The 144179-nt window shown below is 41.9% G+C and overlaps 1 protein-coding gene across 1 annotated transcript; it reads left to right on the top strand.

Moving 5' to 3' along the window:
- Positions 1–47920: 47920 nt before the first annotated feature.
- Positions 47921–129892, top strand: TAMALIN (trafficking regulator and scaffold protein tamalin). Its single transcript, XM_044083813.1, has 8 exons — positions 47921–48018; positions 69150–69194; positions 100476–100530; positions 112523–112625; positions 113398–113491; positions 117401–117467; positions 117577–117643; positions 129247–129892. The coding sequence occupies exons 2-8, from the start codon at positions 69151–69153 to the stop codon at positions 129690–129692; spliced, it is 876 nt and encodes a 291-aa protein (XP_043939748.1). The 5' UTR covers positions 47921–48018; position 69150; the 3' UTR covers positions 129693–129892.
- Positions 129893–144179: the final 14287 nt, after the last annotated feature.

Below are 144179 nucleotides of genomic sequence, written 5' to 3'. Positions count from 1 at the left end.
AGGAACTAAGCTGTGAGCTTGAGGCTGTGGAGATTGGGATGAATCAGTCCCTGAGGATGAGATAACGGGCCTTGGGAATGATCCAGGATCCACGGGCTGTGAATCAGATGAGGCCATAGGAATGGGATCCAGACTTGACAGGGCCAATAAGGGGCAATGAGGATCACTTTGCTTCTCAACCTTTGAGCTTTCTAGAGGATTTTCAGAATCAAGGGAAATGAAGGAAAGGTATACGGTAGACCCAGGGGCTAATCGTGCATTAGAGCATCCCTCAGGGGTTCCCCCTGAGGGGGGATCAGGGCAAAGTAACTTCTGCATTTGTTGTTTAGGGGGAAAGCAAACAAATTGCAGCAAGGCTTGCCCCAGTGGCAGAAAATTCAATCCGCTATTACAGGATTGAGGGACCACTTGTGAGGCATCAGGATGTTCCTGCTCAGATTGTCCGCAAAGAGACTGGAACTCCCGGGAATGTGCGCTGCTATAAGAAAGTGGTTGGAAGCTATTGCCCAGTGCCAAATCCTTATGGCTTCCCGACACAGGGGGTAAGACATGGTTCTGCCTTGCTTGCTGATATACCAGATGACTGACATGTTGTCCGACTGAATTGCAATGGTCCCAGAAGGTATGGATGTATGGAAGGCCTGCAACGCTAAAAGAACCACCCTCAGTTCTAGGACATTTATGTGCAAATTGGCCTCCATGGGGGACCAGGTGCCTTGGGTCATCTTTCCCTGGAAATGCCCCCCCACCCTAACAGGGAAGCGTCCATGGTCACTGTGGCCGTGGGTTGGGGAAGACAGAACAGTTGACACCAAAGATTTATTTGTGACTTCATCCACCATAGCATTTCTTCCTTGCAACGGTTTGTAAGACGTATCATGTGGTCAAGTGGGTGAGTTAAGATCGACCATTGTGCAGAAAGGAGCCACTGTAGGATTCTCATGTGCAGCCTCGCCAATGGTACTAGAGTAATGGCAGCTGCCATGGAGCCTAAGAGTTGCAGTACAAGGAGTGCTGGTACATAGGTCTGTGGAAGGAGGGCTTGGATTTGGTGTCTTATTTTCAAAAGCCTGTGAGGAGGGAGGCAAGCTTGACATTATGTTGTGTCGATGACTGCTACAATAAATTTCAGTGTCTTTGTTGGGGCATTTGAGATTTGTCCTTGCTGATTGTAATGCCCAAGTGGAGAGCAAGACCTTGAATGTAAGAGAGACTGCAGATTAGAAGATTCCTGATCGGAGTGGTAAGGAGTCAATCGTCTAGATACGGAAACACCTGGAATCCTTGTAGTCGAAGATGAGCTACTACAACTGCCATACATTTGGTGAACACTTGGAGGGCTGTCGATAGACCGAATGGCAGTGGCCTGAACTGGTAGTGATTGACTCCCTGCCGGAAGTGGAGAAACCTCTGGGAGCAGTGATCCATCTTTATGTGGTAGTATATGTCCTGGAGGTCTATAGAGCACATCCAGTTGTCCCTCCCTAGGAAGGGGAGAATGGGCTGTACCGTGACCATCCGGAATTTTTGGAGTTTAATAAATTTGTTCAATAGGCTGAGATCCAGGATTGGTCTCCAGTCCCCTGTCTTTTTTGGCACTAAAAAGAACCTTGAGTAAAACCTGAATCCTCTCTGGTCTGGTGGGACTTATTGGATGACTCTTTTTCTAAGCAGCTTTTCTATTTCTAAGGTTGCTAATTCCCACTGATTGGGTGACACATCGGGGATCCATTTGATGGGTCTGGGAGTTAAATCAAATGGTATCTGGCAGCCTCTGGATATTATTCTCTGCACCCAAACATCGGTAGTAATAAGTAGCCAGGCTGGTAGGTGTATAGAAAAACAACCCCCAACTGCTTCCAGAGGAAAGCAATCGGGCCGCTGCTCAGGAGCACTAGTAAGGTCTGCCAAAGAAGGAATCTCTAGCGCCTTGGTTATGTGGACCCCTCTACCCCAAAAGGGGCATCTTCCAGATGAGTTTTCTGCCCTGGGGGGATTGCTCACCACGAGTGTCACAAAAAGATCCTTGGGATTTTCTGAACCACATTTTTCCTCCCTTCTGGTTCCTGGAGTAGGACGTCTGGGGGGTGCAAAAGCATACGCCCACAGTAGACAAGGTCTTTCCATCTTTCTCACTTCATGCTAGTGTGTCTCATACTTTGGGACCAAAATGTGCAGATTTGTCAACAGGCACGTTGATGAAGGAAGATTTAAAGGGGTCTGCAAAGTCACACAACTGCATCCAAGCATTACGTCTCATGACAATGCCTGATGTGGCAGCTTGAGCTGCCCCCTTGGTGGTGTGAGATATCAAACACATTGAGCAGTTTGAGATAGATTCAAGGGTAGCTAGCTGAGAGGCAACAGTGTCATGCACCTCATCAGGCAGTACCCCCGCCAAAGAGGAGGACATTCCAGATATTAGGTCTCTTTGGAGGCAAGTGAAATTTGCCAGATAGTTCTGTGATCGAATGGCAAAGGTTGCTAAAGCATAAGTCCACTTCCTTAGTCTGCCCATGGTCCGAAACACCCTGTTTGGAGAATGGACAGTAGAACTATATTCTGCCAGTTCCCTCTTGGTGGCCGCCGCCATGACCACGGAATCAACTTTCAACTGCTTAGACCAGTGGGGCTGATCTTCAGGTGTGGATAAAATTTTGTCTGGCCTCCGGAGGACAGGTTCTACATTGTCCAGAGCCTTCCAGGCATGCTGCATGATCAGCTTAACAAGCTCATCTACAGATGAGCTTAACAAGCTCATCTGCAGGTGGGGTCACCCAGGAAGTAGATGGCTGGGCATGGAAGGCCTGCAAGAACACTGATTCCTCAAAAGAAGAGTTAGAGGACTTCTAGTCTCTTGCTGCTTGAGGATTTTGAGAATGTCTCTGAATGAGATGTCATCTGGGGGAGACCATGGGGACCCTTCTCCCTCATCACAATCGGTGTCTTCTATGATAGATTCCTCCAGGGAATCAAGGTGCTTCCTCTTGCACCATTTCTTCTGGGGTTGCTCCCCAGTGGGATCTTCTGAGGAGGACTCCAAAGAAAGGACTCCCTTCAGAGGGGGGGGGGGTCTTGTGGCTCCTGTGCCCAGGAACCCAAAGTAGCGGGTTGGGACAGCTGCATGCTAGGGGAGGGGTTCTAATGCAGATGTCACTGATACTGACTTGTGAGCCTGTGGAGGCAAGGACCCTCCTCCATCACCTGGAAAGCAGGCCCACCCGAGGAGGAATAGGAGCTTGGAACTGAGAAGGACAACCTTGGAACCAGGGTTACACCCTGCCCTGAGGAGCCCACCTCCAAGTGAGGAGCTCAGAGAGGACTGGAAGCCATCGGAGCCATGGACATAGATGGCACAAGTGACAAAATAGGCACCGGACTAGATACCAAGTTGCCGATGGTCCAAGCACTGCTTTGAGAGAGCACCGACTCCACCAGAGCCATCGCAGCAAGGGTGGTCAATGCCGACAGATAAAAGTCCACAGTCAGCACTGAGACAGTATGCACCGGAGGGGGACATCAGTACCAAGATCTCTGGAACCTGGGTAGAGGCCGGAGGATGATAAACAAGTGAATATGCTGTGAAGGATTCCGAGCCAAGAGGGATGGAAGGTTTAGCTGGAGTGGGCAATTCCCTAGCTGCCAGAAGCTGGTCCACAACCTGCACTAGGTCTAGTTTAGAAAAACTCCTGGTGGATCTAAAGGAGGCTGCTAAACGAAATTTAGGTCTTTTAAGAAAAGGGCTAAATCTATGCCCCAAAAAAGGGTCATACATTGGAGAGTATCTGGTTCTTGGCAGATATTCAACTTTAGGAGCCAAAGTCATAATTTGTGGAGCCGAAGAAGCTATCAGCACTGTGATGGGGGATGGTGCTGAAGCAGGTACAGTCATTGGAGCCAATGTCAGAACCAAGGATGGCACCCGAAGCCGGTGGTGCCAAAGCTGGAACTGAAATAGGAGTCAACATCACAGATGGCACTGAGGGGGAAGACACAGAGCCTGGTGCCGAAGAGGTCTGCACCAAGGGTGCCCGGAGAAGCACGGAGCTGACTCGGTTCCATAACTGATGGAGATGTAGGCACCGATTGACTCCATTTTTCCTTATGCTTTTTGGTCTTTGGAGGTGGTGAGACCTTCGACCTAGATAGAGCCTCCAAAAAAGGTGTTTTAATTAAACTTTATAAAATAAGCTTATTCTTACATTCTGCTAGTGTGCGATTGCTAAAACTAGCACAAATGTCACAATCAGCTTTAATATGGTCTACGCCCAAACACAGTAGATGCAACGAGCGTATTCGTCCGAGTTGGGCATCTTATGCCCACACTTGTCACACTGTTTAAACCCCAACTTAACTTTGTCTGACATAGTACAGGCAACAAAAACATATCCTAAGAGGAAAACAATAAAAGGGAAAGAAAAGGGAGAGAATACCAATGATGGTATTTAAAAAGTACCACAAGTGATAAGGAAGGGCCTAACAAAGGCAGGAGAGACGGACAGTACCAAAGACGGTAGAATTTAAATTACCAAAGGTAAAGCATAGGAAATAGAGGTAGATTATAGGCAATAATGAGAAAAAGCTAAACTGACTAAAAAACAAGAAGTTTTCTAGAAAACGTTATGAAAAATCATAATTTTCCACTTAGCTTTGAGAGAGATGGCTAGGCACGTCTGCTGAGGAACGCGGCAAATGAGATCTGGAGTAACTATGAGAGGGGCATTATGGGTAGGTCTTAGCTGAGAGTTTTTGACAGGCGCGAGCATGGAAACGGCCGTGTCGGTTCCGAGGATGGAACCAAAGTCCTAACAGTAAGGAATGAATAAAGATTTACAACATTAGATGGTATTTTATAACGTGCTTGTGCTTAAAATGTAAGCACAGTGTGCCCTACTGGAGGAGAACAGAAATGTACATGCACTATTGTAACTACTTAAGTGTATATATTTTAACAGTAGAAACTGGAATACAGGAGGTTAATTTCAGAAAAATAGCTGAAATTAAATCACTTTATGGCTACACAATAAAAGATGGTATCTTTCAGTTTTCAATGAGCTAGAGACACAGAGTTTGTGCTGAGAAGTTTTCTGTATTGTCTTCGGAGTAAACTAATTACTACCTCTGAAAGTATGAATGAATGCAATTGTTTTATGGCTTCCAGCATCTGCCAAATATATGAGGTCTGTGTATTTTCACAGGTAAATGCTAAATACTGCCAAGCTTCCAGCAGTGGGGGTTTCACCTGGGATAGAGTCAGATGACAAGAAATTATGTCATTCTGCAAGCTATCCCAGCAGTAATATTTGAGATGTTAATTTGATGAGTCTCTTAGAGAGACAGACCATTCTGTATTCTGTCTTAGACCTGACAAGAACCATTCACCACAACATCTACCATGCGCCTCTGTAAGTAAGTTTCTAGGGTATATTATCTTACATTCAGTCAGGAATATAGTGAAGCTTAGTTTAGATATTTTTCTTTTTTTATTTGAGACTGTCCTGCAGTAGTGTTTTAAATATTTCCTGTGATTTTGAACTCCGACATCACTGTGAATATATACTGAGTATTTTCTTGTTCTTTTATTATTTATTATTAAATATATTTATGCCTTTCATTGTGTCTGATCTGTCTGGAGATATTTAAGTTTTGAGAGTACTTGCATATTTATTTGGTGACACTGTGTAGGCCACTCCTAATAGCCTTGCTCTTGGTCAAACTACCACATTTGTATGAATAGTAATATTACACAGTAAGATTGGACACTCTTTGTTAAGGGCTTTAAAGTAGCTGATAAGGAGTTGGCTAGTGGTGGTGATAACTACCTTATAGTCTGGACAAAAGGGGACATAGCTAATAAACATATGCCAACCTTTCCCAGGTGTGTGTGTGTGTGTGTGTGTGTGTGTGTGTGTGTGTGTGTGTGTGTGTGTGTAAATCAAACCTCAAAGAGTGTGTGTGTCAGCTAGTTGGGCAGGGACACAAAGCACTGGTTGGACAGAGAGAGAGTGCTGGAGGTCTTGGCTTGGCCACTCAGTTGAGATCTCAAGTCTATAGCTGTGCCAGTGTGGAGTCCTATTGGGGATCTGGAGAAAGAGGGAGAAAACAGCCCCAGACTGTGGTCTCTGTGTGCTCTTAAGGGAAATTGCACTTGATGCAGAGAGCTGCATCTGGAAATACTTGTGTGTGCCTTTTCTACATGCTAATGTTCCATTCTTACTGTATTGTGCCTTTTTACAACATATAGATAGTTTTCTGTATTATTTCCCTTGCTTTATAAGTAAATGTTTCCTTACAAATTCATGTAATCATTTTTATGTAACTTGGAGCTTTTCTCTCCGGGCCTCCACTGAAAATGGGTCTCAAGCCCTGTGGACTTTCCCAATCAACAAATGTCAGTAAACAATAAATAAATAAATAAATGCCTGTTATCCTCCCAGTGTACATCCTCCACTGTTGCCAGTGGTGAGGATTGAAACTCCTTGATTACTGGTCCAGTGGTAGGTCATCACAGTCTCATTCTACTTTCAGTATTTCTATGGAAATGGAAAGCATAAAAGCTTCAGTCAGTTATATGCTTAGTTAGCCAAAGACCTTCTGTGTTAGTCTGCACTTCAGAGAAGTAGATACCAAACAGGAGAGGACCTAGGACTGAGCCCTGTGGTACTCCACTTGTCATTGGTCTGACGTCGGATTTGGAGTCTGCTACCTTCACAGTGTGGGTTCTGTCAGTGAGCCAGTTGGCAACCCATCTTGTGACATAGGGATTTATTCCTAGTTTAGTGAGTTTATCTATAATTCCAGAGTGGGGTGGTGTCAAAAGCCCTGGCAAGATCTAGATAGGCTGTGTGAACCACCTTACCCTTGTCTATGGCTTTGGTGACTGCTTCAAAAAAGTCTATCAGGTTTAGGAGACATGATCTGCCTTTTACAAACCTGAACTGGGTGGGGTCCAAAGTTTGGAGATTACCAATGTCTTTGTTTATAAGTTCCATAATGATACGTTCCATGGCCTTGCAGACCAGGCTCAACAGGCTAATGGGGCGGTAGTTCCCATGGTCCATGGTGGCTCCCTCCTTGTGGAGTGGGATAACCGTTGCTGTGCACCATTCAGCAGGCACAAAGCCTGAGGTGAGGCTATGACTGAACATGGTACTTAGGTGGGGTGCCAGTTCGTTCTGTAGTTCATGTAGAACGCAGCCTGGGATGTTGTCTGGTCCCATGGATGCTGTGTTCTTGGCTTTGGAGAGTGTGGTTTTTACCTGTGCAGCCGTGATTACAGGAACTTTGCATTCTTCTGGTATAGAGATGGGCTCTTTAGGGGGTGAGAGGGGGGTAAAGTTAGCACTGAACCTATCTGCCAGGATGTTGGCAATATCAGTTGGGTCTGTATATTTAGTGCCATTGTGCTGTAACTCAGAGCAGATCTGAGTGTTGCCATTGAGATTCTTGACATAGCTATAGAATGCTTTGTGGTTGTCTTTAGAATCAGTGGCAATTTTGTTTTCGTAACTAGCTTTGGAGAATTTTATCAGGGATCACAGTTTATTACTGAGGCTGACCAGGGAGCTCCTCCACTCATGGGATTTTACTCTCTTTTGCAACAGTTTCTTCCTTTTGTTGTACAGTTTGTTTATGGCAGGGGACCACCAGATTGGCTTCCTTTTTCTGGAAGATAGCATCTTGGTTCTGTTTGGGATAGCATGATCCATGCACTCACATAAGTGCTTATAAAGGGCAATTGTGTAGGATTCAGTAGTCGTAACTGTATTGTCCATCTGCATGGGTATCATGAAGCTCACCTCTTCTGTCTTAAGAAGCATGAAGTTGGCTTTGGAGAAATTTTTTACCATGGTTTAGTTAATGGGGAGTGGGGGCAGGATGTGGATATCTAGGGTAATTAGCTTATGGTCGGAATGGACCAATGAGGCATTGACTTCAGGTGTGGAACACCGGTCACTCATGTTGGTAATAACTAGGTCTAGGATATTGTTGCCCCTGGTGGGGGTGTGGATAAGTTGATCCATGGCATTGGAGTTTATGAATTCCAGAAAGCGTTGAGTGAAGGAGTTGGTACATGAGGAGTTTTATCAGTTAATGGTGGGGTAGTTGAAATCGCCCATTATTAGGGTGTTTGGTTGAACCCTAATATTTTCCAGTACATCAAGAAAAGAGGAGTGGGAATCATGGGGCATGGTGGATGATCTGTAGCAAGCTACAATTTGGATTGCAGTTTTGCCCAGAGTTAGTTGCACTTGGATAACCTCGGATGCATTATGCTGAGCAACTAGCCTGGAGGTGTGGATATCCTTAATGAATATGGACACACCTCCACCTTTGGTGTTTCGGTCCAGGTTACATGGCCAAAAAGTGTGGTATGAGTTATAGCCTGGTAGTGCAGGGGTGCTCTCTGGAGCCTTGAACCAGGTCTTAGTCACTGCACAAATATTGATGTTCTCGATTTTAAGGAGTGCCTCGAGTGAGTGCATTTTGAGATTTAGACTTCTAGCATTGAGTAGCATCACCCTCAGTTTTTGCTTGCCTGTTCCTGTTATAGTGGTGAATTTGTCATTTGGACCTTGCCAAAAAAAGGCACTATAGGGGCAGCAAGAATCTTAGCCAGTATCCGCAATCCCAGAGGTGACAGGTGCAGGCCATCTCTGTTAAAGCATCGCGGTCTGTCGACCATGTCATCCCAGGCAGACAAATACTGGATCCCTTTAGAATGGCACCAGAAGCTTAGCCAATTGTTGAAGTCAATCATTTTGTCCTTGTACTGCGGCATCATTCTGGGTGATGGCAGAATGCTACTCAGGGCTAGGGTCATACCTGCCTGGGCTACAAGATCGGAGAGCTCTTCCATGTTTCTCTTCATGTAGTCCAGGGAGGTACATCTCAGGTCGTTCACACCAACATGGACAATGACAGAGTCATATTTGTACTTGTTGTGGAGTGACCTGAGTGCGTGGGTTATGTGGCAGATCCTGGCACCCAACAGGCAGCTGACAGTAACCTTCCCATTGTTTAGCCTGGTGAGTGGGACATCAGTGTGCCTGACTATAGAGTCACCTATGACTAGTGTATTGGGTACGTTGTTTTGCCTTATTGGCTGTGGTTGAGTGGCACACTGAGTCTGTGGGCTATGTGTCATTTGGGTTGTGTTGGGGGGTGGAGGTTGCTTGCATTTCTGCTTTGGAGGTCTCTGTTGCTTGAGCAGATTGTTATTGAGAGCCTCCGCGAATGTTTTTGTGTTTCTATGTGTGGATTTTGGTGGTGTAGATTTAGTGAGACTATGTGATGAGGGTGGTGTGGTGCAAGTGTTTACCTTCTCCTCTTGACTGTCAAGTTCAGTCTTGATTGGAGAGAGCTTTACCTCTAGTTTGGCTAGATAAGTGCATCTCTCACAGGTTGTAGTGTTGGGTGGTAGGAGGAGAGGGTTGTCTGTGTACATGAGGCAATTTCTACATTACCCCAAGATGCCCAGATTCATCAGATAGGCAGGAGAGAACACTGGGAGCTGACCCTTGGACATGCCTGAATAAAAAAAATTTCCTCTAGATAAGTGAGGAAAGTGAGTACAAGAGCTGTTTTTCTCTAAGCAAGTCAGGAAAGTAAGTACCAAAACTGTTTTCCTCTAGGTAATGAGGAAGGTTGAGTGCTGTAGTAATTAGTAGCTTATTTAGTGCTTACAAGTTCTGAACAAGTGCTGATCATGAATAAGCAAATTCAAGTGCTAAAACTAAGAATCTGTATTTGGACTAAACTAGTTATAGGAAAGGGGGGAAACAAATGTGGGCTTTTAAATCAGAAAGTTGACAGAGAGATGGAATAACTGCCGAAATGGCCAATAACTATAATTTCTGGGCCAGAACCACTCCTTATGTGGTAGATAGGTTACCTAGTGCTTACCACTCCCACTGATAAGCTAGAAGGCTTCCCTCCAACACGGAAAGCTTGGGGGGATGGCTCAGAAGCTTAAATACAGTCCTGGATACAGCAAATCTGAATCTGTACTACACTAGTTACAGGAAAGGTATTTTTTTTTGCACCTGGAAATACTGAGTGTATCCATTTTTGTTCCAAGTGAACGTCCCTCTCCAGTGTCAGTGGTGAGGATTCAGACCCTTTGATTATTGGCGCAGAGTGGGGACATCACATACTGGTGAGCAGTGGTGTGGATATTAATTGAACTTCTATAGCCTCTAGGTAGTTGTCACTAAAGGTGTGTCCTCTCAGCATCCACAAGGTAAACATTCGGCATTTCATTTCACAAAAGTTTTATTTATTTATTTATTTATTTTGTTAGTTTAGCAGAGGATTATGGCAAGCTGACAAAGAACCAGTTGACCAACGTGTGTGAAGCTAAAGGACTGATGTATGCCTACCTGACTGAAGAGGAAATAATTTTAGCCTTAGTCACAGCTCAGTCCAGCAACCAGGAGGATAACCAGACTGGTGATGGGAATTTGCAACCCTCAGAAACACGACAGTTCACCTTTTCATCAGAGGACTTAAAAAACAGTCTGGAGTTAAAGAGACTTGAACTGGAGGCCAAGCATTTCAAATTAGAATCAGCAGAGAGACTGCAGCATTTGGAGGCTGAAGAAAATGAAAGACTGTGGTGCTCGGAGGCTGAAGAAAATGAGAAGCAGCATCAACATGACAGGGAGATGCTGACTCTTTGTCAGGGTCATGGAGGTAATGGGGAAGGGAATGATCGAACCCCAGAAGCAATAAAGGTCAGTAAATTTCTTTCACAATTTACAGAGGGTGATAATTTTGATAGTTTTATTCATATATTTGACAGAGCATGTAAACAGCATAACGTTGACCAAGGGGTCTGGGTACGGTTCCTAACCCCCTTACTTCATGGTAAAGCTGTAATTGCTGTTTCTAAATTGTCTGATATTGATTGTTTAAACTATGAAAAAGTAAATAAATGCTTACTTGAATGTTTTAAGTTAATACCTGAAGCTTACAAAAAAATGTTTCATGAACATAGATGAAAGTGTGTGTGATTATATTGCTGAGTTAAGCATTTATTTTCATAGGTGGGTGAGTGGTTGTCAAGTCACCACTTTTGAATAGCTGGTAGACCTTTTGGTGAGGGAACAAGCCCTTAGCACTTTGCCTGAGGACATGAGAATTTGGTTGGCAGACCAAGAGTGTAACTCTGCAGATGAGCTGGGGAAAAAAGGGGATCTCAACTTAGCAAGCAGGGCATCACTGCATAGGAAAGGGATACCCAGTGCTGCACATGGATATAAGAGAACCCATGGTGGCCAGCCTGAACCACTCCAGCAGAGTCCACCAGTAACAGGGGAAGCCACTAGCTCAGGTACATGGCCAAGATCAAGGATTAAATATAACCAGTGGGGCCATGTATCATACAGATGTCCATGGAGGCAAGGTGGGGAACAAAAGGTGGGGGAGCCAGCAAGTTGCAGTAAGATTATGCCAGTGCTAAGTTGTCTGGAGACAACAGGGGTACCAAACTATCACAAGAGGTTATGTCCTAGCTTAGTGGATGGAAAACAGGCCACTGCATCTGACATAACCATTGTGAAGCCTGCAGTGGTTAAAGAGGCACATTACTTGCTTGGGCAGTCCATTCCAGTCAGAGCTTTAGGAGGGACCCCATTCCATATGCCATTAGCCAGGATTCACCTTGACTGGGAAGGTGGAAATGGAAACAAGCAAGTAGTTGTGTTTGAGGATATCCATGCGGATGTCCTGATAGTGAATGATTTTGATAATGCAATAGCTTGTGTCCATACAGTTACACACAATCAGGCTTGGAGACAGGCATGTAGGTCTGGTAGCCTGGGGGAGACCCAGACAGACCCTATACTTGAAATCAGGGCTGGTGAGTTGGCTATTTCAGGGAGGGAGCTATGCTATAGCAGTGAGCCTGAAGGTGAGCCACAGCTGCTGGCAGGTACTGAGGTTCCTTTGGACAGAGTGACTGCAGGGACAGAGGTGAGCACTAGTAGCCATGCTGACAGTGAATCACCACTGTCACAGGATATCAGATTTCCTGTGGAAGGGAAGCTGGGAAGAGTCCCAAAAGTAGAGCTGAGACAGGCTCAGCTCTCAGACCCTACATTACAAGACTTGAGGGAGGTAGCTAAGGAGGCACCTGATTCTCAAGGAAAAGGGGAATCTGTATACTGGAAGAAAGGATTACTGTATAGAAAGTGGACCCCTGAGGTAGGGCTAGAGGGTAAGATAATACAGCAGTTGGTAGTCCCTACCGTCTGGCACTTCTAGCTATAGCCCATGACATTCCTTTTGCAGGTCATATGGCCATACAGCATACCAAGAGAACAGAAGCAGCAAAACAAACTAAATAAATAAAAATGCTGGCAGGCAGTTTCACAGGAACAAATCACTCATGTGATGATAAACCAAAGGAGTATTTAATGATAAAAATCCACAAGAAAAACAAATAAAATGTGAGCGCTTTCGTTAAACAAGTGTTAACTTCATCAGACACCATTAAAATATAAGACAGCCATTTATATACATATAAAAAACATTCTGATTGGGTAAGCAAAGAGAGGCAGCTAGCTAAGCAACACTGAGACAGAACATTAATTAACCCCTTGATGACTGTGTTACAATTGAAACTGTTGCATCTTAAATATAACTAAAACTTATAATTAAAAGATAAATTATTAGTCTCATACTTGTGTCATGAATGATTCTAAATAGGATAAAACTAAAACCAAAGTCATTTTTAAAAACCCATGTTAAATATTCACATAATGCTAAAATGTTTACCAAAGCCAAATACATACAAAAGTGCTTGTGCTTAACAAATGTTTTGAGATATTTTGTTCCTTTCTAGGACTTTTAATTTCAATACAGGAGAGATGGATGTCCTGTCATTTATCCCTGGCCATCTATCTGCCTGTAGTAAGATTTGCCACCTTAACTCCTTTAACTCTAACTGAAGTCCCCAAGGCTTTTTGTCACTGATGTCTACATGGTCTAGTGCCTTAAATGTGAAATTGTGGCCAGTATTGTCCTGAATATGCCTTGCTAAAGCATTATTAATATTATTCTTTCTTATGGCATAGTTGTGTTCATAAATTCTGGCGTTAAATTTTCTTTCTGTTTTGCCTACATAAAATGCTAGGCATTGGTCACATGTAGCCATGTAGACCACTGCCTTGAAGTGACAGTTATATTTACCTTTTACATAATGGTCTATACCATTCACTGTAAATTTGCTGCCTTATTTCTCCTTGTGGCACCAGTTACAAGACTCACATTTGTACATCCCTACACGTCCTGTTCTAGTGTAGTTAGAACCTTTCCTAAGAAGGTCTTTTAAGTTTTACCCCCTTCTGTATGTAACTATAGGTCTTTCTCCTATTTGTGCCCTGATGTACAAGTCATCCATTAAAATGTCTCAGTTCTTATAAAAAATGAACATCAAGTGGTATGAGTCAGAGTTGAATGTAAGCACCATAGAGCTACAAAAAGAACTTTTTTCCAACTAAGATCTCCCCTCTTCAACTTCAGAGGGGCTGTTGTCTAGTGTGTTTTCCCCAACTATGGGCTTAAAATGCCCTACTCTTCTTTTACCTATCACTTCCTGCATAAGCTCATTAAGCAAGTCTGCTGGGTACTCCCTCCTCAAGAACACAGTTTTTAAGTTGTCGCATTCAATGAGAAAATCTTCTTCTCTGGAAATCATACTGGCGGCTCAAACTAATTGCCCTTTAACTACCGACCTCTTTTGATGCTTGGGGTGGGAGCTAGTGTAATGCAGGAACGAGTTTGAGTAGGTCTCTTTCCTGTGGATCCTAGTAGCATACTTTTCATTATGTGTGTCTTTGTATAAGTGGACATCAAGGTAATTCATATGATCCAGGTTAATCACCCAAGTGAACTGCAGGAATGTAGTGGTGGTGTTAAGGTATCTCGAAAACTCTTCCAAAACAACCAGTGACCCATTCCATATCAAGCTGATATCATCTTGGTATCTATAATACAGTTTGACCTTAGAATAGTACTGAGAATGAAATACATAATTTCTTTCCCAATATGCCATTACCATATTCGTGAATGCCCCACCACAAGCTGAACCCATTGCCACTCCTATGGTCTGCAAAAAGTACCTGCCATTAAAGGAGAAATAGTTGTTTTTTAAAACAATTTCTAATAATTCCAAAATTAGATTGATTTTTCTCCTGGTTAACTTTGTATAACAACAGTAGGTCACCCACCCACTCCAGACCAATGTCTTGTGGGATGACCATGTACAGGTCTTTTACATCTATAGTGACCATGATGTCACTTGCATCATACCTGTTTTTTTTTCACTTGTTCTAAAAACGCCCAGGAGTTTTTACAAATTTAGCTTTCATTACGCAATATTTTCTTCAGCTCATGGTCTAAAAATTGGGCGCAAGCAGTGGTAATGGAGTGTCTTCCATCCACTAAGGGCCTCATAGGTGGATCTGATAGGTTCTTATGGATCTTGGGAATACCAAAGAATACTGGTATCCTTGGGCTAATGATGTTAAGATAGTTATGTAAGGAAAGGTCGATTCTTCTTTCTAGAAATATATCAGTGAGTTGGATGTAGATTTTCCTATATGCTGCATTTAATTCATTAAGGGACACTTCCGTGTAATTTCCTGTGTCTAACATAGCCAACATTTTGTCACTGTATGTGGAAGAGTCCATGATTACAACCCCTCCACCTTTGTCAGGTTTCATAACCCTGATGTCATGTTCTTGCAGTTCCAATAAACAATCATGTTCACTTTGGTTCATGTTGTGAAGTGTTTGAGCTTGCCTGCATTTGTTCTTATTTAAATTATACAGATCTAGTTCATAATTATTTTCATACATTGCTAGTTTTGGGTGCAAAGGGGGGTTGTAGGTAGAACTGATCTTAAAAATGCTGTTTCAAATGATCAGTGTTCCATCCTAATCAGCTAATGGAAAAACGAATGAATGAATGAACGAATGAATAAATAACTGTTGACCCTTGTTAATTAATCAGATTTAGTACTAGTCTTAACATTTGTTGTCATAGTTAACGGAGGCTTTCATTGTGCTGGAGGAAGGTCTAGTAAAACTCAGATCAACAGGCTGTTGTGAATTTTGTTGTATAGATTACCATACCACTCAGCTGTCCAGATTTTCTCAGAATGCCTTTATATATTTTTGGTTGTGCCTTATACAAGTTGTGGTTTGCTGGAAAATCACAAAGGACTGAAGTCAGTAAACAATGACATACATTTGAGTTTCAGACTTTATAGCTTTCAGACAATGCTTGCATCATGTTAATTCCAGCAACGTTCGTTCTAAGTTTATGAGTAATATTTAAAATATGTCCCTATTTTGGGGTATTTACCCCACCACCACCACCACTATTATTTGTAGGTTTCGTCCATATTTTATGCACTAAGAGGTTGATAGGTATGTACAGTACCAACAGTTTGTGGCTAAGAACAAGTCTAATCAAAACGATAAGAACCGCGTGAAAACGTAAACCAATAAAGGCAGTACAATTTATAATGGTATAGGGGCCTCTTCTTACAGCCAAAACGGGGGAACCTTCATAACGTATCATGTCTAAAAACACACTGTGGTTCTGCATCGCCAGTTATTTAAATGAAAAGTAACAAGCAAAAACGTGTGAAGATCAGCAGCAATACACAAGGCACGCAAGCACAAGAATTATTACGAAAAGGGAGTGGTGTTACTTGAAAAAAGAACTCCCAATGTCAACGTCATGCAGATTGTAAAAAATAGACCTAGAAGATACATATTCTAAAGATTGTCACGGCTTACACAGGACAAGGATGTGTCCTTATAAAAAATAAGTAAACAAGTAATAGCTCATTTACACGTGCTCATATGTGTGTGTGTGTGTGTATATATATATATATATATATATATATATATATATACACATACACACACACACATATATATGTAAAGGCACACGAATTAAAACTGTGCATTACGTCAAGACTTTAGAACAAATAGATCAACAAAATTGAAACCAAGTTTTTGATTGACGTAACCCTACAGTAGAACAGTTTACGATATTCTCGGTGTGTGGAACCGCTGGGACATGTGTTGACAAAAAAAATGCGTCTTGTGTCTTTAAGGGACTCCGGATTAGTAAATCTTCCTCCCCCTCCGGGGCTGTGCTCAGGCTGAGTGAAACACACGCAAAACTATTCCGAGAGACAATTGCTCACATACTACATTCAGTGTTCGAGCGTGGCGTTTGTTTTTCTGTTTGCCTCGTGCTACTTTTAACTTGTCCAGGACAAATGACTTTACGGAGGTTAAAGAAACTACAGCCTAAAGAGGAATACTATGCAACTTGTGTGGACCAAGGACTGTACACGGGTGAGCGAAGCAGAGCTGAATCCAGTCAGTCCTCGGGGTCATGTCCCGCAGCAGTTATGTACAAAGCGCTGGTCGTTTTTGGGTGCACTTTGCCCCATTTCATCAAAAAGGTAATTTTTAAATCCACACTGGCTACGCCGATGTGGTATGAGCGCGGAAAAGGATTGCTGAAACCGAGATAAACGGATAAATTCGTCCTATGAATGAAAACGTGGACAGGAAACTTATTTCCCTGCCCCCTACATTTTAGAAGAGTTGTGCTCGAAAACAGAGTATTATTGTGCTTTAGTGTTAACTTTCCACAATTGTGGCTGTCCTGACTATGGATTTGTATGTGTGTCTGAAGCATGTTACCATGGCAGAATAATAGTGTCTCATTGCAGTTGAATGGGGGTGGCTGGCTGGATTACATGTCCGTACTGCTGGATCCACCTGTCTAGTCTTACTATTTGCTCACGTGCCTGGATACACCTGTATGTGGGCTTATCGCTCTTTCTTTGTCTTATTGAGACTTTGTATTGCCTTTGTAGCTGGAGGAAGACTGTTTTTATAGTTCCACATTGACGTGTATGCCATTGATGTGTTCCACACTGACATGTACGCTATTGCTGTGAATAACTTACACGCTGTTTCCTGGGGTTACAATCTGTTTTTGTCTTTTGGTACTGGATTGTCTCTGAAGCAACAGATGGTTGAGTTTTCTTTTCTCTCTCAAGCCTCCTCCTTTACAGTTCATCCATCCAGATGTCTTCGTTTTCTGACAGTTCTTTTAATCGATTAAACAGATTGCCCCCCTCCGAACCTGCCCTTCCTATCATATGTCACAGTCTCCAGCTGCTTTGTCATCTAGGACGACCTGTATTGCCCTTATTCGGTCCCATACCTGTTAAAGTTTCCTGTGTGTGGTTGTATTCCTTACCTTTGCCCCTTTCAAGAGTTTCGACTACATTTCTTTGAAAACTATGCCTTTGTCTATCGGATCTTTGTTGTTACAATTACAACCATCTCGCGTCCTCAGAGCTGATGGTTGTAGCTACTGTACAGGTTGAATTATACCTCCCATTTACTGCAGCAGTTTAAAATGGAGTTGATTATGTCTTTGGGTTCTTTTTAACTGTCACTTAATAATTTTACCTGTTATTAACATGATAAATTTTCTTGGTACTGTTTATACTGTTGTCATTCTTTGCGGTTTGATAGGACTTGTTGCATCGATTTCAGTTGTTTTAGGGACACACGCATGATACTTCCCAGACTGTTTTTTTTTCTTTGTAGTGTTTCTCAGTCTTCCCTTTGCGCTATACTGTCTAACCACTTTCTATTCCAGTTATTTTTCACTAGATCCACAACTTCTCTTTCGTTCTTCCCCACACTAGTCAGCCTTTCGTGCCCAAGTCTGTTTAGCCTGAATGGGAACTTGTCCTTACGAGTATGTTTTGGCTGGATGCAAAGTAGATGCCATTAGTATTTCTCTACCAACCGTTAATGCAAGTTGGCCTGCATGTGCAGTGCCGTTAGATAGTTGTATTGTGCATATCGCATTTGTTTACAAGATAGTGGTACTGTCTGAGCTAGTGTCTGCTGTTTGGCAGGGCTAGGCTGTCAGCCCTCTGGGAGTTGGCACTATAGTTGGTCTGCTCTTGCGTTCCTCTCAGATAAGAACAGTGGCCAACTTGTACATGTTCCTGTCCTCTACCGCTCTGATGCTGGGTTTATTTCCTGATCATGATTTAGTTTATAGTCTCCTTGTCCCTATTAAGAGTTGCCTAGCTGATAAGGTTCTTGTATCTATCTATGTATGTAGTAGTTCTTTGCATTTTAGTTAATGTGGTGGATTCCTTTAGTTATGTGTAATGCTTTGTATTTCAGTTTACGTGGTGGAATCTTGTAGCTTTTTAGGTTTGGTTGAATATTAGATAAATATGTGGCAATAAGATGTGTGACCTCACTTATGGCCATGTAGCTAGAGAGAGGTTTACCTCTGTAATATCCTGTCACATCTTTAACGACGTACAAATTACATCCTGTAACATCTTTTAACTTGCACACACTTTCAGTGTTCTGTGTATTTCCATAGCTAGCCTGCATTTCAAAGCTAACATCCTTTAATTTTCCTGTCGACCCAATGTTAACCTGCATTTAGAAGCAGACCTGCCTTTGGTGATGCAAGGACCTTCTTCTTCTTTCGATGTTTTTTTTATAAATCTGTTTGACACATGTTGTATTAATCCAGATTTATTACTCAACATTCATCTATGAAATAACATTTTCTTGTGTATAAAACTGAGTAATTCTCTCACATTCTTTAAGGCAAAACTTGACATTAGGGTGGGTGCAAGTAAATTCATCCCTGGTCCTAACTTGTTTTTTACAATGTGATTATTGTTTGTAGGTAAGACTTTGCTTTCTAAGTGTATGTGTCTTTCCTATTTACTAGCTTCTTGTCTGTCTTGTACAGCTTTGGATTCCAAGTTTTTCAAAGTGGTATTCTGATCAGAAGTGGTTGTATACATTCATCCTGCCTTTAAAAAAAAAAAAAAAAACTTCTTTCACTCCTATTTTTGTCTTGTGAAAATTGTGCTCACTTGTGGTTCAGTAGAGCTGTGTTAGTTTGGGTTAAAAAAAATAATAGTAAAACTACTGTCCATTGCAGAGAAATGTTTAAGGGAAATTTAGTGGATCAATTTCCTGTCTTAATTTATCCTTAGGGTAGCTTATCTGTGAGTTGTAGTTGTGTTAAAGGCCACTGCCCATTCGTGATCCTGTGACTGGATAGATCTGCTTATGAAGTTAAATCCTCTGCTATTTCCATGAGTTAGTGACATTCCGTTTCAATTCATCATTGTTTTATATATTTAAAATCTGTCTTTGAGATAGAATGCTTATTCAAATGGCTCCCCTAACAAGCAAGTCATCTAATCAAGTTTACTTATCACAATAAATAATCAGTGAAGCACTGTAAATGAGGTGAATTACATATACTAAGTTTTCAAAAAGGAGGTTTTAAGATTAAGTTGAAATAGAGGAGGTGGAGGAATGGTGGTGGTGAAGGTTATGTAATAAATACAAGGTATAGGGGAGTTGAGACTGAGATATATACTTGGAATGGGTGAAGGTGATAGATTAGGACTCTGCACTGAAGTTCACACAGGTTGGTGGGAATATCTCACATTGTTGATTGAAAGGGGGAAAAATAAGTGAAGAAGGAAACAACGGATTTGCTTGTGTTTTAGACCTGTACAAATGTCAGAAATCTGCAGTTTTTAAAAAGGAGTTGGTGCTTCATAGAAAAGAAAAAGAACACACCATCATAATTGGGTGGATAAGGGAAAGTACAAATGTTTATTTACAGAATATTTAGAGTATGTTTACAGTTGATTGGATTGTCCTGTAATTTTTTATGACTAGTGAGTTATAGTTATCAATTGGCCCCTCCCCACCTAACATCACTGGCTAACTTGCTAAAAAATGTAACCCTACCAGATCCCTGATACTAACCTTGAAGTCCCCCATTGCTCCCTAGACCTAAGATTCCCTTACTCTCTGATCACTCCATAAACCTAACCCCCCCTCTGTAAACCTAAAATCTGCACCAGGCTTGACTAGGAGAAGGTTACGATCAGTTGTCTGTCTGGTGCCAGAATCCGCCACATCACGCAAGCACTTAAGTTTCTCCACAAGAAGTACAACTCTTGTCATAGTACATGTTGGTGTGAATGATTTGAGACGTACCTCCCTGGACTATATAAAGAGAGACATGATTGAACTCTGAGTATGTGTTCCGGGCAGGTATGACCCTAGCCTTAAGCAGCATCCTACCTTCGCCAAGAATGATACCACAATACCAACCAAAAATAGACTTCAGCAATTGGCTTAGTTTTTGGTGTCATTCCAAGGGGATCCAGTAGCTGTCTGCCTGGGATGACATACTCACCAGGACTCAATGCTTTGTCAAAGATGGCCTTCACTTTTCACCACTGGTTTCAGGATCCTGACCAAGGCTCTCTCCTCCTCCCATTGTGTCTTTTTTAGGCAATGTCCCAAAGACAAACCTTCCATCATAAAAGATCTGTCACAAAGCAAATTGAAGGTCATGCTGCTTAACGGTAGGAGCCTTAACCTGAAAATGGACTTGCTGGAGGCCCTCCTTGCACTGGAAGATGCTGATGCCTGTGTGGACATGGAAACTTGGTTCCGAGCTAAGGAGAGCACCGCTGCCTTACTAGGCTATACCTCATTTCACAGATTCCGACTCCAAAATGAGATCAGGAAGATTAAGGGTGGTGGAGTCTCTTATCTTCATTAAGGACAGGCAAACCTCCAGACTGGTTTGCCAGTATGGCGCACTGGAACTACTCTGGGTGCAAATAACAGTTGGTAAGACACCCATCCAAGTTATAGCTAGCTATAGACCCCCTTGCATGACTCGGGCCACCCTCTCCTCTTACCTGGATCTACTTGATTCCATCAAGGTACCTCCTAACACCCTCATATTTGGTGACTTCCAACTATCCCACTGTAGACCGGATAAACTATTCTTGCACTAATGCACTCTCTCAATGATTCCTTGATTTCATCAATTCAAATGCAGTAGACCAGCTCATCTCATCCCCCACAAGGGGAGATAACATTCTAGTTTTGGTTCTCACCAAGATGGGCGACCGCTGCACCACTCTCATAGTATGTTCTTCCCTGGTGGGATCAGATCTTTTGACTGTTTTTTCATTTGAAGTTTCTATCCCACCCAACCCCCCCCCCAGCCATAATGAAGCTAAAAAACTTCTCAAAAGCTGACTACACCCTCGTAAGGGGGGGTGTCTGTAGCTACACACCACCGCCTCCCTCAGAGGATGCAGACAACTTTGCTGAACAGTACGCCAATGTATTATACAAGCACCTGTACAACTGTATGGACTCGGCCATACCCAGTAGAACTAAAACCTGCTCCTGAAGGAAGCACAAACTTGTTTGCGGACATCCTCTATCAACAGGTTTTACAACAGAAGGAAGAAACTGTTGTCAAAGGGTAAAAAGGAACAAATTTCAATTTTGAAAAACTTCCTGTTTAGCCTCAATAAGCAAATATCACTAGTGAAAACCTCCAAGGTAAACCATAAAGTCTTCTTCAGGTACGTCAAGAATCTCCGTGACAAAGCCCAGGTGTGTTCCGAATTAGTACTTAATCCCAAAGACATGCTGTAGGTGGATTGGACACTCTAAATTGGCCCTAGGTGTGAGTGCGTGCATGTGCCTTCTGTAGAAGGTTGGGTGCCGGGTTGGCAACTCGACACCATTAAACTCCACTGCCAGTCATGAGCGAACAGGTGGTCCACTGTGGCGGCCTCTAACCAGGAAAAGCTGAAAGAAAAAGTATCACTTACACTGATCTGTTGACTTGGCCAACCTGTTAGCAGATAGATTCAGCGCAAACGTCACCCCCTGCCCCCCACAGGCCCTTTCGACAGCGGCGATACTTATCTCGCACCTCACATCTCCAATCTCCATAAATCAAGTGTTACAGTCCCCTATCCAAGGCAAAGAACACAGCTTCCATGGGACCTGATAGTATCCCAAGATGTATTTTGCACCATCTCCAGCAAGAGCTAGCTTCGCCATTGAGCACCCTATTCAACCACAGCTTAAGTACAGGCTTCATTCCAGCAGAGTGGAGAACTGCCATTGTCACCCCCTTGCACAAAGGTGGTGCCATTACTGACTCTGGTAACTATCGCCTTATTAGCTTCACAAGTCTTATCTATAAAGCCATGAAGCGCATTATTATGGATCTCGTAAACAAGGATATAGACAACCTCCAAGCACATCCCCACACAGTTTGGACTTGTCAAGGGCAGATCTTGCATGCTGAACCTGGTTGACTTCTTTGAGACTGTCACCAAGTCTCTGGATGAGGGAAAGTCAGTACATACAGCTTACCTTGACTTGGCTAAGGCCTCTGACACAATCCACCGGGCATCATCGCAAACTAGCACAACTTGGTGTAAATCCCTATCTCATCAGGTGGTTGGCCCCAACTGGCTCACCGACAGGACCGTTAAAGTCAAAATAGGCACCTCCGCTAGTAGACTTGTCACTAGTGGAGTTCCCCAGGGATCTGTCCTGGGACCCCTACTATTTGGCATCTATTTCTCAGAGGTCCAGGCAATGACAAAAGGTCTGTGTCTGACCAAGTTTGCAGATGACTGTAAAATGGTTGCAGTCATTGACTCCCCAGATTGTTGTTTCTTTCGGCTTTTTCCCGGTAAGGGGTCGCCACAGCGGAACTCTGGTCCACTAATGATTGGCAGTAGAGTTTTACAAAATGCCGAGGTGCCAGCTCGATGCCAAACCTTCAACGAAGGCACGACCATTTACATACGCATGTCTTTCGAACGCTACCCAACAATGAGGAGGACATGCAGACTCTACACAGAAGGCACTCCCAAGCCAAGCCGAGAATCGAACGGGAGAACCTCTTACTGTGAGGTAACAATGCTATCGCTGTACCACCGCGGAATAGTCATTGACTCCCCAGATGATGTTAACATACTGCAAGAGGGTCTCACAGCAACTAATGACTGGTGCCAAAGTCATGGCCTCAAGCTAAATGCAAAAAAATTTATCCTCATACCGTTCGGCAAAAACATGACCCCTACTGATTACCACATCAATGGCAACCTAAGCACATAACCTGTGGTGAGAGACATGGTGGGCACTCAGGTTGATAACCTCACATTTCGACCATTGTGTAGTGGCAGTGGTCAGAAAAGCCTTTTAGTTGGTTCATCTCATAAGTAAAGGGATTGCATCCAGAAAAACGGAGATTATTACCTCTCTGCACATCTCCCTCATTAGACCAATAATTGAGTATAATGCCCTGTTTGATGCATGTCTCCAAACGTCTGCACCAACTGGAAAGGCTGCTGAAATACTTCATAAAGCGAATTTATGGCCTTCAACACCTGTCCTATGCAGACGGGCTCAAAGCACTATCACTTCTACTCGGTATCCTACAGATTGCTCAGGGGTGATCTGTGTCTCGCCTATAAGGCAGTCTCGGACCTTGCCCTACTAGAGATGCTCCATATCCGTAAGTCTAACTCTTCATGTACTACCCGCTCAAAAGGCCGGAATATAATATGTGACAGCCACAAAACCTGCTTGAGAAGGAGGTTTGTCTCCCAGAGGCTGCCCTGTCTCTGGAATAGACTTTCCATACACGTCAAGCAGGGCACCTCGCTGACCCTCTTCAAGTCCAGCCTTGATGAGTGGATGGGAAAATGCAAATTTGTTCCACCTGTGTTCCTCATTGACAGGGGTGACAGGTGCTGACTGAGGTTTCTTTTTGGGGATAAACTGTTGGCAAGGCTTGTAGCCTAGTAACCTCATATGATCCCCTCCCGAAATCTAAACTGCAGATCACTCCCTAAATCAGTTGTGGGCAGGATTTGCTGCTATGCATCTGGGGAGGGGGTGGAAGAGTTGACTATGGCCAACCTGTGGGATAACAGTTGATAGGAATCTAGAAGATGGCTGTGGTTCATAATGGTGTAAGATTTGCCATTCTGTACTTTTGTGCCACCATTATGAGTTGAATGAATGGCCTCTGAGCAGTGCAGTGTCATGGTTAATTATTAAAATGTGGGATTACATCCCATTTAGTGGTTTACTTAAACTTTGTTTAATCAGATTAGCCTTGTCTGTTACTACAGTGATATACCAGGATTGTTTGAGTTATTTAATTTTTGATTTTTAACCATTCTTAGTCTTTTGTTATATGGGTTTTTTCTGCCCAGATCCCCCCCCCCCATAAGTGTGTATTAACTGATAAGGCTAGTATGGTTAACAAAACATAACTGTGATCTGTTGCTCCTTGCTGTATATAGGAATAGGTGTGTGTGTGTGTGTGTGTGTGTGTGTGTGTGTGTCTAATCCTGTGTTCTCTGAGTGGAAGGTAGCTATGCTTCTGAAATAATTTTTTGTAATTGGGTGGCAGCGTTGTTGTTTGAACAGTGGGTATAGTATCTCTCTTGCTGCCTTTCTCAGATATTCACGAGTTGGTGATGGATATGAGCTTGTGTAATACAGTTATGATTTTGTCTGATTTGCACCTTTAACCTGTTCAGTAGGTGAGTTGTTCAGTAACCTGCAGAGTTTTGTTTGTGTAGTCTGACCTTTCTAAATGTTACTAAGTTCCAAGACAAAATTTTCTGTTCAGCAAGTGCATGGTTGCATATTTCCAATTTGTTCATTTTGGACACACATTAAAACTGTAACGCACAGAATTTGTGACTGACCAGATGTGCTGTCTACTTACTGTATAATGGACCTTCACAGGGTAGGGCGGGAGGTTGGCATAATGGTTAAGGTGTTTACCTTGCAGACACAAGGTGCAGGGTTTGATTCTCACATGGGGTAATTGGCTAGGCTTAAAATGGCCCACAAGGGCAATTAGCCTAGTACTAATCTATGAACCTATGTTGACAGGATTGGTTTCTGTCTACATTATCCTTATCTGTTTTCTGCAGGAACGTAAAAAACATATATGGGTACCAAAGCCTGTCATTGGACACAGTAGAAATTGTTGAAGTACGTTGGCAGAGGTGACTAGGCACCACTGTCTCAAAATGCTACTTGTGCCAATGTGTTAGCCGAGGATAGTGTTAGAGAGTATGACACAGACGTTGTAATGCAGAAGGCCAAAAGGCTTGAATAGTAGAATGTTAGTGGAAAAGAGAGGCCTGACAGAATGTTCAGCTTGGACGGGGTCCGTTTTTTGGCTCACAAGTGACAGTAATGCTGTGAGCCCAATTGGAAATGGCACTTAAGAACCATACCTTTGAAACTAAGGGAAGGGGAGTCGAACAAAAGAAGGTAGGTACTTTGTTAGGCAGAGGGAGAAAACACATGCAGAACTTGCTATTGGAAGAAACAAGTTTGAGTCTAAGCTTAGCTGTGCAGTACTGTGTAATGTGAGGAGTCTGAAGGATTGTAGATCTGCAGGTAGCAGTGCAGTTGCTTTGAGTGTGGGGAACTGATTCAGTAAGAGTGCTGTGATTTCATAGAATGGGTGGTTGAAAATGAATTGAGGCATTCGTGGCATGGGAAAGCTATTGGGAAATGTAAAGTGTTAAATTTTCTTTAAGGCTAGAACAAGGTAAGTGCCACACAAATGTAACTACCTTACCCAGAGACAGAGAGAGAGGAACATACCTGTGTTCATGGTGTAGGTGCACCTGAGCATTGTCATTGTAAAATGTCATATGCTATTAGTGAAGCATTTCATTCATCTGTGAACATTGTGGCTGTTAACCTGAAATGATCACAGCTGCTTCGGACTGTTTTTCCACTTGGAACAAGTTAGAGAATGAATTATTGATTTTTACCATTTGTCTTCTAAGTTGTTTAACATCTAAAAGTGTTGAATTTATTGTATCTCAATAGTACTGGTTTCTACGGTAAGTCATTATGTTTGAGGACTTTGTATAGTTTTGTAGTTGAGAGAATCTTGCTGACAGTCTGGTAAAAATATAAAGATCATATATTTTTAGGTCTGTGTAAAGACTGAAAACAGTGTGCTGTAATCTTGAGCTTCTGATCAAGTTACAGCACCAATGAGATTCATGCATTTTGTATAAAACTGTACACTTGCCAGAGTGATTCATTTGGATTAATCAAATATCATTTCAGTGGGCCAGCCAAGACCCAGGATGGTAGCTGTGGCTTGGTGACATGGAGTCCAAGAATGAAACGCAGATCAGTGGATGAGTAAGCAGAACCACCATTTTTCCATTAAATTGACTGAGGAAAGGGAACTTTCATAATGATCTAACTTGACATGAGTGGTGTGCGAATGTGCATTCCTGTAAACTAGTCTCAACACTATCAATAAATGTATAACCAGTTAGTGTTTGTAAACAGGTTCCTGGGCTGGTCTAGGGACCATTTTCAGCCTTGACCAGCACCTGAAGGCACCTTAACAGTAACAGTGTAACATGGGGACACGTCATTATCGGTCAACAGAGTCCAAAGTTGCAAGTTTCAAAAGATAGGTAGAAGGTTGTCATATGGCAGACACAATTCAACTGAGAAATCTTTCTTACTTTGTGTGTATCTAAGCCTATTTAGTTGGAACAGAGTGCAAGCACCATTTGTTTTTAGCTCTAAAGCATTGGAAGTGGTTAACAGGTGCAGCATTACCCCATCCTGCTGCTTTGCAAACATTATGTTCCTTCCTGATAACCTTCCAATAAATTAAAAAGGCACTTAACGTGCAATGTGTTCTGTTATTAAACAATGGATAGTTGGCCCTGGAAAAGACATAGCTGTCTCTGTATAAGTACAGTGTGATGAGAGAACAGGTTCAGGTTTCAATTTCACTTTGAGTGATGCAGCACAGAGGACTAGAGCAAACAGAAGATGTTTGCTTTTCTGTGGTGTTAAACTGACTCTTTGACAAAGGTTCCTGCAGAATCTCCACCTCATCTTCCCAGTTTACTGCTTTTTATAGCAGCAGTAGTAGATAAATCTGATTACAGTTTGGGGAGTCAGAACTTGCCTGTGGTACTGCAAAGAATTTCTCTTAGCCCACTGCAGTTAACAGTTTGTTGGGTTTTTTTTAGATATACCCAGCATGTGTGTGTGTGTGTGTGTGTGCATGTATGTGAATATATGTATATATATATATATATATATATATATATATATATATATATCAGGGAAGCGGTTCTATATCTTGTCAATTTGAAGAGCACATTGAGTTGTTTAAATGTACTCTTAAGCTTAACGTAGATGGGACTGGCCTGTAATCTGCTTGTACTGTAGATGCAAGGCAGAAACAAACTGAGAAAAATGTATTCTAAGAAATGCTAGTAGTGCCCTTTCTGCATGAGCAGGGTTGGGCAGGACTGCCAGTTTGCCGTAAGTGGGACACAGTCTTGTGGCCTTTCTTCTGATTTTGGAGACAGTAAATTCTTTTTCACGACTGACTGTCTTGTTGCTTGATGAGACAGGAGACTGGGTTGTTGGAAGATTAAAATGGGAAAACTGTATGTAAATTATTCATGATATTTGATGGACTTTGCTGTAGGTAAGCAAAACTGTTATGCTGTTTTCACAAACCCACTGTAAAAGCAGAAGTAACAGTATAGGTATTGAAAGACAATCAGCTGGACAGAGGTGTGTGTGTGTTAGAACATATGCATGTGTAGTTTTGAGGATGTACCCAACTTTATTTAATAGTTTTATTTTATTTAACATTTGTTTGTTTGTTTAACATTTGTTTACCGGGAAAGTCTGACTTGGAACGGAGGTGGTTTTCAGCGGAGGCCCGGGGAGAAAAATTGGACAATGAGCGTAACTGCTGTCTTTACTTTATTAGGTGGATTGGATTGTATGTTGGCATTTATTGTCTGTGCTCAAGGAGTTAAGTGCAGCTTTTGCCTGCAACAAGTTAAACATAACAATTTTCTCTGATTGCCATGGAGAAGGTGATTGCGGTAGCTGGTGTACCTGTCACCATTGCTTACTGAGGTGAGGATGGTTACCACTTGCATTTCATAATGATTGGGTAGCTTGTGATATAGTTTTTTCTTGCTGTGTGTACCGTACTTAGTGTAGTAGTTATTTGGGTGTAGTAGTTATCATTTTTAGCAAGATGTCGGCTTTTAATAGTTGTGGCTTTTCTTTGCTTATGATGTCTGGGGTTGGTTAGTTGGAGATGACTTTCTGTAGTGTTTACCATGGTCTGGGCTGGAGGCTTGGTTTGTTGGAGATAACTAGCAATTGCTGTCAGCATTATAAATAGGTGATTAGAGACAGGTATTGTTAAAAATGAATTTGGTATTTATTTATAAGTCTGATTTTATCAGGTTTTGTGTTGCACATTTTTAGCCAATGCCCAGGAGACCAGTTCTAGAGTCATAAACTGGTTACATTTAGCAGTGCAGCTAGGCTAGCTGGGTTGGAGGAACCTCCTCCCTTTTAGCAAAAGCAGCGTGAACCCAGCAGAGTCTAAAAAGTGAGCTTTTCTGAGTGAAATTAGAAGAAATCAAGTGGATAAATGAGCACTTTCATCCAAAGACCAAATGCAAAGAATCGTTCACCTTTATGGACTACTACTTTTGAGATATAGATATAATTGTGAGCAACTTGTTTTTGAGAATGCTTGCAGTTGTAGATTGGACTGGAATGGCTAGCAACAGTGGTGGATGTTTTCTGTACATATATATAGCAACAACACTTATGTCTTACCAGTATTCGTAGGTAGGTACTAGGCTATTGGCCCAAGCCCCAAGTAAGCCTAGCCAACAAGGTTCCCTGGCTTACGCCACCCAAGAAAGTTATTTTCCTTTACCCCTGTTGAGCAGCGCCACACAAGTGATACCCGGGGTGTATTTCGTATTTCCCATCCACTCATCAAAATTTTTCTTGAGTGCTAATGAGGAACTTTGCTTGACATAGATGGATAGCTTGTTCCAGAGTATGGGAAGTCTCTGGGACAGGAATCTATCCCTCCAGCATGTCCTGTTTATTGTGATGACAAGCTTTAGGTCCCTAAAGCGTGTAGCTCACAGGGATTGGGATTTCTTTAGGTGTAGCATGTCTAACAGCTCTGGGTTTGACATAGCTTTATATGCTAGGCAGAGATCACCTTGGAGTAGGCGATATGCTAAGGAGTAAAGCTGGAGTTTTTTGAGACTGTCAATGTAGGCCATCTGTTTGAGGCCAGTAATCCTCTTTGTAAGGTACTTCTGTGGCCTTTCCAGCTGCTGCAGATGTCTTGCGAGGTGCATTCCAAAAGGGGCATTGTACTCTATAATGGGGCTTATGAGTGTCGAGTAGAGGGGAACAATGACCTCTCTTTTCCTGGATGAGAACCATTTTGTGATGAGGTGTGCCATGTAGAAGGATTTCCTGACTACTGTGGCGATGTGATTATCAAAGGAGAGACTACTGTCCACCTGGGGTCCCAGGGTCTCTTATCACACATTCGGCGTTAAGTAGACTGCTGCCTATGTGGTAGTTCATGGGTACAGAGTTTTTACCAAAGGGGATGACATTGCACTTTTTGGCATTGAGCTTAAGGCCTTTGCTCTGACACCAGACATCTGTCTCAGTGAGGCCCTTTTATAGGATGTCCACTTCATTTGGGGACTTGACTATGACTCCTACTTTGGTCATCTTCTACCTTCGTTAGCCAAAGGCCTTCTGTGTTAGCCTGTACTTCAGAGAAGTAGATACCAAACAGGAGAGGTTCCAGGACTGAACCCTGTGGTACTCTACTTGTCACTGGTTTGACGTCAGATCTGGAGTGTGCAACTTTTACAGTGTGGGTTCTGTCACTGAGCCAGTTGGCAACCCATCTTGCGATGTAGAGATTTATACCTAGTTTAGTGAGTTTAGCTATAATTCCAGAATGGGGGATGGTGTCAAGCCTTGGTGAGGTCAAGATAGGCTGTGTGAACCACCTTACCCTCGTCTATGGCTTTGGTGACTGCCTCAAAGAAGTCGGATCAGGTTTAGGAGGCATGATCTGCCTTTCACAAACCTGAACTGGGTGGGGTTCAGAGTTTGGAGGTTACCAATGTCTTTGTTTGAGTTCCGTGATGATACGTTCCATGGCCTTACAAACCAGGCTCGTCAGGCTAATGGGGCAATAGTTTCTAGGATCAGTGGTGGCTCCCCCTTTGTGGAGTGGGATAACTGTTGCTGTTCTCCATTCAGTGGACTCTGCATTCTTCCTGTATAGATATGGGCCCTATAGGGGGTGAGAGGGGGTAAGAAGGGGGTAAGATTAGCACTGAACCTATCTGCCAGGATGTTGGCAATATCAGTTGGTTCTGAAATTTCTGTGCCGTTATGCTGTAACTCGGAGCAGTTCTGGGTGTTGCCATTGAGATTTTTGACATAGCTATAGAATGCTTTGTGGTTTTCCCTTGAATCAATGGCGATATTGTTTTCATAGCTAGATTTGGAGGATTTTATAGGGAATCTCAGCTTCTTACTGAGGCTGACCAAGGAGCTCTTCACTCATGGGATTTTACTCTCTTTTGCAACAGTTTCTTCCTTCTGTTGTAGAGTTTGTTTATGGCAGGGGACCACCAGATTGGCTTCCTTTTTTTGGAGGATAGCGTCTTGGTTCTGTTTGGGATAGCACGATCCATGCACTCGTGTAAGTGCATTTGTGTAGGATTCAGCAGTTGTAACTGTATTGTCCATCTGCATGGGTGTCAGGAAGTTCACCACTTCTGCTTAAGAAGGATGAAGTTGGCTTTGGAGAAATTTTTTACCATGGTTTTCTTAATGGTGGGTGGGGGGATGTGGATATCTAGGGAGATTAGCTTATGGTCAGATCTGACCAACGAGAGTTGACTTCAGGTGTGGAACACCGGCCACTCATGTTGGTAATGGCTAGGTCTAGGATATTGTTGCCCCTGGTGGGGGTGTGGATAAGTTGATCCAGGGCATTGGAATTTATGAATTCCAGAAAGCATTGAGCGAAGGAGTTGGTACAGGAGTAGTTTTCTGGTGGGAGATCTGTAGCAAGCTACAATTTGGATTGCAGTTTTGCCCAGAGTTAGTTGTACTTGGATAGCCTCGGATGCATTATGCTGAGCAACTAGCCAGGAGGTGTGAATATCCTTAATGAATATGAACACACCTCTGCCTTTGGTGTTCTGGTCCAGGTTAGATGGCCAAAAAGTGTGGTATGAGTTTTAACCTGGTAATGCAGGGGTGCTCTCTGGAGCCTTGAACTAGGTCTCAGTCGTTGCGCAGATATCTATGTTCTCCATTTTAAGGAGTGCTTTGAGGGAGTACATTTTGAGATTTAGACTTCTGGCAATGAGTAGCAGTGCCCCCAGTTTTTGCTTGCCTGTTCCTGTTACAGTGGTGAATTTGTCATTTGATCTTTGACTAAAAAAGGCACTATAGGGGCAGCAAGAGCCTTAGCCAGTATCCAGAATCCCAGGGGTGAGAGGTGCAAGCCATCTCTGGCAAAGCATCATGGTCTGTCGACCATGTCATCCCAGGCAGACGGATACTGGATCCCCTTAGAATGACACCAGAAGCTTAGCCAGTTGTTGAAGTCAGTCATTTTGTCCTTGTACTGCGGTATCATTCTGGGTGATGGCAGGATGCTACTCAGGGCTAGGGTCATACCTGTCTGGGCTACAAGATCAGAGAGCTCTTCCATGTGTCTTTTCATATAGTCCAGGGAGGTACATCTCGGGTCATTTACACCAACATAGGTTCATAGGTATCTACTAGGCTATTGGCCCTAGGGCCTATATAAGCCTAGCCAAAAAGCTTTCGCCACCCGAGAACATTTTATATATATATATATATATATATATATATATATATATATATATATATATATAACATATGAATAGGTGCATTGAGTACAAGGTCATCAGATATTACACATGAATAGGTGCATTGAGTATATGGTGGTCAGATATTGCGTATGAATAGGTGCATTGAGTATTATGGTCATCAGATTTTACATATGAGTGGGTGCATGGAGTACAAGGTTAACATTAAACATTTCAGAAGCTAAAGGGCCCAACCCCATAATCACAATATAACAAGTTTCAATAACATCATAGTTCTGAGAAAATTATGCATTTACAAGCACAAAGTAAATGCACAGTATACAATTCTACAATTAGAAAAAAAAATGCAGCCGCTCATAGCGGACAAGGACACTTCATTTCATCAAATCTGGCCATTGTCCTCGTGCACCAGGAAACTCGGATGCATCACATTTTCCAAGTTTATTTACTTCATTGCTGTTTCTTTGTTAATATCAGCATTTAGCTTTTTACGCTGTTTGTCCTTCTACAAAGACAGGGTATAGAATGTCTGAACTGATTTCCTTATGTCAGCCAGTTGTTTTCTATCTTTGCGGTGGTGGTGGTGCTGCGGTAGCGTTGTTGCCTCACAGTAAGACGTTTTCCTGTTCGATTCTTAGCTAAAGTGTCTACTGTGTGGAGACATGCATGGATGGGCGTACCTTCGTTGAAGGTTGTACATCAGGGCTGGCAACTCGGTACGTAAAAATCTGCTGTCAATCATTAGTGGACCGGAGTTCCGCTGTGGCGACCCCTAATCGGGAAAAGCCAAAAGATGCAACAACAACCTAATGCACTGTCTGCCTTGTCTTTCAGCCTGTCCTTTCATGGAATATAGAGTCACATTTTGAATTGACTTATTAGAAATCTGTGTGTACTTAATATCATCCATATACTGCTCTGTCCCACCTCACCTTGGACTAATAAGATGAAGAATCCAAAGTTATAATTTGTTTGGAGTGAAATATAATAAAAACTCAACTCGTAGCTCCATGAAGTGCTTGTTGATGAGTATTCCTTATGGAAAGATGTATTATTCAGCAGAAAACTTACTCAGGGTTACAACAGTATTGAAGACAAAACTGTACTCTGAGCTAAAGTACTTGCACATTATTGTCACAAAACCAGCTGGTTATAGCTTTTATAAAACCATCCTTAATGGTATAGATGATACGCATTCCCTCCATTGTGTACTATGTAGCTCCTGGCATAATTTGTTTAAACATTCATCCAGTCAAAAAAAGTAGGGAATTAAATACATTTAAGTTCTAATAAGGACTCTAGTGGCATGACAATCTTTGTAGATGGTGTCTTTTTTTCTGTAGAGTCCACTGGAGGGACAAAACAGACCATGAGAACTTATGAGTAATAGGATATAAACAGCTAGGAAAATCACTCAAAACTCAGAACTGATTGAGACATTATGATTTTAAGTGCACAATCGACATGCAAAAGAGAACACCTGTCCAAAAGGATAGGTGCTGAACCCCAAAGCACATTGGGCCAGGTGGATTTGGGGCATATAACAGACATACATGGCTTCCTTGTGGCACTATAAAATGGGAACTTTTTTAATTTGTTAAAAATAAAGTGAGGAGCTCTAGTATTGAAGGGGCTACTAAAGTTATATGGTTTAACAAAACGATCTTGTTTCAGTGGCATTTTCACCCCAGGAGATAAATTATTAAACAAAGTACACTCTCTACAAGCTCTTCTCACCCAGGAGGACATTGGCGACTGTGTAGTGATTGAGACATGGTTTAGGTTGAGCCAGAGCTATAACCCCTTCCACACATTTAGACCAGCTACTGTGCAGGAGGAGAAAAAGGTGGCGGTATCTCAAGCTACATTCAGAAGAGACTCGCATCAAGGCTGGTAAAGGAGCAAGATGCATTAGAGCTTCTTTTTATCCAAATAGCCATTAGGTTCCATTCCATATATTATCTAGCTATAGAACTTTCTCTATGCCAAAAGAAAGCCAAAACACCTTTCTACAGGAACTAGAACCACTCATTATTAAATCCAATACCATTGTTCTAGGTGGCTTAAACGAACCAAGTATGAAGTGGGAAAGTTACACCACCTCTAGTGCACAAGTACAGAGATTCCTTGACTTTGTCAATACAAATGTCCAGACACAATTAGTCACAGTACCCACTAGGGGGAATAACATCTTGGATTTTGTCTTTACTAGTATGGGAGCATCTTGCACCATCCCTTGCATATCTTTCTCACTTCTTAGGTCTGATCATAAGGTAGTCTCCTTTGAAATAATATTGAAAGCAGAGATCCCTTCCATCCAAGGTACCTTTAGAAATTTATTTAAGAGAAAACTCACAAGCTTCAAATCCCCACCAAACCCAGTTCACTCCAGTGAATATGCAGAAACATACACCATGATACCTCTCAACCTCTCTTAGCACAAGAAATCAGGACAAGGGGTTAAAAATAATGCAAGGGGGGTGTAAAGGCCCGAAAATAGGTACAGATTTTAAAAATTGATTTTATAAATTTAGAAAGTTATAGAATAACAGATTTTGTGTTAGAATGCATTTTTTGAAGAATCAGGAACAGAAAAAGCTCAAGTAGTGGTCACTCTGGCTTCAATAAGAAATTTGTAAATGTGGTCGGAAAACAGTATCTTTTATTACACAGAAAACAACTTAAAATCATAAGAAAGGTAAGCACCTTCTTCCCTATACCTTCCAGGAGTTCTTTAAAATAATTTTCAAACTCTCTGAAACAATTTAAATACGCCATTTAATTGGTCATGTGACCCATTACACACAATTGTTAAAATAAATAAAAAAAACAATGAGAGAGTAATATTTGTACTTGGTGTGGAGTGACTTGAGTGCATGGGTTATGTGGCGGATTCTGGCACCCAACCAGCAGCTGACAGTAAACTTCTCCTTGTTTAGCCTGGTGAGTAGTACATCATAGTGTGTTGGGTACGTTGTTTTGCCTTATGGGCTGTGGTTGAGTGGCACACTCTCTGGGCTGTGTGTCATTTGGGTTGTGTTGGAGGGGTGAAGGTTACTTGCATTTCTGCTTTGAGGAGTCTCTGTTGCTTGAGCAGATTATTACTGAGAGCCTCTGCAAATATTTTTGTGTTTCTTTGTGTGGATTTTGGTATTGTAGGTTTAGTGGGACTGTGATGAGTGTGGTGTGGTGCAAGTGTTACCTCCTCCTCTTGACTGTCAGGTTCAGTCTTGGTTGGAGAGAGCTTTACCTCCAGTTTGGCTAGATAAGTGCATCTCTCACAGGTTGTAGTGTTAGGTGGTAGGAGGAGAGGGTTGTCTGTGTACATGAGGCAATTGCTACATTGCCCCAAGATGCCCAGATTCATCAGATAGACAGGAGAGAACACTCGGAGCTGAACCCTGGACATGCCTGAATAAAAAACTGTTTTCCTCTAGACAAGTGAGGAAAGTGAGTACAAGAGCTATTTTTCTCTAAGCAAGTGAGGAGATGAGTACAAAAACTGTTTTCCTCTAGGTAATGAGGAAGGTTGAGTGCTGTAGTAATTTGTAGCTTATTTAGTGCTTACAACAAGTTCTGCACAAGTGCTGAGCATGAATAAGCAAGTTCAAGTGTTAAAACTAAGAATCTGTCTTGAACTAGACTAGTTACAGGAAAGAAACAAGTGCAAATGCGGGCTTTTAAATCAGAAAGTTGAGAGCGATGGAAACATTGCCCAGACAGCCAATAATTACAATTTCTGGGCCAGAAACCACTCCTTATGTGGTAGATAGATTATCTAGTGTTTACCACTCCCACTGATAAGCTAGAAGGCTTTCCTCCAAAACAGAAAGGCTTGGGGTGCTCAGGAGTTTACAAACAGTCTTGGATACAGCAAATCTGTATCTGGACTAGACTAGTTGCAGGAAAGGCAGGAAACAAGCATACATTTTTTTTGCTACAGTTAAGGAGAACACAGGGAGATTCTAGCAAAGTTTTTTTTTTTTTTTTGTAAAGGAAAGGGAGAGAGGAGAAGCAGAAGAGACAGTTCAAGGTTAGGAAAATAAGTGGGTTGGCCTTCTCAAATATTCTCTTTGTATTTGGTAGAATGAGCTAATGGCACAAGACTGGGAGGAGTGTCCCTGATCAAATTTACAGTAGGGGCAGGCAACTGCAAAGCCACCAAGTATAACAGCAAGACACCAGCAGGGAGGGTGGGGAACAATACTACAGCTACTAGCCTATAGTAAACACTGCAGAAATATTTATCACAGCAGAAGAACAGCAGTGCGCCACAAAATGAAAGTTTTTAAACAGATAAAGAAGCAAGGAGACTACAGAATGCTTTTAACTGCAAACAAATCAGTTACATGATGCAGTCCTTGGCAGAAAATCAGAACAAACAGGTGCTTAACAAGTAGAGAAAATTTCCTGATAATACCTTTCCCACAGTGAAACTAGCTAAAAAGCTTTACAAATAGTGTGACAGTAAAAACCTTATTTATCCGGCCCTGTAAGGCAGACTGTTTTAGTAACAGTGCAGATTAGTTAATAGCAATAAAATACAGTAAAAAGTATGCAGCATGCAATAAAATGTGCTATATATAAATTGCTAGAAGCAATAAGTAGTAAAAATAGGCAAAAAAAAACAGGATACTTATTGTTATATCTCAGATCAGAGTTGTAGTCAATGCCCCTCCTCCACTCGGCTCAGTGTGCATTATATGCCGTAATCCTGTTTTGTTTGTTTTTTCTTCTTATCCTGCTTCATATTGCAATTCCTGTTTGTGTTATGCAAACTTGTATTTAGTTTCTGTAAACTGGCTAAAATTTCTCAGTCTTGTAAGTTGTATCTATTCTTAACCAAAGTTTTCCCATTAAACAGTTATACCAAGTTGGACGTAAACTGTGGATGTTTTTTGTTTGTTTTATTGTTATATTTGAGGATTTAAAAAAAAGGTACCCTAATTGACCATAGTTAAGATGGCTGTTGCTAGCAGAGTGATTCCGTGATCAGCACCCATTGCCCTTGTCCATGAGGGACACAGGTGCCACCCCCAGAGTGAATTTACATTCGCCCATCTAGTTGTCAAAGCTGTGCTTAAGTAGGGTCATTAAGGAGCTCTCCTTCATGTGAAGTGGAAGCCTATTCCAGAGGAGCGGCAGTCTCTGGGAGATGTATCTGTTTCTCCAACACATTCTGTTAATGTTGCATGCTAGGTTGAGATCCCTGGAGCAAGTGACTCTTCTCCCATTTGATTTGCGGATATGCAGCATTTCCATTAGGGCATGGTCAGAGACTGCTCTGTAGGCCAGGCACAGGTCACCTCTTAAAAGCCTGTATGATGCAGACTATAGTGACAGGACTTTCTTTTCATGTATGATGTATTTTGGAAGCCCTGGATTCTCTTGGTTTGAAACCTCTGTGGTCTCTCCAGTTGCTGTTGCTGCAGGTGTCTGGTGAAGTACATACTCAATTTGTATTCTGATAAGGGTTGAGTACAGTGGTGTTATAACTTGGTCTCTGATGCGATGCCCTTATTTATGAAATGCGCAATGTAGAAGGCTTTCCTTCCCACTATGGACACATGGCAGTTGAAGTTTAGATTGCTATCAACCTATGTTCCCAAGTCTCAGCCACTGGGTTTGAATGTAGAGGGGTGCTATCTATATCATAATTACCAGGGGCTCCTTCTTTGCTGAAGGGGATAGTGAAGTATTTGTTTGTGTTGTGTTTGATGCCAAAGTCACAAACTAAAACTAATCATTTATCTGCTTCAGTCCCTTCTGTAATATGTTAGCATCTTGGGGGACTCTATGATTGTGCCCAGTTTACAGTAATGTGCAAACTTGGTAACATAAGCCATCTGTTTTTGCCTGGACTTCAGAGAAATGGATTCTAGACAATAGAGGCCAACTGTAGGTCCTTGTGGTACTCCTGGTCTACTGGTGGAGCTAGACTCCCCAACTTTGACAGTGTGTGTGTTCTGTCAGTGATACAGTTGGTGACCCTTCTAGTGATATATAGATTAATCCCCAGGTGGGAGAGTTTCTCAATTATTCCTGAGTGGGGCATTGTGTCAAAAGCATTTGCTAAATCAAGGTAGGTGGTATGTACTGCTTTGTCCTCATCCAAGGCTTTGGTAACATTCTCAAAGAAGTTGACCATGTTTAATAAGCAAGATCTACTCTTGACAAGTCCAAGCTGGGTTGGGTCAAGAGTTGGAAGGTTGCCTATGTCCTTGTTAAGGTCCATGATAATTATTTCCATGGCCTTTGCAGATAAGGCTGGTTAGGCTTATGGGTTGATAGTTCCCAGGGTGGTTCCCAGGATGGGACCCACTTTGTGCAAGGGTGTTACTGTTGCTCTTCTTCACTCTGCCAGAACCAAGGCAGTGCTTAGGCTATGGTTAAAGAGAGTGCCAAGTGTTTCTGCTAGGTCTTGTTTTAAATTGAGTAAGCAGTTTGGGATGTTATCTGGTCCTGTAGAGGCCATGTTTTTGGCCTTGGAGAATGCTTTTATGACCTATTCTTCGGAGATACTCTGCAGAGGAGTGGTGTCAGGAATGCTTTGGGGTTTGGCTGGTGGGGGACACTGGTACCGTTCACTAGAAGTTCAGCACACAGCTGAGGATTACTTTTTAGGTTCTGGATGTAGTTAAAGAATGCCTTGTGATAGTCTTTAGCTAGGGATTCTAATTTAGTCTCATAATTAGCCTTGGAAGACTTTACAAGATATCTAATTCGCTTTTTCAAGCTGTGAGGGGAATTCTTCCTCTGTTGAGCAAGTTCCCTGTTCTTCAATATAGGTGTGTTTCTTTTGTTATATAACTTATTTATACTTGCAGTCCATCAGGGTGACTTGTTTTTCAGAAGGATCTGGTTTTGGTCCTGTTGGGTATAGCCAAATCAATACATTTAATTGTTTGTGTATTCCTCTGCATAGGAGTTATTGTTGGCTGTGTTAGCAGGGGCTTCAAAACTTTTTATACCTTTAGTAAGCTATAGTTTGCTTTGGAGAAGTGAGGTCAGGTCTGATCTTTACTTCATATGAGACACATTTATGGCCTGACCTTACCAGAGAGGGCAAAACACAATGGGGTAGTGCAGTGACCCCCCCCCATGTTGGTGAGCACTAGGTCTAGGACACTTGAGTTCCTTGTGGGGGTGCAGACTAACTGTTCCAGGGCATTTGAAGTGACAAGTCCAGGAGCTTCTGAACGATTGTGTTTTTGCTTGTGTAAGTCACCCAGTTGATGGAAGGATAGCTGAAATCTCTCATAACCAAGGTGTTTGGCTGTATACTGAGTGACTCTAGCAAGTCCAGGTAGGTGGTGTGCTGCTCCTGGTTCATGGTAGGGGACATGTAGCTAGTGATGATGTGGTAGAGTATTTTACCTGTAGTTATTTGAACCTGTAGTAAGTCAAGTGAGTCGTACTGTTGTACCAGCATCTTCCAAGATGAGTGCTACCAGGGAGTGAAGTTTACTGTTGAGGCTCCAACCATTAAGTAGCATAACTATGAGTTTGTTGCTAGTGGATTTCTTTACATCGGAAGTTTTATTGTTTTGACATTGTCTAAAAAGGCACTATGGGGGAGGAGAGCATCTTTTCCAGTACCCAAAAGCCTTGAGGAGACAGGTGAAGGCCATTTCTGGCAAAGCAGTGTGGTCTGTCGATCATGTCTTCTCAGGCTGATAGCTTCTGGTGTCACTCCAGGGAGATCCACTAACTCAGATATTGAAATCGAGGTATCCTCCTAGGTAAAGTTAGAATGATGCTTGGGGCTAGGGACATACCTGCACCTGCCTGGGACACACAGTCTGAGAGTTCACTTGTCTCTTTCCATATAGTCCAGAGAAGTATGTCTCAAGCCATTCACTCCAGCATGTACTATGACAGTCATAACGGGAGTTTGTTGCTGAGTGACTTGAGTGCATGCGTCCTTTGACAGATCTTGGCTTCTGACAGGCAGCTGACTGTGACCTTCTGCCTGTCCAAGCTGGTGAGGGGGAGTTTGCTGTGTGTCTCACTTGAGTCTCCTATGACCAGGACATTTAGTTTTGAGGTGCTTTTCCTTAGGGGCTTAATTGTTCAGACACTGGTGTGTGTTATGTGTAGTGGTGGATTCTGTTCGTGTACCAGTGTATTTAGCTTGATTGCACTTGGGAGGTCTCTGGTCTTTAGTGAGCACATCCACATATGTGGGTTTATGTGTCTTGATTTCTATCTTGCATGAGAGGAGAGGTGTGTGCTGATAAGGAAAAACAGTGGTAGGGGTGCTGAATAGTTTTTCAGCATTAAACTCTGTCATATTGTAGGATGGAAAATAACTGCGATAAGGTGAACTACATTGTAGGCTGGATTTTTCCTTTAGTGTAAAAGTTAGTAATGAACAAGGTTGGGACATGCATTAAAAAATTAAATTAAAAAAAAAGGTGGGGGGGGCGTTGATTCAAGCCCAGTTTTGTGACTAAGCTTTGTTAGTATATTGCCATTAGAAAGCTTGCAGTGACGAGTGTCACAATTAGTGTGGGGGAGATTAACAGCCTGCAGGTGGGTGAGTGATGAAAGCAAAGCATTATGATGAACGAGTGGGCCATTGCCAATTTTGTAAGGAGATGAGGATGAGTTTCTCATTGTAGATGCCAGGTGGTTTGCATTACAGAATGTTAGGAGGCAAATGAAAATTGAAGGCTCACGAAATATAGACGATGACTGGGAAAAATGGAAATAGTGTTATATAGGGTATTGGGTTGGAGTGCTTTTAAGGCTGTCTCAAGGAGAGAGATGAAGGGATAAGAAAAAAAAAATTGAGTGAGTGCAGTGTTGGAAACCCGGGGAAGTAGATGAAAAGGTGGAACAGTAGTGGCCTGAATAATGTCCAGTGATAGCAATACATTGATCATAGCAGATAAAGATATTTTTGATCCAGTCTGTATTATATAGTTGAGTATATATTGTTTGAGGGTGGAAAGGTCACTTATTTAATATTGCTGTGTTTAGCACTTACTTTTTTGTAACTAAGGAAAATAAGAACTGAAGTAGTTAACTTTGTTTGGGCTTCAAAAGTGCAACTACTCAGATGGAACATTATGGTGAGCACACAACTTCTTTTTTATATCTCTTGCACAGCTCACAGTGTAATTTTGCATTCCATAGTATTTTGTGTTGCACAATTGCACTTAAAATGTGTTTTAGCTGATGTGAATCAAAAAGCACCTTAAAAGTAATGACTTCCATAGTGCTCATCTAGCATCCCCTGTCTGTTATTTCTGCATAAAAGCTGGTTGACATAATTTAAATTTGTTTTATTTCCAAGTATTGTTGAGCTATTTCATGGAGCCTGCATAGTACGTGCACCACCTGTTTTTATTTTTGGAAGCATAATGTTTTTCCACATTTGGTAAACTACTGTATTTTTCTCTCCTTTTCAGCTGGAGATTTGTAGCTTTGCCTGGAATCCTGAAATTCAGCTATACTCCATGGTCCACCCCTATCACTATTATGACAGCTGGGGTTAGGGTGAAATGGGAGACATGGAGGATATTAAGATCTATTAAAAGAAATGGGGAGGGTTAATGAAGTGTTTCACAGTGGGTGTTTTACCATACAAAGTACATTGGTTATTAAGGCTGCAAAGCAGAATGTGATCTCATGTCTAATTCATATTAAGTGAAGGATGCAACTTACACTTTTGCCATGACACAGTGGATGGCAGGTGGGTAGCACTGAGTACCTTCATTTTCATAACGCAACATAAGGTTTTGATCTTTGGTACACTCAGCGACTTTTAGTTGCAAGAGCACTTTGTCTGTCAGTGTCCATAAAGTAATATGTTTAAGCAGAATCTCTAGACTTTTTTTTTTTTCCTCTTGCTGGGTTGAAATTTTTGACTAGGAAATGTGATCTCTTTATAAACTACATTGTCATGGTGGTAGCTCAGGTGGCTGTAAACTATCCTACAGTAGTTGCAGAAAAGAGTAGAAGTTCCCTAGTGCCTTGGCCAAATTTCCACTATGTAGTAAGAACACAGCCTTAGGTTTCTCCTGAAAATATGCCACAGGCCTAGTGCAACTAACAAGTCAACAAAATGTAAATAGACAAATCTATCTACTTTTTCATCTGTCCTGTCCCTTATACCATTGTTTTGTTTGATACCTGTGAATCAGTGGACAAAACACACACTGAAGTGCACACTTCACCTATTGTTACAACCAGGCATCCACCACCGAAGTGATTAGGACCTGACAATGCCAGGGTGGTCATCACAATGGCTGCTTATTCTGAATGTCACGTGTGACAGCAGTTATGCTAGATGCCTATGAAATTTGTTATGTAGGGTGCTCATACGAAACAATGTCAGTAGTTCTTTGGCATCACACAGTTAGTTATTGCCTCTAAGCCGGTGTTACCACAATGGCACAATATTTTTTTCCTAGAGTATCTAGCTCAGTGCTACACCTCTCTAACTGTGAATACTATGTGCTGACTTTTAAAGGTCATAGCAGAGGGTTCCAAAGAGGAACGCAGCTTCTTATTTTGCAATCAAAAGTCTTCTGATCCTTGGACAGGTCTGCCTTTGAGGAAGATTGGTAAATCTAGGAGGATCAGAGCAAAATCTGAGGTCAAAAATTGTAACTGCTATGATTTGGGTGTAGAGTGGAGAATGAGTAGTGCATTTTGATAAAACACTTCCTGGGTTCATATTTGCTGGTAACCAGCTAACTCTTGATGTTTGTTTATATTTGGTGTAAGGAACAACAGCATTTTACGGCTGTTAACAAGTGACTTGCATCAGACTTGGGAACAACAGTAAAATCTGGTTAATACTTCAGGAGTTGGGATTCTAAGCCTTTGTGTGGCTGCTGAGAGCTTCGTACAGATTTTCCATCAATTTAGATCACCCAGTTCAGGGAGATTGTAACGTTCTGTCCTCTGAGCAGTTTTGGGGAGGACAAGTACAAGGGAAAGTATTCACTTGGTAAATATTGTATTATATTATAGTGTGTGTGTGTGTGTGTGTTATGTATAGATAGAGAGATATGTAATATAAAATGTGTGTGCTTTTTTATATATATATATATATATATGTGTGTGTGTGTGTGTATATATATATATATATATATATATATATTTAAAAAATGTGTGTGTGTGTATATGTGTGTGTGTGTGTGTGTGTGTGTGTGTGTGTGTGTGTATATATATATATATATATATATATATATATATATAATATGTACATACACACACACACACTGGCATGCATTCAGTTGTCATTGGAAAAAAAGTAATTGCCTTGCTCAGTCTATGTAATGTGTATTTTTGGGAATATTATGAATGGTCTGAGTGCATTCTTTTCAATTGTATTTTGTTTTAATTCAAGTTATCTGGCATACTGTCAGTTTTCAAGGGTTGATGAATACCAGAGGTATGGAATTTTCCCTTTTCTATGATATTGTGTGTTCTTGGAGATGGTATATTTAAATTTGGGGGAGAGTGGGGGGGGGGGGCTGCATCCCCTCACTGCTAAAACACTTTTTGTATGTGTGATTTTTTTTTTTAAACAATTTTGTTTAGTTAAAATAGAATTCAGAATTTTTGCATTTTCACTGTTCATCATAAATCCATATTTTTTTATAGTTAGACTTTGGCGTATGTGTGTATTTATATATGCGCCTGTCTGTCAGACTGTTTGTTTTCTTTGATCACAATCACTGTCTGTTACATTTGACACATTCATTTAATTGTGGGGGTTTTAAACCAACTCACCTCATGCAGTGTAAATGGTTAATAGAAGTAGAGGTGTAGAGGGGAACAGAAAAATTAATATAATCTCTGTATTACTTATTGAATAGTCATCTTTGACGACCTTATTAAAGCCCCCTGACACACATGCTTACCTGGCAAAATATGCATCCTTAAATTTCCCTTCCACCTCCATTTGGCCTATTTTTACTTCAAACTGTATTTTTTGAGTGAAGTCCCGTTCATCATGTCTTTTATTGAAGCCATTGTGTATCCCTTTTGCTGGATTTATAGCAGTGGACCTTTAGAAGCCTGCTTTCTAGGTCCTTTCCCAGTTATAGAGTGAAACAATGCCTGTCCCATTTTATTTTTGTAACTAATTTCTGGGAATTTCTTGGTGATCAAAAGAGCATTTTTGGAATTGACTGTGAACACTACTTTCCTCACTGCCGAGATGACGTTACTGTTCTGATTATTTCGTTGACTTGGCATGTGCCTCTGGTCTTATTTCACTTCATGGACCTGAATGGCTTTATAAACTTTGCAAGACATCTTTTGATCTGATTGGAAAATGGTGCAGATGCCTTTTTTGTATTCTCGTTTTCCTGCTTTAAATTATGGAAGGAAATCAATAGCCAGGCTGGAAGTTAACATCACTTCAGAGAAGATGGTGGTTTGCCAGCATTTGTTAGGGTCAGAGTGGGATGGCCCATATTTTAGGAATTTTGTTTTGTTAACTAGGTTAGTCTGACTGAGCCAAATATTCCTTTATGTGAGAGAAAGCATAGATTTTGTTTGCTCCCATCTACCAAAACATCCATATTCTAGTTAGCTTATTGGTGTCGGGTACGTGAAGCACATGTCTGAGGCTTTTTTTGGGGCATATGGAAAGCATGTCTGGTAAGCTATGTTTTTAAGGGCCTGAGGCTTGCCTCTGGAAGCCTTTATTCTTGGTGATAAAACAAGTGAAGCATGTAGTGTGTGTGTGTGTTTGTGCATGTGTGCTGTCCAGGGCGAGAGAGAATGACATTTGCTCTTGGATTTTATGGTGCATTTTATCATATTTCGCTATTTTGTAGTCTTGAGTAATTCTGTAATTGCAGTAGATGGGCCAGTGTATATGTTTTATACTGTGTTTGCTACGGTCTGAGCACATGGGTGCGTGTATGTGTGTGTGTCTATGTAATTGCTTTAGTCAGAACTTTTTGTCTGTACTTGGGTGCTTGATTATTGTGGCACTTAGCAGTGCTAGCTAGCAAAAGTATGTATCTGGATTGGGGGGAATAGAACACTAGACATATTTTGTATGTTGTCCCTGTACTGAATTCCTGAAGTGCTCGGGGGGGGGGGGGGGGGGGCAAACATAAAACGGACTGAAAATGCAAAATGTTGCAGTCAATATTGAATCATGGCTTACAGGAAACATGGCAGATGGACTGATAATTCAGGCAAGCAAAACAGTTTGGTGCATAGCTGCAGGCACATTTGTAAACCTCTGGGAGGGGAGGAATGCTTCGATGACTGCACTTTCTTTATGTACCTGTGTAGAAATGCACACTAGTCACCTTTTGTGGCTGAACTGACTAGTCATGAGTGCGTGTGTGTGTATTCATGTAGTTTTTGGGCAAGAGTGCTACTGCCTGGAGAGACCAAATGTCAAAGAAAAATATATGATTCTTTGTCTTCATTACGTCATTATAAAGTAATGATCTAGTGAAGGAATGAGTGCTTCTGGGACTTTGGGAGATGGACAGATGTGAGTTGGGAGGGAAGTGAGCAGTTTCCACCAGTTCTGAATCAAGTCATTATTACTGCACATCTACTAGACACTGTTGGATTGCATGGTGTCAGTGAAGCAGTCCTGTGTTAGCTTTTTATTTAAAATCATGAAACACTTCATCGGAAGTTTAACTAGGTGAAAAAATATAGCTGTAGGGACATGAGTTAGAGATGTACATAATTCTGAGGCTGCACAAACTGCATCTTGTATTCTCCTTCTTTGCTCAGTATTTGTGGGTGGTACTCTGGTTCAGTGATTAATGTTGCTACCTTGTGTGTTTTTGTTTAGTTCCTGGCAGGGGTGCCTTCTCTGTGGAGTCTGCATGTCCTCCCTGTGCTATGTTTTCTCCTCTCTCGCATCTGGGAGACATAACCTGGTTGAATTACCAATTCCCCAAGCTGCCTGTAGCTGGTGTGTGTTTGTGCATCCTACAGTAGACTGGTGTCCGATGCAGAATTCTGCCACTGACTGCTGAGATGGGCTCGAGTTCCCCTGCAGCCCAGAATTAGGTAAATTTGATCTGAGAATGGGCGAGTTGAATAAAACAATATAGATGGTAAGCTGCACAAACAGCTGGATTTGTATGGGGAGGGCTAACATTTACATCTCCAGGTATGGTTTGCATATCATGGTGGTGGTACCGATACTTTATATGTCTGCTCAGCAAGGTGACATAGCTTGTCAGGTATAGTTTCAGAATGATCAGGATATTTAGATGTACTGTGGAAATTGCCTATGCTCAACATGGCAGCAGAACACATACTGGACAGATCTCTTTTATCATTGGAGCAGGGGACAGTGCACTGTACAGCACATGGTAGGGATTTGTGTGACACAGCCTTTATTTGTGGTCATCAAAAAGCAGACCATTCCTTTGATGTAGGGAAACCTTTTGAATGTAACCTTTTTTTGTCTACTGTGTATTTGTGTGTGTGGCACATATCTTTACTCCTGTGCACATCGAGGCAGTCAGGTTTACTACCTGTCCCACTTCTTGCAGGAGAATCTTTGTTTGAGCAGTTGTCCTGCAGAAAAAAAAAAAAGCAAGTGCTCTGAGATTTAAGACAAAAATATTTCCTAAGGTTCCTGTAATAGTTGAGTAAAACACTTTATTTTGTTTCTGAATCGCCTTAATATGATTTGAAACGATACAAACAACTCTTGTTCTCAGGAAACTTTTATCAACAAAGCGAATCTAGCCTTTTGCAAGGGTTGCTGTTGTGGTTTATCTTGCAAAGTGTCATGTTTCCATACAGTGTGCCCCACTTTGGGGTAACTGAGAAGGTGACAACCCTAAGTTACCTGACTGCTGTTCTGTATCTGTATGGGGAGCTCTGCTCCCTTGCAGGAAAGGTGCACCTGTATTCCACGATAAAGACTAGTGCTCTTCCAATGTTTTGAAGCAACAGAGTTAACAGCTTGAATAGCAGTGGGCTAGAGAAAACTGCTTGAGTTGTGCAGAACCAGGCTTGGGTATAAAAGATCCATGTTCACCAGTTTTGTACTCTAGTAAACAAATTCAAATGAGTACACAATTACTTTATTACAGCTGGGTAGCATTTATATACAGGCTTTGTGTTGCTACAGTCATTTTAACTTCTCCAAGGCCAAGTCGTTTCTGTATAACTAAATGAAAATGCCTGACATTACTGATACCTTGTAGGGACTTTGTCGGAATTTGTCATTTACCTAAAAGTTTCCATTCAGGCTGTGACATTTCAAGAATTCATAGAGCACAAAGCTACATTTTTTTTATAAAACACGAGTAGGCACATCTTAGACCGCCCACTTATTAGTTGGTAACAGTACAGGCAGACGCAAGCAAGTCCTGCCTCCCACTCAGAACGATTAACAAATGTTAATTAGGTCGGGCATGTGGCTTCACTGTTCATTTCTCTTGAGAGACATGTACTCAATTGTTGTATCAACAAGAACATTATTGTTAGAAAAATGCCATAATAGCATGCCATAAACAAAAACAAAGTGCCTCCTGTGTAGCTGCAACAGTGTAATTTTAAATGTAACTTTGCTCTTAAAACACAAGTCATAGTTATACTTTGAAAAAAATTCAGATAAATAAAACATGAATTTTGAGGGGGAGAAAAGTTATTTATTTCAATGGATCCTTTTAGAAATTAACAAAAAGTCTGTCCATGTCATATGTAACTGTGGGAGGCTTTTCAGAAAAGGGCTATGAATTGTCACAGAGCTGTAGGACCTTATGTTGTAGCTATGCGTTACAGAACGGAGTTCTGGCATAGTATTGTGTTGCACAACAGTGTTGTGCTTCAGCTTTGAACTGTGAGACCCTTCAGTTATTTAATGCCACTGGTGTGTCTGGCAGCTTCACCATAGTGTTTTCTTCCCAGCATGTGTGGTCATTGTGAAAGAATTATGAATTTTTACATTATTGATACAAGTGGTGGATCCTGGTCACTTTTGTAAAGTGACATTTGAGCAATTTTTATCATTGTAACGGTGTATTCTTTACTAATCTAATTGTCTGCCATGATTTTAGAAGTTGATTGACACACTGTGTTTTTATCTTTCACTGTGTCTGACCTTATTTCCCACTCCCAGAGAAAAATTACCTTTTGAAATTGATACCTTTGTAAACCTGGTATTACATGATGCTTTTGTGTGGCTTTGTTAAACGGAAACCTGCTCTTTTGAACGGGAGGAGGAAGTTGTTAGAGAAGTTGTAGTCATATTTTTTTTCTAACGTTTGTTACTACTTTTTTAGGGCTCTCCTGTAAAATGGAAAACTCTGACTCAGTCTTCTGAACAGCAGAGGTAAGTCCTGTAACTTTCAGTTTGAATACAATAGGGCTGATTAAACTGTGATTAATGACATTTCTGTGCAGCTGATGTCTTCCTTACCGCAATAGTTGAATTTCTAAAGCAGAGCAGATTGTTCAGCTACTGATATTCAGAAATAATTGTTCATACATGTTAGCTATGTCGTCACCACTGATGCTTTTCAAATGCACATTTTAGCAAGAGTTACCTGGGCACACAGTAACAATGTTCTGATGTAGGTGTGCTGGCAGCCTAGCCTTCTTCTGATGCTAGAGCTCCAAATGCAAGTGTGACTAAAGCCCCCCCAAGTGTGTAAATTGCTTACGCAGATGTGCATTTTGCTATGATAATCAGATACATTTACCAGTGCATTCATTGTTGGTTAATTTTTATAAGGCGTATAGTCAGTCTGTTATGAGATGTTGGTATGGTATTTCTAAGTCCCCCAGGATTGCAGCAACTTCCCAGAGAAGGAGCTAGATAAGATGGCACTGACCGTGAAAATAATAAAATAAAGTGTGGGTGGATGGTCAAGTCCCCCTCACACACACAGCCATGTGTACGTCTTTTTAAAGGATTAGTGTACTTGGCCTTTTAGTTTCAAGTACTTTTGCTTGGAGCTGTGTTTTGAGGCTTATAATCTGGAACGGTCATAGTGGATCATATCCTTCAGCTGAACCAGGCACCATATTGGTTGATTTGTTGTATGTGTTGATGTTGGACTTTGCAGTTGAGAGGTATGGAAACAAGCAGACACTGAAAATAGGAGCAAAGGCCCTTGAAAAGTAGGAACATCCAGCTCTGGTCATTTAATTAGTATAAATGTGAATGCTAAATACCACATAATCCTTCCTGCTTTCAGTAGGGATGTGGTATACTACTTAGAAATGTGTGTTTTAAAAAAAAAACAGTGAGTGACAAAATGATGGCAAAATCTAAGTACATTATGAAAGAAAGTCCAAAATCTCTAGACTTTAACTGTATTCCAAAATTCTACCACAGTCTTTTTTTTTTTTTTTCTGAACTTGTGTGTCTCCTTTCTTTAAATTGATGGTGCTACTAGTATGTTGATAACGTAGTGTTTTTATGTGTACTATACTGCTTGAAAACTTACATGGTGATGGTCCAGGCTTGAAAATAGGAATATACTTCTCTTCCTCTGTTTCCACCCGTTACCTAAGTGGAGATGGATAAAATGATGCGGAAGTTCATCTGTACCCAGATACAGATGGGAGTCTTGCCGGCACCCTCTCCCTCCAGAGCGGGGGGCTTGCAGCCCTTTTTTACGCTGATTACTCCTTCTCCGATCTGACCTTCGGTTTCGGAGCCCTTGTATCTGAGGATTCTCTGTGTTGAGGGGCCGGCGCCGATGGTACCTTGTACCTTGACACTGGCCTTGACCTTGAGCAGGTCAGATCAGACTGGCTCGGATCTGACAAGCTGTCTGAGCCATAGCCTGTGCACTGGATCCGAGGGGTTGGTGTCTGCTCAGAGTGTACCGGAGCGGAGCCTTCCCCTTGGTATCTGGGCACCTGGAGGTTTGGCTGTGACTCTCCCGTCAGGTCAGAGGGTGACTGCTCCTGTTGTCCTTTTTCAGGATGTCTGTTCCCCTTTGGCTTTCGATGTGGTTTAGAGGGTTCTCTTGATTTCTTTGAGACCCTTGACAATCTCATCTTTGGACTCCTCCCCGACTCCCTCTATTTCTGGTGTGGTTCCAACCATTCTGTCATCTCAGGGGACAGCCTGCCGCCACTTTGCCTCAGGATGCTCCTGCTTGGGAACAGCAAGATGTTGGCGAGTCCTCCCCAGAAATCCCCACTGAGGAGATCCCTCGCAAACATATGTGCAAAAGGAGGCACTTCCCTGCCAGAGTCTCTCACTGAAGACACCGATTTTGGAAGAAGGTGAAGGTTCCCCCGGTCACCCCCTGAGGATATCTCTTTCGAGACATTAAGGAATGCCTTCACCAGTGAGGGGGTGGTCTGCCCAAAAACCTACCTCTGATGAATCAGTGTTCCTCTAGGCATTTGGCGCAGGACCCTCTACTTCCTAGATGTCCCCTCCCACAGATCCCTTAGTGGATCTCATTACATCTCTGGCATGGTTGGAACCGGACACAGTGGAGACCATTCCCAAATGTCCGGATAAGGTTTTGAGCCCCCCAGACAAGATTATATTGGAATAAGGGATCCCCTGATTATGCCATGGTGGTGGCAGCTGCCAGTAGGAAGGAGCTCACTCAGGAGAGCTCTACGGTCCACCCTCCCGACCAAGAGTCAAGGGAGATGGACAGTTTTGGGAAGTGGGTGTACGCTTCAGCGACCTTCTCTATTCGGGTGCTGAATTACATGGCACATGTGATTCAGCTGCAGCAAAACCTAGTTAAGGAGATCGCCGAGTTTACTCCGAATTCCATGTTGGCGGAGGACAAGAAGATTTTCTCCGCTCGTATGGCCACTTCTAAAATCTGTTGCAAATACCTCTATGTGGCTACTCTCTCATTTAACCGAAGGAGCCGCCAGGGCAGCTGGTACAGGCGTTGCCATCAGGCGACATGTCTGGCTCTGGCTCTGTCAGTTTTCAGAACATCCCCTTGTGGATACTTACTATCAAAATAACTATGAAGTAACAAAGATAGTTTAACTTTTACTTCAAGGTCAACATATAAGGTTAGACTTAAGTCCACATTTTGGGCGTTTTTATTCTCAAGTATTAATCTTATAAACCTTTGAACAGGTTAGGTATGATAAAAAACTACAGTCCTTGACATGAGCTATACATATATCCTTCAGTAACTGACAAGTAGGATCGCCCTTTTAAATTTTAAGGGCGGAATGTGCAATCAGTGATTGAAGCAATTAAATTTAATGAGCTTTAATTTTTTGATTATGGAAGAGTGTGTATTATTTAAGCTGGAGGCTGCTATTCACATTTCATCTGAAGAAGTCAACCTATTCAGGCTGACGAAAAGCGCTTAATGTTACTTGTGGATCTTTTACGCTACCTGTGGATTTTTAATTTCCTATCAGTGTATTTTATTGAATAAATTCAAGAACTGGTTTTAAAACTACAAGCCTGGTTTTCTCTGGTCGGAGGCTTCCTTTCTTTGGTTCGTTAAGTTTTCAGAACATTTCAGGATGTCATTTACCAATGTCCCATATGACGGTCCTTCCCTGTTTGGGAACTCGGTACGTGAGACTTTAGCTCAGAGTGAGAAGGATGGGAAGACTGTCTGCCATTGGGATCCGCTTCTCTGTACCCTCAGTTATCCTTCTCTAGGAATCGGTGAGGAACCAAAAAGATGTGGTTTTGGAAATCTCAGAATTTTCCCCGAGACACTCAGGACTCACTTTCCCCCAGGGGCAGAGGGCGATTTGATAGACGTCGCCCTGGAGGCAGAGGCGGCTCGAGAAATTACAAATCTTGACAACCTTTCCCGGACAGACCCACTCAACAATCCTGAAGGGTTGCCCGATTGCTCATCTCTGGAAGCAGTCGGGGGCCATCTTTCGTTGCACCTAACTGAGTAGGAGTCCATCACAAAAGATCATTGGGTGTTACGAATTATATCCAGAGGCAGTTTAATCCCCTTCCCTTCCTCGAGCCTCCTCCACCGCCCATATGCCTCCCAGACATTCCACCCACACACAGAGAGGATGTAACACTGGAAATCGCAAAGCTGCTAAGAAAGCAAGTCATCCAACCCATCCCCTAGACCACTCCAGGTCAGGTATTTATTCCAGGTTCTTTTTGGTGACAAAGAAAATGAGGGACCTAAGACCCATTTTGGTTTTATCCACCTTGAGCCTGTCTGTGGCCAAGGTGAAATTCCGGATGTTCCCCCTTCAATTTAGCCTGCCCTTCCTGCAGGAGAACGATTGGATGTGCTTGATCGACCTTCGGGATGCGTGCTATCATATTAAGATGGACAGATGCTTTTGGAGGTTTCTCCACTTCCGGCTAGGAGCCAATCTTCATCTGTTCAGAGCACTCCCCTTTGGTCTCCCCACAGCCCCCAGGGTGTTTAGCAAAGTGATGTCAGTAGTAGCAGCTCACCTGAGACTCCAGGGTGTTCAGGTATTTCCCTACCTGGACAATTGTCTCTTCGCTGCCCCTTCCAGGCATCAACTTTGTCAAGTGAGGCATTCCTTTTTTCTCCTAGCCCAAAGGTTAGGCATTACCATCAATATCAACAAATCATATCTGACCCGAGTCCAAACAGACTTTATTGTGGCGTGATTAGACACAGTTCTAAAAATAGTGTTACTTACTCCAGACAGAATAAGCAGTCTGAAGCTACATGTTCTTTGCATTCTTCAAACTCTGTCTCTGACAGCGGAAATAGTATTAAGGGCATTGGGGTCCATGGCAGCCACGATCAATGTCTTGCCCTTGGCACGTTTTCACATGCGGATCCTTCAGTGGACCCTTTCAGTACAATGGTCCCTGTTAGGTCTTCGTTGACTCACCCTGTCCGAATCTCTAGAGTGTGCCGAGACTCTCTTCGGTGGTGGATTCATTCCTCGTACCTGGTTCGGGGACATCCTTTTCCCATGGTGACTAGAGGTGCCTCCCAGCTGCGGTTGGGGGGGACAGTGCTCTTGAAGGACAGTTCAAAGCACGTGGTCGTCCTACGAGACCAATTTGCATATCAGCACCCTGGAGATGAGGGCGGTGCTTCTAGCTTTGATGTCTCTCCATGCCCATTTTCCTTCAGGAACGATTGCTGTCCAGATTGACAATATTTCGGTGGTCTGGTACATCAACAAATGGGGGGAACCAGATCATATCTCCTATGTCGCGAGACCATGACAGTATGGGAATAGGTGATCTCCACTGGCCGTTTTCTGGTGGCAACGCACATTCCGGTATGGTCCAATATTCTAGCAGACAGGCTCAGCAGATCTATTCTGATGCCTCACGAGTGGTCTCTGAATCCTTCAGTAGCGGAACAGATCTTTCACAAGTGGGGGTCAGCCTTGCAATCTATTCACCTCTACGTCCAGAGTGAAATACAGCAAGTTCTTCGCTCTGAATCCTACTCTGGGGGAAGCCCCCAGAGATGCTCTGATTCATGCTTGCCCCCCCCCCCTCGGTCTTCTGTATGCTTATCCTCCTCTTCCCTTTAATACTAAAATTTCTTCAGAAAGCTCACAGGCTGGGGAGCTTGGTTATCCTCATTGTGCCTTTTTGGCCTCACCAAGTCCTGTTTCCCTCTCCGATGTCTCACCTGGTGGCTCCATCAGGGACATTGGATCCAGTTCCAGATCTCTTATCTTATCCCTCAGAAATTCCCCATCCAGACCTGGACAGTCTAAAGCTCACTGCTTGGTTGCTCCAGTTCCCATGATAGTCAGGACTCCTGGATTATCCTCTCTCATCAAAAAATTCAGGTGGCGGCTCATAAGTCGTCCACCAAAAAAGTGTACTCCAACACATGGAAACGTTTTTTTCTTTCTGGGCATTTCAGTATGCATCACATCTTTTTTATGGCTCCAGTTTCTGTGGTGGTGGAATTTTTAACTGGAATTTTTCAACAAGGTGCTAATTTTTGTACAGTCAAAGTTGAACTTGCTACAATTTCTAATTATCATGTGGGGATAATATGGCTTCCTTAGCATCTTCAAAGTTTTTTGATACCTTTCTTTTTCGACCTCCAGTAAAGGACCCTACACCACCATGTGATCTTACTGTAGTAATTCAGGCCTTCGTCTCTCTCTCCTCCCTTTGAACCTGCAGTTTCAGTGGGTATGCATTTTCAGTCCTACAAGACTGTTTTTCTGTTTGCCATTACCTCCGCCGTGAGAGTTTCTGATCTTCAGCTCTATTGATCAAAGCCTATTTTATGATTTTTCATAAGGACAGGGTGTCTTTGCCTACTAATCCATCTTTTATATCTAAAGTAGCTACAGAGGCCAACATTAATCAGGTGATTAACCTCAGTCTTCTTTCCAAATTTCCAAAACAAGGGGGAATACAAATCGCATTTACTAGATGTGCACAGACAGTTAGGTTTTTGTCCTGTGCAAGTAGAAACATTTCATAAATCTGACCAACTTTTCATTTCTAACTCCCAAATCCTTTTTTAGGGAAACCAATCTCTAAAGTTACTGTTACCCATTGGATTTCTCAATGTATAATTTGGCGTATTCTGCCAGGGGGATTTTCAAGCCAGGTTAGGTGAAAGCGCATTCCACCAGGACTATGGCCACGCCAGCAGCTTTTTGGGCCAGAGTTTCATTAATTAGATGATATTTGTTCTGTGGCCACTTGGTCCTTATCTCATGTCTTCATCTCACATTATAAATTGGACATTGTATCTAGGAACAGGGCATCCTTTGGCTCTGCCGTGCTCCGGAATATCCTTCCATGAGGGCCTCCCAGGTGTCTGGTAGCTGGGGACTCTGTCCCACAGGTTGAAGACCAAATGAAGACCACTACTTCAGATAAAGAAGTTATGTACTCACCATAACGTTCCATCTGAGTAGTTGTTTTTCATTTGTCTTCATCCATCCCTCCCTCCTTCCCCTGGCCTCGTGTAAACTGTTGGTTCCTCCTAAGAGTAATGGAGGTGGTCACCGTAAGGGTGCCTCTTATCCTTATCCTTGCTGGTTTCTCGTACAGACAAGTCTCTGTTGGGTCGGGTGATGGTACTGGATTGGGCAGCAAACTTTATCTGAAGGGAGGAAGGAGACATGAGCATTATGGGTAAGGGGAGGAGCTTTGAGCTTGGATCTGATGCTGGTTATGTGACCGAATCAGAACTGATATGGATCCGGGAACCCACAGGTTGAAGGCAAACGAAGAGCAACTACTTTGCTGGAATGTTATGGTGAGTACATTTCTGCGTTTTGCTTTGGTTTGGGGGCATATCAGGCCATCACTTGTGACTTGTAGATAAGACATATCCAGAGACTGTTCTATTCCATTTTTGTCCCAACCCAGTCTGCAGTTGTTTCCCCCTAACCTGTCAAAAAGCTGTGTCAAAACTACAGGCTTATAGTTTGCTATTACAAAGACCAGTCCACGAGGTCCTACTATATGTATTTTTTATTGCAAACCAAGTCGGGTACTCTGGTCCATTCTCTAATTTGAGTCTCCTAAATGCGTGTATTGTCAGTGAACCCTTTGAAGTAGACTGGCTGTGCTCTTTAGACCTCCTTGATGCTTACCTGCACATCAGAATCGCTGAGGATTCCAGGAGGTTCCTTCACTTCCACATAGAAGCCAGTCACTGTCCATTCAGAGCACTGCCATTTGATTTGGTCACAGCCCTGGGGAGTTCACCAAGTGCATATCCAGAATTGTAGCAGCTCTCTACGTCCGAGGTTAGAGTGTTTCCATACCTAGAAGTCTTGCACCTAGTAGTGCTATTCTTGTAGAGTCTTCCAGTGTTTATAGATATGCTTCTGAGTCTTTCACTTGTTTAGAATAAAGATTAAGGTTGCAAAGTTTCAGATGATACTATCTCAGTTTATAATGTTAATTGGCTGTACTTCGAATACCTTAACATGCCATGTGTCTCTTCCAGTGGAAAAATATTCTTCTTGGTGAAGCCTAATGTTTTGAAGAAAATCAACAACAGTTTGGGCCCAGCCTCTATTTTCAAATGCTCTTTGGCTTATGCTGTCTTGGTTCCTCACTCGAAACTGTTCATGATGATCCGTCCGGCCAGCCTCTACTCCCTAAAGTTGACTGCATGATTTCTCTATGTCCAGTGATGGTCAAAGATTTTTTTGAACCAGCTGTGGCATTTTGGATCCTGACGTTTGCTCAGAAACCTTGCACTGGGAATATTTGTCCTAGTAAATAAGTCTTTGCTCTCTGTGTAGGCCACAGCCAGAGGCCTAGACTCATTCTTAGCTCTGATCCCTTATGTTCCAGAATCTTTTGACAGATTTTTGATTCAGGCCTAAAGTTTTCCTTGGTCAGAGTTCAGCTGTCAGATGTATTTCCACCAGTCAACAAATTCTGCTTCTCTCGTTTTGCTTAAGGTATGGAAAACTTTCTGTTGTGTCCTCCTTTCAAGTTTGCTACTCTCCCATGGGACATTCTGCCAAACTGAAGCTTCTTACTTAAAGTGTTCTATTCTTATTACTTCAGCAGAAATGATATCAGAGTTGCGACCATATCTGTCCATCCGTCCCATGTAATATCTTACAAAGTCGCAGTATTATTGCACACCAATCTTTTCTTCATGCCCAGTATTGCTGCAGAATGTAATATAAATCAGTTAATCTCCTGTTTTTTTCTGAAGATAATCAACTGTCTGTAGGTAACTGATTCCGTTTAGTTAGAACCAAAACTGTGAAGAAGGATTTCCAGCTCTTTCAAGTCCTTCTCCTCCAAAAATTGGCCCAAGAGGTCAGGTAGGGACAAAGGTAGACTAGCAAAGTTTTGTGGAATGAGCTAAGTGCCTACCAGTCTTAATCTTAGAGATGATGGGTGAAATGGTCAACCTTGTTCTGACATTACAGTAAGTAGCTTTCCATTTTCTGAGGCATATTCTTAATTCATCATTTTATGGTGCTTTTAGTTGTTTTATTTTAATGATAACCTGGAAGTTAATGTACTTTCTGTGTTCAGAAATTGGGGAGGATATTGAAAGCAGCATATTTTTTTTCTATCCACGTTTTAATGCCCCTGAAATATTTGGCATTTAATTATTCCTATTGTACGTTTGAATTTTTTTTTTAGTAGACTGTTTAACTATTTTGAATTATGACCTTAAAGTTTATTTTAGATTGTTTATTATAATAGTTGCTACTGTCTTTGAGTCTGACCCTGTTACCATTGCTTATCCACTTAATTGTGCAACTGCTAATTGCTTAATTCACTTTTATTAGTGGTGGTACAGTTAGTTTTCTTGCACTACAGTGATTCCCCATTACTAGATGGCACTGGCTGTGTACTTGCTGTAGTGCATTTGGTGGTCATTTAGTAGTATTTATGTATTGGCTACTAGTCTGTATATCGCATTAGCTGAACACATTCTTACTTTGGCTTACTTTTGATTTTACCAAGTTTCTATTTAACTAATTTTTCTTCTCCACCTTCACCTCACTGTGACTGCACAGATTTTCTTGTCGGTCTTCAGCTGTATTAAAGTTTGAGGCCTATCTTTACACTGCAAAGTTGCTTGATGGAGCAGTTCATTCTCTGATTGCTAACACGTCTTGTAGATATTTATACAGCACATTTTTCTTGAATATTTGGGGAGAAATGGTTAAAACACAAATGTTATTTGGTTTTATTGCAGATCACTTTGGGGGATATTCAGGCTAATCCCAATTTACTTGACTTTTTTTCTGTGCTTTTCACCCTAGAATCAAGACTGCCACTTTTAGTGCTGGCTACATCAGAAATAAATGTAACCTTTCTTGTACTTTGGCTAATTGTGAATGAAGGCTTTTTTTTTAATGTTGACATTTACTGACCATGCTTGTCATTCTCTCCACATTTAAAGGTTAAGGTGAAAGATCTAGTTGAATAGCTTTACTGTGATGAACAGAAATATTTCTTTTTCCTTGACTTTGAGTCTGATCATTGTGAAAACTCAGTCTTTTTTTGGAGAGTGACTCAAGTTTAGAATTGCCACGGTTTTCATGTACATCTACTAGTCCTTCATTTGTTTTGATCAGGGATGTAACCTTAAATTTAAAAATTCCTTTTCAAATATAGGTGTTTGAGTCGTGTAGGTTTTATTTTTCGGTGTTCTGATGATATTCAGTTTACTGTAGGTAACCTAGCCATCGTGTTTTGTGTGTGTGTGTGTCTGATCCACAGTTACTTGTTCTTAATTTTATCTTATTTGGACTCTAGTCCTTTTTGGTGTGTTTCATTTTCCTCTCTTGCATCTGATCCCCTTTTACTCTTCCTTAATGAATTGACTTGTTTGGGTTGGAGTCTGTCATTTGTCAGGATGACTGGTATTGCAGTAGAGGAATTTCTTAATGCAGTATAAGCTGTTCAAGAAACATACTTCCTTGTTAAGGACCTGTGGATCAAGGTTTGTAAAGCCCTGAGGCTGAATGTTCTCTTAGAGCATATGTAATAGTGACAGAGCCCTGAATGATTTTAAAGTTTAAGCTTGTTGGCCTGGTAGAACAGTCCTGGTTAAACCTCAGAATTTGTTGTAAAGCCTTGACCAACATGTTAATAGAAATAATATCAGTTGAACAAGACTGAAGTGGCCAGAGGGAGCATTTTGTACTAAAGTTGCTACAAGGGGGAGATTTCATTGTGTAGAGGTACAACAGCCTTTGAAGCTGTTTATCTTGGAGTGGAGGGGGGCTTAGCCCCCTTCAGTGTGGAGTGCTTGGCTTCCCTTGAAATCTGCAGATTTCGTACTTATTCTGATACCATTTTAAGCATGTTTCATTTGAAAAGGCAGTTAACCAAGTATTGCTTGCAGAATATACTCTTATTAGTACTTGCACTGGCTCTTCTGATCTTTCTTTCCAGCCACGACCCAGGCCGCAAGGACAAAAATACTGTATGCATGGCTAGTATGCTTAGCCAGTCAAACAGCATAGTTTTAGCAGATGGAAAGAAACAAGATTACCTAGATGAAATGGAGAGAGATGGGACCACACTCAAACGTCTACAATAAACTAAATCTTAAAACTTGTTTATACCAAATTGTCATTTTTTTTTCTGTCAAACCTTAACGTTTATGAAATGAAAGCATTTTTTTTAGTTGGTAAAGTAAGATTTCACCCAAAGCTACATTTGGTCTAAATGATGCTCTTTGGTGTTCACTAGAACTGGTTGCAAAGATTGTCCAGAGAATTTTTTTTTTTGCGGTTTTAACTTTGTCATCTGAAAGACATCTTTGGCTTTTAAACTTTTGTCATTATGGCCTCTTACACTTTCAGAGGTGAACTGTCATCTTACGACTATTCCAGGTTGTGGTAGACTTGGAGGAGGTGGTTAATACTCTACATTTATTTAGGCGCTTGTGGTGGTTCTTTTGCCATGGGAGGTGCAGTGGTGCATCGGTTAACATTGTTGTATCACAGCAAGAGGTTCTCCAGTTCAACCCTCGGCTGGTGTTCCTTTTGTGTGGTGCATGCATATCCTTCCTGTGTTCATGTGGGTTTCCTTTGGGTACTTGGATTTCCTCCCACATTCCAAAAATCCGTGCATGCATCTGGAGCACTTCTCCCTGGCCCTCCATTGAAAATAAGCTCTGTCCGAGTCAGACTTTCATGGTCAACAAATGTTAAATAAATAAGCCCAATATTTCTCACTGGTATGAGAAAAGGGACCTTTCAAGTTTTATTAAAAATGTCCTACCTCTGGGAGTCTTTCTACTTCGCCATCTAGCTGTGTTGTGTTTCTGTTTTTTTTTTACTTGTCATTGTAGAATAAAGCAAATGTGTTCTCTCATTTTAGCAGTAATTTGGAATCCTGTGATCTAGTTTTGTGGAACAAGTTGACTACAGAACTAAACTTTAAATGTTGCAGCCACAAAGTTTAGTAGTATACTTTTAGTTTTTTTTTTTCCTGTAAAAGCTCATTGTTTGCATCGCTACCCCTTATTAATGGTGTTCTACAGGGATCCGTTATCGGTGCACCTTTCGGTGTGTTGATTAATTTATCTACCATTTGTAGTCCTGACACAGATGCTGATGGGTCATGCTTTGTTACTTTCAGAAACCTTTGCTCAGTTTATGAATAATTCACAATGATGTTGCACTAAAGCCCAGGCAGTGCTGTTCGGGACTTCTCAACACTTGTAAGTACTTCTGTTGAGTGGGCCATTGGGGAACCCATGGCTTTACCCTGCATGTGTATTTAAGTAATAACCCATGCCTGGGTGTGGGTAATGCTGGATTTACTCACGGTTGGTGTGGTTTGGTCACAAGAGCGAAGCCCGAGTGGCCAAACAAAGACAACCGTGGGTAAATCCAGCATTACCCACACCCAGAGGTGGGTTATTGCTATTATACAATGACATTATTTAAGAAAAAAAACACTTACTTTTCTTAAATAATGGCATTGTATAATGCCTTCTTGCTGCCCTTCCGCAGCTGTCCAGTATTCTGTGGCAGTTCTGATGTACTGTGCATTTATGCTTACGCAGCACATCAGAGCCGTGTGTGGAAGCAACGGAGAAAGGAAGCTCTCCGTTGCTTTTTAAAAGGTGTCTCGCTATGTTAAGAGTTTAACGTAGCGAGATGTCTTTAAAAAAAAAAAAAAAAAAAAAAAAAAAGGCAATGGAGATATTCCTTCCTCCATTGCTTTTTTTAAAGCTGTCTAAGATATCTCGCTATGTTGGCTTCTTACTTCAGAATCTGGGTTGCCAGTTGTTGTCTCAGATTAAGTATTTAAAAAGTATTAACTGTAAATGTTGTGTAGTCCAATCATGCCTTCATTTTTACATATGGGTTCGCTACAGCTGTGCTACATCTCCGGAAATTGCAGCATAAAAAAAGAAGTTATGTACTCACCATAAAGTTCCTTGTTGGTAGTCCATCTAACCCTTCATTTTTACATATGGGTTCGGAGCCGATCCTCAGCTCCAACTCTACTGATTTACAAGCTCGAAGACTTCTGGTTGGCTCGTGGCTAAGCAGGTATCCCATAGTGCACTAGTACAAACACCAGATGTCGTTTGCTGCGTCGACGAGTTCGGTTGTGCTTATCTTGGCTCTGGCTAAGTGTTAAAATTCTTCTATGTAAATTTTGTATTACAGTTATTACGGTGTTGTAAGGTGATATTATCTTAGGCAGTAGTGTTGTTTGCCCTTTTCGGTGCATTTTTAGTTTAAACTTGTTGTTAGTTTGGTATCCTGTGTGCCAGTTTAAAGTTCTTGAAGGCACCGTTGCGTTGTTTTTTTTTTTTTTTTTTTTTTTTTTTTTTTCCTTATCAGGTAGTTTGTTAGTTTGTGGCGGTTTTCCGCTGATAGTTAACAGGGGCTCCTGTTATTCTGTTGTCTTCCAAGACTGTTATTGGCAGCTTAGTTTCCTTAATGTGGTATTGTATTTTTGGCGGGGATCCGCTGGTTATTTGCTAAGGGTTGGAGTTCATCCCTTAGTACGGTAGTTTTTTCTTCTGTTTGTTCCACATAGAGTTATATACAGGTTTCTGTGTGTGCATGTTTTCTGGTCTGTTTAAATTAAAAGACCTAGTTTCTGTTCCACCGGGCTAGGCCCGTTTAAGTTAGAGGACCTAGTCCTCATGGTACTTTCTTCTGTAGGGCTAGGCCCATTTTAGTTAGAGGACCTAGTCCTCTTCCCTCATTCTTCTTCTTCTTCCTTTCGTGTGTGTGTGTCTTCTTTTTCCTTGTGTGTGTGTGTGTGTGTGTGTGTGTGTGTGTGTGTGTGTGTGTGTGTGTGTGTGTGTGTGTGTGTGTGTGATGTCTAAAGAGAGTAAGGAGCACAAACCTTCGGGTTTTAAGAAGTGCATGAAATGCTCCCAAAAGATGTCTTTAACAGATGGCCACAGTAGCTGTGTCTACTGTTTAGGGGCCATCCACCTGCAGGAATCGTGCTTGTTCTGCCATGCTTTCTCTCCTAGGGTGTTACAGGAGAGAAAGAACAAGCTTATACTCAAGGGTCTACTAAAACCATCTTTTGGGGAAGTTCTGTCCAGTTCTTCGGCTTCCTCCAAGGCTGGCAAATCTAAGTCTTCATAAAGGCCTTCTCTGGTGCCAGCTGGTGTCTTGGAGCCGCCTTTTAAATGGTCAAAATCTGCCTCCTCGACTCCACTGCCTTCGGAGCCAGAGGAGAGCACTATTGTGGTGTCAGTCGGTTCCAAGTGTTTCTGAGCCGATCTCGGAACCAATTGAATCTGCTTCTCGGAGCCGGTCTGTGGATTCCCTACCAGTTTCCATGTTACTAAAAGTCTCCAGTGCCCCCTAGATCATGATCCCCTACTATGTCTTCCAGATCTTCCAGGAGCCTTTCGGAAGAAGATGTGGAGAGGGTAGTTTTGAGACTCCTAAAGTTGTCTGCCTTATCAAAATTATTGTTGGCTCTGACCCAGTTGGCACAGGAGCCACTCAATCCAGCTTTGCCCTTGTCTGCTATTCCTCCACCGAGCCATGTTGGCCCTTCGGAGCCAGAGTGCTTGGTACCACTGAAGGTACTGTCGGTTCCAGCTTCCTTTGTCGCTGCTTTGGAGCCAGGTTCGGCTCCGACATGCTCAGTGCCGTCTGTGTCCAGGGGCCGAAGCTCTCCTGTTGGTGCTGACAGGGAGGGTAGGGAATCTATCTTCTTTGGTTCCGAGCCTTCCTCTCGGTGTGTCGGCCAGGGTGAGCTCGGACCCAGAATCCATCTCTGAGCCGACTGCTCTGGCTCTGACGTCAACCTTTGTCTCTTCGGAGCGGGGGATGTCTTCGGAGCTGGAGAGGTCTGCGTTTGAGATGATGAGGAGCATGCTATCTCATTCTCCAGCCCCTACCAGTGGTACCAGCACTTTTTCCCCCGAGAGCACTCACTACGGTCTCAGCCCCTACTCTCTGTGGAGACAGCAGAGACCCTCAGCCTCAGGATCCATTGGCTGTTGGCCCCCACTCTTCCGAGGCCTCCCCGGAATGCCCTTTCAAGGAGCCTCCCCGGAAGAGGCTATGTAAGAGGAAGCATGTTGACTCCCAGGATGAGTCCTTGACATCGGACACAGACTTCAAGGAGTCTGAAAGGTCCCCCAAGTCGTCCTCTGATGTCTCCTTCGTGGATCTTGGAGATTCTTAAGCAAAGGTGCGACTGGCTCACTGTCAACCCTCCTGATGAGTAGTTGGTGTACCTGAAGGCTTTCGGGTCTCAACTTTCTGCCTCTTGGGTGTCTCCACCTTTTGACAAACTAATGGATCTAGTTAGTCAAAATGTGTGGGATACTCGCCATGGAGCCAGTCTCCAGGAGACCCAGTAAGTTTCTGTCTGCCCCTCCTGGTAAAGAGTTTTTTGTCTATGGGCGTTCCCGTAGATGCCCTGGTGGTGGCAGTGGCCACAAGGAAGGAGCTGGCGGAGACTTCTGTTCATCCACCAAATAAGGATTCTCGACAGATGGACATATTTGGGAAGCGTATCTTTAGTTCAGCGGCATTTACCCTTGGATCGTTGAACTATCTCACTCACTTCACGAGATTAGAGAGGGATCTCCTCAAGGAGTTAGAAGATTCTATACAAGGTGCATGTACTGAGGGAGTCCCTGACAAGATCTCTGCTCAGCTGTCCACCTTAAGTTCTATAGTTAACTCCTCCATGCGGCTTATCTCCCTATGTGACTGGAGCGAGTAGAGCAGTGGGTTCAGGAGTTGCCCTAAGGCGTCACTCCTGGATGCGCTTGTGTAATTTTGTGGAACCGGAAGTCTACTTTCACCAATGCCCCATTTGATGGTTCCTCATTGTTTGGCTCCAAGGTGAAGGACACCCTCACTAGGTGTGAGCAAGAAGGAAAGACGCTTTCTGCCATGGGAGTAAATTTTACTGTTCCCTCTCGACCATACCTCAAAGGTCAAAGGAGTGGTAAAATGTGGTTCAAAAAGTCCCAGAGGGTCTTTTCGAACACACAGGGTGTATCCTCCTTCAGGGGAGGAGGAGGAAATGGGAGACGTCGCCCTTGAGGCAAGGGTGGTCCGCAATACCAGCAAGGCCGTGATTCCTTTCGGGGACTGCCTTATCAGCACTCCTGATGTGAGGCCCGACTGCGTTTCTCTGGGAACGGTCGGGGGGTCGCATTTCTTTGTATCCAGAAGCCTGGCTAAATATCACTCAAGACAAGTGGGTACAAAAAGTTGGTTACCAGAGGCTATATTATACCCCTTTCCCTTCCACCATTTGTTCCTAAGAAGATCCCAGTTGTACCACCCAATCACAGGGATCAGGCAACTGTGGAGATCAACAAGTTGCTTTTAAAAAGAGTCATCCAGTCTGTCCCAGGACCATATAGGATCTGGAACTTTCTCCGGGTTCTTTTTGGTACCAAAACGAACTGGAGATTGGAGGCCAATATTGGACCTCAGCAGGTTAAATGAATCCGTGAAGGACAAGTTTTGGATGGTAACTCTGCAGTCGATACTCCCGTTGTTAGGGAAAGACTATTGGATGTGCTCTCTAGATCTCCAAGACACTTACTACCATATAAAAATGGACAAGGCGTCCAGGAGTCGTCTACACTTCCGGCTGGGAGCCAGTCATTATCAGTTTTGTGCTCTGCCCTTTGGTCTCACCACAGCCCCTAGGGTGTTCACCAAATGCATGGCAGTAGTGACAGCTCACTTGAGACATCAAGATTTCCAGGTGTTTCCGTATTTGGACGACTGGCTCCTGACCGCCCCCACCAGGCATCTACTCCTCCAAAACAGAGACGCCACTATTCAACTTTGTGCTTAGTTAGGGATCTACATAAATTGGGAAAAATCTGCATTATTGCCCTCTGTCTGTGATTTTTATAGGTGCAGAGGTAGACACAGTGAACATGACGGCTCATCTCCCCGCCGTCAGGGCACAAAACTTAATCTTTCAAATTCAGCATCTTCTTCCATTGCGGAAGGTCAAAGCGAAGTGGATTCTTCAGCTCCTCGGGACTATGGCTTCCACCATTCTATTAGTACCATTAGCCAGGTTGCACATGAGAATTCTCCAGTGGCTTCTGTCTTCCCAATAGTCCTTCCAATATCTCCCGCTGAGTCATCCTATCCTGCTGACGGAATCATGCAAGAAGGACCTTCTTTGGTGGATAGCTCCCAACCAGTTGATCACGGGCGCTCCCTTTGTTCCTGCCCAACGTGTTGCGACTGTGACCACGGATGCCTCCCAGATCGGGTGGGGGGCATGATCTCTGCAGGACTGTCCAAGGCACATGGCAAGAACACGAGGCTCACCTGCATATCAGTGTTCTGGAGATGAGGGTGATGCTCCTGGCGTTGCAAGCACTTCAAGACCTTCTTCCTCTCGGGACTATTGCGATCCAGTCAAACAGCATGTCGGTAGTTTGGTATATCAACAAACAGGGCGGTACCAGATCTTACCCACTCTGTCGAGAGGCCATGTGAGTTTGGGCGATTTCTTCCCTGCACTTTGCAACGCACATTCCAGGGACGACCAACGTGATAGGCGACAAGCTCAGCCGGACGAACCTACTGCCTCACAAGTGGTCTCTGAAACAGGAAACAGCGGAACAGTTTTTCCGCAAATGGGGACAGCCTTGCTTCAACCTCTTTGCCAGCCCAGTCAGTACCAAATGCAGCAGCTATTTTTCCCTCATTTCCCCTCCGGGGGAGACACCCAGAGACACTCTGGCTCACGATTGGCCCATGGGACTTCTGTATGCTTTTCCTCCATTTCCTCTCATTTCCAAAGTGATTCAGAAAGCCAGTCGGCTGGGAAGCAAGTTGATCCTCATTGCTCCTTACTGCCTAGTCAGGTCTGGTTCCCTTTTCTCGAGCCTCTTCTCCTGGACGATCCTTGGATCCTGGACCCAGCTCTGTTGACTCGCATGTCAGGTTTGCTACATCCCTCAGTCCACACCCTCAGGTTGACAGCATGGCTGCTCCAGTTCCATTCCTGGTTAGGCTTCATGATGTATCATCCTCAGTATCACATGTTCTTATGTCCTCCCATAAGCCTTCAACTAGGAGGCTGTATGGCAGTAAATGGAAAAGATTTTCTATTTGGGCACAGAAAATTAATGTAGATCCCTACACTGCTTCTATCCCTGTGATTTTGGAATTTCTCTCTGAGCTTTTTCAGCAAGGAGCTGCCGCCAATGTCGGAGTCCAATTGGTGGTGATTTCTCAGTTTCAGACTTAGGGTTTCCAGATAACAGTTTAATGTTTCTTAAGCTATGCAAGACCTTTTTGAAAGGAATCACTCTTTTGAGACCACCACTGCAAGAACCTGTGGCTTCTTGGGATTTAAATTTTGTGTTGTCCAAACTGACTTCTCCCCTGTTTGAACCTTCACACTCCTCTTCATTGAAATTTTTGTCTTGGAAGACTTTGTTTTTGGTAGCTATTACGTCAGCTAGACTGGTATCGGAGCTACAAGCCTTGTCTGTTAAGCCACCTTATTTGAACTTTCACAAGGACAGGATGTCACTGCGTACTAATCCCTCCTTTATCCCCAAAGTTTTTTCCCCTGCTACCTTAAATCAAACCATAGAACTCCCAATTTTCTTCCCTAATCACTGTAATGCAGCTGAGTACCGTTTTCATCAGCTGGACGTTCATAGACAACTACGTTTTTATTTACAGCGGACCAAGGAATTTAGGAAATTGGATAAACTTATTCATTTCCTTTTCTGACTCCAGATTGGGCTTACCAGTTTCTAAAGTGACACTATCTAACTGGATTTCCAGTTGCATAGCCTTTATATACAGTTCGGAGGGCATACCTTTACCCTGCAGGATCAACGCTCATTCTACCAGGTCACTGTCTACCTCTGCAGCCTTTCAAGCCAGGGTCCTACTTGATAATATTTGTGCAGCAGCTACGTGGGCTAACCCTCACACTTTTATTACACATTACAAATTGGATTTAGCTTCCAGGGATAGAGCATCCTTTGGCTCCACGGTGCTTAGGAGCATTTTCCAGTGAGCCACCCAAGAATAAGGCGCTAGGGACACTGTCTCATATGTAAAAATGAAGGTGAGATTGGACTACACAACATAAAGAAGTTATGTACTCACCATAACGTTCCATGTTGGTAGTCCATCTCACCCTTCATTTTTACCAACCCGCCCTCCTGCCCCCATCCTGGAAGATCTGGAGATAACAATAATAATAATTTGGTTTATCTTTGGTTGCAGACCCTCTTGTATTGGTTTGTCTGTTATGGGTTTTTTCTTCTAGTGAGCAGCGTACAAGATCTGGGGTTTGTACTGGTGCACTATGGGATACCTGCTTAGCCACGAGCCAACCAGAAGTCTTTGAGCTTGTAAATCGGCAGAGTTGGAGCCGAGGATTGGCTCCGAACCCTTATGTAAAACTGAAGGGTGAGATGGACTACGAACATGGAACGTTATGGTGAGTAGATAACTTATTTTTTTATGCTGCAATTTCCAGAGATGTAGCACAGCTGTAGCATTGTTTAAAGTGTAGGGTGTCTGCCATTGCTTCAGATAGTAGCACTCCTACTTAAGCACTCTATTTTCCTACGTCTTTCCTTGCATTGTTGCCCCACTTACCTGTTCACTTCTGAATGCCCCTGGACTAAATTTTAAAAGTCTTGGGCTGCCTCCTATTTTCTCTTACATTCCAGATCATGTCTTGCTGTGTTGCAGCAAAGCGTTTAGCATATGTGGTTAATACAGCATAATTGTGCAGTACTTACCCAAGCACTGGGAAGCAGCAATATTTTGAGGTTTGGTCCTGGTCAGAGTGCCTTCACTGTGGACTCTGCGTGTCTTTCTATGATTGGCTAGCATGTTTTGCTGAGTGATTTAGTTTAATCTTGCATTCCAAGGATAGTTGTGTGTGTGTGTGTGTGTGTGTGTGTGTGTGTGTGTGTGTGTGTGTGTGTGTGCTCACGTGTACACGTACATGCATCTTTAGTGGACTGGTATCCCATCTGGGATTTGTGCATTAAGTTCATTGCTTACCAGGATAAACTCCAGTTCAACTGCAGCCGTAGATGGCATACAATAAATTATTGGAAAATGGATGGCTGGTTCTATGGAATTCACTTCCTTAAGATTAGTAATTGCAGTGTAAGTGTTTACTGCACCATTATATTAATGGGTAGAATGTCAGTCTGCGCTATAATTTAATTAATTTGCTCATAAATTGTAACAGTTGTGCAGACGTCTTAGTTTTTATACCTAGCTTTGAGTGAAAAAAGAGCCAGTTTGGCATAGTCCACTTCTTATGATTGGAGCTTCTGAAGTTAACACCATGTGCCTATTGCGGTCCAGAGAACTATTGGCAGGAGTTCCTCTTTGGTTAATGCACATTACTTTTGTGTTTTAAAAAAAAAAAAAAAAAAAAAAAAAAAAGGGCTTCTTATGCATTTTATGCTCCGAAACTCTTTATATTTGTTGCTTAATACGAGTAAATGTGAAATATAAATGTTTGTACAGATGTGAAGTAGATGCAGTATGTCCTTGCTGTTACATGCTTTATATTGTATGTGAATGGGATAATCTGCACAGTGTAGTTTAGTGTTTTATTTTGTCTAGTCCGTACTAGATCAGATGCTCTAGATACAAGAGCCTGACCAGGGGAGCAGAGAGGACTTTTTTTTGGTTAAGTTCTGTGGTTAGGGTATAGGTAATGAATGTAGTGGCTTTTTAAACCACCTACTTCTGCAAAATTGGGCTGTAAAATGTCTTGCAATTACAAGATGTGCTATAATTAAATTGATATTTGTGATCTCCTGGCCGCCAGTCTGTTGGAGACATGTGGCATGATGCTTAACAAGTCAGTTCCATGGCAACAAGGAGGTGGAGCTTTGGGCCTCAGGGGCCACATGATTGGTTAACAAACTGGATGTGTGTGTCGAGGCAGGGCAAGAGGGAGTAGCTGCTGCATCTCTAGCATATTTATTGTGAGAGAGGTTGGTTCCATCCCAGTTCACTGCAGATATGTACTGTGTATATGAAAGGTTTGGTGGGGGAGTTTCCTTGGAGAGTATGGCACTCTAGCCAGATTAGTGGATGTAAGTAAGTGATCACTGCAGCTGGACCATCTAGCTAACAGAGGGAAGAAGGATGTTAAGAACGAGCATTACAAAAAAGAAAATCATTCCAGCTCCCTTTTGAATAATGACAGTTTCTTGTCTGTTGTTGACATCCCTAGACACCAGGATGCAGAAAGCATGACTAGGCCTTAAAGGGATGGGGACCTTGGTGGTCATTGGGAGGAATGGGTGCCCAAAAGTTAGAAATGATAGAATGGTTAATAACTCTTGATACAGATGTATGTGAGCATTATAAAAAATATCTGACATAATGTGCTTAGTGTAGGTAGGTGGGATATGCTGTGCAAAATATGTAAAAGTGAGAAAGATATCATCTGCCTGTGATGTGATTGGTCAAACCATTTACAAATGAATGATACAAAGTTAAGAATAGTGTCTTTATTCCTGTATGTTATTTAGTATCTGTATGGTATGGCCAAGAGCCCATGGAAGGATGTTCTGTACGAGGTGAATAATCTTTGTTGATGTGTCATTCTAGGATGCTGGAAAGGGGGCACTTAACCCAGATAACTGGATGCCTGAGGTATGTTTCATTTTATTTTAATTCTTGTATTATGTTCTTGGGTATGTGTAATCTGGCCGGTTATTTCCACAAGTTGCAGCACAATTGTGAGGGGGGGTATATTGCTGATGGTGGCAACAGGATGTTTATCTAGCATTTTATATCCTGCAGAATCAGTAGCCACTGGGAGCATTGGCATTAGAGGCCAGACCAATGCCCAGTCTTGCCAAGGGAACTCAGTGGAAACTCTCAGATTAATGCATCAACAAGCAGGTGAATACTGAACTGCCTTACTACCTTCTCTTGTTTTTCATTGCACATGATTTCTTTGTAGTCCTTGCACAACTTGAATATAACTGCATGGGTCCAGTACTTTACACCTACAAGTGTCTGATGATGGCCTGGTATATTTCTTTGCGGGTCCAGTACTGACGACTTCAACACCAATGCAGAACTTAGATGATCACAGAAGGGTGTACTTGGGGCATTCACCCACTCAATAAAGAGTATTTGCACATCTGATGTGTGAATGCCTAACTAATAAAGAAGTGTAAACATGGTACCCGTCCAACGGAACTCAAATGACTAGGGGTGGTTGATGTAACCTTGACTGTTAACTGATCTCTAATGCATAAACTTTCCAGGACAGACAGGTGTGGAATCATTAATACTTCCCATCCATTAATACATGACTGATTAGTTGATTGTGTTATGAAGCTGCATTCAGGAATTGGCATGACCACAGCACTGAAACATTAAGCATCTTAAAAGATGTAGTGCAAAGGTTTTTGAAGTGTTTTAAGTTAAATGCACTTAGAACTGTGATCACATCTTCACTGATGCAATCACTTTTCTGTCACATTCTATGTTAACATAACTTTTAAAACTCCCGCTGAGAGCAGAAGTGTATTGAAAGCACCTGACAAACAGAGAAGTTTATTGCAAATACCTACTATCATGTCTTGTGTACATACAGGAAGTACCGGTTTAATTTTGGGGGCAGTCAGTAATAGAGATAATTGATAAATAGTTGCAAAACAGTTAATTTCCAGATTAGTAGTTTGGCAAAAATTAATAGCTGTATGTTTTCCTGTGGGTTTTTATTTATAAGACAGTTAATGAAGGGGGGCATGTTGTAGAAATTTAGTTTCTATGAACCCCTTGCATCATTATGCTTGCTACAGTAATTGTATGTGATAGCATATGAGGGCAGGTGCTTCTAGTAGGATTCCATGTTCAGCAGAAGTTAAAAGTCCTCTCAAGATGAAAACATGAAAAAAATACTCTTTGTAAAAGTGTGACTGCATCTGTGAATGTGTAATTAGCATTACAAGTACATTTAATGCTTTTTAATTCTTTGAATAGATTTATGCCTACCCACAAGTAAATTAAGAACGTTTGGTATAGCCAAATGTGTGAACAACTGTTAACTGGCTGCACTGTATTTCTGCTTACTGAGATGCAAGAATGTGTGTGTACATGTGTGCCTTTCTTCTGTCTCTGACATTTTCATGGATTCCAACCCCCCCCCCCCCCACCCCAAGTGTCTGGATCATGCTGAAAATATTTGCGTTAATGGCGAAGCATGAAGAACAAATAATTTTACAGATTTGCTTTGTGCACAGAAGTGCATCTTAACAGAAATTATTTATTTTATTGACTGACTGTGAATAGTTCTAGTTTTGTAAATGTGCTCCTGAATTGCTGTCCTAGACCTTTTCTCCGTTTTGTAAAACAGCAAGTTGGGAGATGTTGTCTGGATTTGCTCAAACCCCAGGTGACGAAGTTGTATATTGGGAGAACTAGGAAGAATAGCAGCACTTCTACTGTTGACAGGTATTTGGTAATCCTTAGACTTTTTATAAAGGACAAAAGAGAGCATTAAGGACAGCATTAATTCTGTACATGATTTGTGCTTGTAATCTTGGTCACTGTTTTAACATTTCAAAAAGGGTTGGTCATTTTGGGACAATTACCTTTACTAATGTGGATGATTTTTTTCCCTGGCACTCAGAAAAAGTTGTGCAGTGTGGAGATAGATATATAGCTGGTTACAGTTTAAAGCACCTGCTTTGTTATATGGTACAGGCAATGGTTTGGCAACACCAGAACTAAAAATGTGAGAGTGGAGAAACTGTATCAATACCCACTGAGCAAACCACCTTTAAGGGTTTGAATTACTGTGTCTGTTCAGCACAGTAAAAGTCTGTGCTGCTCAGTTTTGTAGTTACAGCCTCTTGATTTCTGTAAGAGGGCATTTAACAAGTATTATTGTTCAGAGTTTGTGTTGTGCTGCTAAAAGAGCCTATTACTTTGTCCTCTAAACAGGTCTTCTGAATGCCAAAGGACATACTTGTGGCATACAAATAAGGTGTACGGGGGGGAGGGGGGGCACTTCATCTTGCCCCCCAAAACACACACACACACAAAATTTCTGTGGTTGTTGTCACTGTAACAATTGCCATTCTTTACAGTTCTGCTTTTGTGGCAACCTGGCATATTTGCTGTTGATGAACTCTGTATTGGAATTGTGACTTTAGTGCCACACAGCTCTCTGATGAATTTTACTTTGAAAAACGTATACAGGTACTCTGCTTTCCCCTCCTACCTTGTGTGTTGTAGTTTCCTTGTGTTTGCATGAGACATGCACTGTTGTGAATCTTTCTGCTCCACATCATGGCCTTAATTTTCAGACTTTCCGCATATATTGTGACAGATGCATCAGCAGGTCACTGCTTTGCTTCTTCGCTTTTGCTTGGTGTATCTTCTTTAATTGAATAGTGATATTTCAGTATTACTTTGAGTTTTATTTATTTATTTTTTTCAGTCAGTCAACAAGAAGGTCAGTGTTGCTTCTTTCCAAAAGTATCCTGCTGATCAGATGTGAGATCTGTGGTGGCTGATAAGTCACTGCCAGGTCATATACTACGTGCCTGTAAGGTCCTGCACAAACTGGGTACTGCTGCCAGTTTGGAAGTTTTTGAGCCTTTATCTCTTGGTAGAGCCCTCAAATTAGCTGGTGAGGGGGCTGTTGACTGTCTTAAATGTATGTTTGGAAACCTGTGGTAGAGAGCGTCCTTGGCTTAGCCTTGTTCTGATCCTTTGAAATCTGCTATCTTCTCTGATTTGGTCATGCAGTAATGAGGCATCCTTTAGGAGAGCTCCTCGGTTCCATCTCCTTAGAAAAGCGTTTCTACACCTTGTTCAGGGGTGGTCTTTCCTCCTTTTTATGTAGTCTTCCTGACAAGTTGCCTTTATCACATTTTGTACAGAACCTTTATTTGTACAGCGCTTATCAGTGAAGCATTTAAATTCCTAGTAAACAAAGAATCTGTAGATAACTATCTTGACAAATTGGGTTCTTCGCCTCTTGAGTCTGAACTGAACAGTCATTCCTGGCTGTTTAATTTCTTATCTGATAGGTGATTTCTGCCAGACTTCCTGTTTGATAGAGAATGCAAATGTGTTTCCATCCATCTAGGAGATTGTTTCAAGTTAGATTTTAACAAACTACATTAGTTGTTTTGTGCTACTGTGGTGGTGGTGCTGCGGTAGTGTTGTCACCTCACAGTAAGACGTTGTCCTGTTCGGTTCTCAGCTAAAGCGTCTTCTGTGTGGAGACGTGCGTGAATGGGCGTACCTTCGTTGAAGGTTGTGTGTCAGAGCTGGCAACTTGGTACGTAAAAATCTACTGCCAATCATTAGCGGACCGGAGTTCCATTGTGGCGACCCCTAACCGGGAAAAGCCGAAAGATACAACAACAACAACATTAGTTGTTTTGTACAGAAGTGATGTACCCTCAGCATTGTCACTTAGAGAAACCAGTATCTTATACAGCAACAAATGGTGTTACACCCTTATGTTTTTGACTGCATAATTTGATTGTGCTGATTGCTGTTTGCAGTCTACTCTGAAATACATTACAAATGAAATTTACAGGATACTGGTGACAGCTGGCAACAACTTAAATGGACAACCATATATTTATTTTAATTTATTTAAATATTTATTTTCTTAGAAATAGTCTTAGCTGAATAGTTGTTGGTGCATGTGGTTTGACAGACGTCACCACTAAGAGATTCAATTTACAGTTTTAGCCCAAGCTACTAAACTGTTGAGTTAACAACTCAACAATGGGAAAGGCCCCTTTCTTATCCATAGACTATGTTCTTGTAAATGCGGATTTTCAGGTTTCTTATTTACATTGTGCCTCTTCTATTTACTTTGTTTTCGTCTCCATGTAAAGGCAGAAACGGATTCAACCATCAGATGAGTGGCTTGGCCCGTTAAATGTGTTGTGACTGTAGACTAAGTTGTAAACTTCTGTCTCACCTGTGATATTTATTACCTCAGGTCTGTCCTGTGTCATCTTAAATTTCTTTAACTTCACCTCCCATCATCACCTGAAAATGGATTTTCTTTCACTCATACTCGTATTTTCTCCACAACATATGTATATGGGTGAGAGTTTGTGTGTAATATAGATATATAAATATATAGTGTGTGTGTGTGTGTGTGTGTGTGTGTGTGTGTGTGTGTGTGTGTGTGTGTGTGTGTGTGTGTGTATGTGTTCACTTCTAAATCTTGAAAGCCCAAAGTCCTGAAAGTTCAAAATATTGAAAACTCAAAATACTGAATCCCATAATTTCGAAAAAACACAGGACACCAACACTTACTATATTCCAGCACAAGTACATACAGAAACCTATTCCTGTTCTTCAGCTATAAGCAGAGGGGCAAGCCCCCATGCACCCCCACTACTTAAATATATGAATTCCGAGATCGCACTCCACAGAACAAAATGGCAAGCATACCATTACTTGCTTCATGACTGCCTTTTGTAACCTTAGTCATGTTCGCTTCTAATTTGCTATACTACAACATAACTCATATTAGTGTAGTGAAGTGTGATGTTGGAGTTGAAATATTTAGGTAGCAGGGGTTGTGGGGGGCGCAGCCCACACAAAAGGGGGGTGCAGGTGGAGTTTGTTGGGGAAGAGTAATATGGTTTGTCTTTTGTTTCTGTAAGATGTGTGCTGGAATATAGTAAGTGTTGGTGTCCTGTGTTATTTTGATATTATGAGATTCAGTTTATTGAACTTTCAAGATTTTGGTCTCAGTATTTTGGGATTCAGGATTTTGGGCTTTCAAGATTTAGAAGTGAAACTCTCTCTCTCTCTCTCTATATATATATATATATATATATATATATATATATATATATATATATATATATATATATATATATATAAAATTATGTATAAAATCTATTCACACAAAATACGTGAAGTATTTTTTTAATACAACTAGTTTCCCCCAGTCGTTTTCTGATCCTCTCCCTCCTTGTTCTCGCACAGCAGTTTTCCCAATTTTCTTAAGACACTGGACAGAAAGAGCTAAAACCAAATGCAGATGTTTTCTGGATTTGGTGGGGGCTAATAAAATTGGGGAGGCACTGGAAACAGGTTTTCCATGGTGTTTGAAATGGAGTTAAAAGAGAACCGGTGGAATCACGGTTTGTTTTTAACAGCCTGCCCTAAAAATGGGGTACGATGCCTAGACTGTTTGGTGCAGACAAGGGAGAGAGAGAGAGAGATTCGGACAAATGGGATTCCACAGTGTGAGAGGGAGTAGGGTACAGGGGGGAGAGTACAGTCTGACTTAACCTGATGTATGTAGTAGGAAACATAATGGAATACTTTCTGAACAAAAGGCTATCTAGTAACCAGTGGGCATAGGCCCCAAGGGTAGCATGGAGTTGCAGTAGAAAAAGTAAATGATGGAATCCTTTCCGAGTGAAGGGCCAAATATCTTAATAGCTAGTTGGTAAGGACCCAAGGCTAGCATGATGTGACAGTACAAAGATCATGTCAAACATTTATATGGTTTTATATATCAATCCATATACTTGAAATGGAAAGGTGTATTCCCTGGCCATACATTAAACCAAGCTTCACACTCCATAATGCTTGAAGCAAAAAGTTTTGTCCCATGTACATGCTTTAAGCCAAGCTTCCAGAATCCATATGCTTAAAACGAAAGGTTTATTTAATGACCATGCATTAAAACCAAGCTCTAGAATTCATGTTCTTGAAACACAAAAGGTTTATTACATGGCCATGCATTAGTGATCAGCTTGACAAAAAATGTTTACTTTGACCACTCTGTAAACCAAGTACCACAGCCCATATGCATTATTATTTATTTATCTTTTGGTGGGGGGGGGGGGGGGGGTGATTCTGTGACCACACAATTAAGCTAAGCTCCACAATCCATGCACCTGAAACAGGTTTATTCCGTGAACATGTATTTTCTGTTTAGGCCTCATAGTTTTAAATAAGCCAGACTAGTTTCTCTGATTCTGCCACCTTTGTATTTGTAGTACTTCATTTTATCTCATGTGGCAGCATACTAGAAATTTCAGCCACGTTCCATAACTGCTTCTCTGTTTTTTCTCCTTCTGGCCTTAACTTCTTTACATTTCTGAACAATATTCCAGGTTTTGTTGGTCGGATGTTTTGACCATTTTTTGCATGGACTTTTCCCTTCAAATGCAGCTTTGTTGACGTCATCCCATAATTATCTTCTGGTAAAATGGCATTTGCATCTAATGCAGCAAATCAGTTTTGCAGTGTCTTTGAACTGTGGGTGGTATATTTTCAAGGTTATGTTTTTACCAAGTACCTGATTCTTACTTTTCTTCAAGTTTAGCTTAATTTTGTGTACTAGTAGCTGATGATCTGTACCACAGTCAGCCCCAGGTTTCGTTTTTGTCAATGCAATTGAACTTTATCATTTACTTCCACAAACCTAGTCTATCTAGTTTCTCTGCAACCTACCGGGGTGAAGTCTCAAGTGTGCATTTACTGATTGTGCTTCTACAAGAAAATTTTAACATGAACAGGTTTTTATAAAATTCTTTTAGATGTATCCATTGCTTCAGACAGGTTTGCTAGTTTGTCACCTTCTTCAAAGCTTCTTTCATCAGATAAGGAGAGAGAAATTATGGAAGGACTTGGTTAGAAAGTTTATACTATTTACACTTTGGCTATCAGAGCTATAAACTGTCAAACACACACATACATACATACACACACACACACACACACACACACACACACACACACACACACACACACACACACACACACACACACACACACACACACAGGTATTCATTGGCCCTGTTTTCACAGGCCTCTCAAGCTCTTTCTCAGCTTCCAGACTCTGACCTAAAAAATCAAGTTATGTCTCTCTTAGCAGCTTCTTCACAAGTGACTAAACACACTGTTTAAATGCAGTTGTGATGCAGTTGAAGCATCCTCTAGAGCAGCTGCTTCTGGTTTTGTCCTTAGAAGACACTCTTGGTGAGACTTCAACCTTTACCATAAGACATAGCCTAGAAATCTCCCGTGATCTATGATCCTGTGGACTAGGAGGTCATTTTAAGCCTAGCAGTTTCAATCCAATGCAATACCGTAGAAGTATTAGTACCCACGATTGCATTTAGTGATGACTGCCCATGTCCAGGGGGGTTGTGGGCGCAATCCCCCAGTAAGAATTTACAGTGCCTCATCCACTCATCCAGATTCCTCTTGAAGAGTGTCATTGAGGAGCTCTGTTTCACATGAATTGGTGGCTTGTTCCAAAGACATGGCAGTCAATGGGAGATAAATCTGTTCCTCCAGCATGTTCTATTTAAGTTGCAGGCCATATTTAAGTCCCTGGAATGGGTAGCTCTAGACCCATTTGATTTACAGATATGCAATAAGTTCATTAGGTTTGGATCTTAGGTTGCTCTGTAGGCCAGGCATAAGTCTCCCCTAATACGTCTATATGGTACAGTGATTTTAGTCTGTCTGTGTAAGGCACATGCTGGAGGCCCTTGATCTTAGAGAGACCTCAAAGGTTTCCAGCAAATTTACTGTTGGTGCTTAGCGCGATACATACTGAATGGGGCATCATACTCGATATTATGGGCTGGATAACTGCCAAGTATAGGGGGGTTAACTTTTGCTCTTGAGGCGATGCCTTTACTAATCATGTGAGATACGTGGTATTTGAAGTTAAGGTCACAATCAACCTGTGATCCCAAGTCCCCTACCACTTCATGGGTACTTGGGGTATTATCTATTTGATAGTGTGAAGGGGGATTGTGCTGAAAGGAATGAGGTATTTCTTTGCATTCAGTTTGAGACTGTGACTAATAACGAGTCATTGGTCTGAGACACCCTCCTGGCATATACTGACATAATTTGGGGATTCAGTGATTGCACCCAGTTTCCAGTCATTTGCAAACGTGATCAGCCACAACCCTTTAGTTTTGACCTGAAAATCTGAGAAGTATATACCAAACAGTAGGGGGCCCAGCACAGACCCCTGTGGCACCCTGCTGTTAATTGGTCTGCTGGTTGATATGGCGTCACCCACTTTGATAGTGTGTCCGGTTTGTGAGCCAATTGGCAACCCATCTTACAGTGAAGGGATTTACATTCAGTTTGCTAAGTTTATCGGTAATGCCTGAATGTGAGATTGTGTCGAAAGCTTTTGTCAAAGTGTGCTGTGGGGACAGATTTTCTCTCATCAATAGCCTTGGTCACACTTTCAAAAGAAATCCACCAGATTTCACAGGCAGGATCTGCCCCTCACGAAGTTGAATTGGGTTGCATCTAGGGTTTGGAGGTCACCTATGTCTATTTATGAGGTTCATAATGATACGTTCCTTGCCTTGGAGATGAGGCTGGTCAGGCTTATGGGTCTGTAATTCCCTGGGTCTGTTGCTAGGTGTCTTTTGTGCAAGGAAATAACTATAACTGTTTTTCATTCCGCAGGAGCAAAGCTTGTGGTTGGGCTGTGGTTGAAAAGGGTACATAGTGGTGATGCTAGTTCATGTTTTAGCCTGTTTAGAAGACAGCCTGGGATATATCTGGTCCAAAGAGGTTGTGTTCTTTGACTTGGACAGGGCTTTGAGGACTTCCTCTTCAGATATGTAAGGTGGGGGGAAGTTTGGAGGAGGGTTTGTTGTAAGTTAGGAGGGGATAAGGGAGTGAAATTTTAACCAAACCTATCTGCTAGCAGGTTCGCTATTTCTGTGGGGTCAGTCTGTGATACCGTTGGCCATCAGTTCTGCACATGCTTGGGTCCTACCTTTAGCAAAGTTGATGGATGCACCTCTAGATAATGCTGCTGTTTTTGGTTCTGTGCTGCAGATTTATTTTAAGTCCTTACAAGAGACGGGAAAAGAACTTCAAGATTTGAAGCACCTTTCTTTGTCTCCAGTTCCAAAATTCCACAGAAGCTTTCCCACTAAGATTTCTTTGTTAGGAGACAGACATGTCCATCTTCTTCCACTGCTGCTGCTTCTGGTTCTAAAAAGACTGCAAGAAAACCTCCACAGTCTGACTACTGGTTCTGGCCCTTCATCCCAGCAGCCCTTTCCAGCAAGGCCAAGTAATCTTTGAATACCAACCTCTTCCAAGTCTTACTCCTCTCTCATCTATCCCTTTCCTTTCCAGCTTGGGCAAGTATAACTCTGGATTCTTGGGTTCTTTCTATTATCCATGAAGGATATTTCATGACTTGAAAAAAACTTCCTCTTTTCATGGTTCATAGATTAGTACTAGGCTAACTGCCCTTGCGAGCCATTGTAAGCCTAGCCAATTATCCCTTGTGAGACTCAAATCCTGCACCTTGCGTTTGCAAGGCAAACACCTTAACCATTAGGCCACCCTCCCACAGCCCTCTACAAACCAGTTGACTTTGTCTCCACGGGTTCTAAGCAAATTACATTCTCAAGGCACAGTTCAGCATGTGCCAGTGGACCAGGGAGGCAGGGGGTTTTACTCAGGAATGTTTCTTGTCCCCTGAAAAGACTGTCCTTGGAGACCAATTCTGGACTTTTCTCACTTAAGCACTTTCCTAAAAGTGCCAACTTTCAGCATGCTGTCTGTACAGACTTTTCCTTTGATTCCTCCTCAGTCTTACATGGCTTCTGTAGACATCAAGGATGCCTACTTTCATATACCTATCCATTCTCTTTACAGTACATTTTTACGTTTCTCTGTGGCTTCTTTGCACTTTTGAGTTCTCTGCCTTGCCTTTTGGCCCCTGTGATTGCTTTCCTGAGGGTCAAGGATATTCAGGTATACCTGGCTGACCTTCTTTTTCTGGCTCCTCAGTCAAAGCAGTTGATTTAAAGTCTCCAGCTTGCCATGTCTCCCTTGCAGAATCTGGGGTTTATTAAATTTCAAAAAATCTTTCCCCGTCACAAGATCACATCTTTCTAGGTTGCAGGTTCAGAACAGACCTCATGATGGCTTTTCTTCCACCAGAAAAAATGGGAGTCTTTTGCTTCCTTTTTTGAAAGCCTTCTGCCTCTTCCCTCCATTACAGCCATGGAGTTTCTGAGACTTCTACGGTGTATAGCATCCACAGTACCTATGCTATCCCTTGCAAAACTCCACATGAGGAAATTTCAGTGGTACCTAAAATGTTTGGTTGCAGTATGCTCACTCTGGAGTTTGTGATCCCTCTTCTCCAGTGCCTAAATTCTGAGCTCCTGTAGTGGATTCAAATTTTTTTTCTGAAACCAAGACTTACTCTTCATCTGCTCCAGCCAACTCAAGAGCTGGTCAGAGATGCCTTACACATAGGCTGGGGGGCATCTTTTGCATTAGAGAAGGTGCAGGGTCTTGAGCTCTTCTTTGTGTGAGAGAGAGAGAGAGAGAGAGAGAGACCAATCAACATTAATGAGATGAGGGCTCTTACTCTAGCTGTATAGGCTTTTCCTCTTCTCTTGCATCCAGGCCCTCAAAAGTGTTTACAGTCAACACTGCAGTCCTTTGGTATGTCAGCAGTCGGGGGGGGGGGGTAGTTAACATTTTACCTTCTTTGCAGGTAACCTTCCATGGCATGGGATTTAGCAGTTCAGTACAATGTAACTCTTCAAGTGGTTTATATCTCATCCACACAAAACATTGCGGCAGAGACACTAAGCAGGTCCATGACTCAGTACCACAAATGGATACTTCACTGTGATTCTGGACTTGGTCCTTCGGTGGGGTACTCTTTACTGGATCTTTTTGCTTGTCCTCTGAACAGACAACTTCCTCTATTTTGTGCCAGAGTCCCACGTTATCTGTTTTGGAAGGTAGACACAATATCTTTCTCATGGAAGGGGATGTTTCTCTATGCATTTCCCCCACTTTCCTCTCATTCAAAAAAGTCCTGTTCAAAATTCAGCATGATAAACTTCTATTTGTTCCTTTTCATCCCAGGTTTGGGTTTGCCTATTTTTAAGACAAATTCTTATTGGATTTTTAAGTTGATTTCTTTTCTGACTTTCATGGTAAGACTCTTTCTGCACCTGCTGGTGACTACCTTTTGGCCAAGACAGCATTGGTTCCCTCTTCTGCATTTAGCCAGTGGTAGTCATCGCAAGTTACCTCAGAGTGTAACTTTTCACACAAGACAAAGGATCTCTACTTCATCCATATCTATCTTACAATTGACGTGGGTGACAAACTTTTGATTCCTTTCATACATCTCTTTTTAGAGGATGTGCTTAGGGTTCTTCAGGAGGCTAGGAAACCCATTACTAGGAAATCTTGCTTATCCAGATGTAAGAAATGTTCAACTTGATGCCTTTCTTGATATCTGGAACCATTTTCAGTGGATGTTCCAGTAGTTCATTCTTCCTTGGGTGAGTTAGAGTGGTTTGGCCTATTCTTCAGTGAAGTTCACTTGTCAGCCATTTCTGCTGGTCTGCCTTTAACTCCACCTTTGGAAGTAAAACTTTTTCTTAAAGGCATCCCTTATATTAAGCTTCTCAGGAAACCAGTTCCACCTCCTTGGGATTTGAATTGTATCTGAGAGAAGCTTACTGTAGCCCCTTTTGAACTCGCAGTATCAGCTTCCTTTAAAGATTTGTACCTGGAAAACAGGTCTTTTGCTAGCTTTAACCTCTGCTAGGTGGGTTTCTGAGATTTAAGCTTTGATGGCTTCTCCACCTTTTCTTTTTCACAAGGATAGGGTATCTTTCTGTACAAATCCCTCCTTTATGCCCACGGTGATGAATGAGTTATCTGTTCAATTGCCCACTTTCTTCTCTTCAGCCCTCCAGTGAGGGGATTTTGTACAACTTGGATGTGCTTAGACAACTCAGCCTTAAGTCTTATCCAAATAAAATCTATCAGGAGTTCTGATCAGCTATTTGTTTCTTTTCATCCCAGGTTTGGGTTTGCCTATTTTACTAAGACGATTTCTTCTTGGACTTTTAAGTCTATTTGTTTTATGACTTTCATGGTAAGACTCTTTCTGCTCCTGTTAAGGCTCACTCCACTAGCTCTGTTGCTTCCTCAGGTACATTCTTTAAAGGCTTGGATACTAACACCATTTTAGAGGCTGCTACTTGGTCTTCTGTTCATACTTTCACCAAACATTACAAGTTGCATAACATTTCTAGATCTAGGGCAGGGTTTGCTACAGCCATTTTCTATGGCTTTGTAGAAAGCTCTTTTGTGTGTTCCTCCTCCCAGGGTTCTTACTAAGCTTTGGTATTCTCCCATATGTAAAGAATGCTGCAACATTGAATAAAAGGACACTGAATAGTTGTGTAAAATCTTACCATAACAATAGATGTTCTTCTCTTCTATGTTGCAGTATTCTACCCCCACCTCCACCCCCATACCTTGCTGTTTTTGTTGGATGGCAGATTTTGTCTTTTGCTCTGGTGTTCCTACTGGGCCATTTCAGTTCTGAGGATTGTATGTATGGATGTCCTTTTATGGCTGATGTTGGCAGCACATATGTGCGACATCCCACGTACCTGAAGTAGCTAAAAGCTGTTGTATGCTGGCCGGATGTCGAGTCGCTTGGGTGGAGGACACCTATATGTAAAGAATACTGCAACATAGAAGAGAAGGACATCTGTGTTTATTGTAAGATTTTACACAACTATTCTTTATCAACTTTTGCATTCCAGTCAACCGTAATTGTCTCGTCTTGCATGAACTGTCAATTACTTGCTTATGAGGTTAGAAGTAGGAACAGCTGCACTTGTGCAGACAGTTTTACGTTTTCATGTGGAAGTGTGTCGTTAGCAGGTGGTTAGTACTTTATATTACTAAGTATCTTTGTCAATCTGCATGTTATCACTATGAAATTTAAGCCAGAGGGACGACAGTGCAGAAGCTGTTGAGTGTAAATTAAAAACAAAATTCTGCAGAACGAAGTATTGTTTCCAGCCAATAACAAGATTTTCATACTGGGGGTTGTCATCTAGTTTAAACCATGTGGAATGGTTTTGGTTTTGCCTTGCCTTCTGTATTATAAGAATCAAGATCCCTCTGTTTATTTTTTTTCTGTCGCCTATCTGATCTATGAAAAGGTAATTCCTTTTTTGTAAATGTCATCCTCATGTCGCCTAGATATGACAAGATCTGGCAATTAAGTCATAACCCTGAACTAAATCAAAATGTTTTTTGCCAAAGTCTGGTCAAATTGACCAGACCAGTAAGTAGGATAATTTAGCAATGGTTTTGCAAAAGACAATGATAAACTTTTGGTATCATGGTTCTCTATAATACAAGTTCATTTTAGCTGTGCCGTTTTGGGACCACATTTGGGCATGGTGTAATAGATATAGGTAGCCTTAAAAAGCCTGACAGTTTTTTTTTTTTAAAGACTTGGAACATGTAGATGATTGGAAAATCATTGGAACACATTTTGATGGGACTGACCTTTGTACTCTTAATGATTGTAGCACAAACAGTATGTAAGGTGGGTTTAGCCATGATGGTTGTGATTCTCACTTCCATCTGTGTGCAAAAGATTTTCAGCAGTAATCTATTATGCCTCCATTTTAGCCACCTGGCTTTTTATCCAGTGACAATCTTTTTTTGCATTACATCCCTCATCTGACATGTCATAAGGAATAGGCACTTTTGGGCCAGCTCCATGGCAAGAAGCAGTGGAGACCTGACTGTGACCCTGGCCATTCTAGTTTGATTGATGAATCTAATATCCGAGTAGATAGCTGGTGGAATACGGCAGAGTGGCATTTTTCCCAGCTTGACTATTGAGGTGGTAAGTGTGGGTTTCACAGATGAGCAGTAATTGGAGAGGTGTGGCACTGCTCAGAAGTGTCCTGATGTATGTAGTGCACATATGAGAACTGGGGTAGAGCATTTGATAGGGCGCATATATGTATATTTTTTTTTCTCTGCAGCTGTTGGGATGGTGCCATACAGAAGCAACCTGATCTCCTCCCTGTATGTCGTCCTGTATTGTTTTACACTAAGGATTTGCTGATTTTTGGGGCTCTTGTCTGAAGGGATAAGTAATAGTTTTCCTATTTGTTAACCAGGTAGGCCCACTGGACACGCAGTCCATTTTCAGCAGCAACCCAGGAGCAATATCTGGTTAAGTGAGTTGATCAAGATCACACAGGAGGCAAACAAGAGCATCAAACCCTGTATCACAGGAACTGAACCTCACAACCTTGACCTCTGCATCAGCTGGTGTTGGGAAGGGATGAAATGATGACTAAAGAGTGTCTTTGGGAGACAGACTTCTACTTCTCTGGTCTGTTTCGTGTTATGGTCCAGTATGATGTCCTTGCGTATCACTGTTGTTGTGAGCTCCTGATTAGGATAGTCCTACGTCTGACCAGTATACCAAAGCCTTTAAGTCTATCAGCATCATACATATCAGATGTATGCTCCCTGCATCAGTGTTCGGGCATAAAGGTGTGACGTATGGCTGCACCAAACTCCGAAGTACATTTCCACTAGTCTGAGCACCGTAGTTGAATGTCAGTCTGTGTGCTCTTTTCTGTGCTAGTTATACTGAGCCTTTTTTAGATTATGTGCCACCTTGGGGTTCCTTTCTTTTCTTTTGTATTGTATTTTGAGAGTTCATGACTCCCAGAAAAGGGAAATGGCAGTGTGAGAGACATATTTCCCTCAAGGATTGTCGTCAGTGTTTGTTTTGTCTAATCACTTCTCAGGACCACACTCCTTGCTCTATTTGTTAGGTGTTTGTGCTGAAGACTCTTCATAGTGGTCTGTTTTCACTTTCTGTTTATCGTGAGAACCAGCATTTTAAGTTCTTGTCCCAGGGTACCATGGCTGAATCCACCTGCTCCGAGGTACAGCCTCTTCTTAAGTAAAAGGCCAAGAAACCAAGGTCTGATACTGCCGCTGTCCAGCCCCAACTGGATGTCTTTCTCAAGGTGGTTGATACCCCTGAAGACCACCTGGTGCTGACATCCATCCCCTCTGCCATGACCATGTTGGAGGCCAGCATGGAACAGATTTTTCATACTCCCTCCAACACTTTACAAACATCCGCCGCAGATGTGAAGGGAGAACCATGGATAATCATATCTGCAGGACCTAGGGGAATTTCCCAGATCTTAGGAAGGAAGTTCTTGGTACCTTGAGTGAGTTGAGGCAAGGTTCTGAGCCACTGAGGTTGGTTAAGGCAAAGTTTCTCCTTGAGGCAGAAGACTAAGCATATTTCACCCACGCCCAAGCATCTTTAGGAGGAGTGGCAGGATTTTATTTGGGACTTATTTAATGCCTTGATGGCTTTGAGACAACCCAGGAGATTTCTGTTCCTGCCCCTCCTTGGTCTTCTACTTCTAAAAGATCTAGGGAATCTGATTCCTTTGCTGAGGAATCAGAATCCGAGGAGGATTCCTTGGCCTACTCCTCTCAAATGCCTTCACATTTGGACTATGGCTCTAGGAAGGAGGAGGAGTCTTTAAGTCTTGACTGCCCTTGGGAAGGATTTTCCTTCAGGAATACAGTGGTTCGCATGATGGAGCATTTTAAGTGGGACTACTCCCAGGTTTCTGACATCCAGAAAAGATATGATGTGTTGTTGCAGATGGACTCTCCTAAGCCTTCTGCCATTCTACCTGTCTTGGCTGCTTTGCTGGATACTTTTACAGCTGCTTCATTGGCTCCTGGTTTCCCAACCTCCTACCCCCATGAAACCTGACCATTTTTATAAGATGTGTGAGGCTTTCAAGTTTCTTTATACGTGTCCTCCTCCTGATCCTTCTGTGGTTTCTGTTTCTGCTGATAAGCCTTCCTGGCTTTTGCCTTCTTGTAAGCTTCTTCCATCTGGCAAGGATAGTAGAGCTATAGAGAGGCTCAGGACGGAGGTCTGTATCTCTGCCGCTTTTGAATCTCTTTAGTACTCTAGTGGCTGTTTTTTAAGACCTTACAGGACCAAGGCAAGGTCATGAATGATTTTGAGCAGATTTCTGTCTCTCCTATTACAAAGTTTCAGAGGAATTATCATGCTAAACTACTTTTGTTCATAAACAGCCTTGTCAGCCTTTCAAAGGTGCGAAAGTTTCTAGGCAGTTTTTTTTTCTGGCAAGCCAACTCAAACACTTAGACATCAAAAATTAGCTTTTCAGAACAAACATGCCTTCATCTGACTTTCTACCCTCCTTTCCCCTTGGCAAGGGTCCAATGTCTGACTTTCTTTGTCACTCACTGTTTGGCAACAGATCATTTCAGACTCTTGTGTTCTCTCAGTCATCTGTCAAGGCTGCTTCATGGTCTAGAATTCCCCATTTCTCCACTTTTTGGACATTCCTCAATCCCCTTCAGATCAAATCCCCTATTTTCAGGGGTGCTGCAGGGCTTACTGGATCAAGGCACCAAGAGGTCCTAAGGGGTACATAGTCTTATTTCCAGGATGTTTCTGGTCCCCAGAAAGGAAGGGGTCCTGGAGGCTTGTTCTTGACCTTTCCTTTTTGAATACTTTTTTCTCAAGGTACTCGCCTTCAGGATGCTTTCCCTCCAGACACTATTTCCCCTTGTTACCTCAGGCCTGCCTTGTTTCTCTGGATCTGAAGGATGCTTGTCTTCATTTTCCCATCCACCCTCTGTTCAGGAAGTATTTGCGTTCTCTCATTTGTTTTCCTCTCATTTTCAGTTCGCTGTTTTGCACTTTTTGGTCTTTCCACATCCCCAAGGGTTTTCATCAAGTGCCTGGCTCCAGTCATAGCTTTCTGCAGGCTTCAAGGAGTACAAATATTTCCTTGTTTGGACAATCTTCTCTTTCAGGCTCCCTCTCCTTCGAGGCTCCCATAAGACCCATCAATCTCGAAGTCTGACCTGTCCCACTCTCAGAATTCCATCTTTCTGGTATGCAGGATCCAAACTGTTTCAGTGCTGACCTCTGCATAGTCCCAAGGTTCCTTCTCTAACAACCTACTTCAGTCCTTACTTCCTGCGTCTCTCTTGCTTGCCATGGAGTTTGAGGGCTTTGGGGTTCATGGTGTCGACCATCCCCATACTTTCTTTTGTCAAGCTTCATATGAAGAAGTTTCTGTGGTATCTGCGGCCAATGCAGCTTCAGTATTACCACCCTCTGGAGTTTCCAGTTCCTTTGCTACCCTGTCTCAAACACCAGCTTCATTGGTAGATTTAGCACATATCCCTCACCCCAGGAGTCCCTTTTCAGCCTCCTGCTCCATCTCAGTCGTTCTTTTAGCGACCCTTTAGATTAGAGTTTGGGGAGTGCTTCTTGACAGTATGAGGCTTCAGGGTCTCTAGCCCCTCATCAGTGACTGGATCGCATCCACATCAAAGAAATGCAGGCTGTTACCCTTGCTTTCTAGGCTTTCCACTCCCTTTGGTCCCATGCCCTTTTAAGTCTGTACAGCCAACACCACAGTCATGTGGTACATCAGTAACCAAGGGGGACAAAGTCTAGTCTTCTTAGCAGACTTGACCTTCAGGTCTGAGATCTAGCTATCCAACTGCAGATTTCAGGCAGTTTGCATTCCTTTGGAACAAAACCTGGTGGCAGACTCGCTCTTAGCATGTTCAGAACACAACCTCACAAATGGATGCTTCGCAGAGATGTGTTTGTGGACATAGTTCATTGGTGGGGTATTCCTCAAGTGGATATTTTTCCCTTCCCTCTGAACAGATATCTTCCTCGCTTCTGTTCCAGAATACCATGTCCTTTTGCTTGGAGGGTAGACACCATGCCTTTTTCATGGAAGGGGATGTTCCTTTATACTTTTTCCTTCTCTTGCTCTTCTTCCTAGGGTTCTACACAAGATCAAACAAGACTCTCCAGAAGTGTTGTTTTTGACTTCCTTTTGACCCAGACAGCACTGGTCCCCTCCTTTTTTTATCTGGCCAAGGGAAATCATCACAGGTTACCTCACCAAATTGATTTTCTCAAACAAGACCAAGGGGTCTATCCTTCACCATTATATGCTTACACTTCAACTGACACTTTGGGTGATTAGATTTTTCAATCCCCAATTTTCCAGTTTTCTGAGGACATGCTTAAGGTTCTTCAGGAGGCCAGGAAACCCAGTACTCGAAAATCATACATGTCCAAATGGAAGAGCTTTTCTATTTGGTGTCTTAAGTTTCACCAGGATCCTTTTTAAGTGGGGGCGGGGGGCTTTTGGTTCTCTCCTACTTGTGTGATCTGCTCCATGCTGGCTTGTGATATTCTTCTATCAAAGTTTCACTTGTCAGCAATATCTGCTTGTCTGTCGAGTCCAGCTCCAGCATTGGCGTCTCTTTTTGAGGTTAAACAATTCCTGAAATGTATCTTCCACATCAGGCCCCCAAGAAAGCCCTTCCCTCCTTCTTGGGACCTTCATTTTGTTCTTGAGAAATTAACCTAGGCTCACTTTGAGCCTGCGGCTTTTTTACATTGCACCTGGAAGACTGTTTTATTGAGTTGCCATTAACTCTGCCAAGAGCGTTTCTGAACTCCCAAGACTTGATGGCGGTTCCCTTTATTTTTCATAGGGATAGACTGTCTGTGCAGACTAATCCTTCCTTTTATGCCTAAGATGGTCAATGAGTTGTCCCTTAATCAGTCTGGCCAGCTTCATCCCTTTTTTTCTTCTCTACAATCTGCTAGTGAGAAAGTTTTACACACCTTGGATCTTCGTAGACATCTCAGGTATTTATTTTAGACAAGACAAAGGCTATATGTAAATCTGAGCAACTTTCTTTTCATACCAGGACATTGTGTTTGTCAGTTTCCAAGCAAACCATCTCCTCCTGGATTTTGAAAGCCATTTCTTTATGTTGTTACATTCATGTCAGACAGCTTTTTGCCTCTATTTGGGCCCATTCTGCCAAGGAAGTGGCCTCATCTGGAGCTTTTTTTAAAGTGTTTGGACACCATTTCCATCCTTGAAGCTGCTACTTGGTGGTCTGTGCAAACCTTCACTAGGCGTTACAAGTTGGATGTAATTTCCAGAACCAGGGTAGGTTTTGCCAAGGGTGTCCTTCATGAGTTTGTGGAAGTTCCTCTTTGCCTTCCTCCTCTCCTTCCCTACAGTAGCTTTTGTACTCTTCCCATAGGTCATGAATACTGCAACACGTAGCACAGTTGTGTAAAATCGTACCATAACCATAGATTTCCTTTTCTTCTTTGTTGCAGTATTCAGTCTCTCCCTTCTGTCCCCTTTTTTCTCCTTTTTTTCTGTTGGGACCATCTGCCCTTTTCCTTGGACATCTCCTTTTTCCCTGGATGTACTTGTTCTCCATTCTCCTAGAACAGCAGTTCTGAGTTTAGAGCATATGTCTGATGTATGAACCTAAAATGAATTGGTCGTTGGTGTACTGGCTAGATGTAAGGCTATGTTTGACAAGAGATGCCATAGGTTGTGAAGAGAAGGAAATATCTTGTTATGGTGAGATTTTTACACAACTGTACTTTCTTGCATATCTAGTTTATGCTCTCCTGTCATTAGAACATTAATTTTTAATAGGTTAAGATGTCAGATGAGGGTTAAACTGGATGTCACACATGCAAGACTAGGTTGAATGCTGATGTGATGAAGTTAATTAAAAGTTTGTGAAAGATGTGCACCATGAATCCCATCTTTCCCCCATATTTTTCATAGATTTTCAACTTCAAAAATATAAAAATTGTTTTGGTGGAATTCAGGAGTTGCTGTGCCGTGGTATGTTAGTAAATTGTAAGGGAGTTGTGACATTCGCACAGTGTCTCCCGAAGAAATATTAAACTTTTCTATAACTGTGTTTTGGTATGGTGGAGATGTATGTACATTGGATCTAGAACTTTGCAGTAATGTTATTTAGATACAGGAAACAATGTTTATAAATGTTCTGACTTTAGATTTACTTGTTTCCTTTGCTTCTGTATTAAACAAGTGCAGAACGTGTCAACTGCCAAGTCCAAAGACTGTAAAAGTAGAGCATTTCCACTTGTGAAATGCAGAGTTCTAAGATTCACTGATGTGACACAGTTGTGTGTGATAAGTGCACTAATGCTGAGGCTGCTAGACCTTGGAGTAGAGGGAATATCCCAAGATGCTGCAACCTCAGTTTTTATCTGTTCCCCCATTCCACATTCCACTATTAGATGTATCTTTTTGAGGTTCTCTAAAATTGCAAGAGGCATCCATTTCTGAAAACAATCTTGTTCCCCATAAACACTTTCATTCCCTGCTAATACCAAGTTAAGGAATTCTGTTGTGCTTTAACTCCTCTCCTATTTGACTTTGGGATATCTTTACCTTCAAATGCATCTTGGTGCATCTCTGTACAGAACAAAGTACTGCATCTGTTGGGTCTTTGCACATTGAACCTGATTTTCTGCTTGTACCACCTTTGTTTCTCTTGTATGTCTTTGTCTTGCTTGCAGCTTTTCCCTTTCCGTTAGCTGTAAATATCAGTAACCCAGTCTGTATAATGCCTTTATTTTTCTGGTCATGGAGAATGAAACCTTTGGTAATGCAGATAGAATTGACACTATTTATTTATACATTTTGTTAATATGGTGTACTTGTCTGGATGACTCATGCCAAAAGATGATTAGTGACATCAAATTGTGGCGCATTTAATGATGCATGATGATGGAGAATACAAAGCTAAACAGCAAAACCTAAACAATGAAGTAATGTCACATACCCTGTCCACATAATGCCTTTATTTTCCAGCCATGATGAATGAAACTTTTGGTAATGCAAGCAGAATTTCATTGTATGACCAGTAATCTACTGTGTCATTTGTATATCATTTGTATGACCAGTAATCTACGGTGTCATTTGTATATATCTATATCTGTATAAAATATGTATATATAGATATATATATTTTTTCCATCTTAATATTTAATACTACAACAATGTCAGTAGTAACAGCAGTTATATTGTCAATATGTTAAGGGCAAACTTTGCACATTATTACCTACTACACAATGTCCTTTTATTACTTTATCATGCCTAATTGCTGCCGTCTTTTCCAATAATTTGTCAAGTAATAAGTATTCTCTGTCCTACCAAGTTTTTTCTCTGAAAGAAATTACTTTGCAGTCTCTAATTCCACACCTTTCCATATGGCATGTGCGTGTAGGGTTTGTGCATCCTTCATCATAAGGATTGTAGATAAGGTGAAGTTCTTATTGCTTTACTGGCAGCCCAGTTAAGCCACACTGATGCAGTTTCACTACGTTATGCACCTCTGTGGTTTGTGTGTGTGTGTGTGTGTGTGTGTGTTAGTAGAACCATAATGGAGGTTTTCAGTTTTCTTGGGTTTGCCTTTTCTTTTATAGCAAACACTACATACCTCGATATTTATTTTGTATATGGCATTACGTAAATATGCTTGTCAGTTCCTACGTCTTTGCACAGTTTCCAGCATGTATTGTTAACTTGATTTTTCTCAAACCTATAGCTCTCTCTGCAGTGAAAAACTATCAGGTCATTACTTTTTATTTCAGTTCATTGCATATGTTTGAGATTGTGGTGTTCCTCCTGCCCTTCCATTGGTCCTATATAATGTTAAAATCCTGTGGGGGAGGGGGGGGGTTGACATTCATTTTATTGTTAAAAATGCTTTCTTGCTCTGCTTGACTACATTCATCATCTTAAATATTAGGTGCTAAGTGTTTTGTTTCTGATTAGCTTGCTTTATTGCCTTGGTCATGGGATATAGTGAGATGAGTAGCTCCAAGACTCTCTTCTTGTACCTTTGTAAAAATGCATTTATTTCTTGAAGATGTCCTTTGAAATTATTTTATTTATTCACATTTCTTCAGATTTCTTGCTTTAAATACTTCAACCCATGTCCACCATGTGTCTCAAACCAGGGGTTCCCTCTTTTGTTGGGGGGGGGGGGGGACAGTTGATGATTTCAGGTATGGAATTTTTTTTATCTGTGGTCAGAATTTTTGTTTAGTCTTCCTTATTGCCCAATGTTGCTGTTTTATTCATTGTGTCTGTTCCATAATACTTAGTCTGATTATGTCACTAATTGAGCTGCTGCTACTTATTCTCCAAAAATACACTGTCCCCTACCCTACACCCCAAGTATTCAAGGGTGGTGTTTTCTTTCCCCCAGATGAATGTATTGGTAACTTAGTGGTTTCTATTTTCTCTCAGATATTTTAAGAGGAAACTGGTATCTGTAAGAACAGAAGCCTGGTTTTCATGGAGAAGATTTTCAGCCTACTAGTTTTTCTACAGTGGTGACATAGACCATCTTTTAGTCTTTTTGTTTACAATCCAGTGTTTTTCCCCATAACTCTCTCTTCATTCAGGTAGCCCCACTGATGTATTTACCCTAGTTGTATGCTAGAAGATACCACCAGCCTATATCCTGGTTATTCTTCCATCCTTCTAGGATGTGTTTTCTTAACTTAACTTTGTTTTTCTATGTCTTGGTAATTCTGATAACATTAGAGTTGCCTGATGATGAGTAATGTTTTTACTGTGTAAACTGCAATCTTGTGGTCCTCTACTCACAGTTTTAGTACAGTTCCGCTTTCCATAAGTTCTTAACTTAGGCTAGGGATTCAGGACATGCTATATACATTGTTTGGGACACAGTGTACCTGACTTGTTCCTGTTATTGAGAAGGGGATGTCAGGGTGTTGCTTGCTACCTCTAGTGAACTGAAACAGGTGAAGTATTTGCAGTCCCCTCAGAAGTTTGGGACCAAAGCACTTTCTGGAACACGCCCCATAAATCCTGAACCTTTTGTTTACTCTGATGGCATAAACTACTTGTGCTTAAGTATTTGTGTAGCAAGTCGCATAGTCTGTGGACATAGTCTGCCAGTTATAAACCCTGTCTTTTCAGATTAAATACTGGGAGGATTACATTCGGTAAGCATTTATGAAAGATTTATACCCCACCTTTAGTATTGAAGTATTTTCTGCATTGACATATGTATTCTTAATTTCCCTTTGTTTACAATGACCACAGGGATGAATTTTTTTGTGTCCATGTTTTCAGATGCTATTAAATTTTGATAGGTTTGTTTACATGCATAAATTATTATTCAAAGATTTCTTCCAACCATCCAAAAATGTCCTTTTAAAGGAATTGCATAGATGTGATGGTAACGCGCAATTTGCCTTTTCCTGGCTATTGTCTTAAGAGAGTTTGCATTGTCCAGCTGAATCGTTGTCTCCTAGAATGAGTAGAACGACCTGCCTTTGTATTTTTCTGGTTGTCCTAAACTAATATAACAATTTATTTTTAAGGTGGGAGGCTAGATGCGATGACTTTTCCCATACTCATAAAATGTTGTGTTCATGTTTCTTAGAGTGCCTTCTTTTTGGTAATGTATTGTATCCTGTAATTCTTTTTAATGGCCTTTGCTTCCTCTCACTGCTTGGCAGAACATTCCAGTTGAAGAGATCACGTAATTTCCCTCAGTCTGTATTGTCGTGGCTTTTGACAGTGCTGTATTTTGAGGATAGTGGAGCAGGAAATGCAGTTCATCCGGTAATGGTTGCTTTAACTTCTGTCAGTAAATTACCACGTCAGAGCCTGAACTTTCTACACTCTTAACTAATTTCCTTCAGCACGTCACAGCAGATTTCACTGTTTGAGAACAGTGTTTCATCGTTCATACCAGAACAGTGTTTCATCGTTCATACCAGAACAGTGTTTCATCGTTCATACCAGAACAGTGTTTCATCGTTCATACCACAACACTGTTTCATCGTTCATACCACAACAGTGTTTCATCGTTCGTACCATTACTTTTTCCCCCCTTCTTTGCTGCCCTTCTGCTGCTGTAAAACTGAAGAGAGACCAGACAGGAGTGGTGTTTCTTGTAATATGAGGGAAAGTTCCCCCCCCCCCTCTTTGTTCTACAGTAAATACACAAACCAAAGAGTGTGTGTTCTTCACTGCATGGATGGTGCGCAGACTGTTAAAACTATATGGGCATAACTACTGCCATATTTAGGTAAGGGTGATAATACTGCTACTACTTGCCAGGGAAAGAGAAGGCAAGAAAGTAACTAACAATTGCCTTCATCGGGGCCTTTCTAATGCATTTACATTTACTACAAAATGTTTAGAAATGATATACCATGCAAAGGAAAGGAGGCAGCCCTTGCATCTATATCTAATGTTTTGTCAATACCACTAGGTGACTCTTGGCTGCAGCTGTTTGATAAGAAAAATTACTCTAAAACACCTTTGGGAGACATTACAATCTGCATACAATTTCCGGCTTATCTTTGGGAGCACCTGTAATTAAAGATGTGTCCCTGAGGAGGCCAAACACCAGAATTTGCTAGGGACTGTGCTATGAGAGTTTACTGCAAATGGATCTTTTTGCTTTCAGATGTATTTTTAATGCATGTTGCTGTAATGATGCACTGTGAGAAGAGGTCCCCTGCAGTAACAGACTATTCCTTCAAACCCTTTGCCTTTACTGTGTGGCTCCTTTTAAGTTTTGCTAGGCGTTAATGCTACTTAATCTCTTTTAGATATTTCATTTGGTCCATGACTAGAAAGGGGCAGTAGGGAACACAGTTTTGTGGGATGGGGGAGTTGGAAGCCTGGGAATGGTTTAGATGGTGCTACCCTTATTACAAAAGTGTACAGTAGATTTTAAATGTATATCCATGTATTCATTCATTCATTTATGCTGCTTGGCAGTTGGAGCTATTAAGAGCTATTTCTAAGCTACTGCCAGCTTGAATACAGTAAGGTACTTGTTGAAAATAACACTCTTGACAGGTGCTCCAAATAATACACATTCCAGTAACTTTTAGGTGATGTAACTGGTATTTTGTTACTGAGGGAGGTACTCATTACTATTTTTAAAGAAGTTTTAAACCATTGCAGGTTAAGCTTAACTGGTATCTTGCTTTATTCATGTAGGTGAAACTACTGGGCTAACAGTAGGCTTTTACGCAGGTGTAGTCTACCAAAATTTGTAATTATAAATGGCATGTATCCAGAAAGCTAAATATGTGCTTCCTCAAAGCTTCTGTTATCTTGTGTGCATCTATTTTACACCAATCGAGTAAGGGATAGTGTGCTCAAATATCAATGGATGTACACAATAATCTGCTATTTAGCAACCCCCTTACAAGCTGGTGCCCAAGACAATGAGCGCCATCCTGTCCTTCCTACAGTTATTATATATACCCAGCATTAATTTCTCATGCATATTCTTTTAGATGATTTTTGGGAGAAGTTTTTGCTTTGTGATCCTTCTTGTCTCATAAATGACCAGTCTTTTATCTGTAAAATGTTTAGCTTGTATTGTTTATCATTCATCTGTTTAGTCAAACTGTTTGTGTAACTATGTCCATTAGAGAGACCTTTGTATTCTTTCCGCACTGTTTTCCCTTGCTTCATCCATCTGTGCCAAATGTGACAAGCATGCTTGCTCATAAATTTTTCCCTCTTAAAGCTTCCAAAGGAAAAAGTCCCTTCCCCAATTGTCCATGCCACATTTTAAAAATCTTGAGTGTTTTACTTCATCAAAAGAGACCGTTTCCTACATTGTCATCATTCCTTTCCAGTAGCCCATTACTTCAGCAGGACAAGTACTTTCCCTGCTACTTGCTTCTACGAATGCTGGTATGGATGCTTTTGTTGAAGACCTGTACATTTTTCTTCATTTTGGGAAATCATGCCACGAAGGGTTTTCTACTTTTCTTCTGCGCATGTCTTTCAGAATGATTCCAAATCCCATCATCCTGTTGATGTCGGCCTCAGACTAAATGAGGCACCCCAAAAATCAAATATTTTAGGCCATTAGTGAATGAAGATTTTAAAGTTTTCCAAGTAAAATAGTTGAGCTTTTAAATCTAATACTGGTGTCTTGTTTGATTAGTTTATGTACAGTTCTCCAGATCTTGGTCCATACAGCTACTTCCAGTCTCTCTTAACACACTAGCTTTCTGGTGCATCTGAAAAAATTTTTTTGCTACCTCTATATAGATTAATAGTATAGGAACTTGGAAAGGGCAGTGATTGAATTATGCAAGAGTCATTATGTGAGGAATGCGTGATATCTGTATGTCCATCTGGAGTGCATCCATTGCTTAAAAATGGGGTGAGCAATGTTAAATATGTTGTTCGTGTTTCACTGTTGCAGTCATCACATTTGGGTTATCTGCTTGCAGTAGCCCTCAGTCAGCCTGATTAACAAAGTCTTGGGTCCTGCGTCGGTTGCTGTCCCTTCTTCCGTGACGTCAGGTCGTCAGAGGTATAAAACATGCAGCTGATGCCATTACATCAGCCTTTCTTGCCGTGCGGTGCCCGAAGCAGAAGCAGTTCGCAAGTGCCGGTCGGCCGTCTCCTGAAATTTTCGTTTTCAAGTTTCAGAACTGAAGTCTTCAACTAAAAGCTAAGTACCCCATTGGGGAAACTTTTTCTTGCTCTAAACCGATGTCAGTAAAAGTAAATAATTGCATTACTTGTGGAAAGCAAATACCTCAAAGATTTTCATTCGTATTGTATTCCTTGCCTAGGTCCTGACCACGACGTACCTCGCTGTCGGTTTTGTGCCTTATTTAAACCACGAATTATCTGTCGTCTGTATATTTTCCCTTCTAAATATTTTGGTGCTCAGTTCAGTTATCCTGATATGTCTTCTGTAAGCCATCCGACTACCGACATTCTGAAAAAATGCAAAGATAAAGACAGAGACAGGCTGCCTAGGTCCAAAGCTGCCGACGATGCTTCTCCTAAGCCAGTCGCCAGTTCACCGGTACTCAGTGAGGCGCTTTCGCAGCCCTTGATACCCGCTACTTCAGATTCGCAGGCCTCTACTGAGACCCATTCCGAGTCCGGTATGCTGCGAGATGCTTCAACTGTGGAACCTGCGGATGTCTCTAGCTTTGATGGGTCCGGAGCCGCTGTGCAGGCACCGGCTTCTGAGGGTGTATTCAGGCCTACTGACTTGCGTATTAACCCAATGCTATCTTCTTCTTCAAGGCCTAAAACTCGAACCATATCTAGAAAACTGATGCCCAGACCGCATGGTCAGGACTCTATGCCTAAAAAACAAATGATAATGTCTGAAGACCTTATTACTTTAATCAGGGGAAGCCAGCCTTCCCCCTCTAAGAGACCTAGAACTGAGTTTGCTTATGATACTTCTGACCAGGATTCTGAATTTTCTGTTTCCTCTGATGACCAGGATTTACCCTTCTCTACCTATGAGGATTCTGATGTGGAGGACTCTATTCCGTCTGCTTCCCCCCACAGAGGATTTCTCTTTTGGTGAAACCTTGCATACTCTCGGGGAGCATTTTTGTTGGGAAAGTCAGGATTTCTCTGATTCTAAAAAGAGGCTTAGAGATTTCTTGCTCCTGCCCCAGCACAGGCCTTTAGCCATACCTCCTGTACTAGACATTGTTGATGTTGCCTTTTCGGAGTCTAGCTTGGCCCCTGACTCTCTTACCCTCCTGCTCCCAGAAAACTTGATAGATATTACAGGGTCCCTGACTCACAAGTTCCTTTTTAAAAACCCTACTCCGGTTCCTGAGACCATTTCACAGGGACCCAAGGGCATTAAAGCTACTACTGCCAAAAATCCTACCCCCTCTGATAGAGACTCCAGGGTGCTGGATAGATTGAGTAAGAAGGTATACACTTCTGCAACTTTGGCCATTAGGGCCTTAAACTGCCACTTTCATATGTTAAAGTATCAGCAGCATATTATTGGATTGCTTAAACAGAAAATGATGTTGATTCCTGATTGTGCTGAAAAATAAGGATTTACAGGATTTACTGCATTCATCTGAACAAGTTGGAAAACATACTTTGCAATGTGGTTTTGATTCACTAGAGGCATCTTGTAGGGCTGCTGTAACTGGATCTGTACTTAGAAGGCATGCTTGGCTTAAGGAGCAATCCTTGCCAGATCATGTTAAAGCAAAATTACTGGATGCTCCCTTAAACCAGGACCATCTGTTTGGCAACAAGGTATAAGAAGTTCTTAAAAAGATGGAGGAAAAAGCTAAATCTAGCAAACTGTTAAATATTTTTTACAAGTACAACCTCCAAGGTTTAGTAGGCATTGGCCTTCCAAGAATTGGTCCATTCCTGCCTCTTCCAGACCTTCTCAGTCCAAACCCAGATCCAGCAGAGCTCCCAGGCTTCAGTCTCAGGGTACACACAGGACTAAGCAGTGGGGGGGGGGGCTGCACTTCCAAATCTGGGAATAATAAAACTCCCCCCTATGGTAAACTGTCTCAATGACTTATTTTTTAAAACTTCCAAGCACTTCTCAACTGACTGCCCCTTTGGGGGGAACAATTGCTCTTCATGCAAAGAACTGGGAACTCATTACCCAGGACAAATGGGTTTTAAATATAGTGTCCCAGGGATACAGATTTCACTTTCACACGTTATCAACACCAAGCGGGTGGCCAGATCTACCCCCAAATCAGTGGGCAGAGGCCCAAAAGCAAGTACTTTCTCTCTTAAGCATGGGGGCTATTCAGTTGGTACCAGAAGAGGAAAAGGGACAAGGGTTCTACTTGATTTTTCCTGGTACCCAAAAAGGACAATTCATGGCGTCCTATCCTGGACCTGGTACTGTCTTGGCAGACTAAGAACTAGTGATGGGGTGTCCTTTTGTGGTATTTGTTACACACACAGGGAGGAGAGAGAATTGTCAGAGTGAGCAACTCTAACCTACATTTGAACTGTGATCTACAAGTAGGAAAGAACAAGAAGTCTTTGGCAGTGCCAGTCCTTATTTGGTTTCTTACAAGTTCATAGGTGGTTACTAGTATATTGGCGCAAGTGTCATTTGAAGCCTAACAAGCCTTCTCAGACTTACCCAAAATGTTGTTGATGTGTCAATACTTCAAGCAATTTTTAAGGTTACTGTATAGGCTTGGACAAAAAATCTCTCAAGTTTAATGTACTTTTTCTTTTGAAGTGCAGACCTCATAGAGGTATGAAATAGTGTGTGCGATAACTTTTTTTTTTTTCTGGTTTGCCTACCATTAGACAGATTTCAAGTGAATGATGTTACCACTAGACGAGTTGAAACTAAAGTAATTATTCATTTGGGGGAGTCGTTGGTTCTGTTTCTTTTGCATTGCCAATAGTAATTCACTGTTTTGAGGTTCTTTTTTATGTGATTGTGCAGCTATGGAGTTTATGTGCATGTCACACACACACACACACACAGACATACACACACACACTGTCTCAAGTATGCAGTTTTCTAGTGACACCCCCTCCCAAAAAAATAAATTTTTTTACATTCGGATAAAGCTACAGCTTGGGTTACTCCAGTTGTAGCCTCAACTGGTTGCTCCCTTGCCTTGTTTTCAGGTTTCTTTTGGGGTTGTAGAAACTATAGTAACGAGGATTCAGTCATACAAAATTTTGTCATGTTGCCATGCTTTTTTGCTAAATTAGTCCATGCTGGTCAACTTTCCGAGGCGGTGTCAGTAAGTGTGAATGATGCATCTGAAGAATGTTTTGTGCATCATCTTAAATAATATTTCATGATCATTTTAGAGAGCTCTACACCAAAATACAATACTTTAGAATTGGAAATCCTACAGTTGATACTTGACAGTTGGCTGTGGGATCGATTAACAGGATAATGGATAGGTAAGGATTGCTTTGCATTAGTTTTATTCTCCTGCTTTTCTTGTGGTATATTCTTCTTTTAAAATCCCTCCAGGAGTTTTTCTATTGCGAGTTTTAAATAATGTAATTTGGAATGTTTTCTTTTAGAGCTGACAGTTTTCTGTTGAAACCCTTTGTGCATTTATCAAAAATGACTGCTAAGTTGAAAATTTTGGGAGGATTCACATTGCTACTTTGTATAAACGTTGGATGGTCATCTTCTTGGAAAAAGAAAGCTAGGAAAGTCTTCCTTCTAGCTTTTTCTTAATGGTTGAGAAGATAATATGTTCTGGTTGCATAGGTCTTCAGTTTTGTTTAGTGCCTCCAGTGTATCATGCTGTAACATAGATGCAGTGTGCTGCATGCATGTATTCACTGAGACTGTGTGGTGTTGACCAGTTATTCGCTAAGTAATTACAATGTGCAAATGCCTTGACCACCTAACCACTTAGGAAAGTTGACCATTGAACCAAAGCATACTGCCAGCAACAACATCCTGAGATTTCTGGAACTTGTAAATACCAGTACACAGCCAGATGCCCCCTGCCTACCAGAGGTATAAGTTTTCTCGATCTTCTCATGACTATGTCACAGAGGTGCACCACCCCACCTTTTAATCCCCTCCATAGTTCAGTCTGACCATCTTACTTTTACCGTCGCCATGAAAACTTGCTTCATGGCCCCTGATAACACCTCAACGTTAAAGGATAAGTGTAAGACTTGCTACTATTTACCAGTCATACTAGTAATCACAAATGGCATGACTGACCTTGTACCTGAGGTTGCATCCTTTACCTGTGAATTTTATTTCATATTAGATAGCTGTATTAAGGCATCTGCACCATCTGGCTCAAGTGTAGTGGCAAGTAAAACTAAGCTATATGGTGGAAGTCCAGTCTTGGCAAACTCTGTAACAAAAAGAAAGCTTTCTTGGCCACTTCAGTAATTTCTATAACCAGAAAATGTTCCTTGCTATTTATAAAAAGATCTCTACATTGTGAATGTGATAGGGATTTAACGCTGGTAAGTGCATGCCTCAAGATTACCATTAGGAAGTACAAGACTGACTGGGAATTTAAGGTTGTGCATATTTCAAAAGGCAACCACAAGACATTATTCAAATATATTAAGAAACTTCGAAGTAACCTACCATTGCTGTATGGAACTTCTGTTATTTTGTGTCTTACTACCAAACATTGCATGGTGATTTTATTACTGAAACGTATGGTGTGTAGGAAGACAGACCAGCCAAAGGAGTTAAATCAGTGCTTTGCTTTATTTATGTAGGAATGTACTTTTGGACTGACACCACTCTTGTTACTTTTCCTAGCAGAGGTATATTTGTGTAATTGTGCAAGTTTGTTTCATTACTTTGTAGACCTGTTTGTAAATAGCATTTTATTCCTTTTAGGAAGATCATTACTTTGCACAAAGAAGACAGTGAACCATTTGGCTTTGAAATTCAGGTATGTTGCAGAGGGTTTTGAACAACAATGCTTTATGCTGCTCCCACTTATGCATTAACTTTACTGTAGTAAGACCTTGCGGCTGAAATTGTAGAAGGTTTAGTTTAGAAACTTGGTCACTACTATATTTTATAGTGCAGGGATAAATAAATATATGTGCTGGTTTATGGTTACACTTTTACCATGGTCATGACCCAGAGGAGTTCAGTTTGAGGCTTGTAGTCAGCTACAGAGTGATGCAACTGAGTGTAGGATGTCTGCTTGCCTGTCTCAAGAGTAGGGTACTGGTTTGGTCCCACTGCAGGATCATGTGCAGGAGGAAGCCCCATAAATCTGCCATATGCACTCACAAACAATGGTGTGCAGGTGTTGGCAGGTACTTGTCACTGAATCTGAGCATCGTGGGCGTGTGGTTTAGAAGTGCACATCTGAGCTGAGTTTTGTGTAGTGCAGCTTTTTGCACTGTGCAAGGCCCTGTATGAGGTCTTATTCCATGGTTTAGCCAGTTTGCATGCATGTAGCCCTACCATCTGCCAGGGATCATGCAGCGGCTGCATATGGGCTGGGCTGGTCCCATTTACATAAGCTGTGGGACAATAATTTCCCCATGGAGAGAAATGAAAGTATTTCCTGTCAGTCACATTTATCCCCAACCCTACACCCCACCACACACACACACACACACACACACACACACACACACACACACACACACACACACACACACACACACACACAAACACACACACCAGATCCTCTTGTTAATATGTGGAAATGACTCCGCTCGCCATCAAGCCTATTTTATGAATTTATGTATGGCATGATGGCAGAGTACAGTGAAGCAGGGAACAGCTGTTTAATAAGGTTCTTAATGTTCCTTGGTAAGTAGATGTTCAGTGATATGTTGTGCTGAGCAGTATAATGCTGTAATTTCATATAGTTACTCAGTCTATCTAGCACTGGCATGGTACACTAGGCACACCTGGGTGCCTTTCAGAGAAAATGACATTCTTTTGTCCCTGTACTGTCACCATGATCTTATGTTCTTACTACACTGGAAAATACATTTTAGTCAGGCTTAAATATGACAGATATTACATATGTTACATTTGTAAGGTATTTGGAGGTAGAATTTTTCTAAGTACCTCATTGTCTGTGCAGCGATTATGCATATGTCAACTGTACATTTGTATATTCATTGTGTTATTCACTGTTGCAGTCATGACATCCAGGATTCCTGCCTGTGGGGAGCCGAGTGGCTGAAATAACTTTCAGAACTCCACCTTTCCCCTTTCTATTTTTTGCTAACCCCATCCTAGTCTGATATCAGGACATTGGTGGTATAAAAGGGGTGTCGGAAGGTGCTATCCTCAGATCTTGTTTGATACAGTTCCAAAGCACATGCATTTACTACTGTTAGTCAGGCACATCAGCCTTCTTCCTGTGATTCATATGTGTACCCCATTGGAGAAGTTTTTCTGATTTTGCTTTACCAGTACTTCTGTATACCTGATAGAGAAATGGAAAAGGTTAGTAACTGCCTTGACAGTGAGAATCAAATTCCACACAAGGCTTTCCATTCTAACTGTTCTTTTCTAAGCCAGGAGCAGTGGACAGTTGTTTAGTACAAAATGTCTCCAGGACTTGCTAGCTCAGAGGAAGCTACTTGGTCCCACTGTGTTGTGGTATCGGTCAAGGCCTGTACTAGCTACTCTTCCAAACACTAACTTTTGGAGAAGTGCCATAGGGAGAAATGGAGGGAAACCAAGAACAATCTTTTGGTGTCATAAGATTTCTGTAGGCCCAACAGCACAGATCAGTGTGTCCCATTTGCAGTCCCAGTACTCAGATTTGGTTACTTCTGAAGTCTTTGGTGCAACTCCTTTGGAGGCCACCACACACCTTACAATTGGCATATTTTCTTGGGGTGAATCAGTGGCACTGTCAAGACAGTCATGAGACCTCTCTGAAAAGGAAGATAATATCTGAATGCTTCTCTGTTATGAAGTTAACAGAGATCTTGGAGATGTTAAGCATGATGCTTTAAGAGACCTTGAGTCACAGGCAAGTACCCCTGTACCACCAAGGCTTAAAACATCCAAGCCCAAATGGATGACTGTAAGCTAGCCATAGCAGAGGCTGAGTGCGGCATCATCTCATGCCACTGTCCAGTCTAAATCCCATTACCTTATGGTTAAGAATTTCCCAGGCTTTTTGAAATCCAAGTAGCCAGCCTGACCTACAGTGTATGAAGCTCCTGCTAAGAGGAGGATGAAAACTGAACCCACCCCAGAGGAGGATTCTGACACTGATTCACAGGTAGATGAGCTGGCATATAAGAAACCAATGTCATTTTCTCCCTCAGCTTTGAGAGGACAAAGACAAAACCTTGTCTTTGCTTCACTGGGAGGGATTCTCATTTGATACAATCTTCTCAGAATTTAAAGAAGCTTTAAAATGGGAAGCAAAGGAATTCTTGCAGACCTGGCTAAGATGTAGAGACTTAACAGGCCTACTTGAGCCAAAAGCCAGTTTCTGTACTTCAGTTTTAGAAGTACTGGAAGAGTTTCCTTAGGAAGGCTGACAATTTTTACAGGGTCCAGGATTCTCATAAGTTATTGTACAAGAACACTTTAGCTGATCAAACTGGTGCCCCTGGATTCCAGCTGGGGAATCTTTGCAGTTTTATGCAGGAATCCTATGCACAATGATAGGAAAGCAGGGTGCCCAGCTGCTTTTGGGAAAAGACTTTCACATCTACTAGCCTGGCCTTTTGGGGACTTTAACTGCCAGAAACACAACTGAAGTTTCTAGAGTCTTTATTAACTCAACTAAAGTCTATAGCAGAGGTATCAAGGACCCAAAAAAGGGGAAACAGTTGAGCAGTGCAGTCACTGTATACAAGTTGCCAAGCACTCTCTCAAATATGGCTGTGATGCAGTGTGTTGTTCCTTGTGCAGGGCAGCAGCAGCTACAGGGGCTGTAATTAAGAGATATGCCTGGCTGATGACTCAGCCCCTGTTAGACTATGTGAAGACAAAGCTCTTTAAAGCACCACCAAACAGGGATATCCTCTTTGGAAAATGTTTCAACTGGGTTGCTAAGTACACTTCTGACTGTAGCAGAACAGTTACTACCCCCCCCCCCCAAGCCTCTGATATATAGCAAGAAACTGTTTTCCAAACACTGGTCTCTTTATCCTAAAAAAAGAAAAGCAGATATCACAAGGAAAAGAGCAGACTACCCATAAAACAAAGGGGCAAGTGTTGGGGGGGGGGGGCACAGGTCTGTGGCACCTAAGGAGAAGCTGTGACTAAGTCATGTTCATCTTTTCCCATACCTCAGAAGCTCCATGTCAACCTCCTAACCCCATCTGTCTTCCTCAAAACTCTTGCCCACCGAAAAAGATAAGGTCTTCTGAATGTGTGAGAGGCCATCATCCTGGAGTAGTGTGCCCTCACTGTCCTGAAGCAGGGATATAAACTGCCACTCCAAATTTACAAGAAGTCCCTCTATTCCCAAGGAAAGCTTTCACTTTGTCCCTCATCTTTTAGAGGACCTCCTAACCTAGGATGATAGGAATTCCAAAAGAAGAGAGGACCATTTTACTTCAGACTTGTTTCTAGTGCCAAAAAAGGTAGGAATCTGGAGACCAGTTCTAGGTATGTCAAGGGTTAAATTCTTCAAAGTACTGAAATTCATAATGCTTACTCTGCAGGTTCTTCCACCTCTTTTTTTTTTCCCCTTAGGCTTTCTCTATTACCATGGATCTAAAGGATTCCTACCTCCAAATACCTATTGCCAAGGTGCTTCACCTTTAGAGGACTGTCTGATTCAGAGGAAATTCAAAAGGAAGTGCAACCCAGCCTTGCATGTTTCAAAAATCTAGGCTTGTCACTAAATATGCTAAAGTCATACGCATCCTTGGCAAAACATTTCCTGGAGTCATTACTAGAGATGGACCAAAAAGCTTGAGAGGTTGCTCAGAAGTCAGGCATATGACCCAAGTGGTGAATTGCATCTCATCTCAGTAGAGTGCTTTGGCAGATGAGCTGAATGGAATTCAAATGGACCCACACAAATGGATGATAAACAGATGTGGTCATAGGTTCACAGATTTTTTTTTGTTTACTTCCTTGACTTGAAGCACATGGAAGGGGTGTGCCACAGATACTTTTTTGCTTGAGTTGCCAAACCGTTCAGCTGAGGGAGTGTTTTACCAGAACAGCAGTCCCACAAGCATGGACAGCTAATGTTTTCTCCATTCCCTTGGCAGGCTTCCTCCTCAGTGCTCCCCATGATGTTACAGAAAATAAAGGTGAAACCAAAAGAGCTAGTGGTAGTTCCCTTTCCATTAAGACATTGTCTCTCTTTGCTCTCCCTCCTGCTAAACATGACAAAAGCACAGCACTGAATGTTATGTTGTGGACCTTTTAATTCAGAACAAGGTTCCTGCTACACCAGACCCGAGGATCTTGTGGCTGACAGTTTGATCTTCCAGTCATTTCATTTAGACACAGTTTCTCCTAAGACATGTTGAATATTATGAGGGAGTCTAGAAAACCAAATGCAAGAAAATCTTTCAGAGCAAAATGGAACTGATTGTCCTGCTGGTGCCTTTCCCGAGACCAGGATCAAGTTTTAGTACTGAAATCTCTGGTTGTCCTCTCCCTTTAGGCCTTTGGGGAACAGGATAGTCTTATCCCTCACTGAATAATACAATGAGCATAATTCAGTTGTTGCAGATTTTCCCACCCACCATTCTGTTTCTCTCTTTCTCCTCCCTCTTTTCTTTCTCTTGGTCTCTGTCTCTCTCTCTATCTATCTCTACATCTCTGGGCATCTTCAGTTTGGGGATGGTTACTTGCATCACACCTTCCTTTTACCTATTTGAAAGAGCCTTCCCTCTAATATGACCCAAAACCCAGAGAAGGAGATTGGGGTTTGTGGTTGGCTCATTGCTCCCTGTAAATGTCTCCCTCAAGTTCACTTGTGGTCTGAAGTCTACCTCCTGGTTCAGACAGTGCAGCAAAGCTCTGAAGATGGCACAAGCCAGCACCGCTCATAACATTGACACCCTTGTCCCCAAGTGATGGGGAGTCGGCCAAAGTTGGAAAGGTTGGGCCACCCATCATGCTACCTTATGGCAGGAATTGCTTATGGCATGACTACAACAGTGAATATACTCAGGATCTGCAATGTGGCAAGTTACAAATACAGCTGCACTTTTTCCTCTCTGTTGTAAAGTTTTCTGACCCCAATTTTCAGAACAGTCTTCTTTTGACTGCCAAATTGTTGAGAAATAGAGTGAAAATGCTTTAATACTTGTCGAAAGGAAGAATTTATTGTGCAGTGACTGAAAACTTATCTTTCAGGACAGGGTCATTGTAACTTTTCCGAGTCCTTAAAAAAAAAAATCCTGGAATGTGTTATTCAGAAGTCATAAATGCTATGTTCTGAATTTAAAGGCTCATCACGGGAGACAGTGCAGTGGTGCAGCGGTTGATGTTGTTGCCTTGCAGCAAGAGGCTCTCCGGTTCAATTCTTGGCTGGGGTGCCTTTTGTGCAGAGTCTGCATGTGCTCCCTGCGTTCTTGTGGGTTTCCTCTGGGTACTCCATTTTCCTTCCACATTCAAAGACATGGGTCTTAAGCATTTCTCCCCGGACCCCCACTGAAAATGGGCTCTGTCCTAGTTGGACTTTCCTGGTTAACAAATGTTAAATAAAATAAATAAAAATAAAATCACATGTTGACCTGCTTAAGCTGTCTGAGTGTTTACAGTGCAGTACTGAAGTAATTTAGTTATGTTTATTAAAAGCTTGTAGTACTGAAAGTGTGTGATGTGTTTATACCAACTATGGAAATTTGGCCAGGATACTAGGAAAATTCCCCTACTCTTTTTGGTAGGTGCCATGGATTCTTTAACATCCCCCTTTAGGTTCATAGGTAGGTACTAGGCTATCGGCCCTGGGGCCTATACAAGCCCAGCCAAAAAGGTACCCTGGCTTTTGCCACTCAAGAAAATTATTTTCCTGTGCCACTGTTGAGCAGAGCCACAGAGGTGATTCCTGGGGTGAATTTCCTATTTCCCATCCAATCATCAAGATATTTCTTGAAGAGTGCTAATGAGGAGCTTTGTTTGATATAGATAGGTAGTTTATTCCAGAGTATGGGAAGTCTCTAGGACAGGAATCTATCCCTCCGGCATGTTCTGTTTATTGTGGTGACAAGGTTTAGGTCCCTAGAGCGAGCGTGTACTGCTAACTCGGGCAGATAGGGCCTCAGTTTAACATGTCGTCTGAGGGGCAATGAATTTAGGAGTGCAGCACCTTTTTATACCATACTGCTGTGTCACTGTTGGAAAATGAAACCAAATACCTGGTGTGAGAATAGAACTATGCATTTTGCCTGTTTGAGACAGAGTAATTGGATAATCCCAGAAATTAATTGCCATTGTTTTGTTTTATGGGAAAGTTTTATTCAGAAGTGGGTCTGCTGCTGAGAAGGGTAGAATTATGGGTATCTGTATTGTGGTTGCTAAGCAGTTGTATGCTGGTTAGTACTCCAGAAGATCAGTTTGGGGCTATTGATGCAGTCGCATCATACTATGTTCCACCAGTATCCTTCATACAGACACACATGAAGAGGTGACATAAGGGAAATTTGTGCTGTCAATTTTGGTGTGAAATTTTGAAATGTTTGTCAGGTAGATGGTGAAAGTGGGAAGAAAATAATCTGGAGCAGGAGGCACAGCAACAGAGGCAGTAAAATAACTTTTTTTAATACAGTCAGAGGGATGTTTGAAAGCTAGCTGACTCTCGCTGTAGAAATAAGATGCACAAAGACCATCTTTAATTGGAGTGGTTTTCCTTCTTTGAGGTACAGAAAGTTTCATGTCGGAAAACAATATTTTGTGTTGACCATTTATTTGTGTATGCTTTAAAGTTTTTTTTTTTTTTTTGCTGCACGTTAAAGTAATTACATTTTTTCCCCCAAAAGTATACATCATTGGCCACAAAATGTACGTTATGCAGCCGTAATTGTTAGCTAGCTCTGCTTCTTAAAAGCTGATGGTTTTCAAGTTTGTGTAATTAGAAAGCTCTTATGAACAGTATGCTAAACTTGAACTCCTATTTTTTTTTACTTTTGGAGCACAAGGTGAATCAATAGTAAAATAATTGGCTAACTCAGCAGAAATGTAATCATTCATAAAGCAATCTTCTATATGTACCCTCAATCATATCTTGGATATCCATAAGATTAATAGGCATATAAGTGGTAGTATCATTCAACACAGCAGTAATAGTGTTAAAATAGTAGCATCTATTCATTACAACAATTGCCCCACCTTTATCGGCAGGGGGAATCACAGTAGAACAATCATTACTCAAAACATCCAATACTTTCCTCTCATCCAATGATAGGTTAGAAAAGACTGTAGTCCTTTGTTATTATTATTTGTAACATTATGCAGGTCATCCTCATATAATTTAGTAAAGAGTTCAATAAGTGGGTGGTTATGTGTACTAGGCCTTTTAAACTGCCAGGTATAGAACCCTCATTTGGTAATATCAGTCGAAGCGTAATACTCCTACTAAATCTCAAATCAATAATGATACTAGCAATATCCGCTCTACTTGCTGGAGTAAATGAAAAGCTCCTCCCAAAGAAAGATTCTTCTGAACCCAAAATAACTCTGTCAGAAATGTTATAAATTAAGGGCTCGTCACATTCTGCCACATTTTCTTCAGAGTTCTGTTGCCTCCTGTGTCCACCGTATGTTTGCGCTTCTTCCTGCCTTGTTGTTGAAAATTATAGGGGGGGTATGCACCCCTTGTTGAATTGGGAAAGGTAGGCAGAAAAAACTGGCTTTAGACCTAAAGGAGAGGTAGCTCCGAACTGGAAACAACTGTTGAGTTAGTCTTTCTCCTAACATCCGGTTACTTTGAAACAGTGTCAGCTGCACTGTGTTGTTTGTTATTGTCAGTAGAGCTAGGTGTCCTGTGCATGAATCCTTGGCTAATGATATTAATAGCCAGGGTAGTACTGGGAATGTGGCAACTGATATTGAACTTAGAACTATTAGAAGAGCCATTTCCATCTACAGAACTCCGCAGAGTGCAGCTGACACTGTTTCAGAGGAACCAGATGTTAGGAGAAAGACTAACTCAACAGTTGTTTCCACTTAAGAGCTGCTTCCTTTAGGTCCTAAGACTTTTTTTCCTGCCTCTCCCTATTCAACAAGGGATACGAAACCCCCCCCCCTATCATTTTCAACAACAAGGCAGGAAAGAATGCAAACATACGGTGAATATAGGAGGCAACACAACTCTGAAGAAAATGTGGCAGAATGTGACAAGCCCTTAAATTATAACATTTCCGACAGAGTTCTTTCGGGTTCAGAAGAATCTGTCTTGGGGTAGGGCCTTTCGTTTATTCCAGCAAGTAGAATGGATATTGCTGGTACCATTATTGATTTGAGATTATTTAGTAGGATTATTATGCTTCGACTGATATTTCCAAATGAGGGTTCTATACCTGGCAGTTTATTTAAGAAGCCTAGTATGTTTGTACCACATAACCACCCACTTATTAAAGCCTTTATTAAATTATGTGAGGATGATCTACATAGTATTGTAAATAATAATAACAAAGGACTACAGTCTTTTTCTAATCTATCATTGGATGAGAGGAAGGCATTGGATGTTTTGAGTAATGATTGCTCTATTGTAATTCGCCCTGCTGGTAAAGGTGGGGCAATTGTAATGAATAGATGCTACTGTTTTGAAACTTACTGCTATGTTGAATGATACTACCACTTGTATGGCTATTACTCTTATGGATATCCAAGATATGATTAAGAGGGTACATGGTACTATACAATATTGCTTTATGAATGATTACATTTTTGCTGAGTTAGCCAATTATTTTACTATTGATTCACCTCGTGTTCCAACTTTTCACAGCCTAAGATTTCGTAAATATTTTTTTACTTTTATTTATTTATTCATAACACGTTTCAATCTATGTCCCTTTTCAAGGGAGCAATGTTGGCACAAAAATCAGTAAATGTTTACAATAAGTGCTGATAAAAAGCCCTATCTTGCAGCTTGTGCATTCCTGATAGCTTTATCTTGACCTACGTACATGCACTTTGGTTTAAGAAGCCAATTGTAAAAATAGAAACATTCGTTGGTGTCTCAACTGTTCCAGCCATTAGTCCAGTAATTAACAGGTCTCCACCTTCTGCATGCTTTGTATGTTCTCATTTCTGCAGTGGAACCCTGTGACTTGTTTCTTTTTGTTATGTCCCTCAGTGGTGCCAATGACCATTGCTTCACAAGCCTTTTGGCAAGTATTTTTCTCCATTATCGCCACCTACCCATCTACATCCCTTCACTATTTAGTTGTTGTTGGTCTTTCAGCTTTTTCCCGGTAAGGGGTCGCCACAGCAGAACTCTGGTCTGCTAATGATTGGCAGATTTTTTTACGAAACCCTGAGGTGCCAGCTCGACTCCCAACCTTCAACAAAGGCACGCCCATTTACGCATGCATGTCTTTCGAACGCTACCAAACCGTGGGGAGGACATGCAGACTCCACACAGAAAGCCCTCGCAAGCCAAGCCGAGAATTGAACGGAAGAACCTCTTGCTGTGAGGCAACAACGCTACCGCCGTACCACCGCGGCATCCCTTCACTGTTTAGTAACTTCTCTATATTCCCACCTAAGTTTTGATGAGAGTGCTTCATACAGTCACTCTCTTACCTTGTAACTGCATGTATAATACCTTTTATGCAGTGTACCCTTTGCATGCTTGCTGTGTACCCTTTTAATTTGTGTGGTGACAATTTGTACACAGATAGTGCCTTTTGCTTACCTTAAGAAATTTAAAGTTTTTTTTTTTTTTTTTGCTAATACTTCTGCATTTTAATATAGTTTCATGCAGGGTGCTGTTTCCATTTTCAATGTTTTATTTCTGTTTTTCTTCATCGTGTCTATTCCAGTTTTTATTTATTTTTAATACTGAGAAGATCAGCACATGTAATATAAGTGTATCCTGTTTCTCGGGCCCTCAGTGTATATGCATCGTCGTCTGGATAAATTATAACGTTAAGTGACACATGCAGAGTATGCTGCTGCAGATGTGGCCTGTCATTATTTATAGGCATTGTATCCGCATAGTGCTTCCTGTTCTTGTCTCTTAGAAACTAGTCCACATCCACAGCTTTCAGGAAATGATCTACAGCCTGCAGCCGGATCACATAGGAAACTTCTGAGAGAGAGTGAACTGCTTCATAATGCAGTGGTTATTTTCAGACAGTTACATGTATTTGTGTTACCTCTTAAAATGACAGAACACACATTGTAGCTGTTTGTCAGTGTCTGACCTTGAGATATTTTCAGTTGATGTGTAGGGAAGGAACACATTTGTTTACCCTGTTGTCTGTCTTCAAGCTTGTAAGCTCAGACCTTTAGTTATTGAAATACATTCTTCAGTAAAACTGTGTGTGTGGGGGGAGGGGTGATGGTAGGTGTGAATGTTTGTTCTTACCCTTTGTTTTGCTGTGAAGGACTACTGCCTGGGTGCTTGATGTCTATTCATGCTTAAACAGCACAACATTATATAGATGCTCACACTGTTGTATGCTGTGCTGTCTGGTGTTTGACAGTATAAGATACTGCAGTAGTATCTCTTTACCACATGTTCCCTGACTGAAAGAACAGCAGGTACTGCTGGTGTAGATCAGTCTTGTATGCTGCCTGATGTTTCACTGCTTGTAGTACAAGTGTAGCCATACTTCAGCACTGTGGGTTTTCTTGTAGCAGTACCAGTGTCGAAGTGCTGCGCATTCCCTGTTGCTTCAGAAGTGTACCGGGCAAAGGTTAATGCAGTGCTTTGGATTTATGGTGATTGACACAGTATTCCCTGGCATTGCAGCACTTGAAAAGGTACTTTAGGGATAGGTTGTGTGGTATGCCATTGAACAGTGCTATCAAACTCATTGTCTGACTCAAAGTGCTGTTGACACATTCATTGCATGTTTATCACAATGCTTGTTGAAGCTGCAGTAGAATTCACAATGAAATCTGTTTTGGTAACAGTCATGATTTGCACAAGTGCATTTTTGAGTGAGCAAGGACCTTTGATATGGTTAAGCAGATTACTCAAAGTTGAATTTGGAGATTTCTAGAACCAACTGAGGTCTGTAACATTTGGCGGACGGCAGCTTTTTAAGTCGTGACCCTCTCACTGTACTCGCCACATGGTTTACAGTAAGCTACTCTGTTGATAGTTATGCTGCTATTTAGCACTGAAATAAGACTGAGCAAAAGGTAAACACTAGAGTTGATGGAGTTCACTAAAATGTTGGAGGCTGCTGTTTTTTTCCACAGTGTTTCTGCAGTTAATACATGTGGCATTGTTACTTTGCAGTGACACATGTTTTGCTGGACTAAACTGTAGTAGTAAAGTTGCATTTGTAAAGTGAACTGTTTTGAACAATGGTGTGTTCACTTGGATACCACGTTTGCATATATTTATGGATAAGATAAACTTGAGATTTACATTTGCAAGCAGACTTGTGAAGACAGAAAAAAAAAAACAAACAGTTGTGTCCGATAGCATGAATGTGTACTGCAGGTAATGGTAACCATAATGTCTGGTCAAAAGGGCAGTATAAGCATGCAGGACTGTGTGCATCTTCTGCTAGGGCGAGCAGGTTCTCATGCATTGCTAAGATGTTGACATTAAGTATTGGGTGTGTCACCCAGGCTTAGGGGTGAGGGGAAGTTTTAGATACTTGGAAGACCAGAGCCTAAGCAAACATCTGCAGATCACTGTGCATATGGTTTAAGAGAGCTGGTGAGTCCTGTAATCATAGTGGTTTGCATCCTAAGAAAGCAGCATAGATAGTGTGCTGAGATACATAAAATGTTCAAATAATTTTTTTTTAATAACCTTTTGGACTGACTTGTGCTTCTGATTACAGACCTACGGAGTACATCGCCAAGATGACAATACTGTTGAGATGTTAACGTTTGTGTGCAGAGTCCATAAGAACAGTGTTGCAGAGGTAGCAGGACTGAAACAAGGTAAGTTAAATGCTTCCTTTTTAGGGGGGGGGGGGGGCGTTACACTGCCAGCTGTAGAAGGCTGATGTTGTCTTTTGGTGTGCTGTCCTGTCAATTGCATTAATTCTTTTTTGCATGCAAAACAGTCTCAGCATGTCTCCAAGATTTCCTTTGTCTCGGAGTCTTCTGAGTTTAGATGATCTTACTGCTAAAAAGATGATTTTCCTGCCCCAAAGAATCTTTGCTCTGCCATGCTTCCACTTGATCTTATGAGAACATCTACAGTATTTGATTACTTTAAAAGAAAATGTACACGTTTTTCTTTTAAAGTATACAACTATGTTAATTAGTTTTGTTCATATCAAACATTTTGGTGAGTGTGCAGTTTCCACTTACTCTGTGGACTAAATAGCTGAATAATGCTACTGTGGAAGAGGTCAGTAGGATTTCCAGTCTTTTTTTAGCACAAAATATTAGGTGTTGAACTTGAGCTTGAATGTTGTTATAGTACCAAGGCACTGTTTAAAACCAGGAGGCACTGAGGTATCAGTAAAATTGCTGTTCAGTGTGTCTCAAGTACAGTGTTTGTACTTTCATAGTTTGGAAATCCTGTTTTATCGGAATGTAATTGTTTAGATTTAATGGCATTTCCTATGCCAAATGCCAGTCTCTAGGTACATTAGTGCTTGGGGCTGGGAAGGGGGGGGGTGTTTGTTCAGAGGCTAGTCATCTGCAGAAAGTTCGGTTACTGTGGAAGCTGACCAAAGTATCCATAATGTATATTTATTTGCAGGTGACACGATTGTAGGCATAAATGGAATCTGTGTAGAGGGCATGCGCCACAAGGAGATTGTGGAAATTATCAAGTCTTGCAGTCGCTTTGTGAGGTAAGCCTGCTTTATTTTCAAGCATTCTTATTTGCGTGCTTTTACTGTAACAGAGCGAGTTACGTGCTGCAAGTTCTTTGCTGAATACGATATCCAGCCAGCTCTGTTTGTGAATTATGAATGCTGGCACAGTTTTGAGCCAAATTGCTGATTGTCTCGGTACATAGTGAGGGGATTTCTAAGATGAGAACATTGTAACATTTATGCTAGAAAACAAAGTTTGCATTTCATATCAGTGTGTAGAATGAGAATACAATGCTTACAGTGCTAGGGACTTTGCAGTTTTGAGTTTGATTTTTTTTCTTTACTGTAATATTTCCTCATTTTCCCCATTTCCACCACAAGGACCTAGATCACTTTCAAAGTATCCCTTGTGTTAACCATTTCCCTTACCCTTGTGTTGTTTACCTGTATTGAGCCTTCTACATTTTTAAGGCTGTGGAGATTACTAAACCTGCCAGTTCCACCATTGGCATGATTTGAGCTGCTCTGCGGAAATAGGCTGTTTCTTAAGGATAGGTACCCTGGCAATAATGTGCTACATCTGTTCTGTCTAAGTAGAATGTTTCTCTTTTTGTTTTTTTTGTTTTTTTTTATGTAGAGTACAGCCAGTGGTGTTGAGATGGAAGCACTGACTGGTAAATGCCACCAGAACTAGTGCTTCTGAAAACTGCTTTGCCTTTGCCTTTGCAGAGGGCAGTCACCCTTCAACACCTTGGGTGAGTGCTTACCAGATGCTCTGTCCCACCCCTTGCTGGCATCCTTGTACTCAAAAGTTTTTCTGTGAGTATGCAGTCTTTTGTTGGCAAACTAGTATATTAATGAGTTAATTTTTCATGGTGTGTTTGCTGTGTAAATACTGCATCATTACTGAAGCTGTCCAGTCTTCTGAGAAAGATGCTCCTTCTCCCACAACATGTATTTTAGGGCATAGTTGTGTAAGCAAGATGTAATAGGGAGGCATGCAGTCTGCAAGGTAGGAAAATTCTGATTGAAACATCTTTGGAATGCTGCACTAAATGAGGTGACATTCTGTGTCTGAGGGGGGGGTCCTCTTATTACTAAAAAGTAAGTTGCACATACAGAAAATGGTTGTTATGCAAGTCTTTTTATTGATAGCATACTGATTATTTGCAGGTATTCTTCTAGGTGGAAAGGCAGCAGGAGAATACCTCTGTTCTTGTGGCATGCACTTGTCCGGCACACTAGGAGGAGGGGGAGAAGAGGTTTTGTTGTGGGCACGAATTACTTTTGAATGGAGGGTGATCATAAGCAGTCTTCTGCTTTGTGAGGCTGTGATCTGGACAATTGATAAGAGGAATGGGGACACATGTAAATCATTCCAAGGTCATGATTTCTTTGGGGAAAGATACTTGTCTTTGTGTACAGCCAAGTTTTCTTAAGAGGAGTAATTTACATGGTATTTAGGTTATTTATAGTAGGGCATATGTGTGTGAACCTGGGTGTAAAGTCATTTGGATGGCTGAAGCTTGTTAATGGTGCAGCTGCCTCCAAGCACTTATTCATAGCAAGCACAGTTGGAGGGAGTAGAGAGAAATACTGATTTTTGAAGACTTGCTTGAAGGGAATGCTGATTTGTTGAACAGTTATTCTTAAGAGGGGAGCTTATGATGTATACAAGAAGTTGTTTATGCGGAGACTTGTTTGTTTTTTTTCCCTAGAAATTATGTACCGTGTTTGTATATGTGTATGTATTGTTTGTAGAGGAAAATATTGTTGGATTAGATGCTGATTGAAGGATGGCACAAGTATCACTTTGAGGTGGAAAGCACAGCCACTTTACTAGTTTTGTTAAAAAAAAAAAAAAAAAAAAAAAAAAAAAACTGGAGAAGGCACTTGATGAACAAAAGGGTATGATGGGAGATCAAGTTAAGGAGAATAGAGAAGCTTACACTGAAGATTCACTCTCATTAAAGTATGACTTCCTGGTGGAAGACTTGGTAATTTACAGAACAGGGGATGATCACCGTTTAGGGGTGGGAGATGCATAAATTACCAGTTTTACATTGTGGTCCCTCAGAGTTCTCAGTTTATATAAAAGACAGTAATTTGTAAACAGCTGCCTTTTCTGAAGGCAGTCATTCATACAGGAAATGCTACAAATGTAAATGGTAAGTTGCCAGTGGCTTCACAATATTGTTCAGGGACAAACGTTGCACGTAGGTCCACCTTCAGGACTCGTCTTTTTTACATGTTGCAAGCTTATGAACATGCAAAGTCTCTTAAATTACTCCCTTTAGTGAATACTGTGTGCTTTCCAGTGAGTCCATGGGAAAGGGTTCTGAGAAGTTAGTCAAGAAAAGAGTTGCATTGGTCTGTCACTCTAGGATGTCACATTTGTTTTTTCTTTAGTCTGGGCCTAAGTAGAATGTGAGGACCAGTGGGGGTGAGGAATGTAGCACTATTATTATCCAGTCACCTCTGAAAGCAGGAGTTTTGTAGCATCTTCCTTGTCCTTCTGACCCCAAGGACTAATAAGTTTGTCTTTGCCTGCAAGATATGCCATGAATTAACTAGGCCACCATTACGGAGGCAGGCATCTTTTGGAAAAAACTGTTATTTAGTGAGGGAGCTGTTTGGATTTACACTTGGGGGGGGGGGGTTGTCATTTGTTGCATTCTCTTCCCTAGGGTGAATATGAAGGTCATGTCTTATAAAGGAGACATTCTGAGGAAGGACATTTTATCTAAAAGGATTTTATCCGTGGTGTGACACATTGACTGTAGAACAAAATATTGATTTTTGGGAGGGGGTATGCATGCATGGCTGGAGTTGTCATTTGTGCACTGATGACTGATTCCTGTTTAAGAATTAAGAAAGTCTTGTTGCAAAGGAGATGTTTTGCAGATAGATCTCAGTCCTAATCTCCACCCTTCTCTATGCCTCCCCAATTTACAGTAATGTATCCAAATATAATCTAAATAAGCTGGCCACATCTTACAGTAACATTGCTAGATTTGCCACCGGATCCCCATTCCACACTCGCCACTGTCAAAACCTAAAACAACTAGGATGGCTGGAACTCCAAAACCAGCTTCTTTTTCAGCAATTAACTATCACCCACAAAATCTTGTCATCCTACAAATATTCCCATTCTTTTTAACCTGATCAACCCATATAAAAATCTGAGTACCCTACGCTCAGCAAATAACCTACTATTTGCAACCCTTAAATCCAACAACAAATCTGGCAATTGTTTATTTACTTAAGTCTTTGTTCTTTGCCTACTGTGTTCAATTTTTCTCATGTAATGAAACATAAGCCTAACTATAAGGGTATTTTTTTTGTTTAGTAGCCATTTTGTATAACCAATTTTGATACTGTCCTCTGTCTTATATTCTTATGTACATTATTTGCTGTATAACTAATGTAGAGCTTATGTACATTATTTACTATATAACTAAGGTGGAGCTTTTCTCCCCGGGCCTCAACTGAAAATGGACATATATCCAGTTAGACTAGCCCAGTCAACAAATGTAAAATAAAATAAAAATAAATAGAAGGGGGAGGGATAGGTAGGCAGTATACAGTAACTTTCAGAGTGTCAACAGTTTATTTTTCATATTCTGTTTTTTAATCTTATAGGGTGCTGTCATAATTGGCATATGCTTGTACAGTTAGATTTCTTATTATACTAGAAATTGTATTTCCATGTCAAAACAGCAAAGCAGATTACCTGTACCCCTTCTTGTCTCAGAACATTTGTGTTTACCAGATGTTGTCTCGCTTGGTTTCACGTTCGTTCCCCAGAACTTCAGAAAAAGTTGCTTTATGTTCATGTCCAGTTCACTATCCTTTCATGTTGTGTACTAATGTAGTTGATGGCTTTTTGTGTGTAGATTTTCTTTAAAATGCTACACGTTAACTTCTTTTTGTTTTTGTGGTTAGGTTGGAAACTGTTTACGGGACAGATATAAGGAAGACTGAGCTGGAAACAAGGCTGCAGTATCTTAAGGTTCACAACTCTATTAGTTTTTTTTTCTTTTTTTTTTTAAATGTCTAATCAGAACTTATTTTTTGGATGAAAGCATATTCTGACATCTGTATTATTTTCTCATTTACAGCAAACACTGCATGAAAAGTATGAAGAATATCGTTCATTGATGGTCCAGGAACAGCGGCTTGTTAATGGTGAGTGGTAAAGTCCATTTTCCACAGTGAAGATTGCTGTGAGAGTGAGGCTTAATGTTTCTGGAGGCACTGTCCATTTTTTCACTTTAGTTTGTGTGCCTGTCCTCTGAATAACCTTGAAAGACAGCTGGGTGTCTCATAATTGTCAAACGACACTTGTGGGCAAAATAGTAGTAGTTTTTTTTTTGTATATGTACTCTGTGCATATTTAATTGTAAACTCATTTACCAGGGCTTTGCCTGCAAATGGCCACTACTAGTCAGTTCACTATCCCAGTAAATAAATATAAGTGAAAAAAGAAATGTATTGCATGATTGTGCCGTTTCCTAGTGTATGTAAGTAGGCATTCACACTTGCTCACAACTCGTTTGACTGCAGACCCCTTAGTAAAGGTGTAAAATAATCAGCAAAAACTGCTCATCCTGATTAGAGTGGAACCCTTTATTTTATAAGGTATGGCTTTGTGATGATATGAGCAAATTGTGTTTGCTCGTTAAAATTTAGTAAACATTAAATTTGCTGTTGTAGCTGGGGTGCTTTCTGTGTGGAGTCTGCATGTCCTCCCTGTGGTTGCGTGGGTTTCCTCCAGGTACTCTGATTTCCTTCCACATCCCAAAGACATGCTGTTGGTGGATTGGACACTCCAAATTGGCCCTGTGTGTGTGTGTGTGTGTGTGTGTGTGTGTGTGTGTGTGTGTGTGTGTGTGTGCCTTCCGTGGAAGGTTGGGCGCCGGGCTGGCAACTCCACACTGTAAAACTCCACTGCCAATCATGAGCGGACAGGTGATTCGCTGTGGCAACCCCTAACCGGAAAACCGAAAGAAGAAGCTGTGTTGTCACCAGGTTTTAATTCTTCGTCTAGCATGCATCTGGAATTTGGCAGAGTGATAGTTTTGCCTAAAGTGTGTGGTGAACTGCTTATAAAAGAGACTCGAAGCCAGGACCTCCTAATTTACTGTGTTTCCACTATGTAGGTTCATAGGCAAGTACTAGGCTATCTGCCCAAGGGCATTTATAAGCCTAGCCAGAATGTGTTGGCTTATGCCACCCCCTTAGATTAGTTGGTAGTAGACAGAGCTTTATTTGTAGTACTCATGGTTGGGGTAGACATCCAGCTATAATGGCCAAATTCCCCACACCAAAAGACAGTTCATGTTCTATCAATAATAAATTAGCCTGTTGTAGGGGATAATGTTCACTTAATGGGTAATTGGATAATTTTGCCATAAATGTGAACAAATCTGAAGGTATTCTGGTTGTTTTTTTTTTTTTATTTTTGTTTTTTTTTAAGACATAGCCACACTATCAGGCCACGTTTTTATGGTGGGTTCATTTTGTTAAATCCAGCATATTTTTTTCTGACTTTCTTGTTTCCATTGAGCTGTGGTTATGATCCTCTGTAAAAGCATTACACTGTTGACAACAGCTGTCGCTTGCTAATGGACAACTCTCCTTATGTAAAATATTGTTTTCAAAGTAGTGTACAGTACTTTGCATTTTTAATATCGGTCTCAGCATTTTTGAGTCAGCAGGTTCTTGCTAATTTCTGCTTTTAGGCATTGCACACATTTTCCGTGCATGAAGGTACCAAAATTTACAAAACCAAAGTTACAGTAGGGTGACCTCTTGACACATGATCGGGCTGTAGCTCTGCAAGAAGGAAGTGGGTAGGTTTTAGGGAGCAAAAGAAGAAGTTTGAGTTGTGTAGAGTGCATTCAAGTTGGGGGCTGGTCACTTATTCAAATGTAATTTGATCTGTACTTACTCCAAACTGTTTTAGAATTAAGTATTGGATTGTTATTTCTGTTTTTAGTAGGTTAGTCTGGTCACATTTATCTTTGTTCTGCAGTGTCAGTTGTGACAGCAACTGTTCTTTTATTTGCCATATTATTTAGGAACTAGTTGTGACTCACTTTCTAGTTAGCTGATGTGGTTCTCTTTTAGGAAAATGGCCTGATTTACACACTCTTCATCTAGCCACTCTGAAAATTGCAGTTGGATATTATAATGCCCCATTAGGCACTGCACAGAAATGTGGTAATGATGTGCATTTATAAGGCTGTGGTCCTGCTTGAAATGTGTCTCTAGGCTGTGAGTCATGATAGTGAAACCATTTTCTGTAAGATGCATGTTATTGTACTGTCTTTGTGATGTTCTTCGTCTCACATTGCTGCAGTCATAACCTGTGGGTAGTCCGCTGTCCTCGGTCGGCCCGAATACCAAAGAATTAGGCTGGCGTTGGTCATGGTCGCCTGGAGCTGACGTCAGTACGTAGTAGTACTTAAGCGCATGACCGACGCCATATCCTCAGTCTTTCTTGCCACGTGGTCTGAAGCAGAAGCAGCGTTTGCAAGTGCCGTTCGGCGTTCTGAAATTTTCAGTTATCGAGTTTCAGACCGAAGACCAAGTTGGGCTGAGTACCCCGTTGGGGAAAATTTTTGTCTTTTCTTGCCTCAGTTAATCCGGATGTCAGAAAAAGTTAATAATTGTATTTCTTGTGGGAAACAGATACCTCATAGGGACTATCATTCTCTCTGTATTCCTTGTTTGGGGCCTGAACACGACGTAGTCGGGTGTCGCTTTTGTGCTAGATTTAATAAGCGCACCATTAAACGAAGATTAGACTGTGCCAGGCTTGTTTTCGGTAAGCGGTGTAACTATAACATGCCGTCGGATCCTCCGACGCCCGCTACCGCTAAAAAACGAAAATATAAATCTTTAAGGTCTAAACCGGATGAGTCGTCCGTTGCGGACGCCGGTTCTATGGAACCTCCGGCTGAATCTGTGGATCCGGCCGAGGTTTCGGTTGAATCCCAGGGGGAACCTTTACTTTTGCAGGAGTTGGCCTCTCAGGAGTTAGGCCAGGCCGAGGGTGCTTCTCAGGTATCTGTAGTTCCATCCTTACAAAAGGTTATTGGGCCTTCCACCTCAGTGGCTAAAGGCCATGCTAAGGCTAAACCTGGTCTTACTGGTACTGGCCATAGCCCCAGTTCTTCAGCTTCTGTTCCTAAAAAACATATGTTGAAAATGGCAGAGGATTTGATTACTTTGATCAGGGGTTCTGTGCCCCCCCCCAGAGAAGAGGCCTAGGGTGGAGACAGATTTAGAGGGAATGGAGCATTCTTCAGACTACTCTGAATCCTCAGCTGAGGATATTCAGGATTTCACTCCCTTTTCAGATTCGGATGCAGAGGATTCCTGTCCTTCTGCTTCTCCTCCAGAGGATTTTTCCTTTTCTGAAACTTTACATTCCATGAGGGAACATTTCAAGTGGGAAGGTCAGGATTTTTCAGATTCTCGAAAAAGGCTTAGGGAATTTTTGTTTTTGCCACAACATAGGCCCTTGGCTATTCCCCCTGTTTTAGATGTTGTTCAAGATGTTTTTTCTGAAGCTTCTCTTAATCCTGATTCTTTACCCCCTGCCCCTGTCAAGCCAGACAGGTATTACAGAGTTCCAGAAGCACATAAATATTTGTATAAGAGTCCTAGAGCTGACCCGGAAACTATTATTCAAGGGCCGAAGGGTGTCAGGGCTTCTGTGGTTAAGAATCCAGTCCCTTTGGATAAAGATTCTAGAGCGTTGGATAGGTGGGGGGAAAAAGTGTACACCTCTTCTACGTTAGCAATGAGGGCTTTAAATTGCCAGTTTCATATGCTGAAGTATCAGAACTTTTTGTTAGGCCAATTAAAATCTAAGGTGGATGCTTTATCTGAGGGTATAGAGTGTAAGGAATTGCAGGAGTTGGTTCATGCATCAGATCAAGTTGGAAAACATTCTCTACAGTGTGGTTTCGATGCCCTTCAAGCTTCATCCAGGGTGGCTGCTACTGGTTCAGTTATTCGTAGACATGCCTGGCTTAAAGATCAAAATTTATCAGAACATGTTAAAGCTCGAATTTTGGATGCTCCTCTTCAATCTGAAGTTCTTTTTGGTTCGCCTGTGGAGTCAGTTTTGAAAAAGATGGAAGATAAGGCTAAGTCTATGCAGACGGTCAAGGATTTTTTGCAGGTGCAGCCCCCTAAGTTTAGCAGGAATTGGCCTGCTAGAGGATGGTCCTACCCTTCTTCGGATTTTCAGTCTAAGGGCAGATCTAGACGTGGTAGAGGCAGGGCTCACTCTCAGGGTTCTTTCAGACCTAGGACTTGGAGTTCTCCTGCACAGTCTTCTGGTGAGGGCAGGGGTCAGCCTTTTCATAAACAGACCCAATGACCTGTATCTTCAGCTGCCAGATCCTTCTTTTCTGGCATCTCCTCTATGAGGAAAGTTGGCACTTTTCAAACAAAACTGGCATTTGGTCACACAGGACAAATGGGTGATGGAAATAATAAATCAAGGTTACAAGTTTTATTTTCACACTTTTCCTCCTTTCAAAGGCATGCCGGATGTGCCTCCTCAGCAAAGGCTGGAGTCTCAGGAGCAAATTTCTTTGCTTTTACAGATGGGAGCAATCCAGGTGGTACCTCCGTCAGAAGTAGGCCTAGGGTTTTATTCCCGTCTATTCCTAGTGCCAAAGAAAGGAAGCACTTGGAGGCCAATTCTGGATTTGTCCATTCTCAATACCTACCTAGACATTCCAAAGTTCAAGATGTTAACTTTACAACAACTTCTGCCTATGCTAGGCAAAGATCACTGGATGGTAACCCTGGATCTCAAAGAGGCCTATCTTCACATTCCTATCAGGCCCAGCTGCAGAAGATTCCTGCGATTTCGGGCTGGTACTTCTCATTATCAGTTCTCTGCATTGCCCTTTGGTTTATCTACTGTGCCCAGGGTGTTCACAAAAGTTCTGGCTCCTGTAATTGCTTTCTTCAGACAGAGGGGAATACAAATTTATCCTTATCTGGACGATTGCCTGATTCTTGCTCAAGACAAAGACAAGTTGCTTCAACATCTACAGTATGTCATGGCAGTTTTAAGGTGCCTAGGGTATTCTGTGAACGAAATAAAGTCCAGTCTAGTACCCTCTCAGGACATGTGCTTTCTGGGTGTGAGACTGAATACAGCTTCTCAGATGGCATTTCTGACCCCGGACAAACAAAAAACTCTTCATCTATACTTCCAGAAGTTATCAGTACTGTCCAGGCTGACTGCAAGGACAGTCCTTCAAGCCTTGGGGTTCATGGCATCTTGCATTCTAGTACTTCCCAATGCCAAACTGCATATGAGGAAGCTACAATGGTATCTCAAAAGTGTATGGACTCAACACAGCCACGATTTGGACACAGTCATTCAGATAATACCTTGCATCCAGAAGGAATTCTTGTGGTGGGCGCAGGAATGTCACCTAAACAAGGGACTCTCTGTGACCCGACCAGAGGCGAGTCAGATCATAACGACAGATGCCTCGGACTTGGCTTGGGGAGCACACCTCAATGGGAAATGGATTCAAGACACGTGGCCTCCCAGACTACAACATTTGCATATCAACATGAAGGAGATGTTAGCAGTCCAATTTGCCCTGATTGCCTTCAAGGACCTTCTTAACCAGGACAGGTGTTGATTCGAACAGACAACACAACAGTCATGTGGTACATCAACAAGCAGGGGGGAACCCATTCTTACCCTCTTTGCAGACAAGCAATGATATTGTGGGAGACTGCTCTGAGTTTGCACATCACTCTTCAAGCCCGGTTTCTGCCAGGAGCACAGAACTCCCTAGCAGATGTATTGAGCAGACAAATTGTGGACCCCCACGAGTGGAAATTGGATCCTCAGGTATTCCAACAGTTGACAGTGGCTTGGGGAACTCCAGACATAGATCTGTTCGCTTCTCCACTAAATTTCCAACTACCAAAATTTTGCACAAAGATGTTTCACCCAAAAGCTTGGAAAGTGGATGCTCTATCTTTCATTTGGAACAACCTTCACGTCTATGCTTTCCCTCCTCTGCCTCTCCTTCCCAAGGTACTCTTGAAAGTCAGGCGGGACAAGCCTTGCATGATTCTAATAGCACCAGATTGGCCACGTCAGCACTGGTATCCTCTGCTGAGGAGTTTAATTCAGGAGCCTCCTTGGCCTTTGCCACAGATTCCTCTCTTGTTGTCCCAGTCAAGCAGTCATTTGCTCAATGTCAGGGTGCAGTCCCTGCATCTAACAGCCTGGCGTATTCTGTTTTAGAGCCTGTGGGGTCTCAGCTTCCTCAACAGGTTTTAGATGTCATTTTGGAAGCCAGGCGGCCCAGTACTAGAAAAGTTTATGCTGATAAATGGAGGAGATTTTTTCTTTGGAGCACAGCTAAGGACTTTGATGTCTCAGTGCCTAATTTGAGTTGTACACTACAGTACCTTACTGAATTACTAGACAAGGGTTTGTCATTTTCTTCTGTGAAGGTTCATGCTGCAGCCATTTCTGCTCACTATGATTGTGACCCTCCTTTATTTTCTCACCCTTTGTTTAAGCAATTTCTTAGAGGTGCAAAAAATATAAGACCCCCACGTAGAGCTCCTACTCCTTCCTGGGATCTCAATTTTGTGTTGGAGAAGCTTACTTTACCTCCTTTTGAACCTGCAGCTACGTCTGAGTTGAAGTTTTTGCCTTGGAAGACTGCTTTTTTGTTGGCCATTACTTCTGCTAGGAGGGTATCTGAATTGCAGGCACTCATGGCAGTTGAACCCTTCCTGATATTCCATAAGGATAGGGTGTCTTTGCGTACTAACCCTACTTTTATGCCTAAAGTGATTTCTAATGTGGCTTTAAACCAGTCTATTCATTTGCCTACTTTTTATGCTGATCCCCAAAATAAGGGGGGAAAAAGTCTTGCATTCTTTGGACATTCACAGGCAGCTACGCTATTATTTGAGCAGAACTAAAGAGTTCAGGCAGTCTCAACAGTTATTTATTTCTTTTGCTCTGGGTTCACAAGGGAAAGCTGTTTCAAAGCAAACTATTTCTAAGTCGATTGGGCATTGTATTGCTTTTTGTTATTGTCATCATGGGAAGAATGTTCCTGCTGGGATCAGACCTCATTCCACTAGGGCTACTGCCACATCTACTGCCTTTTTGAGGGGGGTAGCTACTAAGGATATTTTGGAGGCAGCTACTTGGAGTTCAGTACACACTTTTACTAAGCATTACCATCTCCCTCTTTATTCCAAGTCTAGGGCTGGGTTTGCCACTGCAGTTTTACAGGGCATGTTAGCAGCTCCTAATGCTTTTTAGTTTGCCAGCCTCCCTTTTCCTTTGCTTTGGGATTCTACCCACAGGTTATGACTGCAGCAGTGTGAGACGAAGAACATAGTACAGTTTTGTACCTACCATAAATGTAGATGTTCGAGGATCCACATTGCTGCAGTCCTATTTTCCCTCCCTCCTTCCCCTCTATAGTTTGGGGTTGCTGTTTTTCCTTTGGGATAATTATTATTTTCTCACTTGTGGTGTTTGGGTATTTACTATTTGGGCTCTGGCCTTTCCTTTTTAAGGCCTTCTGACATCTGGGGCAAGAAAGACTGAGGATATGGCGTCGGTCATGCGCTTAAGTACTACTACGTACTGATGTCAGCTCCGGGCGACCATGACCGACACCAGCCTAATTCTTTGGTATTCGGGCCGACCGAGGACAGCGGACTACCCACAGGTTATGACTGCAGCAATGTGGATCCTCGAACATCTACATTTATGGTAGGTACAAAACTGTACTTTTGTACCATGCTTCATGGTTTCCTCAGTGATTGGACTGTGAGTGCTGACACAGCTGCATGTGCTTGCTGGTTCTTTGATCAGACCAGATCATTCAGTCTTTTCACTGGTTGGAACCAGTCACTTCACAGTTGTGTGCAAGCAGTTGTTTATGCCATAGCCTCCCTTTGCAGTTGCTTTGGCAGTGCTAAGTGTGAGTGCAATGTAAGCAGTAGTTTGTTTGTGTCTTTCGGCTTTTCCTGGTTAGGGGTCGCCACAGTGGAACTCCGGTCCGCTAATGATTGGCAGTTGATTTTTACGTACCGGCTTGCCAGGCCTGCCGCACAACCTTCAATGAAGGTACGCCCATTCACGCATGTCTCCACTCAGAAGACACTCTAGCTAAGAATCGAACCGGACAGTCTTACTGTGAGACGACAACGCTACCACAGCACCACCACGTAAGCAGTAGTGATGCTGCTAATTTTCTTTGTATGGTGCACTGATAGTGCTTCTGATAAAAGCTGATATGCCTGTTATTTTTCAGTCAGTTCCCTGTTTCTTGTGCACTAGTTCACTGCTTTTGCCATTTCATTTGTTTTATTATAGTGTGCGAAATCACATTTAAATTACTGTTCAGTATAGTGGTTGATTTAAGACACCACTAATTAAGCCTTCCTGAAAGCAGTCTTGACTCTTTCTGCCCACACCAGACTCTTCCCTTCCACCTCCTCACTGACCCACCTAGTCTACTTTCTTATTGAACTTATCATCGCCTTGTATGTACCCTTCAAACCTACTTTTTGTTATGTCTTGTGACCTTGACTGTCTTCTTTTCCTTCCCCACAAGCGTGTCTTGTCTGTCGTAACTGTTTTGACCCCTGCTTCTTCTTCACAGTTCTAAACATCCCGAAATTCTCTTCTCTTCAGTACCCTAGTCCTTTGTCAGCTTCATTATTTCCTGAACATTTTTCTCTCTGCTAACATACTTGCAAATGTTTACTGGGACACCTTTTTGTTCCTGTTAGTTTCAGCTGTGATGCACTACCCACTTCATTTATATTTGTGACCCCCAAGTAGTGTGCCTTCCACATTTTTCATACAGCTGCTACTCCCCTCCAGCAACGTAATGTCTTCTAGCCATCAGGTGCACTTGCAGTTTTACCATGCTATGTGCCCTCACTGCCCAAAAGTTCTTGACTTTTAGAAGCAAAAGGTTAGCAGCACTGTTGTGTGTCCCTTCATATAGATTTCTTACCTACACCTTGCATGTCTTTATCAGTGCTCTGTCACTCTACCACCCTACAGTTCCCCACTTTCCAAAAGGTCCCTGTTCATAGTGGTGTGCAAGCCACCATTTGCTTATCTTATCTCCGGGGTCTTCTCACTCAGAATGTCTTGCAAAGTGAGCAGAATGCCTTTGCTGTGCAAGTTTATGCACTGCATGTAGAACTGCATGCCGCACACACACTGCAGAAATTTTCCTTGCTGTTGTATCTGTATTAGGGGAAGAGAGGATGCCACCAGCCTTTAAGTTAAATTGTCCCAGTCAGCTCTGTAAGAAACTGCATTTCCAAAGACCTTCCTTCTATTTTAAAAGCATTACAGGGGTGTTACTAGCAGAACTAACTGCCACAATGGTGATGTGTGGAAGGGCTTCAAATGTTGTTGTGAACTGATGTGTTCAGAACATATTATGTACATCTGTATCCTGTAAACTGTTCAGAACTAAACGTATGTCTTGCAGACAAATGTTTATGATCCAATATTACCCAAGTAGTCTGCATTTCTTATATGCTTTCCTGTTTATTTGGACATTTCTGTAATAAATATGTACATGAACTGTTGATGTCCTAAAGTCCACAAAATAATTTTCCAGAGTGTGAGTGCATGACATAATGTACATTGTATGGGGTAAACTGATTTAATATGACTACAAACACCTGACTTGTTGTGCAACATTGTGTTAATACTTTGTAACAGATTTGTGTATATTTTACCAGTGAGTATATCATAGATTCATAGTTAGTTACTTGGCTATTAAGCTGTGAAGAAGCCTAGCCTTGTACTCCATTTTTTTGTCCTTATTTCTGTATGAATAGCCCAGAGGTGGGCAGAGTAGGGATATTTTGTATATGTTCTTGTTGCCCCTATCCAAGGGACATTGGTGATTTGCTCCTGACCTTCCATTTGTCCTAACTGTGTCCGAATACAGTAAGAGAAGGACTTTGCTTTATGTGGAGTGGAATGGGAGATGGTTCCATTGAAGTAGTATTCTCTGTGATAGATGCCTGTCCTCCAACATGTTTGCTAAAGAGGTATAATGACCTTTTTCCCTATGGGGTTTGGTGAATGACAATAGTAATAGTAATCCTATTTAACAGGCAGCCATTGGACAACACAGACCCTTTTCAGGGGTGACCCAGGAGCAATTTCTGGTTAAGTGACTTGCTCAAGGTCACACAGGAGGCAAGTTAAGGCTGAGGGAATCGAACCCTGTACCACAGGAGCTACAGCTTGCAACTACAACTTCTGTGCCAACTGCCAGAAATGTGAAATTGGTAAATCCAACTTGGGAATAAAGTAGTTCTTGGTAGTTAACTTTACATTGAATCACAGACTGCACAAGAAGGAATGTTAAAATTGGTTCAGTTGACTACATAGTTGATATTAAATGTTGGCTGCACATTCTAATTCTCAAAGTGCGCCCTGGTTTCTTGGGCATGCAGAAGACAGTAGTGGTTGTTGAGTGGAATGTTGATTACAAAATACTTAACACTTTCCATACTGCTGAAAAGGATGCGTTTCAACTTTAGATTTTCCAATCTCTGCATCAAATACTTTTGAATGTTCTTTGAATGATTTGTGTGTGTACCAGAAAGAAAAATAAATTCAGTAAGTTGTGTGAAGTTGTAATTTACTAAGAATGCATGGCATCTTGATTCTTTTTGTTTTCGTGTGGCCATAGTCCACAGCAGTTGCATGTTTGTTATACATGTTTTTTAGCTTAGAGTCCTGCTGACCTTAGAATGTCATAGTCTTTGTGCCCTTTTCATACATCTGACCTTCAGCTTGAAGCCACGTCACCTCCTGGCATGGTTTGCTCTTTTCATAAAAAGTGAAATTTCAAGGTCTCTTCCTTAGGGCAGTCAAGTGGGAGGGGCAAAAAGCAAAAGCATCTGTAACCATAGGACCTTCATTCAGTAGGTCAAGACTTTCTTCTCCACCATCCCATCAGAGTTGCACAGTACGATGTGTGTAGTCACTACATCCTGCATGAGGCCCCTTCCATTTATTTATGTCTAGAACTAGCCTTTGACCCTCTTCACAGATGGTGAGCCTCTGAAGACCTTGCCTCAAGTGGTCTCTGGCCACTTAAGTTTACTTCATGGCTGAACCTCTGGCATCTTAAGGCTGACTGCTCTTTTGGTCAGTTCTCAGCAGTTCATATATTTCAGTAGTAGTACTATCTATGCACATCTGGATACATCCTACTGTCTGCTACTGTGTTTTACTTGCTGTTTAGTGTTTTTTACCCCCCTGGGATTTAAAAAAAAAAAAAAAAGTCAGTTGCTAATACTCTCTTTAATACATGGGGTTTGTAGCCACTTAATTTAAATGCGTTTTATTTCCATCGTGGTATAGCAAGGAAGAAGGCTGGTAATATGTAGAGTTTGCTTCCCACTTTAACACCTTAAAAAAAAAGTAAGCAGCATGTGCAAAATGGCTGCAGGAAATAGTCAAAATGGTAAACCTTTGCATTTTTTAAAACTGTTTTTTTATTTAATCCTGTTTTGCTAGCCAATTCCACATGGTGAAAAAGTCGATGTTGGTACATTTGTCTTGAAGGCAATTTTGTTTTCTTTAAGGTTATAAGCTTAGTGTTATATTTTTCTGTGTTTTCGAGCCTCCTTCTATTTAGTCTTTTGTTTAGACTTTGTTAAAATCAGAAATACACATCTCACTTTTTGATTTTTTTTCTTTTTAGGCATTGTTACGACTGATCCGACTGTGTATGATACCTTGGAATCGGTTCAAGCTTACGTCTATGGACAGCATTTATTCCCCAACCCTGCCCTTCATAGAGAGGACTTGTACCGAATGAGTACGTGTAGCAGCAGCAGTTGTGTCAGCACTGGAACAGATGAAAGTGATGACCACCTTTACACCACCTGCATGTTTGATCCTGTGGAGGAAAACGGTACTCACAACAGAGACCGTCATGTTCCTGTAAGTAAACCTACGCTAAGCAGGAGTGCTAGTCTGAGAACTACCCAAAATGGGGCAGATTATCGATCTAGGGACAGGGTATGTGAGCAGAATCACTTTATTACACTGCCACGTAAATCAAAACAGAAAAGTCTTCGAAAGAGACTCCTGAAGTTTATTCCTGGACTGAACAAATCTGTTGAGGAGGAGGAAAGCCAGTTATGATACAGTTAATATTGTGCCACTGTTTACATCTGTTTTTGGTTGTTTTTGTAAAGATTTTATTTATTTTATTTATTGTTTACTAAATGTAAAAATTATTTTTCATTGGATTATCGCTTGTACTAAAAAAAGAAAAAAAAAATCACCTGCCAGCTTAATCATGGTAAGGTTTTGGTATAATAAATATTTGTTTAATAACAGCATGTCTAGTGTATTACTGTACTGTTTTTTAAACAGAGTCAAACTTTAGGGGAAAAATATAGAAAGCTGCACTGTTGGTTAGGAGAGAGTTTAATGTGAATAGAGGCAAAGTGAGTGAGCTCCGTGGTTTGATTAGATTAGTACTAGGCTAACTGCTCTTTTGGGAGATTTGAAGCCTAGCCAGTTACCCCATGTGAGAATTAAACCCTGCACCTTGTGCATTTAAGGTAAGCACCTTATCCATTATGTCATCCTCCCACCTAAAAAAAAGAGGAATATCTTTAAAGAGGAATATGTTTTGCCTAATGGAATGTTTAGACCAACAGTACAGCAAGTGCATCTTGTATTGCTGATGTCTGAATGGAATGTGCTCATGGGCTATTAGAAGGATGCAAACTGTGCAGCAACTGCATGGGCAGTCTGTGAAGGTGACACATTTAGCCAGTTTAGGTGACTTCAGGTTGCAAGGTTAGATTGCATCTTTGAAACACAGCTGGTAGAACCATGTGTAATATTACAACTTTTTAATATCATTGACATTTGTACTGAGAAGCAAAAATATGAAACTTCATTTCCTGTAACCTGTCTATCCCCAAGTGCTGCAGCATAACAGTGTAGTGTTGGCACACTTAAACAGCTGATGAACCCTTTCTGTAGTGTGAAACTGGTTAAATGATTCTTCCAAAAGACCGTTGTTACACTTTCTTGGTGGTCTGTGTCCTTTTTGTTCCATTTCTGGATTTGTGGATACAATCACAGCTTTTGGCCTGAATGTCCTGTGATTTTGTTTGCCAGAGAATTTAGGGATACTCCTAGGTAGCCTTCAGATTTCCCATATGAGGACTCCTTTTTCCTACATATGTTAGAAATCGCTGTAAGTCAGAAGTGCTTGGGTTTACAGCTGTTAGGTTTCATAGTCCCATGTAAGTAACTATGGTGTCCACGATTCTTGCAGTATTTTGGTGTCCTGTTAAGGTTTGGTGTCCTTTTGTTGGTAACTGTTGGGGTAGTTTTGCTTCTAATAGGGCCACAGTATATGTTTTAGAAGTGAGGGACAACAGAGGTTACTGTCAGTCTGCCAGTGAACAAATGTTTGGTGTAGTCTGAAGAAGGGTAAGTAATGGAAGAGGTCACTGAGTAGGACAAGTCACCAGTGGAATGCAACATGGGACAAATATTTTAAATACTCCATAACATAACGCTTGGTATTAGTCTGACTGGCACCTAATGATGGACCTGAAGGCTCTAGCCACACAATGATTACAGAATAGAATGTGCACTCTGCCCTTTTGTGGTGCTCTACTTTATGATGTGAAGGATTTGGTTATCTGTATAGCTGTGCACTGTATAATGGTTGTTGAGTCTTTCGGCTTTAGAGGTCGCCACAGCAGAACTCCAGTCCGCTAATGATTGGCAGTAGATTTTTACATGCTGAGTTGCCGGCCCTGATGCACAACCTTCAATGACGGTATGCCCATTCACGCATGTCTCCACACAGAAGACGCTCTAGCTGAGAATCGAACAGGACAGCGTCTTACTGTGAGGCGACAATGCTACCACAGCACCACCACTGCAGTTGCACTGTGTAATGGTAATCTACGTTTTAATCTACTGAGGTGTTTGGCATAATTTTTCAGAAGTAGTAGGTAAGATGGATACAGGGGAAGATTTTTCTGTAGTTGTAAAGCAAAAGCAGACTGCAGCTGACTGAAGAGGATTTGATGCCTACCTCCACCCCCAAAGAAGAGAAGAGTACCTTTACTTTGAATCTTGGATACATTTTAGTACTATGGTTTATTTAAAAAGGTGCCATATTTAGTTCAGAATGACAAAAGTTAGAAAAAAATGCCAATGAAAGTAGGCAAATCTTACATAATGTAATCTGGGGATTATCTAAAAAAACAGATGCAAGGCATGTAGTCTAGGCAGTTTCTTTTCAAAGAATTTATTAAAGTAGAAATGTGCATTGAATGGAGAATATGCTGTTGCTACCCAGTTAGACTATGGCATTAGACTTGGAGTGCCTAAGTAATACAGCTGTAATTTGGAGAAAGCCTTGTAGAGGAAAAACTGATTCCACAGTAGCATTAGAAATTATGTCTGAATCAGGACTTTTTCATCATGGAGTTTGCCACATCTGAGTAGAAATAGTTACATTATTCAAAACAAAATGGACTTGCACATGGCTTTGTGCTGTAGCACTTTCTGTGAGTTGCTGTGGTCTCCTAGTTGGCCATTTAGAAAGATTGAGAAAGGATTGCTAGAGCGATTCCCCCCTCTGAAATATTTGACGCAGTCGTCTTGACACTGTCAACATTGTTCATGTGAAGTGCATCATTCATGATAACGTTAAGAAACTGGGTAGACAGGAGTGGCAGTTCATTTGCCAGGCTATAGAAAGGCTTCATAGACCTGGTGGAGTAGCAGTATTGTGTGGCACATGGCGAGATGAACAGAATTTTTGGTACTTGCGTATTATCGCAACCACATTTCTAATGTTGTATAATTCAGAATGGATTTGCTTCTTTAAAACATTTTTTCTCATTTGCATTTAGTAAGACTGAAGTGAACAACTGTTCAGTTTTTCCATAGCCTTACTTTAGGAAAACTAAACATTCTTTGAAGAAAAATAAAACTCAAGAGTCACTACGTAACTTGCTGCTGGGAAGAAGGTCTGACTCATTTGCTGTGATGTAAAAGTTCTTCAGGCAGACATATGACTTGCAGATTTATATGCTTGCCTTTCTGGTAGGACTGATGAAAAACCACACATTGGACTTTAATTTTTGGATGGCGAACATCCAGCAAAAATACAAAGTAATTGTTGGCATTAAATTCAAAGCGAGTTTGGACAAGGCTGCATCCCGAACAATGTATAGACTAAGGGAGGGACCACTTCTTTAAACGTTTGCTTTGTTTTAAGCAATTACTGCAAAACATTATCAAAATGCCTTGTTTAAAAGAAAGGTGCATGGGGCATTAGCGGTTTGTGAAACACATAACAGGATTGCAGGTCCCTTGCTTTTCTGGTCATTTTAGTACACCAAGTGGTTGTAGACTCTGTGTTTTCAAAAACGCGATTGATGAAAAATGTTGTCCGCTTGCAGTTGGCTAAAAAATTCCCGCTTCATAGTCCTGTTCAGGTTTCACCACAACTGTGATACAAAAGCAATAAGCAGTTTACCCACTACTTTTAACTTAAGAACAAAGTCATTTAGTGAAAAAGTAATGAATTAGACAAGGTTTCAAATGTGGTTGCGATAATACGCAAGTACCGAATTTTCACTTCTTGTTGAATGCCAGACTGTGAATCATGTGCACAGAACAATTGACATGAGTGTTGGTGCATGCAGGTGTTGTCTATGTAAATGGTGTTTTGAGTACAATTACACTTGAAATGGTGCATTTTATAGTTTTGTGTTGTAAGTTTGAACATGTGTGCGGACGCTTGGTGAATTTGAACTGAATGATGTAATTTGTTTTCTTATGTGACATTGGTGAACTTTTGAGTTGGAATGCTAATGTCAGGGATATGAGGCATGACCCTTAGGAAGGCTGTGCATGACTTTATCCTTTACTGTGAAATTCTAGTGCGAGTTAATGACTTTGTGTATCTGATGAGTTGTACATATGTACATGGTTTGTAAGGAGTGTGTCAGTGTTGAGCAGTCTGGATCATAAAGTTGGCAAATATGGATTTGTGAAATCCTCCCAGAGATCTTGCTGCATTTGAGGTGAACAGAGGTAACAAACATACAATGTACACACACGTGCACAAAAGCTGTGAACTCCTACATTTGTTTATTGGATAATGAGTGTTAGGTAGGGGAGCAAATAGCCAGAGGGTGACATGTAATGTATCCTGTTCTCTTCATGCAGATGATGAGCAGCATACCTTGAGAAAAAAAAATGTGGTGGCAGTACAGTTTCATAAGAAAAAGGACGCTGAGTACATTATTTGTACACATTTTCAATACTTTTTCTGCCATTATTGCATGGAACCCTTGCTGGCGTGTTTTTGTCTTGGTGCCAGTACCTTTAGGCTGTCGAGTTGCTGCCATGTACATTCATTCCCACTGACTGGGTGAGGGCAATCTTGGTGCAGCTGTCATACAGGCTAACATGAGGTTTGTTGTAATTTTGGCCCTAGCCATATCCTTTTGAGACAGAAGTGGGTACCTTGTGCTCTCTTGATGTCATGTGTGTTCTTACATATGCACCCCATAAGGTATACCATCGCCAGTTTTGGTTCACTAAGCCCATATCCCCTTCTCCTATGGCTGCTGGTTGCATGCAAGCCTCAAGTTGTATGTGAGCAAGTTGGCTGAACAAAACTGCCAAGATCCTCCTCAAGAATAAGCAAGCTGCTGTAAGCACCTTGCTGCCGCTGTCCTCTGTCTAGCTGTTCCATTGTCCAGGCTGCTGTTCAAACTCTGGTTATCTCGGTCATATTTTGTGCTAATCACTCTGCACTACAAAACTGGGCTCCTTTCTTGATTTATTGGAATATCTGTAGCTCAGTAAGTTTTACAGCTTATAAAACTCATAAGTTTGTTTGTTATTCTATGTATACAGCATGTAAAAAGACCGGGGTTCTTAATTTTGAAAACTGCCTACACTTTGAGAGACCTTTCCTTAATGAGGGATGGTGTGATTAGATGGGCTGCCAATGCTTTAAGGGAAGATTGGGCAGCAGCTAGTGTGTGTGCCAGTTCAGGACAAATACTTTTTAATTGTCAGTTCTGTGTAGCTGACATATTTGTATAAACTGAGATAAACTGGATCTAGAATAGTGGAACTCATGGTGTTAAGAGGCTCATGAAATGCTGCCAAGCAATGACTCTATTAGCTAAATCAGTGTAGTACAAAAGAAAATTAGAAAATGTAATGGCCAACAAAAATAAGTCAGAACCCCACCCCCTTTTGGAAAATAGGGATTTTGTTGCAGAAGTCAGTTGTTTTGCAGGTGCAGACCTACTTTTTTTACTATGGTTTGCATCCCAGCTTGGAGACTCTTCTTTTGCCAAGCAATCTTTATAGTCATTTGATGTCTGACTTATTTTAAAGCTTTGCTTGGAGTATGAAGGAAGGCATCAATGTAAGATACAAGGGCCCGGGGTTGTTTGTGCTTGAAATTTTGAAGACTGAACAAGTGGGCAGGAAAGCAGTAGCTGATTTATTGTAAACAAATGCAAGGTTCTGCCTTTATGCTGCAATATCCATGGTGTGACGTTTCAGCTGGGGGAGTGGAATGGATGGTGACTGAGCAGAAAAAGGATTATGGGTGATAACATGCCCAGATTAGGCTACCTTCAGCAGGGTGAAAGGGCAGTCACAGCAGCAAATAGAATGCTGAGGTGTATCCTTAGGGGTGTAGATTCCAGAATGCTTCCATGATGCACAGCCCTGTTCAGATTACACTAACTACAGGATGCAGTTTTGGAGGATATAATATGGAAAGGGGTGTCAGGCTGCTGTAAGGAATCCTGAAGTAAGTTAACCAGAAAGATTAATGAGCTGGAGTTAAGGAATATGACTGGAGGCTGCAGGAGCATACTAGAGCTTTTCTCCCTTGACACCAGAAGAGATGAGGGGGTGTCTTAATGTTTGACATCCTGAACAAGAAGAGTAGCCGCAGAGAGCAAACTGTAGAGATACCTTGAACTTCAAAAAGTGCTGTAAGGCACAACATCCCATCCCCAAATGAAAGGGCTTGGGACGGGAAGGAGGGGAGAGATGAGGCAAATGTAGGGAAGAAGGGGAGGTAGAATGTTAGATGCACTTTTAAAAGGGTACACTAGAGGGAGTGTCCTGCTACTCTCAAGCAAATTTAATGGCATGAGAAGGCATGTGAAGTAATTTCTGTTCCAGATGCCTAATTTCACAAAGCACATTTAACAGGAGCATCTACTACTTCTGTAAACTGCTGAACTTGGCAAAACTGTCACCTTATCTGCTTAATGTGGTATACTTTGAGTAACATAATTCCCAATGCTATCTTTGCTGAATTTGCTGTTGGTCATTTGTTTATTGCTTAAATCACCGTTTTACAGGCTGATAGCACCTTTTTTTATTTCGTATTGTTTAAAGGTGGTGTGTGTGTTTTTCTTTTTATCTTGTGCCCATTACCTTATCAGTGGTATTGCACATCAAAAGCAGCCACTGTAATTCCAACCTTAATTTAAGAACCCAAATAAAAGGTTTTTTTTTCTTGAAATCAGCCCCAGGAATCTGCTGATTTACCTGGTCTTGTGTGACATTGTTTATTTCGTGGTAATATTTAGCCTGACTTCCCCATGTGCCTAGAGCTGCTTGTACTGCTTTCTCTTTCAACAGACCACACATTTTTTCTTTAACCTCCCCCATACTAGCTCCCTTTCAGATAGTACTGCAAGATGTTTAAAATTGTTCTGTACTACCAGTGAGCATTAGACTCATTACCTGGCACCAGCCCCCCCAACTACCTTTATTTTTAGCTTCCCTCTCATACCACTGGTTTCATTTCTGTTCCAATGCTTATGAGCCCATTTTATTCTCTTTACAGCCTGGACTTGACTTTTGCTTGATTATGGCCTGTCCACTGCAGAATATGCAGCTGACCTGAGTGGATTTATTTGCAGTTCTGGGAGTGTGTATGATACTGTAGCAGGTATATTTTAGATGATCAATATCATCCTCTGCTCAAATCACTCCTGTTCAAAAAAATGTTATTACCCTGACGGGTCAGTTGATTTTTTAGGTGAAGGACATGCTGAGTCTACACTTTTAATACATTTTCTTAACCTAACCACTATGGCTGTAGCATTCTATCTGTATCTCACACTGCTGTCCCTTTCCTGTGGTTATGATTCAGCTACCTGCCGTCATGTACAAGGTATGCAAGACCTTACTGAATGTGTGGCTTAGCTTAATGCTGGTTGTGTCCTCCTTGGGAATGGACACTAGCATGTTTGGTATGTAATGGGTGGCCTAATGGTTAAGGTGTTTGCCTTACAAACACAAGGTGCAGGTTTGAGTCTCACGAGGGATAATTGGCTATGCTTAAAATGGCTTACAAGGGCAGTTAGCTTAGTACTAATCTATAATTACTCGTGAGGGGTACCTGTGTGAGGGTTGACATTCTGCCAGTGGTAGGCACTTGGTGTTGACTTGTGGTCCAGATGCAATTCATTTGCCTACTCATCTCAGTTCAGAGATGAAGGCTTGAGCAACAGGTATGGTCTTTGCACTAGCATAAATGATGACTTGCTTTGTAGCTCATTCATTTTAGGTTGCAAAGGTCTGGGAATTGGAACACTAACCTTGTCTTTGAGAATGCATCTTTATGTCTTAATTAGCTGTGCTCTGGTTGGGGGAGGGGTCCATGTTAAAACACAGGACTGAAAGTGGCTTATTGCACAAGTGGTCCAAGGAACATCAACTAGATGTGCTGACTGTTAACATGATGTGACTAAAGCCTCCTTCCCCTCACCTAGCTGGATTTCAGGTTCTTTTACCAGGGTGATTCATGAAGTGGAGAATGAAGGGCTGACCGTGGCTGAAGTAGATTTGCAAGACTCGAGTGTTTCAGCAATACACCCGTGCCAGATGCTGATGGAAATTCTGGCCAAAGTCTGGACTGCAGGAGTATGTGTCCCACTTTCAGCCAACCTGAGCAAGTTAGAGTTGAACCCTTAATATAATCAGGCTGTCATTCCAGGCAAGAGAATACATTCATGTAAATGGACTTCAGTCTGTTTTGTGTTGGTGCTGGTGCCTGTGATAAGCTACTGATGAACATTAGCCCCACCTAGCAAATATGTGAACCCACATTCCCTAATCCATGAATATTATTCTTAGAATGTTCATCGTGTTACCCTGCTGCAGTCATCACACTTGGGTTATCCTGTCGTCAGGCGGTCCCGCAGTCGGCTGGAATTCCAAAGTCTTGGTCCGGCGTCGGTTGCTGTCACTTCTTCCCTGACGTCAGTGCGCCAGGGGTATATATAATGCAACCGATGCCATTTTCTTCGGTCTTTCTTGCTGCGCGGTGCCCGAAGCAGAAGCAGTTCGCAAGTGCCGGTCGGCCGACTACTGAGATTTTCGAATTTGAATTTCAGACCAAAGTCTTCTATAAAGCTAAGTTCCCCATTGGGGAAACTTTTCTTCCCTCAGACCAATGTCAGAAAAAGTTAATAATTGTATTTCTTGTGGGAAGCAAATACCTCATAAGGATTTTCATTCTTATTGCATACCTTGCCTAGGCCCAGACCACGACGTCACTAGTTGTCGTTTTTGTGCTAGATTTAATAAGCGTACTATTAAAAGACGCTTTGATTTTGCACAACACTACTTTGGTAGGAAACTTAACTACACCATGCCGTCAGAGCAACCGACTACCGGCGTGCACAAAAAATGCAAGGATAAGGACAGACAGCCCAGGCCTAAGCCAGGTTCCAAGGCCTCGACTGGCCCGGTCTCCGGTTCTCCGGGCCTCAGTGAGGCTCCGACGCAGCCCCTGACTACCGCAGATCTGGAACCCGAGACCGCTTCAGAATTTTTGACGGAATGTACCAGGCCGACGCAGCGATTTAGTGCAGGCCCTACCGACGACATTGCTGAAAAAGATGTCGGTGCTGCAGAAACGCCATCTGTTTCTGAAGGCGTTTTCAGACCGACGCTCACCATTAAATCGTTTTCTAAGACGTTCCTTCTGTATCCCCCCCCCCCCCAGAGGATTACTCATTTGGGGAAACTTTGCATACCTTAAGGGAACACTTCCACTGGGAAGGCCAAGATTATTCAGATTCCAAGAAAAGGCTTAGGGAATTTCTCTTGCTATCTCAGCACAGGCCTCTGGCTATACCCCCTCTCTTGGACATCCTAGATGATGTTTACTCGGAGGCCTGCCTTAACCCGGATTCTCTGCCTCCAGCCCCAGTCAAGCCTGACAGGTACTACAGGGTTCCTGACTCACACCAATTTCTATACAAAAGCCATGCTGCTGACCCAGAAACCATCTCACAGGGCCCATAGGGAATTAAGGCCTCCACAGCTAAAAATCCATTGCCTTCCGAGAGATATTCCAGATCCTTAAAAAGGTGGGGGAAAAAAGGTATATACCTCTGCTACCTTAACCATGAGGGCCTTAAACTGTCAGTTCCATATGCTAAAATACCAACAGTTTTTGTTTTTCACAATTGAAAAGTAAAATGTCACAACCTGAACAACCAGACTTGAAGGAGTTGCAGGATTTGATGCATAGTGCAGAACAAGTGGGTAAGCATACCTTACAATGTGGTTTTGATGCTCTAGAGGCCTCATGTAGAGCTGCTGTTACAGGATCAGTCATACGTAGACATGCCTGGCTCAAGGAACAAACCTTGCCTGATCATGTCAAAGCTAAATTACTAGATGCCCCTCTACAAAAGGATGTATTATTTGGTGCTAATGCTGAGGAGGTATTAAGGAAAATGGAGGAAAAGGCTAAATCAATGCAAACTGTGAAAGATTTTCTACAGGTACAACCCCCCCCCCCCCCCCCCCCAGTTTCAGTAGAAATTGGCCTTCCAAAAATTGGTCATTTCCAGCCACGGACAAACCCCAAAGAGGTAGATACAGGTGCCCCGAGGGGCAGAGGACAATCCCAAGGATCATTTAGAGGCAGACAATGGCAAGCTCCTACACAAAGAGGTGGTGAGGATAACTCACAATCATTCAGAAAGCAAGCCCAATGACTTTCCCCTTTGCATGCCAAGCAAGACTCAAATGGCAGCCCCCTTAGGAGGAAAACTGGCATTATTTTCAAAAAATTGGCATATTGTCACAAAAAACAAATGGAACCTGGACATTATAAACAGAGGCTACAGGTTCCATTTTCACACCCTTCCAAAAATGAGAGGCATGCCAAACCTGCCACACAATCAAAGGGCAGAGGCACAAAGACAAATTACAGATCTCATAGACATGAAAGCTATTCCAGAGGTACCTACGCACGAACAAGGTCAAGATTTTTATTCCAGACTATTCCTGGTACCAAGGAAGGGAAAAGATTGGAGACCTGTTTTGGACCTATCCATCCTGAACACATTTCTACTCGTGCCAAAATTCAAGATGCTCACTCTACAGCAGCTTCTTCCCATGCTGGGCAAGGAGTCTTGGCTGGTAACATTGGACCTCAAGGAGGCATACCTGCATGTCCCAATTAGACAAAATTGCAGAAGATACCTGAGATTTCTTGCAGGTTCAACCCATTATCAGTTCTCTGCATTGCCCTTTGGCTTATCTACTGCGCCCAGAGTATTCACGAAATGCCTGGCATCAGTAATTGCCTACTGCAGACTTCAAGGGATACAAATATACCCCCATTTGGATGACTGCCTGATCCAAGCGGACAGCAAGCACATTCTTCTGAAACATCTGGCTTATGTAATAATGTTGTTGAACTCTCTGGGATACACAGTCAACAAAAGGAAATCAAGGTTAATACCCTCTCTGAAGATAATTTTCCTGGGTGCCAACTTGGACACAAACACCCAGATGGCCTACCTCACGCCAGAGAAGCAGGGGCAACTAACTCAATACTTCAGAACACTAGCAAATTGCACCAGGCTGACTGCAAGGAAAATCCTGCAGGCTCTGGGATTCATGGCATCTTGCATCTTACTAATCCCATGTGCAAAGCTGCATATGAGGAAACTTCAATGGTACCTGAAAAACCTATGGTCTCAACACAGCCACAGTTTGGAAACAATAATACCACTAATTCCATGTCTGCAAAAGAAATTTCTGTGGTGGGCTCAAGCATGCCAAACAAACGCAGGTCTTCCATTCAGCAAGCCTCAAGCAAATCAAGTCATCACAACAGACGCCTCGGACTATGTCTGGGGGGCGCACATGACAGATCGGTGCATTCAGGGCAAATGGTCCCAAAAAGAAAAGCACCTTCACATCAATCAAAAGGAAATGCTAGCAGTAATAAATGCTGTTATAGCTTTCAAAGACCTTCTGCAACCAGGTCAACTATTGATAAGAACGGACAACACCACAGTTATGTGGTACATAAACAAACAGGGAGGAACACATTCATACCCCTATGCAGACTGGCCATGTCACTTTGGAACATGGCCATGGACTTACAAATCGAACTACAAGCACAGTACCTGCCAGGCAAGGAAAACACACTGGCAGACAACCTAAGCAGAAATATGACAGATCCACACGAATGGAAGTTGCATCCAAAAGTTTTTACAGAAATAATCCAAGCATGGGGAAGGCCAGACATAGATCTCTTTGCCTCCCACAAAAATCACCAATTGACAAAATTCTGCTCAAGGATTTTCCATCCAAAGGCCTGGAGAGTGGACGCTCTCTCTTTCAGTTGGACATCAATGACAGTTTATGCCTTCCCACCTCTTCCTCTGCTGCCCAAAGTTCTATTGAAAACCAGAGCAGACATACCAAAGATGATTCTCATTGCTCCAGACTGGCCAAGACAACACTGGTACCCACTCCTGAGGAGCCTGACGCATTCCTCACCATGGACCCTGCCTCTAATGCCTCTTCTCCTGACTCAGCACAGCTTCAAAACTCTTCACAGCCAGCTAAAAACACTCAATCTAGCCGCATGGAAGTTTCCTTAGCATCACAACAGACCCTACTCTCCAAGGAGGTGCAGGATGTCATTTTGGAGGCCAGAAGGCCGTCAACTAGAAAAGCTTACTCCGCAAAATGGAAACTGTTTTGTGTCTGGAATGAGAAAAAGGGCCAGGATCCTGGAAAACTGAATTTACCTCAAATACTACAGTATCTAGCTGAGCTGCTAAGCAGTGGACTTTCATTCTCCTCCATCAAAATCCATGCCTCAGCCATTTCTGCAGAATACAACACTGATCCACCCTTATTCTCTCACCCTCTCTTAAGACAGTTCCTCAGAGGGGCTAAGAATCTAAGACCCCCAAGGAAACAACCAATACCTGCTTGGGATCTCAATTTCATTCTGGAAAAACTGACCTTGCCTCCCTTTGAGCCAGCTGCCTCATCAGATTTGCAATATTTGTCCTGGAAAACAGCTTTCCTTCTGGCTATTACCTCAGCTTGTAGAGTTTCAGAACTACAAGCTCTCATGGCTGTGCAGCCTTTTATCATCTTCCATCAGGACAGAGTTTCCTTATGAACCAACCCTTCCTTTATGCCTAAAGTGGTATCCAGGGTAGCTTTGAATCAGGCCATACATTTACCTATTTTTTATCCTAATCCTCAAAACAAAGGGGAGAGATTACTACATTCTTTGGACATCCACAGACAACTGCGTTATTTGGACAGAACAAAGCCTTTCAGAAAATCAGAACAGCTCTTTGTGTCCTATGCTGTAGGAGCTCAAGGAAAGCCAATTTCCAAACAGACAATCTCAAAATGGATAGCTCACTGCATACGCTTTTGCTATTCTTTTCATGGCAAAACTGTACCTACAGGCATCAGATCTCACTCCACAAGGGCCACAGCTACCTCTGCAGCTTTCCTCAGAGGAGTTCCTACCAAAGATATTTTGGAAGCAGCCACTTGGAGTTCTGTGCATACCTTTTCCAAGCACTACCACCTACCATTATACTCCAAAACTAGAGCAGGCTTTGCCACTGTAGTCTTGCAGGGCATCCTGGCTCCTCCTAGTTCCACCTAGTGCCTACCACCCCTTTCTTAGCTTTGGGATTCTACCCATCTGTTATGACTGCAGCTGTATACACGATGAACATAGTACAGTTTTGTACCTACCATAAATGTAGATGTTCGAGTGCTAATACAGCTGCAGTCCAGGTTTCCCTCCCTCCTTCCCCTCTTGGGACAGGCCTATTGGCTAACACCTCCTCATACAACCTGATTGGGGTATTCATTTATGGTGTATTTGCTTGCAACTACTGTATTTTGATTATATTGCATTGTTTTATTACACAAATTTATGTATTGCCTTCCTTCTGGGGGCACCTGACATCTGGGGCAAGAAAAACTGAAGAAAATGGCGTCAGCTGGTTCTTTTATACCCCTGCCACACTGACGTCAGGGAAGAAGCGACTACAACCGACGCCGGACCTAGACTTTGGAATTCGGCCGACCGAGGACCCGCCTGACGGCAGGAGAACCCCATCTGTTATGACTGCAGCTGTATTAGCACTCAAACATCTACATTTATGGTAGGTACAAAACTGTACTTTCTCAGCAGCAGTGCTACTTCAATGGAGAAAGAAATGGCATTATTTTATGTGTCGAGTATACGTATGTCACTATTTTAGGGGAGATGGGGAGGGCATCTGCACTGTGTCCTGTTGCAGCCATCTTGCTAGTTTAATAGTCTTGCCTTATGGGTCTGCCTCGTGCAGCTTACCCCCTTCATCAGGAGGCATCTGCCACTCTTTTATTTACTTAAGTAGAATAGCAAGCAGTGCACCAAAACATGCCACATTGGAAAGCAGCCCCATGTGTAATGTGTGAGTGAAAGCCACACAAACCAATATCACCTATGTCTTGAGCTGAAACTCTCTAAAGAAATAGAGCTGTAGTGACAACAGCCCTGAAAGACTGGCCTGCCCAGACCACTCAATACCTTAAGCATTTTGTGACAGGATCCAACGCATTTTCCTAATCATTTGAAAGTTACTGGATTGTTTACTGTCCTCCTTTGTCTCCCTTATGTAAATGAGACAGTCCTGAGTATGTAATATGATTAGTCATCTGAGTGTAATACCTCAGTTGCCTATTTGTTTAGGGTCATGGGCATTACAAGGCTGCAACTGATACTTATAAGAAACTTGTCTAGTTTCTTGTACAAGCTGAAGACTCATGGGGAGAAAGGTCCTTCCTGTTATGGAGACAGAAGTGTGTGTTGTCCTATTCTCTTTGCTCCTTTCTTCTCCTCTGTCTTTCCTTCCGAAGGCAAAAGACCATTTAGATTTATTTTTTTCTTGCAGTGTATGGAAACCAAACTTCCTGCAAATTTAACCATCTACATTAAGATGATCCATCCCCAACCAAATTACATTGTCATGTGTATCTTGGTAGGACCCAGTAAACACAATCTGAGCATTTGTGAAACACTAAGGCCTTACCAATGTCTTAGAACGGACTTTGCCAACAAAATACACTACTTCAAAAAGTACAGCTAGCATTAGTAAAATCCTTCTGGCTAATGTCGTTGACTTTCAAAAAATATAGCTTAACAGAAAAAATACAAATACAAATGTAAATCCCTACAATAACTGCCCAATGTTAAACAAGGACTAAAGGGAAGGGAACTGATAGGTCCTAATTATAAAAATA

This window comes from Protopterus annectens, chromosome 9.part0 (genome assembly GCF_019279795.1).
Source record: "Protopterus annectens isolate FY-2018-M chromosome 9.part0, PAN1.0, whole genome shotgun sequence".
NCBI classification, from domain to species: domain Eukaryota; kingdom Metazoa; phylum Chordata; order Ceratodontiformes; family Protopteridae; genus Protopterus; species Protopterus annectens.
This window is presented reverse-complemented; position numbering and strand designations above follow the sequence as displayed.

Excerpts from the sequence above, each read along its gene's own strand:
- TAMALIN (XM_044083813.1), top strand. The coding sequence starts at position 69,151 with ATGCTGGAAAGGGGGCACTTAACCCAGATAACTGGATGCCTGAG. Across the intron at positions 113,492-117,400 it reads TCTTGCAGTCGCTTTGTGAG|GTTGGAAACTGTTTACGGGA; the intron begins GTAAGCCTGCTT and ends TTTTGTGGTTAG. Across the intron at positions 117,468-117,576 it reads CAAGGCTGCAGTATCTTAAG|CAAACACTGCATGAAAAGTA; the intron begins GTTCACAACTCT and ends TCTCATTTACAG.